Source organism: Sminthopsis crassicaudata, chromosome 4 (assembly GCF_048593235.1).
Source record: "Sminthopsis crassicaudata isolate SCR6 chromosome 4, ASM4859323v1, whole genome shotgun sequence".
Classification (NCBI taxonomy): Eukaryota; Metazoa; Chordata; class Mammalia; order Dasyuromorphia; family Dasyuridae; genus Sminthopsis; species Sminthopsis crassicaudata.
Genome location: NC_133620.1, coordinates 239964077 through 240108255, shown reverse-complemented (window position 1 = coordinate 240108255; position 144179 = coordinate 239964077). Strand labels below are relative to the sequence as shown.

The following is a 144179-nucleotide window of genomic DNA, read 5'->3' as shown; positions in this document are numbered from 1 at the left end:
GGGGGTCTTCTCATTTCCAGACTCAGCACCATGTAACTTAGCTGCAAAGTCCTATATACTATGTTCAAAGTAATTTCCTATATGTGTATATAACACACACACACACATACACACACACACACACACACACACACAAACCTATATAAGATTGCTTGCCATCTTGGGGAGAGTGAGAAGGAAGGAGGGGAGAAAAAAAAACCAAAAAAAAAAACATGGGACTCAGAATCTTATAAAAATCAGTGTTGAAAATTATCTTTACATGTAATTGGGAAAAATACTGTTAAAAAACCCAGTAATTTTCCTTAAATGACCATATGACTCCTCAACCAGCTCCTGTGGCTTCCTATTGACTCTAGAATAAGATATAAACTCCTTTGTCTTTTAAAGTCCTTCATAGTCTCATTTTATATTACTTCCTTTCCTATACTCTGTGATCTCACCAAATTGGCCCTCCCTCTATTCCTTAAACACTATTCTCCATCTACTGCTTAGTACTTTCACATCAGCTCTTCCACATTCCTTTAATGTACTTTCTTCTTACCCTCATAGAATTCCTGTCATTTTCAGATGCAATGACAGCACCTTCTTCTGCATGAAGTTTTTCCTAATCTCCCTTTCCCAGCTTTTATATATATATATATATATATATATGTATATATATATATATATATATATATGTATATATATATATATATATATATATACATATATATATATATATATTTGTGTGTGTGTGTGTGTGTGTGTATACATATTTATATATGTTTCTTGGTCTTCACATTAGAAGAAAACTTATTTGCAAGGAAGAGTTATTTGCTCCTTTCTATTTGTATGTTCAGCTCCTAGTCCTAGAGTGAATATATCCACTCTAATTTATTAATTACATTATTTCCTTTGGCTGTACATCATATGACCTAAACCATTTTGGTTAAATAGAAGCTTTTTCTATTTTCCATAAGGTTTAAATCAATGACATGATTTTGTTGATTTGATTTTACTATATAGATGTCTCATTTAATTTGCCGACTGGGTAGAAGAACTAAGGCTATAGCATGATATAATTTACTTTTTTCCCTTCAGGATGGAGACAGGAACTGAATGTGAAATTCCTAGATGAGGAAAGTCCCTCTATTAATGTAGGTTGGTATCTCTTGTATTAACCTTTTCATTGTTCAGATCTTCAGTAATGTCTGACTCTTTGTGGTCTTGTGAATCAAATCATGCTGATACTGTCCATAGTATTCTTTTGGGAAAAGATATGAGTGGTTTCTAATATTTTTCTTCAGTAGATTGAGGTAAACAGATATTAAGTGAGTTGCCCAAAGTCACATATCACAAGTCTCTGAGGCTGGATTTAAATTCACTTCCTGACTCCATGCCCAAAAGTCTATTCATTAAGCCACCTATCTGCCTTCTATTCTCTATAGGTGCTTTAAAAGTCTTAATGTGGTTTTAGTTATTAAAACTTAAAACTACACTAAAACTTTTAGCATACTTTTATATTGTTACCCAAAAAGTCATATATTTTCATCTATTCACCTATCCATCAATGCATTTATCACCTATCTATCTGTATATTTTTATGTTTATTTTATTTTATTTTTTTAGTTTGGAATAAGCCTAATTATCTTGAAGAACATACTTCACTTCCTAGTAAAGTGTGACCAGTTGGAAAATGCAGCTATGACTATAGCTAAGTGACCTTCCAGACTTCTTTCAACACAGTTGGAAACTCTTTTGAGCCAATTGTCCCAAGAGAAGAGAGAAATCATCCCTTGTGTTTGTGTAATAGGCAGCAGGCTGCAGCTGGATAGCTCTGGGTTTTGGACCTCTTTAAGGTAACCATAATGGGAGCTTTGGTTGTGAGGCTGACTTAAGTGTGGATTTTTATGCTTCATTGTGTCCCACTTGAAAGACTTTGCATGAGGTCTCCACAAATTAAAGGAAAGTATGGTTGCATGCCATTGAGCAGAGACCACATCTAGTTCTCTGATCCATATAACGTCTGGTTCAATACTAGACAATACCAAGCATATTGTTGGCGCTCATCAAGTGTAAATAACCGCACTTCATTTGGCAAATAATCTTATCTCTGTATACATGATGGATTAAATATAGTACATTCTGTGCTTCAGAAACTCCCATAACTCCCCAGTGGTATAGAAAAGCACTCTAGCTATTTCTTTACCTTGAAATGCTCAAATCGGCTTCAACATCTGGCTTTGGGATTATGTTTCTCCTGTTCTCAGTGATTACATCACTTGCCCATTTTGAATAAGAGATTCATCTTTTTTCTTATTGGGAAAATATATCTTACTTAGAATACTCTGAGTCTAATTCCAGGGAAGAAAAGTCATGGCAATCCCAGATCCATGTGAAGTTAATTTTACCATATGGATCATTATAGTATTTATTGTCCTCAGTCATGTGATAATGATAGGCAATGACAGGGCCATGTTTGGGGCAAAGGTCTTCTGACATCTCAAACCAATTTTCCTTCTGCCATATATTGTGCTTTTTATGGAAGGACTTTGGAAAAGTATGCAGTAACATACAAAGGTAAGGCTTTGTTGAACTTCCCCTATAATAATATGTTAGAAAATTCTTCCAGGATTTTGTTGGGCAAACATGAAAGGGAGCCTGGCTACTTAGAATACATGGATTGTGTGAGTTGTTTTGTACAGTATAGAATGCTTGCAAACAATTTCCCCAGATTTTCCCAGCTTTGTTCTTGGATGAGGCACTTGGCAGGCTTCCTCTGCTTAGCTCATGCTAAGTAGGTGTGTGGAGAGGTTTCAGGGCCTGGGGGAAGGGGGTTCCTGTTTGGAAGCAGAAGAGGCTTTCTGGGCCAGAGGTATTCTGAAGAGGGGAGGGGATAATGTTCCTCAAATGCACAGGGGATGAGAGATGGAGAGAAATGGGAATAAAAAGGAAGGAGGAAAATGAAGAAAGGAAAAATGCTCAATTTTTCTGCTTTCTCTGTCTTGATGTGAAATGGTTTTTTCTAATGGTGAAATCAGAGACTAGAGCTGGAACAGAAGCAATTGCTTTTACTTCAGCATTCCTTCCCATGTCCAGCAGGGAATTTCCACTATGGGAGAGAGCTAGGGTGGGATTTTGCAGAGGGACATAAAGAAATATTGGGATAGCTCCTGCATTGTGCCAACACTAAATAAGACACAATAATACATACTTGTTGGGGATAATAAACCCTATTCTTTAAAATTCAAGGATCACTATGAGCACCAAATGAGTTTATAATATAATGATAATGTAATAATAGAAAATAATACAATACAACATAACATATAATCCAATATTGGGATAGGGACTGAGCCTGTGATTTCACTGATTCTGAGTGAGGTGAACTTTGAGAAGAGGAAATTCCTTCTATTAATCCAAGTCAGCACCTTCCCTGACATTTATACTCAGAGAGATGTTTAGAGCTAAGAGGTTAAATGATCTGCTCAGAGTTACACAGAGAGTATGTGTTACTATGGTTCATTCTGGCTCCAAGTCCAGCTTTTCATTCACATCCATCAACTATGTTGCTATTTATATAATTCATATACATATGTATATCATCATCATCCTTCTTTATCATTTTCATCATGATCATCATCATACTTTTTCATCATCTCATTACCAAAATCATTTTGAAGGAATTTGTGATTTCATTACATAAAGAATTCCCAATATGGCACCTTTTCATTTATTTATTTATTTTTTCTGAGTCAATTGGGGTTAAGTGACTTGCCCAGGATCACACAGCTAGGAAGCATTAAGTGTCTGAGTGCAGATTTGAACTCAGATCCTCCTGACTAAGCCCTGAGGCTGGTGCTCTCTCCACTGCACCATCTAGCTGCCCCTTTTTTTTTTCTCATTTCTTTTTTTAAATTTATTTTTGGGGCACCTTTTCTACAATTATTGTTTTAGGTCTTGCTTGGGGAGGCACCATGAAATTAAGGAACTCTCCATTAAACAGCAGAATTCTAGATTCTAAGGCTCACTCTCCACCCACTATACCATACTGCTTCTTCAATATATTTTATAATTGGATAAAGGTATAGAGGGAACTGAAAGATTAGGGGAGAGATTGAGGCTGGCTGATGAGAACCACCTTTGGCCCAGAATTTATTTAAACCAAGGTTGTTCCATGGAGGATTAGAATGGTTTAAGAGAAAGGGAACAAGCATTATTAAGAATTGATCAGCTCCTATGTTAACTATTTTATAGAAGTACTTCATTTGATCCTTATAACAAACTTGTGAGGTAGATGTTTTATTCCCATTTGACATCTGAGGAAATGGAGGCAGAGTTTGTGTATTATCTAGTCATATAGCTTAAATATCTGAAGAGTAATTTCAACTTTTTTCAATTTTTCTAACTTCAAGCCTGATGCTCTATCTACCATGCTGCGTAGCCACTGTAATGTAGTCAATTCTCAGTTATGCATAGGAGTAGACAGGAGGAATGATGATGGAGGAATAAGTACTAAATGCCAAAATATGAAAAGCAATGAATAAAAATAAGTCTACTTAGGACAGTAAAGTGACAGTGAATAGACAGTAAAATGACATAATGAATAGACGCTGGTTTTAGAATCAAGTCTAGGTTTAAATTTGTCCTCCACAACTTGTTATAAGACCTTGGGAAAGTTTTCCCTTAGTTTCAATTTTCTCATCTGAAGATGAAGATAACAATACACTGTTGTTATTAACATGAAATGAGATAATATTTACAAAGTGGGTTTTTTTTCAAATTTCTTTTATTTAAAGAAACAGAATAAGAAAAAAAGAAAAACAGTAAAGGAATACAAAACAAAAGAGAACATTGTCATGTGCCCAGAAGAACATAAGGGAGAATTCAAAATATATAACAACTAATACCGTTCAAGAAAGTATATATATTAGTAGAAGAAATTATATTCATGAGTGTACATTTTTTCTTTACTTCTATGTAAATTATTCTTTTGTTCTCTGCTGTGCACCTTTTTTACTTTATTCTTTTTCCCCCATTTCCTCAACCCCATCCTCAAGCAGGCTATAGTTAAGAAAGGGTATATTTACATAAATATATGTGTATATATATATAAATATTTGCACATATATACATACATACACACATATACCCCCACATATAGGCACACATATCTTTCCTATCCCACCTGACCCTCTGCTTTAATTCTGCTCCCTTCCCTTCCCTTACTTAACCTCCCCCCACCCATGGATCCCTCCCTTGTCTTCTTCCCTTATCCTTTGCTTCCCTGACCACCCATCCCTCTTCCCTGATTTCTTTATAGATTTTGGAGGGGGCTATACCCCTCATAGTATATATGTTGTGTTGCCTATTTAACGCATTGCCAATGTGAGTAGGTTTTCAGAATTGTGAGCCTTCCTCTCCATCTCGAATGTCTTTGTGTCTATTCTTTCTCTGCACCTCATTTGTATGACTAATTACTTTTACTTTAACTCTGCCCCAATCTTTCTTTTAAACTGCCCTCTTGTTGATGTCAGTCTTAAATATATACATTTCCCATGTAAAAATATCAACAAAAAAAAATTTGTCCATGTTGAGTTTCTTGAAATTGAATATTGATTATGTTAAATTTTCTATTAATTTTGGGTTTATTTGATAGAAAGTCCTGAAAATCTTCAAGTTCATTGAATGTCCATTTTTTCTCATTCAATATTATAGATAATTTTGCTCGATATATTTTTGGCCACAGGTCTAGTGCAGGACCTGCAGTCTTTTATTGTGGCTGCTGAGAAATCCTGTACAATTTAAACTGTAGCTCTAGCATATATGAATACTTGTTTTTCTTGTTTCTTGCAAAATTTTCTTTTTGATCTGGGGGGGGGTAATTCAAAATTTGACAATAATGTTCCTGAATGTTTTCCACAAAGAAACACATTGAGGTGATAATTGGTGATTTTTTTTTCTATTTTTATTTTCCCCTTATGTTCTATCACTACAAGACAGTTTTCTAGAATTATTTCTTGCTTTATTGTGGCAAGGTTTTTTTTTTGGTCATAACTTTCAGGCAGTTCAATTATTCTTATATTTTCTCTTCTTGATCTGCTCTCTAAATCCGTTTCACATGCTGTTCCATTTTTTCATTCTTTATAATCTGTTTTGTTATTTCTTGGTTTTTCATAGCTTCACAGGCTTCTTTTTGCCCAATCCTAATTTTCAAAGAGTTATTTTTGTCTTTGAGACACTGTATCTCCTTTTCTAGTTGGTTAACTTTTTTTTTTTCATAATTTTGTTTTTCTGGGATGGTTTTTTTAAAATTTTTTTCCTCAATATCTTTCATTTGGTTTTTAAATTCTTTTTTGAGTTCTTCTATAAATTCTCTCTGGGCAAGGAGTTATTTCACATAACTCTTTGGGGTAGAAGTTTTTTTTTTTTTTAAACTTTAATGTCTTCCTCTAAAGATAAACCCCAGTCTTCGTTCCCATATTAAGTTTCTATGGTGGGGTTTTTTTCTTCTCTGCTGTTTTTTTTTTTTTTTTTTTTTTTTTTTTTTTTTAATAATAAGAGGTATTAGTGTAAGTACCTCTAATCCTGGGGTGGTGGTGGTGGTGGTATCTCTGACTTTACTTCATCTCTCTTCTTTGACCAGGAACCCTAAACCAAGAGCTCACTCCTTTAGCAAGTTCTGGCCGCTAGCAATGTTACTGCCATACTGCTTATGTACTCTTTAGTTGTGTTGATTTCTATTTTCCAGGGCCTTCACAACTAGGTCTGGTATTCCTAATCAGTTGATTCCTCTCAATCTAGGGTTCCCCATTTCATGTTTCACTAGTACAAAGATGCTTGCAGCCCATACTGGTTAATCCCATCCCCTGGACTTTCTTCTGATATTTTGGGGTTATATCAAAGTGTTTTGTATATCTTGAAAATCTATATAAATGGTAGCTATATATAGATTTTGGAGATGTAGAGGTGTATTTAGATGTATTTAGACTACATTTTCCCACAGTATTTGAGAGAGGAAGAGAGACTTTGGACTTTCTTTGGACTACATTTCCCAGTAAATCTGTATGAGCCCTTTGATAGGATAGTTGAGAATTTCTTAACAATCTTCATTAGTTAGTAGCTCTAGAGAGATCAGATCAATTCTACTATTTTTAGACAAATATGTACCCCATAGAATTGCACTATAAGTTAGGGAAAGATTTGGCTTTAGAATCCTTACAGAAAGGATACTGAATTTGGTCTTGACTACAATCCACCAATATTTTACTATAACCCCAAAATTACTTCTTCTTTATAATAAGAAAATTAGACTACAATCATAGGTTCCTAACCTGGTATATGCAAATTTAAGAAAATATTTTGATAATTATATTTTACAATTATTAGTTTCTTCAGTAATCCTATATATTCAATTTTATACATTTAAAAACATTATTGAGGGGAAAATTCTGGGAAATTGGCAGAGTAGGTCAGCAACTTTCAAATTCTCCAGATTTCCCCCATAAACAGAACAAATTCATACCTCAGGGCAAATATAGATTGTGGAAAAATCAAGAAGACTTGGGGTCACAAACACAGGTCCTCCTGTCACAACCCAAGAAGATCTGAAGAAAGACCCCAATTCCTGGATTAACATTGTGAAGTGCAAGCACCTCTGGGGTAGTTCCACAGAAACAGTAAGTGGGGAGCTCTGATGCTACCTAGATTTGCCTTAGCAGGAACCAAGAGATATTTTCACCTCTGGGGCAGTATTCAGGATGGGGGTCTGAGTTCTGGGAGACTGAGGAAATCTCGCCTGATCAGAAATGTCAGCCCCGCTGTGCTGTAGAAGTATAGCTCTGGTTGAGAAGACCAGCACACCAGGTGAGTGCAGAAGCACTAGGGCTGGGATGCTAGGTGAGCTCTTGGTTTGGGGTTCCTGATCAGAAGGGAAAGCTGAAGTGAAACTAGAGGCACCATCCTCCTCAGCCCCCCCTCCACAATTAGAGGTCCTTACACTGATACTTCTCATAAAAAATTAAAAAAAAAGAACAATGAATCAGCAAAGGAAAAAGAACCCAACTATACAAATTTACTATGGGCATAAGGAAGAGTAGGATTCATTTTCAGAGGAGAATAGTAAAATAAAATATTATTTTGGGAATGGATTTATAAAGCCAATTCCAAACTATTAAAGGAATCCATGCAAAATATGTTAAGATCCTCTGGACTAGGGGAAGCAAGGTGGTACAGTGGATAGAGTACCAGCCCTGAAGTCAGGAGGATCGGAGCTCAAATCTGGTCTCAGACATTTAATACTTCCTAACTGTGTGACTCTGGGCAAGTCACTTAACCCCAATTGGCAAGAAAAAAAAAATCCTCTGGCCTAGAGGATCTCCAAAGTCTTTATTAGGTTAAGCTGCATATTAGCTTCATGAGATTGTTTCAGTAAGAAAAGCATTGCACTATTCACACATCTGGATTCTAAGAACTTGTAGAGATGCTTCCTATTTCAATTGACCCAGGAACCAAATTACTGAACTTTCCCCAAGTTACAAAACTATCCATCAGCATGTTTGGATCATTTGCCCATCACCTTTAGAGACCCAAGTGTCTACAAAAAACTATTGTTCATTATCTTCCTGGCTAAGGTGAATATTGTTATTTAATGGGAAAAGAGCCCTGATTGCATTCTAATTGTGGAACTGTTCTTATGACTCACTTTAAATGTCTGGGGAGAGTAAAATTAATCCAATGAGGGGTGATCCTATAGCAAAATATTATAAATATGTTATTTTTAAAAAATTGACCTGTGAATAGGTTATTGCTTAAGGAAACCCTTGGCCTAAACAAAAGGTTTCTTTGTCTCCAGGGACAATAGAGCATTTACCAATGGGCACTTGTGGTAACGTTTTGTTGTTGTTGTTGAAATTTTCCAGGAAGAGAGAAGGAAAATCTAAGATTACACTGGCCCAATACAATAGTTACTACTAGGTACTTTTGTAGCTATCCTTTCTTATCAAGTCACACATTAGTTATCTAGACAAAAACATTCTATGTTCATATCCACCCCAAACTATGGCATAAGAACTCTCATTTAAGGCATTTAAATTTGAACTTCAGTCAGAAGACATGAAAAATTAAAACCAAAGCATATAATGAAATAACTTAGGAAAAAAGTAGCAATAAAATATTATAATAAATAAAATGATAATAAAATGAAATGTTTCCCGTAAGCCTGGGGTGTATTCTTAGAAATTCATATAACACCTTTGGGATGAATGGACACATGTAAGGCACAGGTGTAATGAGGACAACATGGAATTTTGCATTTGGCATTAGGAGGATCTGGAAATCTGCCTCTAATACTAAATTGTGCAAATCTGGGCGAGGCATTTTATATGGCTCAATTAATTTCTTAGTATTTAATTTATAGAAGGGTTGTGATCTTCATTGCTGGAGGGAGCTTCCCACACTGATTAATCTACTAATTCTTTTTTTTTTTTTTTAATGTTTATTTATTTATTTATTTATTTTTATTATTTTTTAAATTAATTTTACAATTATAACATTTTTTGACAGTACATATGCATAGGTAATTTTTTTACAACATTATCCCTTGTACTCCCTTCTGTTCTGAATTTTTCCCCTCCTTCCCTCCACCCCTCCCCTAAATGGCAGGCATTCCCATACATATTAAATATGTTATAGTATATCCTAGGTACAATATATGTGTGCAGAGCTGAATTTTGTTGTTGTTGTTGTTGCAAAGGAAGAATTGGATTCAGAAGGTAACAATAACCTGGGGAAAAAACAAAAAAATGCTAACAGTTTACATTCATTTCCCAGTGTTTCTTTTCTGGGAGTAGCTGATTCTGTCCATCATTGATCAATTGGAATTGGATTAGCTCTCTTCTCTATGTTAGAGATATCCACTTCCATCAGAATACATCTTCATATAGTATTGTTGTTGAAGTGTATAATGATTTCCTAGTTCTACTCATTTCACTCAGCATCAGTTCATGTAAGTCTCTCCAAGCCTCTCTATATTCATCCTGTTAGTCATTTCTTACAGAACATAATATTCCATAACATTCATATACCATAATTTACCCAACTATTCTCCAATTGATGGGCATCCATTCATTTTCCAGTTTCTAGCCACTATAAAAAGGGCTGCCACAAACATTTTGGCACATACAGGTCCCTTTCCCTTCTTTAGTATTTCCTTGGGATACAAGCCCACTAGTAGCACTGCTGGATCAAGGGTATGCAGAGTTTGATAACTTTTTGGGCATAATTCCAGATTGCTCTCCAGAATGGCTGGATTCTTTCACAACTCCACCAACAATGCATCAGTGTCCCAGTTTTCCCACATCCCCTTCAAAGTCCATCATTATGTATTCCTGTCATCTTAGCCAATCTGACAGATGTGTAGTGGTATCTCAGAGTTGTCTTAATTTTCATTTCTCTGATCAATAGTGATTTGGAACACTCTTTCATATGAGTGGAAATAGTTTCAATTTCATCATCTGAAAATTGTCTGTTCATATCCTTTGACCATTTATCAATTGGAGAATGGCTTGATTTCTTATAAATTAGAGGCAATTCTCTGTATATTTTGGAAATGAGGCCTTTATCAGAACCTTTAACTGTAAAAATATTTTCCCAATTTGTTACTTCCCTTCTAATCTTGTTTGCATTAATTTTGTTTGTACAAAAGCTTCTTAATTTGATATAATCAAAATTTTCTATTTTGTGATCAATAATGATCTCTAGTTCTCCTTTGGTCACAAATTCCTTCCTCCTCCACAGGTCTGAGAGGTAGACTATCCTCTGTTCCTCTAATTTATTTATGATCTCATTCTTTATGCCTAAATCTTGCACCCATTTTGATCTTATCTTAGTATGTGGTGTTGAGTGTGGGTCCATGCCTAGTTTCTGGCATACTAATTTCCAGTTTTCCCAGCAGTTTTTATCAAATAATGAATTCTTATCCCAAAAGTTGGGATCTTTGAGTTTGTCAAACACTAGATTGCTATTTTTATTCACTATCTTGTCCTGTGAACCTAACCTATGCCACTGATCAACTAGTCTATTTCTTAGCCAATACCAAATGGTTTTGGTGACTGCTGCTTTATAATATAGTTCTAGATCAGGTACAGCTAGGCCACCTTCATTTGATTTTTTTTTTTCATTACTTCCCTTGAAATTCCCGATCTTTTGTTCTTTCATATGAATTTTGTTGTTATTTTTTCTAGGTCATTAAAATAGTTTCTTGGGAGTCTGATTGGTATAGCACTAAATAAATAGATTAGTTTAGGGAGCATTGTCTCCATTATATTTGCTCACCCTATCCAAGAGCACTTAATGTCTTTCCAGTTATTTAAATCTGACTTTATTTTGTGGCAAGTGTTTCTTAATTTTGCTCATATAATTCCTGACTTTCCTTTGGTAGCTATATTCCCAAATATTTTATACAATTGACCGTTAATTTTGAATGGAATTTCTCTTTGTATCTCTTGCTGTTGGATTGTGTTGGTAATGTATAAAAATGCTAAGGATATATGTGGATTTATTTTGTATCCTGCAACTTTGCTAAAGTTCTGAATTATTTCTAATAGCTTTTTAGCAGAGTCTTTGGGATTCTCTAAGCATACCATCATGTCATCTGCAGAGTGATAGTTTGATTTCCTTATTACCTACTCTAATTCCTTGAATCTCTTTCTCGGCTCTTATTGCCGAAGCTAGTATTTCTAGTACTATATTGAATAGTAATGGTGATAGTGGGCAAGCTTGTTTCACTCCTGATCTTACTGGGGAAGGTTCCAGTTTATCACCATTACATATAATCTACTAATTCTTAATATATGCCTGTGTTGTGAATGACATGTTGATTAGTGTTGAATTGGAGTCAGGAAGTTTTGACTTCATTTATATCACACTTCTAAGGCTTATTAGTATGTAGGACTCCCTGAGCTTTAGTTTCTTTAACTGAAAAATGGATATGATAATTATTTTTACCTTAATCACAATATTGTTGAGAAACTCAAATGAAATAATATATGTAAAGGAAGCACTTTTACTATTTTAAAGTTTTATGTAAATGGCAGTTGCTATTTTATTCTACCATAGGGCACTGCTATGCTATGAACTGACATTTTTCAAGTGTTGGTAGTTCCATGCTCATTCTAATAGTTATGTGCTATTGTCTACATCAAGGATTCTTAGTAGTAAGCACGAGGTTCTCTAACACTGCTAGAAAGAAAGCTGCTTCTATTCCTTAATGCTATTCATTTGGAAGTCAAGGTATTCATTTTGTTAATCTAGTGTTATGATGTGTATTAATTCATAAATTAACTCTTGGGTCAACCATTACTCTTTAGGAAATTTTCTCCTCCTGGCTCTTGTACTGCATTTATATGAGTCCCAGTGATATGACAGTATGCAGTGAGCCACATAAACATGGTTTTATTATATGTAGTTGTTGTTCTTTATCTAAGAAGGGAGATGGGAAGTGTAAACTTTCCTGACTAAAAGAAAAGACTAAAGGATTGTGAAGGATAAGGGAGGCAGAACCCAGGAAATTTTGTTCCTCCCTGCAGATTTGGACTAAAGCAGGGGCTGTCAAATTGCAAGGGAAGGGTAAAAGTCTCTGAATATAATTAATGATCTCTTGGAAGTTTGTACAATTAACTGACCCATTTAAGAAGTGATCTATTAAAAATTTGTTTCTAAATTGTGATGTGGTGAGTTTATTCTTTTTCTACTTCCTAAATCAACCAGGTAGCATAATAAATAAAATACTAGATTTGGAGTCAAGAAGATTTGAGTTCAAATCTAGCCTCAGACACTTATCCAGTCCCTGAACAAGTCATTTAACCTCTGCCTTTCTCAGTTTCCTCATTTGAATATAAAAATAGTACTTATCTCCCAGACTGTAAGATTAATCTAGGTTTGGAATTTGCATTCAACAGTTTTACAGTGAGTGGGCACAAGTTTACTGCTCAGAATCTTGATTTAAATAAGGCATAGGAAGAGGAGATTCAAAACATAAAAAAAAACAATTAATGAACACAGTGGCTGCCACCACAGTAAAGACACTATAACAAACAAACAACATACATCATCACCACTCTAAGGAAACACCAACATCTGAATTCCTTGGCTGGGAGGATCCATGGTTACAATTATTCAGAGTCTCAAATGGGAGGCTAGGCAACCTGTACAGTATTTCCTAGCTTAATCCTCAAAGTCCCTCTTCTCTAAGGTATTTTTATAGATTGAGAACAAAGAAGGCATCATGCTGTTATAGTCATTGATTATATGATTTGAGACAAAGCAGCTCCCTTAGGTACAGGATGCTTCATCACAAGAGACCCACCAAGGAGAATATTTGTTCATTCCTTTAGAAGGATTATATATACTTCAGGGACTGGCCAGGTTTCCAGGATAAACATAGGCAGGCAATAAAGGATACTCATTAATTAAGGGTGGCAGACCCTTCTTGTGTGCTTCCTGTGATTCTATCAGATAACTGTGAGTACATTACAATGTTCTCAGCAAACAAATTTATACAAAGGCATGACTGAGATTCTTTACTAGAATTCCTTACACAGACTCTTTGTGAAGATAAAATGTGATAATTTTGCAACTCTTGAAATGCCATATATAATTACATTTATTATTAAATCCTCCATTTCCTATATTTTACAATTGCATGGCTAATTGATATTGTTTTTCTTAGGAGTTTTCTTCTTATTTATAATTTTGGTTAGCAAGTACATTCTGGCTTCATTCTCTCAAAACTAGGCAAAATGCACCTTCCCCTTGGAGAACTTGAAATACCCTGAGCTTGTGTCATCTGCTGAAACTTCTATCAGCTTTGTGCCCCTCATTATTAAGTGCTATAGACCAATCCCCAGATTCCATTTAATCACATAATGTTAATTAGTTGTTTATAAAAGTTGTTACAAAAAAATAGTTCAACAAAAGTTGTTGAAGATATTGCAATAATTAAAAAAGGCATTCCCCCTCCCCAATAGTGCCTCAGTGGCATATTCTTGCTTAACTTATCTCAGTCTCTAGGAAGAGTAGGCTCACTCTTAGCAAGTTTTCACATAATATTAGTCCCAACTTCCTATCCAGATGGAGCATTATTATTTAAGGACTCATCTCAACTTTTCCTGATCTGGGCCTTAAATATCATTCTTTACTCCTTGGGGCATCAATGCTGAGGTAGCTATAAATCCTAGATAATGGGATGTCAGAGAATTCAGTCTCCTGGTCTTTAAAAACTCTCAAGGTTATAATCTCTGTTCTGTTCACTTAGTGGGTAAAAAGAACAAAAATAGGGCAGAGAGGTTAATGGAATCAATTATCCTGATACAGAAGTAAATGAAAAGAAAAAAGATACAAAGACTGACTAGAGGTGGTTAACAAAAAGGACAAAATTATATCAGAGCATAAAAAGACATAAAAGGTAAAGCTATAAGTAGAATTAACATAGAAGTGAAGATGATGGAAGGGTAGAACTAAAGCACCATAAACTAGCCTTCACCTATCTATTCCTCCTACCTCCCTAAAGGTGAATTAGTTCATTTTGTGGTATGGAAATGTAGATGGTGAAAGATGCATAAATGCTGAGAGAATGAAGTGGTCAGTTTGGTAGGTGTCAGAGTAATGCACTCCTGACAAGTCAATAAGTGAACAGTAGAGGGGTGATCATACCTATAATTTCTTGGCAAGAAGAAGGGATACAGGACAAAAAATGGTATGGTAGAAAGCAGGGAATGAAAGTAGGAAAATGATAGGACAGCTTTCCCAGCTTTCTCAGAAGTAACATCGAATTTCCCCAGAAGGAAGGAAGTATGTGCCTATGATTCTGTGGGCAGATTTCATGATAGTTTTAATCTCCAGGAATATGGATGTAGTTTGTCAATAGGGAAACTAGCTTTTCTGAGAGAGTATTTTGCCTTTTGGAGTCACATCTTAACCCAGAAAGAAGAATGTGATAATTCTAGGTATCAGATGATAGAATGTTGAGGGTTGGGACTAAAGAGGATAGAATAGAGAATAAATTCAGAGGTGAGATGGCATGAACATTAAGAATAATAATTGAGAATGCAAGGGTTAATTTAATACTGGAGAACTCAGCACCCTAGAAGTGACTCTTGAATATACTTATCTAATCTAACTTTTCTCCAGAACTCCAGTCTTACATTTCTAGCTACTTATTTTACAACTTGAACTGGATGTCTCATAGACATTTTAAATTCAATACAACTAAAATTGAACTCAATACCTAACTCCTCAAATCCTTCTCTCTTCCTAACTTCCTTATCACTGTTGAGAGTACTTCAAACATCTCTCACCTGCCATTATCCAATTATTACTTAAGTTCTGCCTGTCAAATTCTATAACATCTGACACTGTTATCAACCTGGCACAGATTCTCATTATTTCATATTGGACTTGTGATTGATTTCTTTGCCTTAGGGTCTGTTGGTACAATGGACTATCTTATACTCAGCAGTCAAATTCATCTTTCTAACCCATGTCATCTTTCTCTCTCCCTTCTGAATAAACGTCAGCTTCCCCCATTATCTCTAGGATTTTCCTTTTTTTTTTTTTTTGGGCAAGTCAATTGGCTTTAAATGACTTGCCCAGTGTCAACACAGCTAGGACGTATTAAGTGTCTGAGGTCTGATTTGAAGTCAGGTCTTCCTGATTCCAGGACTGGTGCTCTATCCAATGTGCTATCTAGTTGCCCCTTTCTTTTTTTTATTTTTAAACATAATGAGATCCCTTCCTACCTTTCTAGTCTTTTTAAATTTTAATTCTGTCTTGCTTACTTCAAATCTCAGCTCAAGTCCTACCTTCTTCAAAAAGTTTTTTTCAGTCTTCCTTAATCTTAATGACTTCTATATTTCTCTATATGTCTATCTATATTCATATTTATGTATCTATGTAATATCTATCTATCTATCTATCTATCTATCTATCTATATTTGTCATTGTTTGCATCTTGTCTCCATTAGACTGTAAGCTTTTTGAGGGCAAGGGACTATTTTTGGCCTCTTTTTTTTTTGGGGGGGGGGGATGAGTGATCCCTTATAATATAGCATATCTTTTTGTTTTTGTTAAGTCATTTCAATACTGTCTGACTCTTTGTGACTTTATTTGGGATTTTTTGGTAAAAGATATAGTATCAGTTTGTCATTCCTTTTTCCAGTTCATTTTGCAAATCAGGCAAATAAGGCTAAATCACTTGCCAAGATTCACACAGCTAGGAAGTGTCTGAGAATGGATTGTAACTCATGAAGAAAACTTTCTGATTTTAGAGCCAGCACTCTATCCACTGCTCCACTTAGGTGGCCAAGCATCATGCCTAGCACATGCTAGTTGACATCAGAATACCAATACACATAAACAAATGTATTATATTCTTTATACTTAAAGAAATCATGAACACACAGACACTATGATAAACACAGGTATGTTTAATGGCCTAGCATGTAAATTAACAAAGAAAAAGTAATTAATCCCCCAAAAGATATATATAATAGAATAATCATACTGAAGGATTTTAATGTTTCCTTCTCAGGGCTGGACAATTCTATAAAATAGATAAGCAAAGCATGGAATTTAATAAAATATTGATGAATTCATTAATAAAAAAATTTAAAAAGCAGGAACAGTAAAGAATATATATATATATATATATATATATATATATATATATATATATATATATATATATATATTTCTCAGCACAAGTGGAATCTAAAAAACCCCAAGGTTCCAGAGTACAAAATAAGCTAATAACACGTTTTATAGACTACAATACAGCAAAAGCAATAATCATTGTGGGGACACAAAAAGAAACAGAATTCTTAATTGAGATTTATTAATGATATTCTGAACAAGTGAGCCAAAGAGAAAATTATAGAAACAATTAGTAACTGTATGAAATGTAATGATAATATTTTTGCTCTATGCCTGAATTTCTGGAATGTTATTTTATGTTTATTTCTTCATGCTAATTAAACAATATTAAAACATATAGTAACAAAAATTATTAATTAATGCTTAATAAATTGAATAAGCAATTAAAAACTAGAAAATAAAAATAAACCTGAAAGAAGCATACATTGATTATTAGAGGAAGAATCAATTTCAAAAAAGATTATTGAAGTTATGTAACTAACAATTCTTTGAAAAGACTAATATAATTGATAAACTGGTCAATCTGATAAAAAGAAAAGAAAGAAAAATAACACTCATCAAGAGCTCCCCATACTAAAGGAAAATCAGAGAAATGGAAGAAGTAAAAAGAATGATCAGATTCCATCATAGACAATTATTTGCCAGCAAAATTGAGAATTCAAAAAACAATATACAGGATTACCTTCAAAAATACAAAGTACTCATTTGAGCAGAACACCAGAGAAAGAAATCTTATCAATTTTAAGAAAGGAAATTGAATTAACTTGAGAAATGGTTATTCCCCCCTCAAAAAACAAAAACTGAAACAACATCCCCAAAATAACCTGGTCTTGATGGATTTATAGGAACTTTCAAATATCAATTAGCACTTATACTATAAAATTATTTTGAAAGACTGAGAAAGAAAACACTTTACTAAATGTAATTTATTTTTGCTAATAATAGAAAAGTTGGAAAAGAACACTGCTGTACATATTCTTTGATAATTGTCAAAGAAAAAAACCAAAAGTTTAAAAATATTAAAATAACTATTTGCCTTCTTATTGTTATTTTGTGCTAGCATTAAAATTCTAAAGTAAAAGTGAAATAATGCCGTGAAGGTGAAAAAGCAATTTAATTTTAAAACATGATGTTATTGATGAACACTAAGAGAAACTATTTATTAAGTAAGACCTTCTTGGCATTTTCTAAACATTGGAAATTATTTTTCAATGTTTGGCATTTAAGAAAATCCAAAATGCATTCTATTTTCTATTTTCCCACTCTCAATTTTTAAAACCACATGGATCTCTTTTTTTTTAACTGGAAATCTAATGCATATGTTTTGGATTTGTTTAACTATGTCATTGAAATCTTGTTTTGTAAGATCATTCTCATTCCAAGCAGTCTTTTAGAATACTTAAAGCTATATATTTTTTCTTACACCCTTCCTTTCTTGAATAGGCTTAAGTTTTACCCAGGGTTGATTAATTTAAAAACATACATATGTTTTAATTTGATTCATAATTCTAGACATGTACAATTTTGATTGAAACCTGAGCTTAGTAGGAGTAACTTATTTTTTATGGTTGTAAGCTATAGCTTTCTATGAATATGCTGAATGCAGTGATAAGTATCTTGAAATCATAAAAGCTACAGACTGGACATGTTAATTGGGAATACTGTGTAAAATTTCAAAGATACATTTTTAGATCATGTTGAATTTCAAACTAGGGACTGAGAAGTATATAAAGTACTCTTCCACAATAGCTTAAAGTATTATAGCATAAAGAAATGTTGAATGACACTAATGTTTTCCTTTGACTAAATTAATCTAAATTTATACATGCTCTGAATAATAATCACCATAATATGACTATAGGAAATTGTGTTTTATGCAATCATTTATTTTAAATTAAGGACTTAGTTATCTGTATATCTCAGTACACATAAAAACAAATATCATAAGTTTTTCTTCCATAAAACATTTTTATTTAAGAAATAGCTTTTAAATTCCTGCCACAAAATAAAAAATTCAATTTCTTTCAAATAAACTTGGCATGCAAGGAATTATCTTAACACATTGTCTTTTTTTTTTTTTTTTTTGTCAATTAATGGAAATGCACATTAAGTATCTTAATAGATTTTACTAACAAGCCCATTTCAATTCAATTCTCTTTTTAAAAAAAAATACATTGCCAAAATCATAGAAATGTAGGATTTAATTAAATTTTATTTATATAAATGAACATTTACAGCTAAGGTGGTATTATTTGCTCTTTTCATTGTCCCAATCTACCATGAGAGCTCTCCTATTAGTGTTGCGAATTTTGTTTCTTCTTGTTGGGCATGAACAGATCTTCGAGGTTAAGCTAAGATGCTGTTCTATAATACCTTCTATGATCATTTGCCCTTCCTCCTAATTCTTAATACTATTTGAGTGTCAAATTATCCTGTACCATGTATTTTTTTCCATTGCCAAAAGATGGTGCCATATAGCATACACTTAGTAAATGACACAGCCAAGTAGCACAGTATAGGTATGTGCAAAGATAGCATATATACTGTACACACACATACACACAGACACAAACCTATTTATATATTATATATATATATATATATATATATATATATATATATATATATATATACACACATAAATATATATGTACATATATATTCTCTCTATATTCCTATTAATCAATTTTTTCTATATGCATATAATGTTTTTCTTCATATTCTTTATAGATAATCTAGGTATTTATAATCAAAATAACTTATTGACTAAAATTGACTTTTTTTTTCACATGAACTGTTTTCTAACAATTCCTTTCTCATATTACAATATAGAAGTAGATTTTTTTTTTTTTTTTTGTATCCAGATGAAAGGAATTTCATCCTAATTGATTCAGTTTATCTTCCTAGACTGTCAAGATTAAGTTGTACTATTCTTTTCTTCCTTCCTACATTTGTACTAGGATTGTTTTTGCAGCTTCCTATTGGGAGGTGAACAACCATTCTAGGAAATACCAAGCAAACTTGGAATTCAGTGCAATTTTGTTGAAAGCCCATGGAATTTGTGCTTAGACCTCCTTTTGAAGTTTCCTCATTGTAAAAAGAAGAATTTGAAGTAAATTATCTCTAATATCTCTTCCAGTTCTCATATTTGGTGATTTCAAAAAGTGAAATCAAAGAGGGGAAAAAAGTAATAAGACTTTAATTCAATATCCCTTTAATTAAATACAAAATGTTATTAGAGGCAACACAAAACCAGTATATTTCCCTTTGAGTTGGAATAACTGTACTAAAGATGTTTGGGTGAAAAGAAAACATTTATTTTAATTTACATACTTTTAAAATAAATTTTTTAATTGTTATCTAGGTAGCACAATGGATAGAGCACAGCACTTAGAATCTGGAAAACTTAAGTTCAAATCCTGCCTCAGACATTTACAGTAGCTATATGTCAACCTATGTATATCTCAGTTTTCTCATCTGTAAATGGAAATATTAATAGCATCTACTTTACAAACTTGTTATGCATATAAAATATGAAAATATATAGTGCCTTGTAAATCTTAAAGCACTATATAAGTGCTATTATTCTTATCAATTATTAGATCTTTTGATCTTTACATCAACATAATTTTCCCCACTATTCTGCCTTCTTTCTCCCCCAGAGCAATTCCATATAACAAACTATTTTTCTACATTATCTTATTCATAACAAATAATTTTTAGCATTCAAAAATGATTATAATAGCTTTTAAAAAAAGACATACTTTCCCTTTATGGAAATATAGCTCAAACATGATAATGTGAAATAGTGTAATATTGTGGATAAAGTGATAATGTGGAATAAAAATTTTATGTGGAAGAACTGAGTTAACAAAATTTTTTTTCAGGACATGGTCTTATAATAGAGATGATATTGATGAGAGTTACGTAAGGGGTAACCTCTTTTGGTTCAGCACAAGGATATATAGTTAAATGCAGTCTAGTGAAGGTGCAGAGTCCCTTGTAAAATAATTTACAGGCCCGAAAACCTAGATTAATAAAGGAGATTTATTTTGGGATTTGGAAGAAAAGTCAAAGTCTAGTTAGTAAAAAGTGAAGGTAGAGATAAAAGGTCACTGGAAATAGGATTCCAGTGGACAGAGATCCTTGGCAGCCAGGCATAAGGCTGCCATGTTAGGAATCTCTGCAAAGAGAGAGCTCCAGCTTGGCTCTTATATAATGAGAGATTTAGCCAAAGGGGCCTGTGGGTGATGTCCCAAGTTGGCTCAGATCAGGGTGGGTGTTGTGAGAACCCAGATCTCCTATTGGAATTCAAAGGGGTGCTTTTGACAGCATTTGCAAATCAAAGGTCCTAGCTTCTTGAATTGATAATGCATCAACTAGGAGGGGCTGTGAATCAGAAAGGAATAAATCCATCTGAAAGGATTAGTTTCTTAAAGGGAGCACAACCCACATCAATATAACAGAAAAAAAAAAAATACCTGTTTAATTTGATGAGGCCCCTCACTTTATTGGATGATATTATAGGACATTGACCTTTGTCATAAATGAGGTGGCTTTCATAGAATTAGATAAATGCATTAATTCCTTGAAAAGATGACATAGGGAATGCCTGATAGATCCCAGTGAGGAGGTCTAACTTAGAGATGATTGGCAACTAAGAATTAAGGAGACAGGGACTCTAATTTGAGTAATTTTCCTTCTGTGTGTTCTTTAAGAGCAAGCTAGAGCCCTTTTGCAGTGAAAGGGATGGAGAACATTTCCTTTTCTACATATTTCCCTCCAAACAGCAATGACAGCATACTGCAGAAGCACATTGTAGTGACTAACATGTGCTTGCTTAAATGAAACTGAAGTTTCTCATACTTCAAATTCTTATCTGCCATCTTCTTTCTTTTTCTTTCCTCTTCTGAACATAGGTCAATGATTAGTGAACTTTAGAAAAGGACATTTCCAGCCTAGGGGTTACTTCATTAATTACCCAGAGGGAGATTTCAATGACAGCATGCTTTTCAGAGAATTAGGATACCATTAGTAAGATCTTATAGGTAAGGATTAAAGCTATGTCATGACCAGTCAGAAGGTCTGGATGTTGATAATGTTTCATGATAATTTTTATAATTTGCTTAGACATTACAGATTCAAGGGAAATGGGAGATAATTCAGTCAGGAGTCTTTGAAAGGGTCATTCCTTCCTAGGGGACTGTTACCATGACCTATTATAATGTTCTATATTTTCTGTTTTTTTTTTTTTTTTTTTTTTTTTTTTTTAATTGTTGTTTATTTGGAGATGTGAGTCTTTTGCATCTTATGCAGTTCTTTGGTAGAAATAAAAACTTTGTCCCATTTCCAATGACAGTATTATATTTGGGATGCCTTTATGGGACTGAAGCCTTTTAGTTACATTTGGGGAATTTCTAGTTTTGTGACATGATTTCCTGAAATTTTCAGTCAAGGCAGGTTTAGAATAATAAAGAACTTGATCAAATCTGGTTGACTTATTTTTTTTCTTTTCCTTGCTTCCTGGGTAACCATGGGTGGACTCATTTATCACCTCATTACCTTCTTAGTATGGATGAGCTTTCCCTTGCTCAGATAAGCTGCTTTGCATATTAGTAAACAATCTTGTCCCATGACTATATTTAACATCTCTTGAGAACTTACTGTTATCTCCAGGCCTTGAGAAGTTGGAGAATTTTTGTGGAGGAAAATCAGTAGTACTGGAGTCTTAATTCATTGATTTATAGATTTTAGACCTGAATAAACATTTGAAGTTATTTAGATAAACTCTTTCAAATGAAAATGAAGTAACTGAAACCTGAAGAAGTGGTTTACCAAAGCTCATATGGGTAATAACAATCAGAACTATATTTGTGCCTAGGGTCCCTCAATACATATCCCTATGTTTTAAACTCAATATACCATACTAGGCAGGATTCATGAAAATTCCTCATCCTATACTAAATAATTCACTATAATAGTAAATTAGAGTTGGAAGGGACCTTAAGTGCCACAAAATCCAACCTTTCACTTAACAGATAAGGAAATGAAGGCATAGGGAGATTAAGTGAGGTAGCAAGGTGGAGCTGGGAATAAGATGGTGGGACTAGAGTCTGGAGTTCTTAAATTCAAATCATGAAAATTATAAAAGTATTAGCAAAGTGCCTGGTAAATAGTAGGTACTTTAAAAATGGTTGTTTCTTTTATCCTATCTTCCAGTCTTCCTTCCCTCATTCCTTCCTCCCTTCCTCCTCCTTTCCTCTTTCCTTGCCTTTTCTTTTCTTTCTTTCCTTTCTTTTTTCCCCCTCTTTCCTCCTTCCCCTCCCCTCCTTCCTCCCTCCCTCCCTCCCTCCCTCCCTCCCTTCCTTCCTTCCTTCCCTTCCTTCCTTCCTTCCTTCCTTCCTTCCTTCCTTCCTTCCTTCCTTCCTTCCTTCCTTCCTTCCTTCCTTCCTTCCTTCCTTCCTTCCTTCCTTCCTTCCTTCCTTCCTCAGACTCATTCAGTTAGTAAGTGTCCAAATCTAAATTTGAATCCAAGACTTCCTCACTCTACTACCAACTCTTTATTCACTAAACCAAAGTATCAAGCATGGAGCCAGCAACATTTAATCTAGAAGCTTGAACTAGATTAAAAAGTAATTGGAAAATATTTAACAGAATAAATATAACTACAAAAAAAAAGATCATCTTAATATATGGTTTTTGAAAATCAATATACAGTCTCAGAGTTGCTTTTGTCCCCTCTTCCCCATTTGAGTTTGATACCACTTCCCTGTGTCATATAGATTCTTCTACAATAAAATTTACTTTCCCACATAAATCATAAGTTATTCTAAAATACAACATATTTCTCTGAGATCTGTTTTTACAAGTACAGATGAGATGAAGATCTGTGAAGCAATGAATTGAAATGAATACATTCAGGAAAGCAGGAAAATTCTTCAATAAATCATGATTAAAAAGAGATAAATAATCAGCTTCTGATATTGCCATTAAACCTCTTCTGGGGGATTTGTTGTTGTTTTTAATGTAATCATTGTTTTGTTTTGCAGCAGCTTTATTATACTAGGAAAACTATTAAAGTTTTCCTAAGAGCTTTAGGCATAATTTATGCAAATGTGTGCCAGAAAGAAAACTACAAATAACAAAATATGAAAGCACTTTTTAAAACTGTACAATTTCATTAACTACTTTTCATGAAAAATTAACTTTGACAACCTGTGACTGGAGGTTTTATTCATTAGCATTGTTTGTTTATTGCTCTATGGAAACAAGACCTCACACCAATTTAATCATGAGAATATTTGGTAACTGTTTACTTAGGAGAATCAATCTGAAAATAATTGTTCTAGAATAACTTTTTGGTCATTTATTCATTTAGATTTTTGGACAGAGTATAAAAGATTCATAGTGGATGTAGAAATACTAAACAAAATTGGATTTAGAGATAGTATTGTCTAATGGGGAAAAACAAATGCCAGTAGACCTTAAGTTAGAAAGACAGGGAACCATCTCTCCCATTTATGTGTGTAAGTCACTTAAAAAAACCAAATCACTGAACCTAGTTTCCATTTGTAAGACTGTATATTTTGAGAGAATTTTTTTGAGGATCCTGTATGATATTATAAATAAAAATGTTATAGAAGTGTAATTAAAAAAATCTGACAGTGTTCATCACATTTTATTATTCTCAGTTTGAGAAAGTTGAGAGCTTTAGTTTTATGAGATTTCTAGATACTTTTATAATATTCCACATGGTACAAATGGATTCACCTTTTTTTTTTTTTTTTTTTTTCCTTCTTTTGGACATTTTTTTGGCCTTTTGTTCCTTGAAACTAAACCTCACTTTATAGCAAATTTCTTACTTGGGGAATAGCAATCTAATCATTACTGCTTTACTTCCAAAAAAGGCTTGATAATCAACTACAATATGACTTTGTTCTCCATTCTCAGGCCCCTTCAAACAAAACTCCCTTCTTTGACTCTAAACTTCCCTTTATGTGTTATCTCTATTATTTTTATATCTATCTCTGTGGGTGGGAACCTTGTGACTTTTTATATTTATTCTAACTACAGTACCTGGGACATATTAGGTATTTAAATAAATACTTTCCCACTCATCCATTCATTCATTCATTAATTTATTCACATATGGGTTAGAGTAAGTGGTCTCTGAGAACCTTTTCAACTTTAAAGTTCTGTTATTCTTTGAGACATAATTTTGAAGGCATAAGCATCTGAAATAGTATTTTATTTTTCTAAATACATGTAAAGATAGTTTTCAACATTCATTTTTATAAAACCTTAAGTTCTAAATTTTTCTCTATCCCTCCCTTACTTTCCCACTCCCCAAGTCAGCAGGCAATTTGATATTGGTTAAATACATGCAATCTTTTAAAGATATTTCCATATTTGTCATGTTTATGAGCACCTATCTTGAAGTGAACAAAAGCATAGTTGCCAAGGAGAGAAGTGTATTTGATGTGGGACAGACTACTAATAATAATCTTGCCTAAGGCCCACCTCACAACCCATAGAAAGAATAAGAGCATCAATCCCATCCAAAAAATATTTCTGAAGAACCTATTATGTGCTAGATATTGTCTTTCAAGGACAGGGCTTCATGTATTCATTTCTGCTGTGCTTTCACCCATTCTTTACTTAATTTGCCAAGGTTCTTAATGCTAGATCAGGCAATAGAATGTAAGCTCCTTGAGGACAGGGATTGTTTGTATCTTCAGTATCCATTATATTGCATATTGCATGATAGAGGCTTAATATTTGCTCATTGATTTGAATTAATTATTAGATTCTTATATGATTAAAATTCTTTATACTTAAGGAAAGAATATCTGCAGCATATAAGATAAGAATATTAAGACTCAGCCTTCTCAGGTGATAGCTGATGTTAATATATAGATATTTATATTCTCAATTTTTTACTTGATACCATAGCTTAACTATTTTTATAACCTCTCTAGTCATTTCTGAAATCATGTAAATGTCTCAGTAAGTTGAATGTCAAGGAAAACTTGGATTTAGGATGAGGAGGTCCGGTTCAATCTCTATTCAATCACTGATTTTGAATTGGGTGGGATATTAGGGCTATGGAGTCAAAGCACTTTATTTAAAAAATTAGGAAACAGGCCCAGTAAGGTTAACTAATTTGCTAGATCACATGGCTAGCAAGTCAGTACTTGAGATGAGATTTGACTTCAGGTTTCCCTTACTTTCCATCTAGCACTGTAGGTGGCACATTGGGTAAGAGCATTAGGGTTGGTGTCAGGAAGATCTGAGTTCAAATCCCACCTGAAATATATAATACCTGTATAATCTTGGGCAAGCCATATTTCATCTCTTGACCTCAGTTTTCTCAAATGTAAAATGGGGATAATTATAGCCTCATGAAGATCAGATGAGATAACATAGGTATAGTACTACAAAAACCTTAAAGCAATATATACATGCTAGCTAATCATCATCTAGAAGCCACCTTGTTTACCTAGAATCCCAAACCTGCTTCAAAATAGCTCTGCCTCATAGCTATTCTACACCCTCAGGTAAAGTCACTTAATTTCTCTGAAACATAGCTTCCTTCTCTGAAAATGGGGATAATTATATCCATCCTTCCACAGAAGTATTGTGGAATTCAAATTAGATATTGGATGTGAAAGCACTTTCTAGGTACAAAACACTTACCATATGGAAACTATTATTATTATTATCATTATCATTATAGTAACATTCTATTGCCCAGTGTTGCATTTGATTTTGAAAGGTTTTCCCTTCCCTTGGGAATATTTCTGAGATTTTCTGGTTTTGAAAGAAAGATCTTGATTGTTTTTGAAACTCTTTTCCATGGCCATGAGCTATCTCTACCATTTACCCTGAGATTTTTAAAACATAACTTAATGTTTTCTGACTCAACCAACCAAATATTTAATGTGTTTTTTTCTAATATGTTATTGTTTTGACTTTTGTAGTAATCTGCACGACATCAAAACTGTTCCCATGCCAATGCTTTAACTTTCACTGACATGTAACAGCTGCATAGAGATTGTCAGTCATGGTTTGCTGGAATGGTTGGTTGTGCTACCTGAAAAGAGTGTTTTAGATAATTTGAAGATGGCTTTGTTCCTATGTTTGCCGATAGAGCTTTGCAAGATGAGTTAAAAAAAAAAAAAAGCACTTGGAAAAGTGGAAGGACAAGGATGGGGTGGGGAGGAGAAGAAGAAGATTCTAGTCTGTCATTGTTTATCTTATGACTTTCCTATCCTTCAATGATAGGATCATTTTTAAAGCAATGATTGCTTAAAACAATTAATTTGTTTTAAAACTGCTTTTCACCTTCTTGATATTCTGTTTTCATGGACGCCTAGTTATAAAGTGTCCCCTTCAGCAGTTTTCATTATGTAGAATTCAATACAGTAGAAACAGATGGTGACTACAACCATTCTCTGTATCTTTATCTCTGAATCTCTACCTGCGTCTATATTCACATTTAGATCTATCAATTTCTGTGCATTATTTATGTCTGTGTGCATTCACCTTCCTGAATAAAGATCTAAATCTGTTTTTGGACTTTTGGACTTGATTCACTGGTTGGGAAGTTTTAGTGTAAAAACTTGCTTTTCCTTATGTAATGTATAGTTTAATTGTAATGCAGAGGCTTAGGAAGCTGCCTAGGCACATTAGAGAATTATATTACTTGTTCATGGTCACACAACTAATTGCTAGAGGCAACCGGTTTTCCTGACTCCTATGGTGGTCCTTTATCTACTCTGCAATGCTACCTCTTATCTACTTTCTACAATCTATAATTATATCTCTATCCACATTATTTGTATCTCTCTGCCTTTCATTTATCTTTATATAGTATTGATCTATATTATGTTGCTGTTTTAGTATATAATGTTCTCTTGGTTCTGCTCATTTCACTTCATTATTCCATGCAAGTTTTTACATGTTTTCCTAAATTTAACCTGATTATCATTTCTTTTTTTTTAAATTAAAGCTTTTTATTTATAAAACATATGCATGGGTAATTTTTCAAACATTGACCCTTGCAAAATCTTTTGTTCCAAATTTTCTCCTCCTTCCTCCCCATCTCCTTCCCTAAATGGCAGGTTGTCCAATACATGTTAAATATGTTAAATACATGTTAAATCAAATATATGTATACATATTTATGCAGTTATCTTGCTGCACAAGAAAAATCAGATCAAGAATGAAGAAAAAGAAAAACTGAGAAAGAAAACAAAATGCAAGCAAATAACAGAGAGAGTGAGAATGCTATGTTGTGTTCCATACTCTGTTCCCATGGTTCTCTCTCTGGGTGAGATGACTCTCTTCATCAAGTGGAAATGGTTTGAATCATCTCATTGTTGAAGAGAGCCATGTCCATCAGAATTGATCCTCGTGTAGTCTTGTTCTTGCTGTGTATATTGATCCCCTGGATTGACTCATTTTACTTAGCATCACTTTATGTAAGTCTCTCCAGGCCTCTCTGAAATCATCCTGCTGGTCATTTCTTACAGAACAATAATATTCCATAGTATTCATATACTATAATTTATTCAGCCATTCTTCAATTGATGGGCATCCATTCAGTTTCCAGTTTCTTGCCACTACAAAGAGAACTGCCACAAACGTTTTTGCACATTTTCCCTCCTTTAAGATCTCTTTGGGAAATAATCCCAGTAGAAATACTGCTGGATTAAAAGGTATGCACAGTTTTATAACTTTTGAGCACAGTTACAAACTGCTCTCCAGAATGGCTTGATCCATTCACACGTCCACCAACAATGTATCAGTGTCCCAGTTTTCCCACATCCCCTTCAAATTGGTCATTGTCATTTCCTGTCATCTTGGCCAATCTGACAGATGTGTAGTGGTCTCTCAGAGTTGTCTTAATTTGCATTTTTCTGATCAATAGTGATTTGGAGCGCCTTTTCATGTGATTACAAATAGTTTCAATGTCTTCATCTGAAAATTGTCTTTTCATATCCTTTGACCATTTATCAATCGGAGAACCATTTCTTTTTTTCCAAATACATGCAAAGGTAGTTTTCATTCATTCACCTTTGCAAAAATCTTGTGTTCCAAATTTTTCTCTCTCTTCTTCCCTCATACCTCCTGAAGACATTGGTTATCATTTCTTATAGCACAGAATATTCCATCATTATAAAAAACCATAGCATATTCAATCATTCTTCAATTAATGGACATTCTTTTAATTTCCAATACTTTGGTAATACAAAGAAAGCTGCTATGAATATTTTAGATCACTTATGGATTCTTTCCCTTTTTCCCTAAGCACCTTGGGAAACAATTTTTTATAACTCTTTGGGTAATTCCAGATTGTTCTTTAACATGGTTAGATCAATTCACAGTTCCACTTGCATTAGTTTAGCTTTTCCAAATCTTCTCCAACATTTGTCACTTTCCTCTTCTATCACTTTTTCTAATCTAATCAGTATGAGATGGTATCTCAAAGTTGTTTACCTTGCTTTTCTCTGATGAATTATGATTTAGAACATTTGTTCATATGATTTTATATATATATATATATATATATGTATATATATATATATTTCTTCTTCCAAAAACTGCCTGTTCATAGCCTTTGACAATTTATATACTGAGTAATAACTCATATTCTTACAAATTTGACAAAGTTCTTTACATATTTGAAATATGAGGCCTTTATCCAAGAAACTGTCTATAAATATTTCTCTCAATTTTCTCTTTTCATTTTATTCTTTTTTGCTCAATAGCATTTTATTTTTCCAAATATATGTAAAGATAGTTTTCAATATTCACTTATGTAAGATTTTGTGTTCCAAACTTTTTCTACCTCTCTCCCCCACCCCAAGTCAGCAAACAATCGGATATATTTCCATTTATTCTTGACTACATTGTTGGAGGGATACCTTATTAAGCTGATGCATAAGAAGATATATATTAGATGGACAAAGAAGATGGATAATGAGTTTTCTTCAAATTTGAATAAAAGGAAGAAAATGTTTTGGATTGAATTTTAGAAAATGTAAATTTTTGAACAACCCCAAGCTTTACCTTGAAACAAAGTCCCATTTTATTAAAACCAGTATTATTCAAATGAATGTGGGCACTAATCATAGTACTTTATAGTATTTGAAGAATTAAAATTGTGGCTTACTCAAAGAGCAGTGGAGAGGCAAAGGGTGTGAATAAGTAGGCTGCAGCATATTGCCAATTACAAATTATACCTATCTTTATTTCTGTTTTATCATTCTGTCATTCATATCTTTTTCATGCTGTTTTCTCATTCTCCTTTCTGTTCTTCATACTTCCCCTTCAGCTTCTTTATCTATATAATGAGGCATTTTAATAGCTCTACTTCACAGTGCCAAATGAGGTAAAATGCATTTAAATGCTTTGTAAACTTAAAGTTCTATGTACATATTAGCTATTATTATTCATGTTGTTTTTATTATAATATGCTTATTCAAGCCTAAATTATTTCCTATAATTTTTATTTATTACATGCTAAACATACAACACATAGATGATTCCATTTCTCTGGAGAATAACTAGGCCAATGAGGTTTAATTCCACATGTAGGATGAAATGAATATTTTTCTATTATAATGACAAACATTTCAATTCAAAAGATTTAATAGACTGCTTCTGCAAAGGGAAAACAAAAGGATGCTAACTAGTCACAATATGAGGAACTGAAACAAAATCTAAACCAAAGATGTTTCTTGGCCTTGGCTCAATAACATTTCCATTTGATTATTACTGTATATTTTCCCCATCATTTAAAACTCAGTATATTTTCCTTCCAGTAATAAGCATATGTCAATAACCATGTTGGCTCAGTCAATGCTAGTCTCTATTGCTTGAATGAATGTTTGAATCAGAATTGTTGCCAAATAAAAATGACTTCTTACTGGCTGCACATTTTTAGAAAATGAATATGCAAAAAAAGTTGACATTTCTAGGATTTTTTTTCCTCTTCAGTCATTGATTCATTTCTTTCTTTCTTTCTTTGTAGTTCCATCTTTCTTTTATTATTGTAATTTTTATTTTATTTAATGAAATAAAAAAGAAATTTTCATAACATAATAGAATAAAAAGGATGATTGAACATGAAACTACAAATCTATTATGTATAACTTGCTATTTAAATAAGTAGTAATTATATAAATTTCCTTTTTCTTTTTTTCCTTCCCCTATCAGATGGCTACCATTAGACACAAATATGCATATATATGTGAAAAACCATTTTATCATACTCTACTTACCAGTTCTTTCTCTTGATGCAGCTTCATCTCTTGATGACTTAGTCATTCAATTTTTTTTTTTAAAGTCCTCTCCTATTGATGAAGTGCAAACGATGATGTCAGAGGTAGTTTTGATGAGGTGTGAGAATTGGGGTGGGGAATCCCCTCTGGTCCTTGCAGGTCCAATGTGAAAGAATTCACAAACCTGAAATCTGTGTGGCAAAAGGGATTTACTGACACTGAGAAGACACTATCTTCAACTGTGGACAAAATTCCTGGCAGGGCATAATCCTGTTTCAGACTTCTGCAAAGATTCGGGGTTCAGAGTTGTCTTTTACTAGTTTATTTATTAACAGTACAATACCCTGGGCTTTTAAAGCAACAAATGAAAGAACAATATAATTGATGAAAGACTTTAAAAAGGCACGCAGGTTATCTCTAAAAATGTTAGAATTAATTTCTTCTACTAAAAATGGCCAACTCTGAAAGGTTCCTGGAATTCTGAGGAAAGGAAGAATTAACATTCAGTGACATTAATAGTGAGAAGTCAGACTGTATCATGGGCAAATCAAACATCATTGTTGGCAAGCAGAAGTTGAGATTGCTTTTGGGAAGTAAAGTTTATTGCACTTAGAGCAAAACAGCATAAACTTTAAAAGTTTATTCAAATACACTTGGATTCTTGTAAATCTGTCTTGGAAATTGCAACCTCACAAGTTTAGTTCAAACATAATAAGGAAAGAAGAGATAGGGCAATGCTCCACATCAAGAAACTGCATGAAGTGACTGTGCCCATCCAAGATCTCCCTTGCTCAGCTGGACATAGAAAGAAAGAGTCAAATGACCCCAAATGCTTCTCAGGGAACCCAGGAACAAAATCCACTATGCTATGAAACAGACCATGTTTAACCAGGTTTTAAAATGATTCATCTTGCATTAAAGATGGTTTATGAGGTTTTTACGGTTTCAATCAATGAGAAGCAAGATGAGTGAAATTTTACAATATTTGCTGAGAACTTTCTAAAAAACAACCAATGCATAAGAATTCAGAAAAGCAAATCACCTGATTCTTTCTTTATGCTTATAGTTTGCTTTACTTAGAGAAACATCAATCCAGAAATCAATTCTAGCACCTGGGTAAAGAACAAATTAAAATTAAGACATAAAAATTGTGGCATGCAGACCCTGGCAGCACTGGGCAGATAAAACTTGTAAATGCCATTGACTACTTTTTGTCATCAATTATACCAAGTCATGCAAGGAGAGATGAGCCACTGACAGCAATTTTAGCTTTGAATGATCCTGTTTTAAAGCCATGACTTCAGATTATAAAAAAAAGGGAAGGGAAGAGAGGATGTGAGAGAAGGCAGCAAGGAATGAATTAAATGGAAGAGTATGTACAAAAGAAAGTGGCACAGTGGACAGAACACCAGCTCTGAAGTCAGGAGGACTTACTTAATACTTCCTAGCTGTGGGACCCTGGACAAGTCACTTAACCCCAATTGCCTCAGCCAAAAAATAAAAAATAAGAAGAAAGGATTCTACATCACTATAATGCTAATGTGGCTGCCTTTGTTTTCCTCCACCAACTCTCTCAGACTCCTTCCTCTATGGAAAGTTCTTTCAAGACAGAGAGTCAAACATATCAAGATGAAAATAAGCTTACCCAGATTAAAATGCACTCAATTCTCCAAAATGAACATGGAGTGGATTATCCAAAAAGATCTTTTAAATCATTACTAGTTGAGGTGCTACTAGTCATATTTGCTGGCTGTGCAAAATTCTGAGGAAATGAATCAAACCGCTTTGAGTGTGTACACAAGAAAGAATTCTACATCATTATAATGTTGATATGGATGTCCTTGTTTTCCTCTATCAAATGTCTCAGACTTTTGCCTCTATGGAAAATTCTTTCAAGCCAGATATTCAATCAAACATATCAAGATAAAAATAAATTTACCCATAATTAAAATACACTCAATTCTTCAAAATGAACATGAAATGCATTATCCCAAAAGATCTTTTAAATTGTTGTTAGTTGAGGTGCTATTTTACTAGTTATATTGACTGGCTATGCAAAATTCTGTGGGTTAAAGAAAGGATGGCCCTGAAAACCAAAAGCTGTCTATCCTACCATGTCTAGCTGTCTTCTGAATTGTTCATCCCTGGAGACCCTTGAGGAAGTATAAACTGATTAAGCCATTGGTTTGGTTTCTGCTGAGATAATTGGTTCAAGCTAAATTTATGTTTCTGAGGGCCAAATAGACTATACAGAGCAGACATATTAGTGGGTCTGTGTGGGATTTGCTGTGACATTCAATCTGAAGCTCTTGGAGTATATAGGTATTTCCAGAGTCACTTGTGTCACTGGGCCACTGAATCTCTACTGGTTTGGACTGACTGGCAGGCTGAATTACTGGCATGCTAAGCCTTGATTGGTACTTAGGCCATTTGCCAAGTTTCTCTTTATATTATCAACTGGTTTGGAAAAACCATGCCCATCCCCATGACAGGACTAAAAAATATTTAGCAGAGGTTGAAATTTTTTTAACAGAAAGGCTGGTTGTGAATTCTATGGATTGGACACAGGTCTCACTATGTAACCAAGTTGAGTGTGGATCCTTGAACAGTTGGAGTGTAAGAGTAAGCAAAGAAAACTGTCAAATCTTCTGTTGAGACTTTGGTCTACTTGATGGGTACACAGGGGTGGGACAGCTACTAACTTTTCAACTTTTGGCCTCTTTCTGTTCCTTTGTTAGCTTTTGCTTCTCTTTAAGTATCAATGATGCCTTTCTGTGTATTATGTATCTCATTTTCTTTACTGTTTGATCTACCACTAGTTAGGAGGTTTCTTCCAATACTGTTAAAGATAACCAGCATTAGGACTTTTTGTTTCTTCAGATCATTCATTTGATAAATGACATTCAAAAATTTCTGCTATTTTTGTATTATGTGGAGTTCTTCCAGTTTGTTTTTTCCCCTCACTTTTAATCTATGAAGCATTTTTGATGACTTAATTTAAAAAATTGAACTGCTTAAAATTAAGATTATTTTCAATGTTCAGAGAAATTAGATGCAGCAAGACTTTCCTATCAAGCTCCTCTGTGGTACTTCCAAATTTCTTATAAGGAAAAGAACACTTGTCAATACTTAAATGAAGATATTCCTTGGCTGGAATTTATTTTTAAAAGGGTAGAATGGCATCAATACAAACCACTTATCAATGTATTCCTAAATCTTTCTTAAGCACACTAATTAATTTATATGATGAACATTAAGAAAATATATTTGTAAACATTCATTTTAAATTCTTAGTGTCAAAAACATTTTCATACATGGATAATCTATGATGTTTGAAAAGGTTGGAATGATTTTCAAGGTGAAGTTTTAATGGAAGGGATTTCTAAGGCTTTATAAACCAGGGATTCCTTAAACTTTTTCCTACTTGTGACCCCTTTTTGCCCAAGAAAATTTTAGGTACAGGTATATTAATATATAAAAATAGGCATACAGGTGAAATATATACTGATATAAATCATAAATAAATTTAGTTTAAAATAATTCTTTGGTACACATATAATTTTGCCATTTATTAAATATAAAGCAAATTTGTAAACATATGGGGTTATGAACCATAGTTTAAGAAGTTTCATTACAAACCATTGATAGAAGACTGTTTCTTATTTCATCCATGATGTTTTGGTTAGCAGTAAATCCATTTTTTTTTGGTAGGAAAAGTAACAAAATCTGGATAGTTTCCTTCTGCTTAAAGATGAGGCTGAGTTCTGGCAGAATTAACTTAACATATTCTTCTTTGGTATATATCTCAGCAATTAGTAGAAAATGAAAAGTACCATATCAGAGTTTACACATCCAGAAGTTAAGCAAGACAAAAGTTTCTGTACTATTATATGCAAGAGTAGTTTGAGCAGAGCTTTTGAGAATGCTTTGAAAAATTGATACCTGAAGATTATCTCTTTGAAATAAGAAATCAAAATATTGTAGCATGGCCTCACTGATATCACCAAAGAAGGAGATCTTTGTCATGTGATCTGAGTCTTGCCTGATGGAGTTACATTTAAAAGTAATTTCATATATTCCTAGACTTCCTCAGGTGAAAAGAACTGGATCCTAGAAAACTAAGCTGATTTAACTGCCTATGAAGCCTTTATATACGTTTTGCTTGTTGAATTCAAAAATAGGTTTTTATTTATTAAATACAGGTGCAAACAAGAGTTCCTAAAGAGTACATATCACTTGCAATCTCACAGCTAACAGAAAATATGTATAGAAGAGCCAAATATTCAGAATTTGGTAGGCATATGGAAGATAAATTTGGATCCCAGTCTTTGCAAGGAAACTTAGGCTTTTATTCAGAAGGATTCATTGATGATATACAAAATTAAAGCCCTTTATTTTTCAGACTGCTATTTATTCATTGTTCTGTCTTCTGGAGCAACATTTCCATGAACCATTTTCATGCTGCTGTATAAAAATGGCAATCCTTCAGAAACCTGAAGCAACCCATGTTTTGTTTCTACATCATAAAGTTTATAATCCTTAATATCAGGGAACCTGTAGAAGGCAGATTTTTCCCAGTTTCTGAGAACATTGGCTACACTTGAACATACTGGCTCTATATAAAATGTCAGGCAGTCTCTGGATTCTTCTAAAGGATGCTAGAGGGTAAGAAGTCAAGGGTATAGAATCTTTCTTTTAGAGAATCACAGATCTGATCCTTTTCAAATTTTTGATATTTATCAACCTGCTTTTTAATCAATGACAGAATATCCATTTCCTGTTTAGTTTTTTTGTGCCAGTAAAAATCTTCCAAACCAGCCTATTGCCACTATTGGGAACATACCATTACCACATTGTTGACATCAGTTGTTTCTTTTGTAACAGTACTCTTCAACTAATTCAGCATGAAATCCATGGTTGCAATGCTATGCCATTCTGTTTACCTGATCTAGCTGACAGGCAATAGTGCAAAAGCTCCTTTACCTTCAGCCACAATTGTTGTTCCACCTACTCCAGTGCTATGGTGCTTCCATGGCTGCTGCTGCTGCCAGAGCTTCAGGAGCTGGTATGGAGGTGGACCAAAGTTGTTCTTAAAAACAATTGCTGTTACCATATACAATGTTCTTTTGGTTCTGCTCACAAAAATAAGCAGAGAAAGATAATCCTTGGGTATTAAGCACTGTATTTTCTTTGTTGAAAAATAAAGCTTTTGTTTTGGAAAGACCCTTCCTCACCCCTATCTTACCCTAAGCACATACTCTCTGTCTGTCTGTCACAGAAGCTGTTCAACCAAACCAAGTGGTACATTTGCAAATCTTAAAGGACTTATTGCACCTTAGTATTTTTCTGGGTGAGACAGCCATTTTACTAACCAAAGCTTATGTTATCTGGGTCACCATCTGTCACTTGTTACTTATATCTGAAGGAAAACTTTCCTGTTGAATCATCCTCACAGGTGAAGCAAAGGATGTGAGTCAGGGTATCATTCCTGGGTGCATAAATTCTATAGTTACCATTATCTTCAGTGAAGAAGAGGCAGAGAGAGACCCTGAGAAGTGATTGCATCATTAACCAGATGTCTCAGATACTCTTGAGTATTCTTATTGCTGTTTGAAGGAAATGAGCAACATGGCACAAAGCCATTTTTTGCAGCTTTGGCAGATACCAGTGGCTCTACTTAGTGATAATAGTAATAATTTTGTTATTCCAGATTTCAGAAATGTTCTAGAAACCTACTTTTTTCTCTAAAGATTGTCATAAGGCAGCTTAGTAGATCAGTACTGGTCCTGGAGTCATGAAGATACTAGTTCAGATCTGCCTCAGACATTTTACACTTACTAGCTATGTGACCCTGTGCAAAGTCAATCCCTATTGCTATGCCAAAACAAAACAAAACAAAACAAACAAACAAACAAACAAACAAAAACTTAACATTAAAAAAATTGTAATGATAAAAATTTTATAATGATAAAAGCTTATTATGGCAAATGTTTATGATTACATTTTGATTTGAATAACTTTAAGAATTATAGAATAATAGATGCTAAAAGCTAGAAGGGACCTAAGAGATAGTTCAGTGACAGAATTATAAAACTAGAGCTGGCTGAGATCTCAGAGGTCATCTAATCTAATCTTTTCACTTGACTGATGAGGAAATAGAGACCTAAACTAGTAAGGTGACTTTCCCACAGACATAACAGAGAGTAAAAGGCAGAATTGGTCTTTGACTCACATCAATTCAAATTCAATGTTATTTCTACCCCATAATATATAGATGAAAAAACTAAAGCCAAATTAGTAGCAGAGCTGATTAATATCTCTCTGTTGAACTCTTCTATTATTAGGAAGGTTTTATTTTCTGCCTCTTTACCTTATAAGTTTAAGAGTTGGGTTCTCTATCTTGGTTCAAAGCCAGAACATATAGATCATGACGCAAGCAAATAAAGTTTTATTTTTTTCTGAGCAATCTCGACTGCTCACAAGTCTGCTTACCTCCACCCTAATTCACATTCTTCTCCTCTCTGTCTCCTTGCTAACCATATAAAACATGGTGGTATGAATGCACTTTAAAGTCCAAGCTCAGCTTAGGTTAGGAAAGTACATGTTGCTTTAAGGGGGAATGGCGAGTTTCTTGCCACTGTTATCCACTGATATTTCATTAGGGAAACCAAATTTAGACTTGCCGAGAGCTATCCTCTGTTGGACTCTCTCTTAACTAGGAAATTAGATAATGATGTAATATCTAGCCTCAGAGCATGAGTTTATACCATGCCCAATGAATTCTTGGCTTTCCTTCAGGATTTAAAGGATGACCTAATGTCTTGTGGTCTGAGGTTTATTCTATATATTTGCTTATATTTGCTTATCCTGTTCTATCTAGTTTTCTTCAAATATATTGCTACTCAGACTTTTTCTTATTTTTGGAAATTGAGCAAGATGAATTCTTTACTGCTACATTATACTCTCAGTTACATTGAACTATTTAAATTTATTTTTTAATTTTTGGAATAAAGCAAGCATTTCTATAACATGATATAATTAAAAAGATGATTGCACATGAAACAGCAAATCTATTATGTACAACTTGCTATTCCTTTAAAATATGTAACAAAGTTGTCGTATATATTTTTTTCTCCTTTCCTCCTCCCAATTATGGAATTCTATACACTTCTCTCTTTAAGTCTTATAATATTGTAGTATTTCAGAAGTTCATGATGAAAGAATCTAATTGTATAATTCTTATTACTCTGTAATCAAACCAGCCCATGTTTGTTTGAGGAGCAGGTAAGTGGCACAGTGGATAGAGTATTGAGCTAGAGCCAGGAAGAAATGAGTTCAAATCTAAGGGAGACATTTACTAGTTGTATGATGCTGGGCAACCCTAAAGGAGACATGAGTGAAATGACTGAACAACAAGAGCATGTTCATTTGAATTGTTTTTTTTTATTATTATAGCTTTTTATTTACAAGATATATGCATAGGAAATTTTTCAGCATCAACAATTGCAAAATCTTTTGTTCCAACTTTTCCCCTTTTTCCCCCTACCCCTTCCCCCAGATGGCAGGTTGACCAATACAGTTCATTTGAATTCTTAAGATGAAACCTGTATATCAATCTTTAGTTTAATGGTGGGCTCTTGTTAACTAAAATTCAGTACCTTTTTAATCTTCTTTTGGGGAATCTATTTTTGGTCTGAACTTAATATGGGATCAAATGTTAACTTTTCCCTCATTTAAACATTTTCAAGTGTCTTATGCTTATAAGATTAATTAAATGCTTTCCTTTCAACAATCCTGTGAGATTTTTGTTGTTGTTCACTCATTTCAGTTGTATTCACCAGACCTCATTTGAGGTTTATTTATTTATTTGGTTGTTTATTTATTTTGGTGAAGATACTGAAGTGGTTTATTATTATGTTCTCCAAATAAGGTTAAGTGACTTGCCCAGGGTCATATAGTTAGTAAGTTTCTGAGGTTGGATTTGAACTCAGGAAGATGAGACTTCCTGACTCCAGGTCTGGTACCCCATTCTGCTCTGGCATCAACCTGATCTTTCCTGCGAGACAGACAATCCATTATAATCCCCATTTTGTAATGAGGAAATGAATGGTCAGAGAAATAAAGGCACTCGCCTATGGTAACACAGCTAGTAAGGGGTCATTTAGGATTTGAATCCAGTTACTACATCATCTGGACAATTGCTATCCCTCCTTTGCATTCAGAAGGAAGAGGTTTAATAAAACTGTAATATATCTCTGTAGTTTCCAGGCAGCTCCTGAGTTAATGGAAGTTATATGCTCCAAAAGTATGTTTATAAGTTGATTGCTTGGTACTTGGACTGCATTATTTCATGTGAAAAATGCTATATATGATGATTAGGATTGTATTCCAGTCCCTATGTGTCTTTTAAATTATTATTTAATTAGTTTAAATCATCTTTATAGTAACTCATCAATTTAAACTCCCCTGAATCATTCTGAATAAGATATGAGCCTGAAACCTTAACTTGAAAAATTACCTGACAATTAGAACTGCCCCAAAGTGAAATATATTGCTTGAGAGCTGGTGAGTTCCCCTTCCTTGGATGTCTTCAAGTAGAGGATGAATGTTTACTTACTGGGTGTGCTGTAGAGAGGGTTTTCATTCAGTTTTTTGATGATACATTCTGACAATGAGATTGCATTGCCATGACTCAGTGACCCACTAAGGCCTGAATACTTGGCTTCTCTGGGCCTGGAGAAAGAGTGGGGCTGGGGATAAGGAAAGTGGATTAATGGCTTTGACTATAGCAGGGAAAATTCTATGGACAAAGGTAGACTATGGCACTAGGGAGTTCTGGCCACAGAGGCTGCAAAAGCAGGCATGAGGACAGGGATGGCAGTATTTATATAAATGTAATTTAGAAAGGCATCTGTAATGTACATAGGTCCTTGGAATCAGGATGATTGGGATCGGAACCTTACTGTGACTTATATTAGAAAGTCAGTTAATTTCTCAGTGCCCCAGGACATTTTATAAGATGATAATTTGTACAACAATGGAAGATTCTTCATTATCATAGAAAGTTTCCTTATGATTTGGTAACATCATAGATCTTGACTCTCTTAATATCTCAAAATATGACATTCATAAAGCTAGAGAGTACTGCAGCATAGTATTAGTATTAACTAAGTGCTTCAATGATTCATTTCTTATTTGATTTCTTGAATCTATGGTCAAGGAAGGGTTACTTCCTAAAAACACTCTTTTTAGTATCATTGTCAATAGCTTGAAAGAGAAAACTCCCATGCCATTAGAACTTTCCAGATGTATAGTATATGTCTTCCACTGAAGATCTGTGGAGATTATTTTCGACCCAGATGTATTGATTATTCTTGGCTACACAAATCTCTCCAAATTCCTCAGCTGTGTTAAAGAGCCAACTAAAAGAGATAAAGGAAGCAATGGCCCATCTATGTAGCAGCTGTAGTCTTTAGCTAGAGTTGAATGTATAGCCCAATTTTTACCCATTAATCTTTTTGCTTATGTACTCTTTCAGAGAGTAGCAGTTATGAATCCAAAAGATATACTGTATGTATATATATATATGTATGTAGGTAGGTATATATATATATATATATATATATATATATATATATATATATATATATATATGTATGTAGGTAGGTATATACATATATGCCAACTTGGGGTCTTCAGAGAAGACTAGCACTTCCAGTATAAGGGCTTTCTGAACCCATTTTAATGTTGCTTATTCACTTTTAGTGTCCATCTTCACCCAACTCTCACTTGTGGCTCTGAGACTCCATCTTCAATTGTCCTGATTTATATCTTGACAGTGGACCAGATGGCTCTGGAGGAGAAAGTTAGCTGGTAAATTTGCACAGTCCTTCCTCATTAAGATCCAGTTCTTTTGCATGTAATGGCATTATCTTCCTGATGCCATGATCTTCTTTGTGAATGAAGGACAAAAAACAACTTCTGTGAGTAGAGCACTTCTACTGAGGACGCAATTGGAATTGGTCAGTTTGACAACACAACTTTCCCCCCTATTTCCCTCCTTCCCTTCTTCCCTCCCTCCCTTCCTGCCTCCTTCCTTCCTTCCTTCCTTCCTTCCTTCCTTCCTTCCTTCCTTCCTTCCTTCCTTCCTTCCTTCCTTCCTTCCTTCCTTCCTTCCTTCCTTCCTTCCTTTCTTCTTTCCTTCCTCTCAAGATTTCTTGGGGTTCAGAGCCTAGATTTTTTTTTCTTAAGGACTATGCCTAAAACTCACATCACTCTGGCTCTCACTGATTGGCTAACAAAAAGTCCCAAACTAACCCCCACTTTGTCTGTGTTTAGACCCTGATTGCCTCAGAGTGAATGTCAATACCAATTGTTTCTTTCTAGGCCAGAAACCCTGAGGATCTTCCCCTCCAAGATTGATTTTGCCATTCTTTGCCTCGGTTTTTTTTTCTTATCTAGCCTTCGTCACTGAATGGGCTTTGCCTCAGTCAAATTGAGACCTGTTACAGACGTTAGCTTAAAAAGACCAAAGTCTCCCATTTCATCCCATACCATCTGAAATCATCCTAATATATATCTGGCCCATATGGCTCTGGAGGGGAAAGTGAGACAGGTGACCTTGCATAGTCCTCCCTCATTTAAATCCAATTCACCTCCCTGCCATGGATATCCCCTCCCTGATGTAATGATTTTCTTTGAGGATGAAGGACAAACAAGAAAAAACATATGTGGCTTAAGAAATTGTAGCATATCTGTGGGCACACCTGATTAAAACTCTCAACAGACAGCTTAACTCATGTTGAGGGTAACTGACAGGCCTCAAACTTGTTGGTGAGTTGGGGGAAGTATCTGCTCAAAGCCTGTGAAGACTTCCTCTAGTGGAAAGGGTGAATAAGAACAATTTGTTCCAATGACCATGGAGAAATTTGAAGCAGGCACTACAAAGTGTTTGGAGCTTGGTCGGACATCAAAGATACCAAGGCCATCTGTAGCGAGCTGTTGTCTCCAGAAGCTGCTGGATCGCTCTCTGGGAAGAGATCTGCTGTGTCTACTCAAATCTCTCAGACAGATTCTTCTTCCTGTAGTGAACCGTTGTCTCCAGGCAGTTGCTGTTAACTCTTGTCCAGAGAAGTGACTTCCCTTCCTGCAGAGAGCTGCGTCAAGCCAGATGTAGTGCAGAGTCTTCTTCTTGAATCTCCTCCAGCTCTTATCCTTCTCCAGGCCAATCTGCTCTCTGGGCCCAATGTTGTCTCTTTTATCCTCCCAGAGAATGGGCGTGGGATAATGCAAGGGCTTCTGGGAAGAACCACTTCAGCCAATGAGCTTGCTCCTTCTATCAAGTCATCCTGAGTTCTCACCTTGTAATTGTCCAGACAACCTGAATTCTCACCTTGTCACTGTCCAGACAACCTGAGTTCTCACCTAGTAATCCTAACAGCCATCCACTCACTGCAGACTAATTATCCAGAATTGCCCCTGGACTTTGATAACTTTGGAAGAAAGAGAGAGGCTGATGACTGTTTAACTCTGCCTTACTTAAATTCAATTCATACAGATGTCACCCCATGATGTCATTGGTCTTAAAAAAATGAAGGACAGACAGAGGGTAGCTAGTTGGTGCAGTGGATAGAACACCAGCCCTGAAGTCAGGATGAGTTCAAATCTGGCCTCAGACACTTAACACTTCCTATCTGTGTGATCCTGGGCAAGTCACTCAACCCCAATTTCCTTAACAAAAAAAAAAAAAAAAAAAAAATGAAGGACAGACAACAATATGCCAATTCACATACTTATTGATGTTAAGGAAAGAAAGTTAGTAATTACAAAGTATATCATACTTTAAGGTTGGTAAATAATTTCTCACATAACAACTCTGTGGGTTAGTAATGCAGATATCTAGATAACCATTTTCCTTATGAAGAAACTAAGATATTAAATTACTTCTCTGTGGTTACATAGTATCTAAAGCAGAAATCAAACCTGTTTCCTGATTCCAACTACTAATGCTTTTCCTTGCTGTAGCGCTCTGCCTCTCAAAGAAAGTATAATCAATGACTCTTTTTAAATAATCCCAAACATTTGGATGGAATAAAAATAAATAAACATCAATTTAAAAGAAATGTATTAAATGTGTAATATCTATCATCCCTCTGCACCAGGACTGGTAAGGTATGGATTCTATAATTAAGTGTTGAGGCAATGTCAGAGGACTTTGGCCCAAATCCTTCCCCTGACATTTTGTATGACTTAAAAAAGTCACTTCATTTTCATAAATTTCACTTTTCTCATCTTCAAAATGACAGGGCTAAATTGATGTTTTCCGAGGGCCATTTCATCTCTAGACTCTGATCCATTATCACCATGGAATTGTATCCATGAGGGAAGGAGGATGAATCTTGAACTGAACTTGAAATAAAGATTGTGGATTGGCAGAGAGGATGGCAGAGAGTAATTGCCTTGGCCAGAGTAGAGGAGCTATTCTACTGGAGGACAATGTAGTAAGGCATGGAGAAGGGTAAGGCTCATTGACAGATGGTCTTAAGTGCCAGAGTAAGATGTTTTTAAGTATTTAGTTTAGTATTAAGTTTTAAGATGTTTGGCATCTCATAAATACCATCCAGTTCTCTAAATTAAAATTTTAAGTTTCTTAGTGATGTTTATCCAGCAGAAGCATGGCAGATGAAAGATTTTAGAATGAAACCTTCTTTCATGTTATGTGAAACATAGCTTCACCTGGTATTTTCTGTGTTTTAATGCAGACAAGAATAAGTTCTTGTCCTAGGACGATGGAATGATCAAAGACATAGAACTATGAGGGAACTTGGAAGTAATCTAGTCCAACTATCCTCATTGTTTAGAGGAGGAGACTGAGGACCTAAGAAATAAAATGATTTGCTCAAGATCACATCCAGATAATAGTTGTCCATTTCATACTTCCTGAAACACAGTGTGTCACTGGTACTTACAATTATCCTTTATTTATTATCAGATTTGGGTGCTTCCAAGGGGCATCAAAGGTTCATCAAACATCTGGAACAATTTTTCAGAAATTTTGGAATTACTAAAAAACAAATGTGTCCTGCCAAGCACCCCTTCCCCTTTCCCCTCACTACTTACCAGTCCACTTCATTTAAAAAAAAAAAAAAAAAAAAAAAAAAAAAAAAAATATATATATATATATATATATATATATATTTTTTTTAGAGAACATTAAATCCATATGTTTTTATTCACTTTAGTGAATAGCTTAAACATATTTCAAAGAATTATTTGGCATCCACAAAGCCTTTGGAGGGGGGGAGAAATCTCTAGCAACTTGTTTCTTAAAATGCGGATGTCACACAAAAAATACTAAAACAGCAAAGACAGTATTGGTTAAGAGACTGAATGGAATTTAAATTTGGCAAAATGGTTTCTCCATTTTGATGTCTGATCCTCCACCCAATTTTCAGCCCCCATTTTTTATTGAAAGAAATAAGACTGTAAAATTCTGCATCAAGTAGTCTACCTAAATATATCCAGGACAGAGAAGGACTATTAAGAAATCTAACTCTATATCTGAATGAAATGCTTTGTTTCTTCAAATAGAAAATTATCATCTACTTTTCATATTTTCTAGGATCATTATGAGTGCCCCTCTCTGAAAATCCAGTCCATGGACCTTCTACAACTTAGTAGACCATCTTTGGGAATTAGTGTGGTTGAAAAATGTATTATGTCATGACTTACCAGGTTAGGCCAAACAAAGGACTAGGCTGTTTCTAGGTTGATGGACAGAAAAATCCATTACTATGCTCTTATTTGTTCTCTGCTAGCAGTCTTCCCAGACAATAGTCTTCTCTCTACCACAGGGTCAATGAGTTGCAAATATTTATTAACTGCCTATTATGTTCTAAACAGGGTGGTGAATATCCTCTATCTAACAGAAGAATGACTTTTCCCTTATTTCACAGAAATCCATATTCAAAGACTTTCATGGTGACCTGTTACATTACATTGTTTCTTCTTCTTCTTTTTTTTTTTAAGAGACTACAGATTAAGGTAAGAAAAATCAATAAGAAGAAATAAAATAATAATAACTAGCATTTATATTGTGCTTTAAGGTTTTCAAAAGGCTATCTATATATTATCTCATTTGGTTCTGACAAAAAACCATGTGAGGTAGGTGCTATTATGATCCCATTTTACAGATAAGGAAACTGAAACTGAGAGATTAAGTGACTTGCTTAAAGTCACACAGATAGTGTTTTAAGCTGGATTCAAACTCAGATCTCATTGACCCCAAGTATGATAGTTTTACTTTCTGTATCATTTAGTTTCCTAATAAAAATGTGAAAATAGAAGAGGAATTTGTAAAAGAAATCATACCAATTTCATAGATTTAAAGATGGAATAGTATTTAGAGGCCATCTAGTTTAACCCTCTTAATTTTAATGAAACAGAGGCCCAGATAAGTGATTCACCTAAGATCATAGAGGAAGTAACAGAGACAATTATTTGAACTTTCTGATTCCAAAAGCCTTATTGCTTTCCCTATTTTACAGGTTAATTTTGCCTGGAACACAGGATATATGATGGAAACTGGCCTACAGATTTGAGCTGTGAAATGGGAATGAGATACATGTACTGCAGTAGTAACAGTTCATCAAAGAAGATTTAAACCATCCAATTTTCAGATGAAGAAATTAAATCCATTTCTAGTCATATGAAAAGGTGCTCTAAATCATTATTGATCAGAAAAATGCAAATTAAGACAACTCTGAGGTACCACTACATACCTCTCAGATTGGCTAAAATGACAGAAAAAGATAGTGATGAAAGTTGGAGGGGATGTGGGAAAACTGGGACACTGATACATAGTTGGTGGAGTTGGGAAATTATTCAACCATTCTAGAGAGCAATTTGGAACTATGCCCAAAGGGCTATCAAACTATGCATAACCTTAGATTCAGCAGCATTTCTTCTGGGCTTGTATCCTAAAAACAGATCATAAAAGAGGGAAAGAGACCCACATGTGCAAAAATGTTTGTGGCAGCCCTTTTTGTAGCTTCAAGAAACTGGAAATTGAGTAAATGCTCAACATTTGGAGAATGACTAAACGAATTATGGTATGTGAAAGTTATGAAATATAACTGTTCTCTAAGAAATGATTAGCAGGATGATTTCAGAGAGTTTTGGAGAGACATACATGAACTAATGTTGAATGAAATGCAGATCATTATATACAGAAAAAGCAAGATTATACAATGATCAATACAGTTCCAGTGGTCTTGTGATGAAGAAAGCCATCTGCATTGAGAGAGAGGACAATGGGAACTGAATGTGGACATAGTATTTTCACTGTTTTTGTTGTTGTATACTTGCATTTTTCTTTTTTCTTATTTTTTCCCCTTTTTGAGGTGACGTTTCTTGGTAGCATATTTTTTATATAGTTTTTTATTTACAAGATATATGCATGGGTAATTTTTCAGCATTGATAACTGCAAAACCTTTTGTTCCAATTTTTCAATTTTTCCCCTCCTCCCCCCTCCCCCAGATAGCAGGTAGACCAATACATGTTAAATATGTTAAAGTACATGTTAAATACAACATATATATATGTATATATATATATATATATATATATATATACATATAGTTATTTTGCTTTGTGCAGCATATTTGTAGAAATATGTAGAGAGAAATTGCCTGTTTAACTATATTGGATTGGGGGAGGGGGGAGGGAGAAGGAAGGGAAAAAATTAGAATACAGGGTTTTGTAGAAATGAATGTCAAAAATTATCCATGTATATATTTTGAAAATAAAAAGTTTTGACTTCCGGCCAAGATGGCGGCATGGAGGCAGACAGCTGCTTGAGCTCCTCATTTTCTCTCAGAACTTACTTCATGACAAGCCTCAGACTTAATGCTTGACCCAGAAAGAAATCCACAAATAATCACCAAGAGAAGACATACTTGAAAGTCGCCAGAAAAGGTCTGTGTTTGCTTGGGGGAGGGTCAATCAGACTGGGCGCAGACTGAGGGCAGGCAAGCCAGAGCGAGACAGGCAGCTCACACAGCTCAGATCGGAGGGGGAGGGGTACGATCTCTGCCGTTTCTGCGAAAAGACTTTTTCCCCAGTGTGGATACTCCGTCTTGGCAGCAAGCCGGGAGCAGTGGAGAGGGTGTAAACATGGGAGGTGAAGATTAAAACCCCAGAAAGCCAGCGTCTCTCAGAACCCGGCCACCCCCAACGCCCACCTGGACTGACTCAGCATGTTCTCAGAGCCTCAGAGCGCAGACTCAGTACGGTCATTGCTGTTCTGTTAGTGGCTCTCTGCTGCCCTACCCCCAGTCTGTAGAGGAAGCCCATTAATACCATCCAGCCCCATCCCCCGCAAAACAGACCAATTGTTTCTCTTGTCAGTTTGTTTTCTTCAATTCCTACTCTGACAAAATGAACAAAAAATTCAAAAGGGCTCTAAACATTGACAGCTTCTGTGTGGAGAGGGAGCAGACTTCAAATGCTGAGGAGACTAGGAACAGACTGTCTCCAGATGTATCCCCTGGGAGGGATATAAGCTGCTCCTCAATACAAAAGAATCTCATAGAGGAAATCAAAAAGGCTCTCACAAGAGAGCTGGAAGAGAAATGGGAAAAGGAAAGGGAAGCTTGGCAAGAGAGCCTGGAGAAGTCATCCCATGCATTCAAAGACAGAGTGGATAAAGAAATCAAATCATTGAAAAACAAGATTAGTGAGCTTGAAAAGGTAAACAACTCCAAGGAAAACAGGATTAGTGAGCTGGAAAAAAAAAAAAAAAACAACAAAAAAAAAAACAGCTCTCTAAAAAATAAAATGGATAAAATGGAAAAAAATTCCATAGAAGATAAAAACTCAATTGGACAATTACAAAGAGATATAAAAAAAGTGAGTGAAGAAAATGCATCATTGAAAATTAGACTGGAACAAGTAGAAATGAATGACTCAAGGAGAAACCAAGAGGTAGTCAAGCAAAACCAGAGAAATTAAACAATTGAAAAGAATGTCAAGTACCTTACTAGAAAGACAACAGACCTGGAAAACAGATCCAGGAGAGACAATTGAGAATAATTGGACTCCCTGAAAAATGTGAGGAAAAAAAGAGTTTGGACACCATTTTCGAGGAAATTATCAAAGAGAACTGCCCAGACGTTCTGGAAACAGAGGGTAAAATAGACATTGAAAAAATTCATCGATCACCTACTGAAAGGGACCCTAAAATCAAAACGCCAAGAAATATAGTGGCCAAGTTCAAGACCATCAAACAAAGGAAAAGATATTGGAAGCTGCTAGAAAAAAGCAATTTAGATATGGAGGATCCACAATAAGGATAACCCAGGATCTAGCAGCGTCCACATTAAAAGAATGCAGGGCCTGGAACATGATATTCCAAAAGGCTAAGGAACTTGGTATGCAGCCAAGAATAACTTACCCAGCAAGAATGAGCATCATTTTCCAGGGAAGAAGATGGACATTTAATGAAATAAATGAATTCCATCTATTTTTTATGAAAAAACCAGACCTACATAAAAGGTTTGATCTTCAAATACAGAACTCAAGAGATTTCTAAAAAGGTAAAAAGAAATCTTGAGAACTATACTTCTGCCAAAAAAATATATAAAGAACATATGTACAATTTGTCTTAGAAACTAGAGTGGAAAGGAAATTATATCATAAAAAAGTGTAAAGTGGTGGTACTATATCTCATGAAGAGGCAAAGGTCTGAGAGAAATAAAGGAGGGAGATGAACATAGTGTGTATCAATAGACATATTCAATTTATGGTGAAACTTCTTCCACTTCATTGAAAAGTGAAAGGGAAGGAGTAAGCTGAGGGGAAGAGAATACAGAAATTTCGAGGAAAAGGGGTAAAATAAGGGGAAGATCTTTAAGGTGGGGGAGGGATGCTAAAAAGGGAGGGCTGTGAAAAGCAAGTGGTGTTCACCAGTTTAATATTGGGTAGGGGGGTAAGAGGGAAGGAAAGGGGAAAAGCATAAGCAGGAGTTAACAGGATGGCAAGCAATATAGAATTAGTCCTTCTAACCATAAATGTGAATGGGGCAAACTGCCTCATAAAGAGGAAGCAGTTAGCAGACTGGATTAAAAGTCAGAATCCTACTATATGTTGTTTACAGGAAACACACCTGAAACAGGGTGAGACATTCAAACTAAAAGTAAAAGGGTAGAGCAGAATCTATTATGCTTCAGGCAAAACCAAAAAAGCAGGAGTAGCCATCCTCATCTCAGATCAAGCAAAAACAAAAATTGATCTAATTAAAAGAGATAAGGAAGGGCATTATATCCTGCTAAAGGGCAGCATCAATAATGAAGCAGTATCAATATTAAACATATATGCACCAAGTGGTGCAGCATCTAAATTCTTAAAAGAGAAATTAAGAGAGCTGCAAGAGGAAATAGATAGCAAAACTATAATAGTGGGAGATCTCAACCTTGCACTCTCAGAATTAGATAAATCAAACCACAAAATAAATAAGAAAGAAGTCAAAGAGGTAAATAGAATACTAGAAAAGTTTGATATGATAGATCTTTGGCGAAAGCTAAATGGAGACAGAAAGGAATATACTTTCTTCTCAGCAGTTCATGGAACCTATACAAAAATTGATCATATACTAGGGCATAAAAACCTCAAAATCAAATGCAGTAAGGCAGAAATAGTAAATGCATCCTTTTCAGACCATAATGCAATCAAAATTACATTTAATAAAAAGCTAGGGGAAAATAGACCAAAAAATAATTGGAAACTAAATAATATTATACTAAAGAATGATTGGGTAAAACAGCAAATCATAGACATAATTAATAACTTCACCCAAGAAAATGACAATAATGAGACATCATACCGAAATGTGTGGGATACAGCCAAAGCAGTAATAAGGGGAAGTTTTATATCTCTACAGGCCTACTTGCATAAAATAGAGAAAGAGAGGGCCAACGAATTGGGTTTACAACTAAAATTGCTAGAAAAAGAACAAATTAAAAACCCCCAGACAAACACAAAACTTGAAATTCAAAAAATAAAAGGTGAGATTAATAAAATTTAAAGTAAAAAAACTATTGAATTAATTAATAAAACTAAGAGTTGGTTTTATGAAAAAATCAACAAAATAGACAAATCCTTAGTAAACGTGATTAAAAAAAGGAAAGAGAAAAAGTAAATTGTTAGTCTTGAAAATGAAAAGGGTGAACTCACCACTAATGAAGAGGAAATTAGAACAATAGTTAGGAGCTACTTTGCTCAACTTTATGCCGATAAATTTGATAACTTAAATGAAATGGAAGAATACCTTCAAAAATATAGCTTGCCCAGATTAACAGAGGAAGAAGTAAGTAATCTAAATAGTCCCATCTCAAAAAAAGAAATAGAACAAGCTATTAACCAACTTCCTAAGAAAAAGTCCCCAGGACCAGATGGATTTACAGGTGAATTCTACCAAACATTTAAAGAAAAACTAACTCCAATGCTATATAAACTATTTGAAAAAATGGGGATTGAAGGAGCCCTACCAAATTCCTTTTATGACACAGACATGGTACTGATACCTAAACCAGGTAGAGTGAAAACTGAGAAAGAAAACTATAGACCAATCTCCTTAATGAATATTGATGCTAAAATCTTAAATAATATATCAGCAAATAGACTTCAGAAAATCATCCCCAGGATAATACACTATGACCAAGTGGGATTTATACCAGGAATGCAGGGCTGGTTTAATATTAGGAAAACTATTAGTATAATTGACCATATTAATAATCAAATTAATAAAAACCATATGATCATCTCAATAGATGCAGAAAAAGCATTTGATAAAATCCAACATCCATTCCTACTAAAAACGCTTGAGAGTATAGGAATAAATGGACTATTCCTTAAAATAATAAGGAGCATATATTTAAAACCTTCAGTAAACATCATATGTAATGGTGATAAACTAGAACCTTTCCCTGTAAGATCAGGAGTGAAACAAGGTTGCCCACTATCACCATTACTATTCAATATAGTACTAGAAACTCTAGCCTCGGCAATAAGAGCTGAGAAAGAGATTCAAGGAATTAGAGTAGGAAATGAGGAAATCAAACTATCACTCTTTGCAGATGACATGATGGTATACTTAGAGAACCCCAAAAACTCTGCTAAAAAGCTATTAGAAATAATTCAGAATTTTAGCAAAGTTGCAGGATACAAAATAAATCCACATAAATCCTCAGCATTTTTATACATTACCAACACAATCCAACAGCAAGAGATACAAAGAGAAATTCCATTCAAAATAACAGTAGATAGTATAAAATATTTGGGAATATATCTACCAAAGGAGAGTCAGGAATTATATGAGCAAAATTACAAAACACTTGCCACAAAAATAAAGTCAGATTTAAATAATTGGAAAGACATTCAGTGCTCTTGGATCGGCCTAGCGAATATAATAAAGATGACAATACTCCCCAAACTAATCTATTTATTTAGTGCTATACCAATCAGACTCCCAAGAAACTATTTTAATGACCTAGAAAAAATAACAACAAGATTCATATGGAAGAATAAAAGGTCGAGAATTGCAAGGGAACTAATGAAAAAAAAGTCAGAGGAAGGTGGTCTAAGTGTACCTGATCTAAAGCTATATTACATAGCAGCAGTCACCAAAACCATTTGGTATTGGCTAAGAAATAGACTAGTTGATCAATGGCATAGGTTAGGTTCACAGGGCAAGATAGTGAATAAAAATAGCAATCTAATGTTTGACAAACCCAAAGATCCCAAATTTTGGGATAAGAATTCATTATTTGACAAAAACTGCTGGGAAAACTGGAAATTAGTATGCCAGAAACTAGGCATGGACCCACATTTAACACCACATACTAAGATTAGATCAAAATGGGTCCAAGATTTAGGCATAAAGAACAAAATCATAAATAAATTGGAGGAACATGGGATGGTTTACCTCTCAGACTTGTGGAGGAGGAAGGAGTTTGTGTCCAAGGGAGAACTAGAGACCATTATTGATCACAAAATAGAAAATTTTGATTACACCAAAGTAAAAAGTTTCTGCACAAACAAAACTAATGCAAACAAGATTAGAAGGGAAGTAACAAATTGGGAAAACATTTTTACAGTTAAAGGTTCTGATAAAGGCCTCATCTCCAAAATATACAGAGAATTGACTTTAATTTATAAGAAATCAAGCCATTCTCCATTTGATAAATGGTCAAAGGATATGAACAGACAATTTTCAGATGATGAAATTAAAACTATTTCCACTCATATGAAAGAGTGTTCCAAATCACTATTGATCAGAGAAATGCAAATTAAGACAACTCTGAGGTATCATTACACACCCGTCAGATTGGCTAAGATGACAGGAACAAATAACGATGAATGTTGGAGGGGCTGTGGGAAAACTGGGACACTGATGCATTATTGGTGGAGTTGTGAAAGAATCCAACCATTCTGGAGAGTAATCTGGAATTATGCCCAAAAAGTTATCAAAATGTGCATACCCTTTGACCCAGCCATACTACTACTGGGCTTATATCCCAAGGAAATACTAAAGAAGGGAAAGGGACCTGTATGTGCCAAAATGTTAGTGGCAGTCCTTTTCATAGTGGCTAGAAGCTGGAAGATCAATGGATGTCCATCAATTGGAGAATGGTTGGGTAAATTATGGTATATGAATGTTAGGGAATATTATTGTTCTGTAAGAAATGACCAACAGGAGGAATACAGAGAGGCTTGGAGAGACTTACATCAACTGATGTTGAGTGAAATGAGTAGAACCAGAAAATCATTATACACTTCAACAATGATACTGTACGAGGATGTATGCTGATGGAAGTGGAATCTTCAACATAGAGAAGAGCTAATCCAATTCCAATTGATTAATGATGGACAGAATCAGCTACATCCAGAAAAGGAACGCTGGGAAATGAGTGTAAACTGTTATTTTTACCTTCTAAATCTAATTCTTCCTGTGCAACAAAAAATTCGGTTCTACACACATATATTGTATCTAGAATATACTGTAATATATTTAACATGTATAAGACTGCCTGCCATCTGGGGGAGGGGGTTGGGGGAGGAAGGGAAAAAATCTGAATAGAAGTAAGTGCAAGGGATAATGTTGTAAAAAATTACCCATGCATATGTACTGTCAAAAAAAAACTATAATTATAAAATAAAATAAAAATTAAATTATATTTTAAAAAAAGAAAATAAAAAGTTTTAATTAAAAAAAAAAGAAAGCAAAGAGTCATCAGGCATAGGAAAGACATGTGTATGTGTATAGGAGTGAGGTGTATGTGAGTATGTATATGTATGCATATATCTGTATATGTATACATAAATATATCCTTTCTTAATTAGTCTGCTTTGGGGGAAAAGGGGAGGAAAAATAAAATAAAAATGGTGCAAAGCAGTAAACAAAAGGACAATTTATAAGGAAATAAAGAAAAAATGGATACTCATGACTATATTATATATATACATATACACATATACACACATTTTCTTGAGCTGGTAATTTGTTGTTATATATTTTGAATCTTCCATGATGTTCTGCTAGGCATATGACAATATTCTTTCTTGTTTGTTTTTTCTATTTTATATTCCTTTCCTTTTTTTCTTCTTTTTTCTTATTGTATTTTTTAAAATAAAATTAAATAAAGAGAAAAACATAAAAAAGACAAGCCATCCTGGATAAGTTTGAGGCATGTAATGATGCTGTTGTTGAAGCTAGCCAAAATCACATAGCACTTTTAGGGTTTACAAAACACTTACTTTACTTGATTCTCACAATGAGCTTGTATGGTAGGGAGCATAAGAATTGTTCAGTTATATCTGATGATTTCTGACCCCTTTTGGGATTTTCTTGGAAAAGATACTAGAATGGTTTCCCATTTCCTTCTCTGGCTCATTTTACATATGAGGAAACTGAGGCAAAAGAGCTAAGTGACTTGTCCAGGATCACACAGCTAGTAGGTATCTGAGATCAGATATGACTCAAGTCTTCCTTACTTGAGGTTTGATGTTCTCTCTACTATGTTACCTAGCTGTCTTAATAATAAGAATTATCATTCCCAATTTGAATGGTTAAGAAACAGGACTTACCCAAGTGGTAAATAAAGTGGCTTATCCAAGGTTATTAATAGATCTAGGACTACACTTTGGATCTTCTGATTATTAGTACAGTGATTTTCTACTAATTTAGACTCCACCCCCTGCACATAAAGATAATAAAAGCACATATATGTAGTATATATATATATATATGTATATATATGCATACATACACAAAATTAGATAAATTCAATCATCTCTTTATATATACCTTCTCTATATACTATAAAATATGTAACTTCAGGGCGGAGCCAAGATGGCGGAGAAGAAACACACGACTCAGTGAACGTCCTCACTCCCTCACAACCAATTAGATAAATTAAGTCTCAAAATTAGCTCAGGACTGATAGATACCACAAGGACTGGAAGCACGACTTACCAGCTGAAGAGAATCTGGAGTTTCAACAGGAAAGGTCAGTTCTCAGGGGAGGAATAAGAAAGACCAGCACAGACGGTGGGGTAGGGGCACACTGCGCCCATTGCGCTGGGAAGGGCTCTGGGATCAGAGAAGCCACTGAGGTAAAGGAATCTGGCACAGGCAGTTAGCTCTTCTCTGCTAATTACTTAGCAGTTCAGAAGAGAAAGCCAAAATATTTTAAAACTCAGATTAGATTTCCCCCCCCCCCCCCACCCTGCAGACTCGGCACCAGGGGGTGTGGCCTCAGCTACCTCCTGAGAATAGTTAAGAGACTGACAAGTGGGTGGATACGGCCCAAGGCAACACACTCGGCCTAGCTTAGCTGGAGGGAGTGGAACTCAGCTCCAGGAAGTCCCAGAGAAGCAGAACCTTTGAACTAGGGACCGAGGTTTCTGGCAGACACTTCCAGTTTGAGCGCAGGGGCTTCTCACGTCACCTGCTGCAGACATCCACTCCCCACCCGGACACATAGGCTGAGCTTCTTGCTGTCTTCACTATTCTACGCCCTCAAAGCACAGCAGTGCTAATCACCTCTGAGGCGCTTCCAGGGAGGGGGTGGGGAACTCTCTCCCAGAGCTCTCTCTTAGCGCGGGCGCAGGGGCCGCTGCATCCATCCGGTCTGGGAGGAAGCTGGTAAAGAAGTAAATAATTTCCTACCCCAGGGACAGACCCCAAAACATTTTTTAAGTATGAGCAAAAAAGCTAGAAAAACTATAGATTCCTTCTATACAGAGAAAGAGCGGGTATCCAACCCCGAGGAAGTTAACAGCAAAGATTCAGAAGATAACAACCTAAAGGGGAACGATTCCTGCCCCCCATCACATAACTCTCTCCTCGAAGAAGCTCTTAAGAAATTGAGGGAGATCGAAGAAAAATGGGGCAAGGAAAGGGAAGTTATGATAGAGAATAACAACGTCCTGAAATTGGAGTTGGAAAAAATAAAGAATTCACAGGAGATGCAGGGAAACAAAATTAGTGAATTAGAAAAGGTTAAAAAAACACAGGAAAGTAGGATTTCTGAATTGGAAAAGATAAAAAAGTCTCAAGAAAATAGAATTTCTGAATTGGAAAAAGAAAATAATTCTCAAAAAAAAAAAATTAGGGAAATGGAAAAAAATTCAATAGAGCAAAATAATTCATTTAAAAACGAAATTGGGCATTTACAAAAAGAACTAAAAACTGTGAAAGAAGAAAATAACTCCTTAAAAGTCAGGATGGAACAAATAGAAATGAATGATTCACAGAGAACCCAAGAATCAGTCAAACAAAACAAAAAAAATGAGAAGCTGGAGAACAACGTCAAATACTTACTGGGAAAATCTATAGACCTGGAAAATAGATCTAGGAGAGATAATCTGCGGATTATTGGACTTCCAGAAAACTATGACCAAAAAAAGAGCCTAGATTCTATTTTACAGGAAATTATCAAAGAGAACTGTCCAGAGATAATAGAAACAGAAGGGAAAGTAGATGTGGAAAGAATTCATCGAACTCCTTCTGAAATAGACCCTAAAAAAAGAACACCACGGAATATTGTGGCTAAGCTGCAGAATTACCACACAAAGGAGAAAATCCTGCAAGCAGCTAGAAAAAAACAATTTAAATACCAAGGTGCCACAATAAGGGTCACCCAAGATCTGGCTGCCTCCACATTAAAAGATAGAAGGGCCTGGAACCTGATATTCCGTAAGGCAAAAGATCAAGGACTGCAACCAAGAATGAACTACCCAGCTAAGTTTAGCATCTTTTTCCACGGAAGAAGATGGTCATTCAATGAAACAGAGGAATTCTATATGTTTCTAAGAAAAAAACCAGACTTAAACAAAAAATTTGATCTACATCCACAAGACTGAAGAGAAACAGAAAAAGGTACACAGAACCCTTGAGAACTGTAACTCTGTTGTGGGTATATAAAAAATACTCAAGGATAATTTGATTTTACTGATATAAAAGAAAAAAAGGGGGGTGTAGTAAAGGGAAGGAGGTCGGTTCAGAAAAAGGGGAAGGAGTGATAAAAAGAGGGAAACTACATCCCAGGAAGAGACATAGAAAATACACCATATCTGAGGGAACTTAGTGAGGGGGAGAATCATTGTGTGAATCTTACTCTCATCAGAAGAGGCTCAAAGAGTAAATAATTAACATATTTGTTTTTCAGAGAATTTTCTCTCACCTCATTAAAAGGGGGGAGAGGAAAAGGGAAAAGGAAAAGGGGAATAAGTGAAGGGACTTGGAGGGAGGGGGGAGGGATCCTAAAAAAAAAAAAAAGAGGGAGGGTTGCGCGTCACAAGGGGGGTCTGTAAATTTAATATCGGGGAGGGGGATCAGGGGGGTCAAGGGAAAAAAGCATAATCTGGGGATAATACGATGGCAGGAAATACAGAATTAGTAATTTTAACTGTAAATGTAAATGGGATGAACGATCCCATCAAACGGAGACGGATAGTAGATTGGATCAAAAAGCAGAACCCTACAATATGTTGCCTACAGGAAACACACTTAAAGCAGGGAGATACATACAGAGTAAAGGTAAAAGGTTGGAACAGAGCCTATTATGCTTCAGGTAAAGCCAAAAAAGCAGGGGTAGCTATCCTTATCTCAGATCAAGCAAAAGCAGAAGTAGATCTCGTTAAAAAAGATAAGGAAGGAAACTATATCCTGCTGAAAGGTAGCATAAATAATGAAGCCATATCAATACTAAACATATATGCACCAAGTGGTATAGCATCTAACTTTCTAAAGGAAAAGTTAAGAGAACTGCAAGAAGAAATAGACAGTAAAACTATAATAGTGGGAGATCTCAACCTTGCACTCTCAGATTTAGACAAATCAAACCACAAAACAAACAAGAAAGAAATTAAAAAAGTAAATAGAACATTAGAAAAACTAGGTATGATAGACCTTTGGAGAAAACTGAATGGCAATAGGAAGGAATATACTTTCTTCTCAGCAGTTCATGGATCCTATACAAAAATTGACCATATACTAGGACATAAAGATCTCAAAATTAAATGTAGGAAGGCAGAAATAATAAATGCCTTCTTCTCAGATCACAATGCAATAAAAGCTACATTCAGTAAAAAGTTAGGGGTAAATAGACCAAAAAGTAATTGGAAACTGAATAATCTCATCTTAAAGAATGACTGGGTGAAAGAGCAAATTATAGAAACAATTAACAATTTCACCCAAGATAATGATAATGATGAGACATCATATCAAAATCTTTGGGATGCAGCTAAAGCGGTAATAAGGGGAAATTTTATATCTTTAGAGGCTTATTTGAAGAAAATTGAGAAAGAGAAGATTAACGAATTGGGCTTACAACTTAAAAGGCTAGAAAAAGACCAAATTATAAACCCCCAACCAAAAATTAAACTCGAAATACAAAAATTAAAAGGAGAAATCAATAAAATTGAAAGTAAAAAAACTATTGAATTAATAAATAAAACCAAGAGTTGGTTTTATGAAAAAGCCAATAAAATAGATAAACCTTTGGTAAATTTGATCAAAAAAAAGAAAGAGGAAAATCAAATTGATAGTCTTACAAATGAAAAGGGGGATCTTTCCACCAATGAAGAGGAAATTAGAGAAATAATAAGGAGTTACTTTGCCCAACTTTATGCCAATAAATTTGATAACTTAAGTGAAATGGATGACTTCCTCCAAAAATATAGGCTCCCTAGATTAACAGAGGAGGAGATAAATTGCTTAAATAGTCCCATTTCAGAAAAAGAAATAGAACAAGCTATTAATCAACTCCCCAGGAAAAAATCCCCAGGGCCAGATGGATTCACATGTGAATTCTACCAAACATTTAAAGAACAATTAGCCCCAATGTTATATAAATTATTTGAAAAAATAGGGGATGAAGGAGTCCTACCAAATTCCTTTTATGACACAGACATGGTACTGATACCTAAACCTGGTAGATCGAAAACTGAGAAAGAAAATTATAGACCAATCTCCTTAATGAATATTGATGCTAAAATCTTAAATAAGATATTAGCAAAAAGACTTCAGAAAATCATCTCCAAGATAATACACTATGATCAAGTAGGATTTATTCCAGGAATGCAGGGCTGGTTTAATATTAGGAAAACTATTAATATAATTGACCATATTAATAATCAAATTAATAAGAACCATATGATCATCTCAATAGATGCAGAAAAAGCATTTGACAAAATCCAACATCCATTCCTACTAAAAACTCTTGAGAGTATAGGAATAAATGGATTATTCCTTAGAATAATCAGGAGTATATATTTAAGACCGTCAGTAAGCATAATATGCAATAGAAATAAACTGCAACCTTTCCCAGTAAGATCAGGAGTGAAACAAGGTTGCCCACTATCACCATTACTATTCAATATAGTACTAGAAACGCTAGCCTCGGCAATAAGAGCCGAGAAAGAGATTCAAGGAATTAGAGTAGGAAATGAGGAAATTAAACTATCACTTTTTGCAGATGACATGATGGTATACTTAGAGAACCCCAAAGTCTCTGCTAAAAAGCTACTAGAAATAATTCAAAATTTCAGCAAAGTGGCAGGATACAAAATAAATCCACATAAATCCTCGGCATTTTTATATATCACTAACAAAATGCAACAGCAAGAGATACAAAGAGAAATTCCATTCCAAACAAATGTTGAGAGTATAAAATATTTGGGAATCCATCTACCAAAGAAAAGTCAGGAATTATATGAGAAAAATTACAAAACACTTGCCACAAAAATAAAATCAGATTTAAATAATTGGAAAGACATTCAGTGCTCTTGGATAGGCCGAGCGAATATAATAAAGATGACAATACTCCCCAAACTAATCTATTTATTTAGTGCTATACCAATCAGACTCCCAAGAAACTATTTTAATGACCTAGAAAAAATAACAACAAAATTCATATGGAAGAATAAAAGGTCAAGAATTGCAAGGGAACTAATGAAAAAAAACTCAGAGGAAGGTGGTCTAAGTGTACCTGATCTAAAGCTATATTATATAGCAGCAGTCACCAAAACCATTTGGTATTGGCTAAGAAATAGACCGGTAGATCAGTGGAACAGATTAGATACAAAGGACAAAAAAGGGTACATCTATAGCAATCTAATCTTTGACAAACCCAAAGATTCCAACATTAGGGATAAAAATTCATTATTCGGAAAAAACTGTTGGGAAAACTGGAAATTAGTATGGCAGAAATTAGATATGGATCCACACTTAACACCATATACCAAGATAAGATCAAAATGGGTCCATGATTTAGGCATAAAGAGGGAGATAATAAATAGATTAGAGGAACAGAGGATAATCTACCTCTCAGACTTGTGGAGGAGGAAGGAATTTATGACCAGAGGAGAACTAGAGATCATTATTGATCACAAAATAGAAGATTTTGATTACATCAAACTAAAAAGTTTCTGTACAAATAATACTAATGCAAACAAGATTAGAAGGGAAGTAACAAATTGGGAAAATATTTTTAAAAACAAAGGTTCTGACAAAGGTCTCATTTCCAAAATATATAGAGAACTGACCATAATTTATAAGAAACCAAACCATTCTCCAATTGATAAATGGTCAAAGGATATGAACAGACAATTCTCAGAGGAAGAAATTGAAACTATATCCACTCACATGAAAGAGTGTTCCAAATCACTACTGATCAGAGAAATGCAAATTAAGACCACTCTGAGATACCACTACACACCTGTCAGATTGGCTAAGATGACAGGAACAAATAATGACAAATGTTGGAGGGGATGTGGGGAAATTGGGACACTAATACATTGCTGGTGGAGTTGTGAAAGAATCCAGCCATTCTGGAGAGCAATCTGGAATTATGCCCAAAAAGTTATCAAACTGTGCATACCCTTTGACCCAGCAGCGCTACTACTGGGATTATATCCCAAAGAAATACTAAAGAGCGGAAAGAGACATATATGTGCCAAAATGTTTGTGGCAGCTCTTTTTGTTGTAGCTAGAAACTGGAAGATGAATGGATGTCCATCAGTTGGAGAATGGTTGGGTAAATTGTGGTATATGAAAGTTATGGAATATTATTGCTCAGTAAGAAATGACCAGCAGGAGGAATACAGAGAGGGTTGGAGAGACTTAAATCAACTGATGCTGAGTGAAATGAGCAGAACCAGAAGATCACTGTATACTTCAACAACGATACTGTATGAGGATGTATTCTGATGGAAGTGGAAATCTTCAACATAAAGAAGATCCAACTCACTTCCAGTTGATCAATGATGGACAGAGGTAGCTACACCCAGAGAAGAAACACTGGGAGGGGAATGTAAATTGTTAGCACTAATATCTGTCTGCCCAGGTTGCATGTACCTTCGGATTCTAATGTTTATTGTGCAACAAGAAAATGATATTCACACACATGTATTGTACTTAGACTATATTGTAACACATGTAAAATGTATGGTATTGCCTGTCGTCGGGGGGAGGGAATAAGGGAGGGGGGGTAATTTGGAAAAATGAATACAAGGGATAATATTATAAAATATATATATATATATAATAAAAAAAATTTAAAAAAAAAAAATATGTAACTTCATATTTGATAAAATATGTCCTGTAAATATGTATATACATAGAATATGTTTATATATATACATAAAAATAATGTATTTATGTATGTACACATGAAATTAGATACACTTAGTCATATAATATCTTCTAAACAAAATAAATAGTCTCATTGTGATATATGCTATAAAATGTGTATATATGTATATATACATACAAAGATAATTCACATAATAAATATGTACATGCATATGAAATTATATTCACTTATAATCAAATATATTATGTATATACTATAACATATATAACCTCATATGTGTTATAATATATGCTATAAAATATGTATACATATCAAACATACACATTTTTGTCTGTAGCTCTATATACATAATAAGCTGGTATGTTGTTATGGGCTTATAAATTCAGAATAAACTTTGACTCTTCTTACCTTATCTTACACTTTCATTTACTTGTCAAGTGCTTTGATTTTCATTCCATTTTGTGCATCACAATTGGTTCTTCCTTTTATAGCCATTGTAAACATCTGACTTCATTTCTCCTTAGAATCAGTCTCTGAATTGGTCTGTCAGTATGCCATTTATTTCCTTTCCAATCCATCATCCTCATTTCTCTTCAGTTAATCTCTTCAGATTTCTTTTAGCACTTTACCTGTTTCTCTCATTTGCATTTATTTCATTTTTCCTTGGCTCATAATTATCCATATCCTTGTCTCCTCCATTTAGATTATTAATACCTTAAAATTAGATGCTGGATTGTACCCATTTTTATGTTCTTGACATTTAGCTTAATAATGACCAGTGGAGTGAACTATATTGGGAAGCCCTTGTTATTGTTATTTGTCCTTCAAATTCAAAAAAGATCATGTCATCAGGGAGATGATGTCATGACATGAAAATGAATTGGATTTAAGTGAGTATCGACTATGGGCCCAACCAATATTGCGAAGCAATTTGTACTTCAAGGAGGATTTTTCCAATGACAACCTCTCGGAGAATAGTGGTTTTGAGGAAATGGACTAGGCTTCCGACCACATTTTTTGAGTTGAAAGGCTGGTGGGACTCTAATTCTCTCTGAGCAGAAGTCTGTATGACAGCCTCAAAGACTGACTCCATGACTCAATCAAGAAAAACGGAACCAGAATGGGAAGGGGAAGGTGAGCTTCAGAAATTGCCTAGTCCTTCCTTGTTTGGACTTTGCATTTGACTTCTTGAGTAGCATTAATTATTGAATGAACCTGTAGAAGTCCAAACAGAAGTCCAAGTTAGAACCAAAAGAATAATAGCAAATATTTATATAACACTTTAAAATGTGTGAAGAACTTTACATATCAATCACCCAGTATTTACTGAATACTTACTATGTGCCAGTAATCAACACATCAATAATGAATCACTTCCTACTCCTAGGGAACTTATACAAGGGGAAACAATGTGTATACATATAAGTCAATAGAAAATACATGCACAATAAATTCAAAGTAATATAGGTGAGAAGGGCCACTAACAGCTAGGGAAAAATTAGAATAGGCCTCTCATTAGATAGTAACAACAATCCTGTGAGGTAGATGTTATTATTATCCCATTTAACCCAGCATCCCACAGCCAGCAAGTGTTTGAGGCAGGATTGTGAGTGACATCTTCCTGACACTAAGTCTTGAAACTACGAATACTTATTATACAAAGTAGAAATGGAATAAATAAATATATCTTGACACTGTACCCAGATGACTCTGGAGCAGAGAGTGAAACTGGTGATTTTTCATGGACCATTCTCACTTAAAAACATTTGCATGTCATGGCATCATCTCCCTGATGTAATGCTGCTCTTTGAGAATGAAGCATCAACAGCAACAAACAACAATTCTTTTCTAATAATTCATTCCTTTTGATGTAGTCAGTCAGTGGGCCATCTTCTCCTGCCTTGTACCATTCCTCATTTTCATATGACCAAAATTGTCTTACCATAGTTGAGAGAAGCTGCACAGTTTAGTACAAAGAGTGCCAGTCTTGGAGCAAACAAAGGCTTAATTTCTGTATTGCTTCAGATACTTGCTAATTTTACAAGCATAAATAAATCCCTCTACCTCTTTGAGCCTCAGTTTCCCTATTTGTCAAATGGAGGTAACAATGCCTATAACACCCACTTTAAAACATTTTTGGGAAGATGAAGTGAGATAATGCATGCTAAATTCTTAATGGGCTAAGTGAATATCAGCTATTATTCATCTGGGGAAAACCCTCCCACATCACACATATTAAAGTTTGAGATTACTGGTTTTGTGGTTAACCCTTCTTCTAGATTCTAGTTTCCACTTATCTCTTGGCAATATCTATAATTCTTCATAATCTCTTCTTCCCATTTATTTTTCTTTTCCTCAGGCTGGCTCATTCTTGTCCCAAATAATCAGTAGCCAAGCCCTGGAATTCTGACTCATTCTCTACCAAGCCAGGGTTTGGGTAAGGAATAGGACAAGATTTCTCACAAACCTGTCTGAAGCTACCAGGTGCGTTATCACTCATTCCATCCATGGACTTAAGCCAATTCTGATCCAAGACTAAATCCAGAAATGTAAAAATAAAAGACTTAAGATCTTTTTTTTTTTTTTTTTAAGGTGAGTTACTTGCTATTTTATAAAATCAACAAAATACTCTTTTTATTGATTTGTATTCTTTTGGGATTGCATTATTAATATGGGATTGCATAATGTAGTAGGAAATTAATTAGTTTATGATTGTAATGAAAAAAATGTTGAACAAGTTGAACACTGCCTATGGAGCCAGAAGATCTGGATTCATATCTCACCTTGGATATTTCTTGGGGGACACTTACACCTTTGCAGGCCTCAAATTCCTATTCAAAACTAGATGATTCTTTGAATGCCTTTCCAAATCTAGATCTGTGATTTTATGGTCCTGCATTTTAAAGCTCTTTTGGACAACACCCAAATCTCTCCCATTAGGATGTGAATTCTTGGATTATGTTTTTACTTTCTATGCTTAGCACAGTCCCTTGTTTTTTAGTCATATCATGGGCTTTTCTTGGCTGAAATCCTGGAATGGTTTTCCATTTCCTTGTCCATTTCATTTTACAGATGAGGAAACTGAGATACGTTAAATGAGTTACAATTATAGTTAGTAATTGTCTGACAACAGATTTGAACTCAGAAAAATGAATCTTCTTGATTTCAGGCCTTGAAACTCTATCTACTGTGTCACTTACTTGCCTAAAACAGTACCTAGTAATAAGTAAAAGCCTAATTAATATTTATTGACTGACTCATCTAAAACATCTTGCCCTAATGAAGCATGAAATGGTAGGGGATCTTTTTCAATTCACAAACTGTAGAAGTCATAAAGATTAAATGATTAAGAAAAAGTAAGAAATTTCAACTGATATTTGGAGAAGAAAATGGTTATGGGTAGAGAAAATAGCTATGTTTTCTAATAGAAAAAAATGAAGTCTTTTAAAGTTTTAATTGTAGCTAAGTTTTTTTTTTTTTTTTTTTTTTTTTTTTTTTTTGCAAAAATGTAATTCCAGACTGACAGTCAAAATGGAATAATTCACTTTTTTTTTTCTTCACCAGTGGATAAAATCTAATCTGGTTTAAGAAAATTTAAAATGTAACAATATTTATGCCATGTGATTATGAAATGCTTCTTGTTTTATAAAACAAATAAGTAGCAAGCAGTGTGATTCATTAGAAAGCAATGTCTCCAGAGCAAAATACCTGGGTTCAATTTATAGGCCTGTGACTACCCCCAAGACAACTTCTAAGTACCCTTTTAGTACAATTTAGAATTGGAAGGCAGGGATCTAAGTCATTAAGTCCAATCTTTCATTTCAGGGACGGAGAGACAAAATTCCATGCATTTTTTCATATGACTCTAGATAACTTTGATTTTTTTTTTTTGTCTGAAAACTACGTGTTCATATTCTTTGGCTATTTATCAATCAGGGAATGACTTGTATTTTTATAAATTTCACTCAATTCAAAAAGATGCTGTAAATAATTTTTGATAAGAGGAATGTAAATAAAAATAACTGAGGCACCACTTCATGCCTAACAGATTGACTAATATAATTAAAAAGAGGGAATTTGGGTAATGGGAACTGATGCATGTGTAGTTATGAACTGATCTAAACATTCTGGAGAGAAATTTGGAACTATGTCCAAAGGGCTAACATACCTTTCAATCTAGGAATACCACTACTAGATCTATATCCCCAAAAAAGATTTTAAAAAGAGAGAAAATTAATTAAATTCAGGAAGATGAGTCTTCTTGACTCCAGACCCAGCACTATATCCATGATTTTGGGGATATTCTATATATTTAAAGTAGCCATAGAGGCAAAGCATGGAGTCTTGGAGTCAGAAAGATTTGTATTCAAATGTCTAGGTCTCTGTCTCTGAATCAGTGATAACTCAGTTTCTTTTTGTTTGTTTTGTTTTTTTCTGAGGCAATTGGGGTTAAGTGATTTGCCCAGGGTCACACAGCTAGGAAATGTTAAGTGTCTAAGACCAGATTTGAACTCAGGTCCTCCTGAATTCAAGGCTGGTGCTCTATCCACTGCACCACCTAGCTACCCTGATAACTAAGTTTCTAAAGAAGTGTGGTATAATGGAAAGAATAGTGAAAATTAAAAAGTCAGGTTCAAATCCAGTTTCTTATGCTTACTCCCTGTAAGACCACTGAAAAACTTAACTTTGCTGGATCTCAGTACTCTTTTATCTAAAATGAGTGTCTTAGAATAGATAGCCTCTGAGGTCTCTTATGGCTAGAGATTGATGATTCTACAATCCTAAATCATCTGTAATGGTAGAGTTTCTTAGTACTAATGAAAGTGCAGGTGTGGACCACACAGCAAAAACAGGCCTACATACAATGGACCAAAAATTTTTCCATTGGGAAAAATATATACATTCTGATAATTTTTCAGGAAGTGCTAATGTTGCCTTAAGAATGAGAGCCCAGAATTATGGTCCATGACTGTAATCACTGCTACTGGGGAGGCTGAAACTTGTCTTTCTTCATAGCTCAGGAGTTCTGAGCTTCAGTAGACTAACATAGTTCAGCACCAATATGGTGGTGTTATTCCATGTTCAGACTGGGCAAAGGAAAAAACTGCCCCCCTGATTTAAAAAAAAAAAAAAAAAAAAAAGTTGAGTTGCGAAGAAGAAAAACATGTTCAGACAGTTTAAGCTTCAAATTCTTTTTTTTTTTAATTATCTGGGTGCAAATGATAATCTTTCTCCTCTTTGTCTTTGTCTCTGTCTCTTTATCTGTCTGTCTGCTATTTCTCTGTCACTATCTGCCTCTCTTTCTTTTTTTCTCGTCTGTATCTCTTTTTCTCTATCTGTCTCTTTCTTTGTCTTTCCCTATGTCTCTCTCCCTTTATTTTGTCTGCCTGTTTGTCTCTGTCTTTGTGTGTCTGTGTCTGTCTCTTTCTCTTGATCTCTGTATTTGTCTCTCATTCTCCTTTCTTTATCTTCATATTTCTCTCTTTTTCGGCCTCTCTTTTTCTATTTTTGTCTCTCTTTTTGTCTCTGTCTCTGTATCAGTCTGTCTCTTTCTTTCCATTCAAGTTTTCTAGATAATTAATTGTCTCAATTCTTCAGCTTACTAATGCAGATCTTGCCATCACTCCTGGCTAGATCTTTCAGGGCCAAGGCAAGTTAAAGTAATTAAAGGAAAAATGCATGTAAATAAGGAGGTTGTAGGGATTAGAACTGGAATGAGTCCCATCTAATTCACGTATCTTGATTTATAGGTGAATAAATGAAGGCCCATAGTGGTGAATCGATTGTTGAAATCACTTTACTCGGAAATTATATAGCAGAATTTAAAATCCAGTTTTTCTGATTTTAGATTGAATGTTCTTTTCATTATACCATATTATTCACTACTAAAGACAGCTAGAGGGTACAGTAGACAGAGTGCTGGACCAGAATCAAGAAGACTCATTTTTTCTGGATTCAAATTTGACCTCAGACACTTGCTAGTTTTGTGATCCTGGGCATGTCACTTAACTTTCTTGGCTTTGTTTCTTTGTCTGTAAAGTGATCTGGAGAAGGAAATGGCCAACAACTTCAATATCTTTGCCAAGAAAACCTCAAATGGGATCACGAGTCTGAAATGATTAAACATATAGCATTCATTATTGTGAGAATTGTCCACAGAAATAAGTGTATCAAAATTCACTGGAAAACTTTTGGGCATTTCTGGAGAATCCTGAAACAGAATTTAAAAATCCCAGGTAATTGAATGAATAATTGAGTATAAGCAACCAAAGTTCAGGAGTAGTTTTCTGTTTTCTTTTTTTCCTGCTAGTTGGGGGCTTTGCTTTCTATGTGTTACATCTGCTCTGTTTCTGTGAGGACTTTAGAGTCTGTGTGGAGTAGGGGCCAAACAGATTTGGCCCTAATACTTTACTTGTGTCAAAACTATTATTTTGTCTATTCTGAGCCTAAGCAGCCTTTACAAATTAAATCTTTTACTTAAAAAGAAAAACTCAGTGATATAATTATGTTGAAAAGAATTATGAAAAAGACATGGGATTTATAAAGTTGAGGTGGGGGGAGAACAAAAGCATGCATATAAAGTATGGCTAATCTACCTTTTCAGGTTCCTGGAGAAAAAACAAAGCTTAGCCTTACACAGTTCTTCCATTCACTCATAAAGCTTATATGTGCAGGCCACCCATGTGTCCGTGTATAAATTGAGTTTATACCATTGGCTTGCATCAGGGAGGTGTGATAGATGAATGGGAGAGATCACTAGTGGTGAGTGAGTACCCTGGCTTTATTTTGGAATGAAGTCAGATGGGAAGAAGAGCAGTAAATTTGTAAACCATTTGAGAGAAGATGAGATTTCTTTTTAATCTTCATGTTCTTACATTAAAATATCCCAAGGAAGGAATAAGGACTTGCACTTTGGATGAAGAAGTAATCACTGCTATTAATCAAAACTGGAAGTTCATATCTATGGGTCTGGGAAAATCCAGAGGAGAAGTCTATAGTTTTATTTTGCCATTTGGGAGATTTAATGGGAGCCTTAGATTTTGTTCTTCTGCAGCTGGAAAGGGAGAGAAGATGGGAAATTTTAAAAGTCTAATCTTTTGAGTATGACCAATGGAAATGATATTGGCACCAACTCTCCTTGAGGAGAGGCCAAACAGAAATGAGAATTATCTATGCTATCTGCAAGCAAATGTGATTAATAATACCAGAGTAGCTAATGAGAAAATTTAAAATAAACAAACAGGTCCTGTTTTCCAGACAGGTGTGCCAAGATCTCTTAGTAGTAGCCAACTATTAATAAAGCAAAAATTAGACAGTATATTTCCAAAGCTGATCATAGACATTTCTTGAGTTGGAAGTCAAGTTTTCCATTTTTGTTTTCTGTAGGATTATCAAGCTAGAACTGCAGGGATCTAAGATACCATCTAGTCCAAACTTCTCATTTTATATATGAGGTAACTTGCTCCAAAGGTAGTGAGTATTAGAGGAAGGACTTGAATCCAAGTCCTTCAATTCCAGAAATAATGTTCTGTAGATTGTATTATAGGAGGTGCTGGATTTGGAATCCATAGTTTTGGGTTGCAGTTCCAAATTTGACACTTACAAACTATGTAACTTTGGGGAGATTCTTCAAAATGTCTGTATTCATTCTTTCAAGTTAAAATGTGGATGATAATATACTACTTATTTCATAGGGTTATTATGAGGAGAGCATTTTGTAGTCTTGCTGCTATATGTCTCCTCTTCCCCCCCTCCCCTTTCTCTCTCCTCCTTCCTTCCTTCCTTCCAGTTTTCCTTTGTGGCTTTTCTTAGGGATATTTTATAATGATTTTCTTCTTCTGGCTTTGTACTTTATGCATTTCTATCATTATAATGGTACTTTACGATTGGGATTACTTCTTGTTTGTTTGCTCACTCATTCTTCTACTCCTTGATTTTGAACTTTACTAGGACTAAGTTATACATACTTTTGGGGAGAATATTTGTACAGAATTTTGTCTTCTTGAATCTTTCTGCTACTCCAAGGTCTCATCAATGGCACAGGCTAAAGAAGTGTATGCTTTTAGTGTTGCCCAAATTACCTGATACAGAGTAAAATGTAATCATTGCTCTTTTTGCTTGAACTCTGAAAATTTCTGACCCAAGTTTAAGTCTGAGCAACATATCTATCTGCTTGTTCCTATTTAGAATTCCAGTAGACTACTTCTAGACTTAACTACTTTCATATAGTTCTGCTCTGCTGATTCGGAGTACATAAAAATTGTACTCCTCACTTTGTTCTAGAATATTTCCTTTGATCATTCAATTGCAATTTTTAGACTTCAATTTGGGTAAACTGAGAACTCTGCTTAATTTTTGAAATGAGAACCATATATCTTCTGCTTGCTCTTGAACTTTCTCTTTCCTCAGTATACTGACAAGGACTTTTTACAATTTCCAATTATGGAATGTCACCAAAGGCACAGATTTCTTCCTTAGCCAGTCTTGGATCTATAACTTAGAACTAGTTAATAAAATCCTGGTTGGCATCTATTTCTGTATCCTCAGTAAGTTCAGTCCCCTCCTGTTATCCTGGGTCAAGACCTCTCCCTGAGTGGAATTTAATGTAAATCAATTTCTGACCATATCTTATCTTTATGGTCTGCAAACTTCTTAATCTGTCTCCCTATGCTGACCTGAACTTGAAAAAGAGTCACTGTGATTTTTATTTTGATTTCCCCAATCAGGATTAAGACCAGTGTATTTTTTTAGATATTTGTGGAGGAAGTATAGGACTTGGTATGCTTTTATGCCAGCTTGTCACCACTCTTCATTCTTCTACCCTTTGAAGAATTCAGTTATCATTAAAATTAAGTTAAGCTAATTTGTGAAACAAGTAATCTGCTTTTGACAAAAAGAACAGAAGATTTTTGGATAATTTCACTCTCTAGTCATTAAGATAAAATGCTTCTGTACTAGATTTGTTACATGTTTCCCAAATTCTTTACTTATTTCCTCTTTATTTTGGTTCTGTAATATGTAGTTATTCTAATACCAAAATCACTTTTTTTCTTCCCGTTGATGCTTACCCAAATGTTTCTTGTTATGCTTTTATGCTCTGGTACCTGGATCTCATTATTTGACTATAACTTCTTAACATGTAGTTATTTAATCTCTTTTTGACCTATCTTATTTCTTTTGAATAAAGTACAGTATGTTTATCTTGAGCCTAACTATGAACCTAACTTAAATCTAAGATAAACAGGGATGTATGGATTTAAAAGGAGGAAGGAAGATGAATTTTTTAAAAGTCCAAATAACATTGACAGCACTATTTACTATGAATGATTTCTAATACAAAAGAAAATTCTTAAGATATTCCAGAAATTATGGAATAACCCAAATGAGATCCATAATGGTTTAAAAGAGAAATAAAACTATAAAAAAGATTTTAGGAAGGAAATTATGTTGGAAATTATTTTTAACACATAATTTAAAAACACAAATAGAAGGAAACTAAACTTAGAAGCAATGATGGATAGTTTTTTCCAAAGAAGTAGAAGTTCTGTGAATGGAAATAACAGATTTGGAACATTAAATATGGAAACAGAAGAAATTTTGGCAGAAGAGATGCTAACAACAAGAGAATGTATGAATTCTATATATGCCAAAGCAACTGGCCTTGAAGACAGGATGTGTAGAGGTAATCTATGGATTATAGAGTTCCCAGAAAAACATGACAAATCAAGTACTTGAACACTTTGCTATAGGAAATAATATAAGAAAATCACTCCAAATTTTTGAATACTGACAACAAAGTATTTATCAATAAAATCCACAGACTGCTTCTACAGAAAACCCCACAGTGTTGATGAGTATATCTGTAGATATAAATCCCTGTCTAGATATAAGGCCTCTATAAAAAACTTATTTGGAAATAATTGGCACATTAGAGGACCATCTTCTCTAAAAATGGATTGTATCTCCAGAATTTTTTCCTACTCCAGAAGAAAGGAAATGAGTTCCTAAGAGCAATTAGTGTCCAGGGTGGTGGTTAGTGATGGTAGTGGTGGAGACAAGGGTGACAGAGCCAAAGATAGAATAACTTGGCCTTAGGAATGGCAGATAATCCTTAGAAAATCAAAAGCAAAGATTATACTTTATAATTTGACAAAGAGGAACTCTTATTACATTACAATACTTTCATTTGATATTTTTTCTTCATTACAATATGAACTTTTAAAAGACAAGGACTGTTATTTTTTTGGAACATAGTAGAAACATAGTAGTTGCCTTTCTATGGCTAACTTTTAGCACAGTGTCTGTTACATGGCATCTGGGACAGACAATACAGATGGACAATGAAATGGGACAAGACTTGAAAAGGAGAACAGGTTGCATTGCTTTTGGGAAATCACTAAGCACTTTTTTTGGCCCATGCAACAATATCTATCTATGTACTATGTATCTATCTGCCTTAAGATACGAGCACTTTATTATTTCATTTGGTTGATATGATAATCTTGTGAAAAAGATGTTATCATTAATATTCTCATTTGATAGATGAGTAAATTGAATATGAGAGAAATCTAATAACATAATGGGGTCACATTGTTAAAAAATGTCTCAGAAAAGATTTATCCTTAAGTTCTTTTTACATCAAGATCATTGATATATCCATAAAACCACACCACCTTTCATTCTCAGGATAAGAGCAGATTTATTGATTTCATACTTGGCCAACTCCTTTTTGATATGCAACATCGGTTGCCTTTCTTAAATAAGGCCCTAATCAATTTATTAATAACAAAATGCATTGATTTATGTACCTATCTGGGTGATGTTGGTGAGACCCATTACATATCTCTGAGCACAGAAAATTGTTGCTTGGGTTGGATTTGTTGAAAAGAGTTGCCCTTGAAGATCTAAAAGGAATGGGCTGCATAGCTGCAGATTTCTACCAAATGCTATATATTCTTCAGTAAATTTTGCAAGCCTGGTAAATCTCTAATTTCAAACCCTTTATAATATGTATTGTATCCTCCTAAGAGAGTAGAAGTTCTTAGAGTGCAAAAATCACTTCATAAGTTCTTGAGTAATTTTGTTAAGGATTAATATACACTGATAACCCAAAGTACTCTTACTTTTTAAAAAATAACAGCTTTTTATTTTTCAAAATACATGCTAAGATAGTTTTCAGCATTCACCCTTGCAAAACCTTGTGTCCAAAATTGTTCTCCCTCCTTAGATAGCAAGTAATCCAATAAAGGTTAAACATGTATAGCACTCTTGTTGACTTGCTGTTTTCTTGTCCTCTAGAAATTGCTATAATCATCTGTTCTTTTTCATAGAATTCCTCTTTAGTGTTTTTTTTTTTTTTTTTGTTAGAGGGGAAATAGAGAAAATTTTAGTTCTCTACCTTGCCAGAAATTTACTTTTCTAATACTGATATCAAGTTATAGCCTGGAAAAAAGCACAAATATTCATTGTACTTACAATTATTACTTGAGATTCTTTTTAGTTAAAAATGTCAAATAAATTTTAAAAAATTGTTAAAAAATAATGACAATTGTAATAGTTCAATTCAATTAACCATACACAAAGTGACTAATATGTGCTATACATTGGGAATTCAGAGACACAAAAGACAACGATTTTGCTTTGAGGAACTTCGGTTCTCTTGGAATGATACAACATATAAATCAATAGGTAATAGATAATTTGAGGATGGTAAGAAAAGTAACAATGAGGTATCAACAAAGGCCCCTCAACTGGATCTTCAACACTATAGACACAACCTATCATTGACTTAAGAATAGATTATCCATTATATTTGTTATTCATACTGCTGATTTTCTCATTTCTCTGCTATTGATGATTTTGCCAATTTCATTGTTTTAAGACCTTAACTTCGGTAGAATATTTAGGAAGAATATCTAGGAAGGGAAATGAAAGTAACCTCACATCAATCATCATTTCTACAGTATGGATACTCCTTCTCTTCTATTAAATCAAAATAATTAAGAGCTACCTTTTTAAAAAAAATGTTTTGGTTATATCCATCTATATCCTGTAGAGAAGGTACTTTACTTAATGTCATCTTTTCCACTCTAGATCTATTTAATGAGTATTTTACTTGAAAACATATAAAAAGAGTGTGGGTTTTAATATTTATTACTGAAAATTATCTAGTTCTCTAATAAATTAAGAGATATTTATTCAGAATCATTGCTTTTTGGGTAGGGCCTGCTGTAGAATCATAGACATTCAAGTTGTAAGTCACTTCAGAAGTTGGCTAGTGCAGCCAATACGTGAAACATAAATACTCTTCATAACATTCCCAACAAATAAGATTTTCAGTGATGAGAACTTAGTACTTCCCTTCTCTCATCCCATCTTGGGATGGTTCGGTTAGTTATGTTTTTAAACCAAAATCTTTCTTTCTTTAGCTTTTGTCCATTGGTTCTGGTTTTGCCCTAAGGTCCAAATTAAATTGTTATATTTCTTTACCATGTGACAGTCTTTCAACTGTTGCAAAGAATTCTCATATTCTTGTTAAAATTTTTCTTCTTTAAAAAAACATCTTGATTTCTTTTAATTTATTCTCCAATGACATGCCTTTATGTTCCTTCACAATCTGATTGCCTTCCTCTGGACATGCTTCATCTACTCAATGAACTTTAAATACTTCAAAAGTAGTCTAACTAGGGCAGACTACAAAAGATCTTATCCTGTAAAATATTTGATTATTATTTCTATTTTACAGATGAAGAAAGAGAATATGAAAGAATTATAAATCACTCTTCCAGGGTCACAACTAGTTTGAGATAGATTTCAAGTTTAAGTTTTCCTACTTTTATGTCCAGTGCTTTCTCTATTATATTACTTAGTTAGAAAGTAGAGAATTCAAGATATGAATTTGAAGTCTCTGATTCAATAATCTAGGTTGCTAAAGTAATGGATTAAAGATAGGTTTACCCCTAACTGTTGCTTTCTCTTTGCTACAATCAGAATATTGAAAGTTCTTTAGAAAGAAGAAGACTTTGGAAAAGAAAACTGTATGCAGCTGGTCTGAAAATTTATTCTCTTGGGAATTCCAGGCTTTTGCTAAACCAGAAGCTGTATTGGAATTCTGGGCCTTTCCCCACTTCCCACCAGGGGCTGATTATTTAGTGGTTGAAAATATATTCTCAGGCTTGTACTTGGTGGGTTAGTAAAAAAAAAAAATTAGCTTACAGTATAGTCCTAACAATCAATCATGACTGTAGAGTTTTCCTTTAATCCAATTCAAAACATAAAAATAGATTAGGCTTCTACATGTGTTATTTAATCAATTAAGTAAATTAATTCAAATTGGCATTCTTTGTTCTGGGGAATACATTTCTATTTATGTGGTCTTGAGAGGAATGGCTTAGTGGATATGGAACTGACCTTGGAGTCTTTGAAAATCTGGGCAAAAGTCTTATCTCTAATACACTAGTTGTATGACTATGGACAGATCACTAAATATCTCAGTGCCCATAGGAAAATCTACAAGGCTCTTAGCTGCAGAACAAGTTCTGATATGCATTACTTTCTTAATAGAAGCTCCCTAATATTGATAAAATCACAAGTGTGGTAAAAAAAAATTGGTGAATTTTGCAATATCTATTTTGGATGCCATGCTATACCTTTTATTTTTACTGAACTTCTAGTTTCCTAAATTCTGAGATCCTTTCTAATCAATCAAAAATTTAGCCATTCTTCCCTATCAAGTACTTACATAGTTGTTTTTGAATATAAGTAAATACTTTATATCTGTCACTTTTAAATTCAATCTTTGAATTTTTAGAATACTGAGATCTTTGGGATCTTGGTTCATTGATTCAGCATTTAGATATTCTTCCCAGTCTTACTGATAGCCTTCAGAAATTTAATAAGCATATCATTTTTATCTTCATTCAACTATGATAAAAAAAAAATGTAACTGAACAGGTCCAAAGACAGAGCCATGTGACATGTCAATTTGTATCATGTAGAGAGGTAGAGTTTTCTGATGCTCTTTCCTCCTCCTGAAATGTCTTCATCTTTTTCCATGGTTATACTTCCTTCTTTCCAAATCAAGCCTTATTAGAATCCAGATATAATATATCTATAAAATTACCTTCCTTTCCTCAAATTACCTAGTATTTATTTCATATGTACTCTTAATGTACATGTTATCTCCTCTCATGAGATAAAAACTCTTGGGAGGCAGGGATAGTTTCATTTTTGTTTTGACATCCCATTGCCTAGTACAATATTTGACTCATAATAGGTATTTAGTAAGTATTTGCTGACTAATTGATTTCTTTGTACTTCTGTGTCAGGCTTATTATCTGTTTCCTGAACTTGTCTTTTTTCTCCTTTTGTCCAAGCCATACTCCCATTAAGTGTATTGCTTCTGTTTCTCTTTCCACTAATCTTCCCCAGGATTTTCTTCATAGTGGTTAACATATAATGAGATTCCAAATCCTTTTATTATTCCATTTGTTTGGAAAAAGGTATGCTCTTATACAGCTATATTCTGCTTATGAATCCAATTTTATTAGATATCACTTCCAGTTGTAAAATTAAATGTGGTTGGGACTCTACTTTGCCTTGTTTACCTGAGATGAATGGATGAATTAAGAAATGAAAAAGTAAGCACCTACTTATGTGCAAAAAACAAGGTGATAAGCCTGAGGATAGAAATGGAAAAGTAAGGCAATTCATGTAATGCCAGAGAAACTGAGGCAAGATAGAGATTAGAGAGTTTTTAATATTTTATTTGATTTCTGAGAGGGAGAAATTGATTCTGCTGGAGGCATGACACCCCTAGGGCAGATGTCCAAAGCATCCAGCAACAAATGTGAGTTCTCAATTATATATATATTTTATATATTTGTGGGGTGGAGTCCAAACTCTGGTGAGTGGGAATCTCCAGGCAGGGACCATCTGACAGATTGGGGGGTAGGACTATATATTCTTGATGACTTAGGAGGAGTTAGGAACCAGGAAGTCTGAACTCCCCTTTATCTTGAGTTTACACATTTCACAATTTATAACCTTAGAGTAACTAGACCTGAGTTATATCAGTCCTAATGAACCAGAGGGGGAGGGGGTTGCAACTAAGGGGATTGAGGCAAAACAATTAAGGAAAACTGAGGCAGGAAAATTAGGGAAACTGAGTTAGGACAATAAAAGGGAACTGTGGCATAACACACATTATAATGTGGAGAGAATGCCAGAAAACTGGAAGGTTTCAGTTAAAAGTTGAGTAGAAAAGTCATTATGATTCTTGGAGCATGGTGACAAAACAGATGGTAATGCTTCTTTTTTATTGTAATTTTCACTGATAAATAATATTAGTTTGTGATTATAAGCCATTTGAAAATTCCAAGAATTTTTTGGGTCTTTAGTAGCTGTGACTAACCACTGCAGAGGTTGTTACCAGGCTGTAGGATCACAGGGATTGTTTCATAGAAGATGTGCTGGAAATTTTGCTCTTAAGAAAGCTCTTGGGTTCAGGGTTCTTGTCTGTCTTCATCAAGACCAGAAAAGAGATGGTGCTCAAAGTGGTAGTGATAATTTGACTTGCCTGTCGATGATTCTCTTCTTGAATTATTATGCCATTTACCCTTACTTCTTTTTTCAGGAACTAGTATTTTACATATGCATACTTATGATTATCTGGGTGGTAATGTGTAAATGAATACAAAGACTTTTATTGAGCACTTGCTATATGTTAATGACTGGGAATATTCAGATAAAACCAAAGTTATATCCTGATCCTACAAAGGCTCAATTCTTTTCCCCTCTTTTGGTAGTTTTTTTTTTTTTTCTTACATTTTTATCTAGTATTTTAGTTTTCCCAAATTACATGTAAAAACCAATTCTTAACATCCATTTTTAAAACTTTGAATTCCTAATTTTTCTCCCTTCCTCCCTCCCCATTCCTTCACTGAAAAGGTAAGCAATTCAATAAAGGTTTTATATATATATATATTATATACACACATATATAATATTCATAATGTAAAACATGTTTCCATATTCATTATGTTGTGAAAGAAAACATAGATAAAAAAAGAAAAAAATAAAGTAAAAAAATTATATTTCAATCTATATTCAGATAACATTAGACAACATCATTTCTCTGGGAATGAAAAGAATTTTTCATCATCTGTTCTTCAGAGCTGTTTTGGATCATTATACTGCTGAGAATAGCTAAGTCATTTGTACCTGAGGATCTTATACTATTTCTGTTTCTTTATAAATAGTACTCATCACTTTGCATCAATTTCTGTATATTTCTAGGTTTTTCATATAACATAATAATATTCCATCACAATCACACAGCACAATTTGTTCAGCCATTCCCCAATTGATGGGCATCCCCTCAGTTTCCAATTCTGTGTCCCCAGAAAAAAAGCTACTACAAATATTTTTGTAAATTTAAGTCCTTTTCTTTTTCCATTAAAAAAAAAAAACACAAACTTTTTTTGGAATACAGATTTAGTAGTGGTTGGGCATAGTTCCCAATTACTCCACAGAATGGTTAAATTAGGACACATCATACAAATTTTCTATTCAATTCTGATCTTTTCATCAAAAATACCTGAAAATCCTTTATTTCATTGATTATTTATTCTTTCCTTTCTTCTCTCCATGCCCTCCCTCCCCCACAAGCATTATACTTAGTCTGATTGTGGTTCCATGATGCTTGAGTTGTTTCTTTATGACTGTTTGAAATACTTGCTTCTTGACCTGGGAGCTCTGGAATTTGATTACAATATTCCTTGGAATTTTTATTTTGGGATCTCTTTAAGGAGGTGATTCTTTCAATTTCTATTTTATACTCTGCTTCCAGAATATCAGGACAGTTTTCCTCAATAATTCCTTTTTTTCCCTCTTTTGTTAAAAAAAATTATTTCATTTTATTTTTATTATAGCTTTTTATTTACAAGATATATGCATGGGTAATTTTTCAACATTGACAGTTGCACAACCTTTTGTTCCAACTTTTCCCCTCCTTCCCCTCACACCCTTTCCTCCAGATGGCAGGTTGACCAGTACATGTTAAATATGTTAAAATATAAGTTAAATACTATATATATATATATATATATACACACACACACACATACACACACATATATATACATATGCACATATGTATATATATGTATATATATATATGTATATATACATGTTCAATGTTCAAACAGTTATTTTGCTATACAAAAAGAATTAGCCTGTGAAGGAAATAAAAAATGCAGGTGAACAAAAATAGAGGGATGGGGAATTCTATGTAGTGGTTTATAATTAGCTCCCAGAATTCTTTCGCTGGGTGTAGTTGGTTCAGTTCATTACTGCTCTATTGGAATTGATTTGGTTCATCTCATTGTTGAAGAGATCAGAGTTGATCATCATATAGTATTGTTGTTGAAGTATATAATGATCTCCTGGTCTTGCTCCTTTCACTCAGCATCAGTTCATGTAAGTCTCTCCAGGCCTTTCAGAAATCATCCTGCTGGTCATTTCTTACAGAATAATAATATTCCATAATATTCATATACCACAATTTATTCAGCCATTCTCCAGTTGGTGGACATCCATTCATTTTTCAGTTTCTAGCCACTACAAAAAGGGCTGCCACAAACCTTTTGGCACATACAGGTACCTTTCCCTTTTTTAGTATTTCCTTGGGATATAAGCCCAATAGTAGCACTGCTGGGTCAAAGGGTATGCACATTTTGATAACTTTTTGGGCATAATTCCAGATTGCTCTCCAGAATGGTTGGATTCTTTCACAACTCCACCAACAATGCATCAGTGTCCCAGTTTTCCCCCATCCCCTCCAACATTCATCATTATTTGTTCCTGTCATCTTAGCCAATCTGACAGGTGTGTAATGGTATCTCAGAATTGTCTTAATTTGCATTTCTCTGATCAATAGTGATTTGGAACACTCTTTCATGTGAGTGGAAATAGTCAATTTCATCATCTGAAAATTGTCTGTTCATATCCTTTGACCATTTATCAATTGGAGAATGGCTTGATTTCTTATAAATTAGAGTCAATTCTCTATATATTTTGGAAATGAGGACTATCAGAATCTTTGACTGTAAAAATGTTTTCCCAGTTTATTGCTTCTCTTCTAATCTTGTCTGCAATAGTTTTTTTTTTCTTTTTTTTTGTACAAAAACTTTTCAATTTGAAATAATCAAAATTTTCTATTTTGTGATCAATAATGATCTCTAGTTCTTCTTTGGTCATAAATTCTCAATAATTTCTTGAAGATGATTTCTAAGCTTCCCCCCCCCCCCCTTTTTTTTTTCCCTTTCCATTGATGCCTTTCAAGTAGTTCATTAATTTTTAAATTATTTCTCCTGCACTTATTTTCCAGGCCAGTTATTTTTCTAAAGAGATATTTCATATTTTTTCATTCTTTTGATTTTGTTTTATTGTTTTTTTTTTTTTTTATTTCTGTCACTAGATTCCATTACTCAATTCTATTTTTTTTAAGGAATTATTTTCTTTAGTAAACTTTTGTACTTCCTTTTCCATTTGACCAATTCTAATTTATAAGGTTTTTTTTCCAGTGAATTTTTATGCTCTCCCCCCTCCCCATTTGACCAATTCTATTTTTAAGACATTCTTTTTCTCATTTTTTTTTGGTATCTCTTTTACCATTTGGTCTATTTTAACATTGAGATGTTCCCTGATTCAACTATCTTGTAGAATAATCCTCTTCAGTGGCTCCCAAAATCTGCTCTTGCTTTGCTGGGATCAGGGCTCTAATGACTTGGCTTGCACTGAGCTATGCTTAACCCAGGCACATCATACCATGTCTGCCAATCTTCTAAGTTGTCTTTGACTGGAAAATTATTTTGCCCTATGCTTTTGTGGGTTCTGCAACGTTAGGGATTGTTTTATTGCATTATTTAAAGGTATTCAGAGAGATTTTGCCATCTTGACTCTACCTCTTTCTTGTCAGAAGGTTCAATTCTTATAGAGGGAGACATCAAACAAAGGGGATTGGTGATCAGATGCCATTATGGTTTGTAAAGTTATAGACATGGTGAGTGAGATGGTGTAGGGGACTACCATACATGATCCTCCTTGACATACTCCTTCCTGTAAAAATGGCCTAGTTGATTTGATCATAGTTTTCAAATTGGAAAAAGGAGCAGAGTAGAAGGAAGCAGCAAGGTGACTGTCAAAGTTGTCTATAATTAGGTGAATAGAAAGGAAGTGAGGCATCATAAGTGGAGCTTGATTGAAATAGTGGGTCAGATGAGGCAACAACTAATCAAGACAAAGGGAGTCAAAGTGAAAGTTATAGATGCAAAAGGGATAAAATCTTCAGACAATAATCTCTGATTCTTGTGGCAAGGCATCTGTCAAGATTAAGAAGATGATTAGGGAGTAATCATCTATTGATTAATCAGTCAATCACCAAGCATTCATTAAATCCCTATTATGTTCCTGGCACTGGGCTAGGTGCTGGAAATAAAAAAATAAAAATGAGACAGTCTTTACTTTTAAAGATGCATGTCCTTTTGAGGAAGACTATATGAACATTTGCAGTCCATCCTTGTCTAGAGCACCAGTGGGTAGGAGATCTGGGGAAAAAGAACTTACTTGTTAAGTAGTCAGTTACTTAGACTCTTAGGTTCTACTTTTGACCTTGACATAAGAATGAAACCAGTAAGAAGAAGTAGGATGTTTTCATAGGCAGGACTGCCTGAGAACATCTGTCAGGAATAACTGCTAAAAGATTAGCCATGAAATCATGATGTAAGTTATTCCAATGACTGTTATACCATATTCCAATGTAAGTTATACCATGGCTGGTAGGAGAAAGAATCCTGATGCTAGAGATGGAACTCATCCTGCATTGTCCCCAGGTATTAAAAGAAGAGCAGAATCAGACATCTATAGTCCTTAAGGGTGAGAAAATAGATTGGATTAATGGCATGTGACTATTTCCAAATTTCTATTCTGTATCTTCATTCCTCCCTCCTCCTGATCCTCCCCCTTCATGGTTTACAATCTACATAATTTGAAGGATTATTTCATATTTATGAGATCATGAGTCCATTGAAATATCAGGAATTCATTAATTTGAACATATTTTCATGCAATTACTAACATTTTGCATTTTCTTTATCAAAATGTCCATATCCTTAGGATCATAGATTGAAAGCTGGAAAGGCTTTCAAAGTTCCTCATGCCTAGCCAAATTGTATATGACAGAAGTGGAATTTTTCCACTTAGATGGAAGCTTTCAAATAACCAAATAAATAAGTAAGGCATCAGAAAATAACAACCACCTCCTATTTTTCTCCCCACTCCCTAGCAAAACGTTCTATTAACAAGTGAAATTAGTTTTCCAGTGTCATGGTGAGAGTCCTGTTCTCTCCAGAAGTTGAGACAGGGCTGGACAAAGCTCTGGAAGCCCATGGCAGGATAGAATCCTGGGCCAAGAAAACTTGGAGGTGAATAAGCAAGATGTCTTTTCCATCTGCTTTTATGCTGATGCTTTGCTACTCACATTTCCTGTGAGTCTATGGAAAGCCATTCAGGCCACTGGATGTCTCTGTTTCTCTACCACAATGACAGAAAGTTGATTATGTCATTATTTGTAAACCATTAAAAAAAAAATTCCTTAAAACAACAAAAAAACCTGTTACTGGTTAATGGTTTATAATTCTCCTTTGAGTACATAAGAAAACAACAGTATGGCTCCCAAAGATGTTTGACATCTCTGGGGGTGAGAACAGATTTATTGCTGTAATTCTAGTCCATACATGGAGGAGGAGTTTTGTGTGTATGTGTATATGTGTGCGTGTATGTGTGTGTGCGTGTATGTGTGTGTGCTTGTGTGCTGACCAGTCACAGAGTATTAATGGTGTAACTTCTCCCTCCCTCCTCCTACACTGGAGGAAATGTCTGGAAATTTGTCTGGAAAAACTGAGAGGGGAAACTGAGAGAAAAGATGAGAGGGAACTTCTCCCCCAGCCCTCTCCCCAAGCTGCACAAAGGAAGAAGATAATTCTGTGTTGATTGGTTTACCAGTTCCTTTCCCCAAAACTACCATGGTTAAAAGTTCTAAAGATAACTTTAAAAAGGTAAATCCTGCTGTTTCTGGAAGCTATAGCCCCAGACAATAACTTAACAGGGGATGTTAAGAGGAAATATAAGAGACATTAGCCTATTTCAATGACGTCAGGCAAAAATATTCTCCGGGCTTAGAGCATGGCTGTTCAGAATTTAGGCTGCATGCCAAACTGAGCATGGGAGACTAGCTGAGAACATGGAGCTCCAGGTCATAGCAATCTGCTACTTTATAGTTTTCAAAGCATTTTCACTTGCATTATCTCATTTGCTCCTCACTATAACTCTGCCATGTATATTGGAAGGGAAATTTTATTGCTATTTTTATAGATGAAGAAAGGAAGAAAATGTGACTAAATAGAAAGAACACCAGTCAACAATTATTTATTAAGTACCTGCTATGTGCCAAGCACAGTGCTAAGTATTAGCATTTGATTTGGAGTTATGGATTGATATTGATAGAGAATTTATGCAGTTCTTAAGCCTAGGACTACAAAGACAAATAAACAAGTCAGCGTCTGCCCTCAAGGAGTTTATATTCTAATGAGAAGAAGGCAACACTTAAAGGAAAGCTCTTAAGGGAGAGGGTAGCTCAAGATGGGGTATGGTTTGAAGGTGACCAGACAATGGTGCCTTAGTCCCAGACTCAGGTAATTCTGGAATAAGATTCCAAAGTTATGATCGCAGGGAGATGAGTTGTGATGACTCTATGTGAGCCACAAGATAAAGAGATGAGTGCATTTCATAATGAAAATGATCACTCTGCTAACAATATTTAGGGAAGAAGAGAGACAATATAGTCTGGTGTTCCCTCTCAGAAGAAAAGAACAGAATGGCTAACTTTAGGTCCTTAATCTCCTATTCTTCTCCCTTAAATACAGCAAGATAAGAGTCAAGATAACATCTCTTAGCAATTGGATTTGAATACTGAGTTTGTTGTTATCTGTCCAGATGACAGCATTAGAAAGTAGCTCCCTCTTTCCAGGTCCAATTTCCTTAACTACACAATGAGAGGGCTGTGCTTTATGCAACCAAATTTCCCTTATACCTCCCTTGTAATCCAGGGTTCAAACTGCTGCATTTGTATAAGATTTCCCACTTTGGTAAAAAAAAATGATTACTTGATGCTCTGTATCTGCATGAAGGGTCAAGTTACTTCAATTCTGAGAGAGGAGAAATCTTTCTGCTTCCAGCTTTAAGAAAAGATATACATGTTTTTAGACTCTTTTCAAAGAGAAGTATCTGGAGAAAGGAAATAAAACTTTTGCAAAGAGGCAGACTTTTAGGGGAGCTGGTGCCTCAATGTGTCTCTAATTTCCAGTTTTTTACTTTAAAGATTTCAAGGAACTTATCCCTGAATAAATGGGATTCTTTTTTGGTTGAGCTATCTTGTTTCTAGAGAGAGAGCTCATTCATTTGGTATTTTGTCTGATGTATTCTAAATTGTATAATTTGTATAATTTCTGTTTACTTTTTGTTTGGATAAGTGGTTTATGTGCAATTCACTTTGTGATATGCTTAGATGTAACTAAGTTTTGATGAGAAAGGAGTTAAACTTTTCAAAAGAAGTTTGAGATACTCTTGTCTTCCAAGGGTTTAGCAACCTAAGAATTAAAAACATTTTTACTACTCTAATATTTCATTCAGATAGAAGACAGATAAGATTGTAACCTGGTATCCCATCCATTTAGAAGACCAAAGTGACCAACCTCATGGTCTGAATCTCTTACTTCTTTCTAGACCAGAATCAGTTTCCCTTTCAGCTTTGTGAAAAATTTTAGAGATATCTATTTAGATATCCCTGCAAGTTGCACGTAGACATGCATGTATGTCTCTGTAGGCAACACACATAAATAGGATAATCATCTCAATAACATTAAATAACTTCACCAAAATCATGTGACATGTCATATTTGAAATTATAACTTGTTAGAAATAGAAAAAACTGAGAAGTAATCTACTTCAAAATTATGTAGTATACAGAGGACGTGTATCTCATTGGGTATGGAATGTTTAGTGAGAAAATTCCTTCTACTATTCTGAAACTTAAGTCTTACAGAGTTGATCTGAGCACACTAAAAAATTGTCACTTTTCCAGAGTCACAGTCAATATGGGAAATAAGTTCAAAAGCTTCCTGATTTAGAGATCAGCCTTCCATCTATCACGTCGTGCTGGATTTTTGTCAACCACAAGTCCTCACCCCAAATTTCTTTGCCTCCTTCTCCCCTGCTCCCCCACTCCTTCAAAGTGTTTCATCTATCAATAATAGCAGGATTGAGTCCGAAATAGTGCTCTGAATGCTATATCTGGATATCCACCAGGTGGCTCTCTAAGCTTGAGTCACCGTTTTAAACACATAAATGCCCTTAGCTGTCCCTGACTTTTCCAATCTTTTGTCTTTTTCCTTGATTTCTGTCTAAAGTTTAGTAATAAGAAGAATCCAACAATAGCCTATAACTTGGTTGGCTCTTTGTACCTCCATTCCTACAATAATTCTTGACCTTTCTTTAATCTTACCCAAAGGAGGCATTCTATCAGTAATGAAATACAATTGCATTAAAAAACAAAAACAAAAACAAAAACAAAAACAAAACAAAACCATCATGGCATAGTACTCATTGCAAAGGTAGAAAGACCTGGATTCAAATTCCACCTTGACACAAATTAGTTATATGACTGGGGAGAATCAAGTAAATTCTTAGTGCTCTAGGCAATTCTCCAAGACTATATATGTATGTATGTATCTCAACCTTCTTTTCCTCATCTGGCAACTCTCTAATATCATTGAAATCATAGATGCAGTACTTATCCCCTATTCCTCCAAAAAAAATCTAAAGAAAAAGGACAGTTTCAATCTTCAATAATGCTGGAAATAACCATAGCCAAAATCCTCCCAGCCCACTTAGGTAATATGCCTTATTACTCTCATAGGAAAACATAAGGTTGTCACGGATGAAGACCTTGGTAGAGAAGTGCTTACAAGCATCCATCATATTAAATTCCTGGGGAATTGGGGAGAAGGAAATTATGCAACCATCTCAACTTGGACATGAAGTGAATACCTCTTGGGAAAAACCTGTGTTCAATGCTTTTACAGTCTTCCTCAGTTTCATTCTCTTTATCTTCCCCTAGAGTCCAAGTCAGGAAGAATAGAGGCAGAAAGGATATTCACTTTAAGTTGGATTGAGAGGAGTCCCCAGAGAAAGAATAGGAAGAAAAGAAGAACTGGGAAAGGATAAAAATTGTGACTTGACCTGTGATTTTGTTAGTATAGAGTACTTCCCCAATAATTGTTGTTCTTTGTTCTTGAAGAGGTTCAAAATGGCATCACTATATTGGAGTAAAGGTACATGTATTCTACTGTGGCTACTCAGACCTATATAAGCTCAGAAGGCTCTAGCATAGGTCAGGCACAAATAGTCCAAGTGAACATTTGGAATGGAGCTGCTGAAATTCTGCTTTACTCATAGAGCACAACACTTTGACATGGGTATGCCATGCTGGGTGATCATACAATTAATTTCAAAGTTCTTCAGAAAGACCATGAGAATGTCCTTTTTTTCACTTCTGACTATGTGAGCACTTGTCTTGTGTGAGTTCTCAGTAAAAGAATTTTTTAGGAAACATATTTAAAATCCGATAAGAAAATACCTACCAATACAAGTTGGCACCTTATTTGAAATTTAGAGTGTTATAGAATTAGAGCATCAAAAAATTGAGTGATTTGCATGTAGTCAGTTATAGCAAAAGCAGAATCTGAAGTAAGGTCTTCCTAGCATTAATAGACCTTTTATTTATTACTATGCCATACCACCTCTGTTTTGATAAATTCTGCTCTGATGGCCAAATGTTTCCCTCACTATTAATTATCCTTTAGATTATCTCAGTACTTCCATGTCCTCTTTCATTCTTAAAGATATTAAAATGACAGAAGTAAAACAACAGTTGAAGTAGAACATGTTTCAAGTCAAATCAATAAGCATTTATTAAGCACTTACTATGTGCCAGGCACTCTGCTAAGGTTTGGGATATAGATAAAGGAAAAAACAATCCTTGCCTTGGGGGGGTGTGTGTCACAGTCTAATTGGAAAGATGGGAATAGAAAGAAGGCATTAACATTAAAAGTTAATCATGAAAGGGTGATCATGAAAGGTTTCTTATAAAACAATAGGGTTTTGGTTGAAATATGAAAGAAGCCTAAAAATTCAGGAAACAGACAGGAAGGAGAGCATTCTGTGTAAAAGGGAAAGTCAATGAAAATGCAGGGAGTATCTTGTGGAGAAACAAAAAAGAGAGCAGAATCACTGCATTTCAGAGTACCTTGGTGGAGACAGAGAGGTAGAAATCAAATGAAAGAATACAGGATAGGGAGGAGGTCTCTTGACTTTCTGGTATATGTAACCAAGATATAAAAGAGAACTCCCTAAGACTTATCAAATGGGTGACACAACCTCCTACTCCTAGTGATTCATATTTTACTTCCAGAAAGAATCTGAAAAGTTTTGACAATAACAACGTAGTCTTGGAAAGAAACTAAAAGGTCAAGAAGGGTCCATCGAAGGCAAAAAGGTATAGAAGAGAAAAGATAATTAATTGGTAAGAGAGCTAGCTAAGAAGGTAGTATCTGAGTATTAGATTCAAGTTTCTGGATAACTACTTCACAGTATTGAGTCAAAAGATTCCTGGACAGAGGAAAACATCAAGGCATGATAAAAATATGTTTGCAAGCTTTCTAGCAAAAATTATCTATGAGTTTTAAATTGTATACATATGTTTATCCCCTAAGTTAGATACTATAATGAATAGCTATAAAGAAAGAATAGTAACTGAAACACTCAGAAATTCACAAAAGACAAAGATCCAAGAAAGGAGCTAGAAGAAAGATCCACAGCTTTAAGAATTTCTACCCAAGTGCTCAAAGTTAAGATAACAAACAATAATAACTAGAGGTGCTTATGAAATAAGAGAAATTTGACCTCAGAGGGATCACTGAAACTTTGTAGCATGAAACTTATGACTGGACTATGGCTGGGTGTAGCTTATTCACCATCATCAAGCATTTATTGTATATGTTATATATATTTCTTATATAGTACTATGTGCCAGGCATTGGACATTGTACTTCTAAAGAAATAAGGCAGGTAAAAGAAGTGTGAGAAGAATTTGTTGTTCAGTTATTTTCAATCATATCTTCTTGATCTCATTTGGAATTTTTGTGGCAAACATACTAGAACTGTTTGCCATGTCCTTTTCCAGATCATTTACATTTGAGGAAACTGAAGCCAACAGGTTCATACACAGTTAGTAAATATGTCTGAGGCTAGATATAAATTCAGGAAGATGAATCTTCCTGACTCCAAGCTTGGCACTCATGGTACCACCTACCTGTCCCATGGAAAGGGTAATATTTCATGTTAAAAAGGTATATTCATAAGAAAAAATTTAGGAAACTAAGGGGAGAAGCATGGTAGATAATATTTGAGTGAAGATCAAAGGATGGAAAAATAAAATTAATTTTGATATTGGAATATGCTATTGACCACATGGACATAAAATGGAAATAGACATAAATTTGGAAATCAGTTCATAAGCCAGATACAATGCTCTTTCTCTTTTTGTCTCTATCTCTGTGTCTCTGTGTCTTTGTCTTTCTATTTATCTCTCTGTCTCTATCTCTTTATCTCTGTCTCTGTCTGCCTCTCTGTCTATCTCTTTATATCTTTTTGACCTAACTTTATTGACAATTTTATACCTCAAAAGGATATTCCTCAAAAGAACAATTTTATTCTGGATCTGATAAAGGAAGGTTCTAATAGGAAGGAACTAATTGCTGGGATGTATATCATAGGAGCCTAAGGAAAGTGACTACTGTATCTTAGAATTTGAAATAGAAGAATAGAAATCTGGGCATAATGTGACAATCAGTCTAGGGTTTTAGAAAACAAATTTAATAGAATCTTTAGAAAAGCCTGGTATGATAATTATAGACTAAAATACTTCAAGGAAAGTTAGCCCAACATGGATGGGAATGAAATTCTGAAGACACAAGGAGAAAAAAAAAAGTGTAATAAGAAGAAAAAATTGGGATATGCCTGAAAAGACTGATTCAAATGCATACATACTGAACTCATCAAATAATGTAGATTAAAAAAAGAAAGAAAGAAATCTAGAGAATATAGAAAGAAGACCGATGCTGGTAAAAATGTAGCATGGTTCTCTCAAAAATAATGTCAGAAATGCTGAAGGGCAGAATGAGCTGGAAAGAGAAACTAAAAACAATAAAAAAGTTATTTTTTATTTTTTATTTTTTTCCGCCTTTCAAAGTCATATTGGGAGAAAATGGTAGAACTAAGAAAGGATAGGACCTACCTTTGCTTATCATAGATAGCTTAATGATAACAGACAACAGAGAGAACTCAGAGTTACTTCCTTTTTAATTATTTATTTATTTATTTATTTTTTTTGCTGTGGCAATTAGGTTTAAGTGACTTGCCCAGGGTCACACAGCCAGGAAGTGTTAAATGTCTGAGATCAGATTTGAACTCAGGTCCTCCTGACTTCAAGGCTGGTGCTCTATCCACTATATCAACTAGCTGCCCTGAGCTACTTACTTTTTATTTTATTTTCTCTACAAAGGTACCTAAAAGGTAAAAGGGAATTTAGCTTCTATGGATGTATGAAAATCACTTAATGCTGAAAGAACTGGCACAAGTGACTGCTGATCCATCAGCCATAATATTGGAAAAATAATGGAAAACAGGAGAGGCACTCTGAGATTATATAAGGGAAAATGCTAAATGTTCTAATTTTTCAAGAAGAGAAGATAAGACAGTTTGTGAACAAAAGACCCAGCAGGCTTGACTTTGATTTTTGGGAAACTTCTAGAACTGATAATTAAAGAGGTCATTATTGAACATCTGTAATGGAAAGGAGTGATTACAAAGAGCTAACAAGAAGACATCATGCTAGATTAACTTCATTTCTGTATTTGACAGAATAATTAAACTAATACTGAATGGAATCCTGGGATATAGTTCTGCAACAGATTTTAGGAAAGCTTTTCTTCTAGCATATCATTTTATTCTTAAGGAAAATAGATCAGTGGTGTCAAACTTCAATAGGAATTGGGAATTGACTTTGCAAACAATGTATTAATATTATATGTGCTTTATTGTATTTTTATTATGTTAAGTATTGCATTTTAATCTGATTTGGGTCACACTCAGGATAGTTGTGATGAGGTGTGAGAATTGAAGGTAAGAGATCCCCTGTGGTTGATGTCACAGATTCTTTGTGAAAGAATTCGAAAGAATTTGCAAACCTGAAGTTTGTAGCAAAGGGGAATTTATTTACATTAAGAAGACAGCTTTCATAGTGGGCAAAGAATCCTATTAAGATTTTTTTGCAAAGATGGGTTTACACTTAGAAAAAATATCTTCATTAGTATATAACTATACTAATTAGTGGGCAAAATCCTGTTAGGACTTCTGCAAAGGTTTACACTGAGGAAAACCCAGTGGGTTAAGTCTAGAAGGGCATTTAGCAAAGATGGGGGTCAGAGTCATCTTTTATTAGCCTTCTGAGGTTTGAGGCTGAGGAGATTAAGGGCTAATTTTTCAATTCAATAGAGGGTGGTGATTATGCCCCTGGCCAAGGTCTCCAATTGTATGAGATTACTTATCATGAAAGGGTGTGGTCCCTCCCAAAGGCCAGGAGGGTTTGAGAGATGGGAGCACCCTTCCCCCAAAGGTTCCTTTATGACCCTTTTCCCCCAAGATCAAAGAGAACACCATTTACATAAATTTCTCCCCTCAAGCAGTCCCCCCAAATTCATTTGGGGCAAATGAAGATGTCATTTTCTGTAGCTGCTTTGAGCTGACAAGGGTTGTAGAGTTGTCCCTATGTTCAATGGGAGTTCAGGCCAGGAAGGGAAGTGGGAGATCTGAAAAGGGGACACCATTTATATCAGTTGTAGGCTGCATGTAGCCATGTGCTTAGAGTAACTCACAATGTTAGATTGCATCCTTCACTGCAAGTAGTCCATTCAGAAACATCTGCGCTCTGTGAAATTGTTTTTCTTCTCATTGCCTTACTGTTGATCCTTAGTATTCTCCAGCGAGGTGAATTCCCTTCTCTTCTCTATTTGAACATAGCCTTCACAGATTTTCAGTTGACTATCTCCTTTAAAGGGACATTAGCACTTAATATTAATAACAATTCTTATTAAGCTAAACTGCTGTGTTCATTACATTGGCTATCTCAGGCTATAGAGACCAAATCAGCCAGTATTGTGCTATCCAATCAAAATGAAGCCCTTAACAATAGTGTCCTTTCCAAGAACATCAAAACAGCTGCAAATCTTCCATGCATTTCCTTCCCAAGCTACAGATGACAAGAGAGAACAAGACCTTTGGCAAAACTTCACCTTTATCCAATTCTAGGTAGCACAGAAAAGCAATGGCAGTCCTTGGAAGTCTTAGCTAATGGATTCCTTTTTTGCTCTGATAAGTAAGGATTCTCTCAGCTAAAGCCTTCTATTAACTAATTGCTTCTAATTTCTAGCTTCTAACTTTCTGAAAGTAGATTTTTCAATAGATCCGTACCCTAGGTTATCAATTCTTTTCTCTAATGTCCTCTTCCTCTCCTGTTAATAATGCTTTTACTGGGGTAGCTAGGTGGTATAGTCGATAGAGCACCAGCCTTGAATTCAGGAGGACCAGAGTTCAAATCTGGTCTCAGATACTTAACACTTCCTAGCTGTGTGACCCTGGGCAAGTCACTTAACCCCAGCCTCAGGGGAAAAAAATTAATAATGCTTTTATTTTGATAACTTAAATGTGAGACTTCTGACTTTAGAAGACTAATCTTTTACTTAAAAACTGCTCATTTTCTCTTTTCAGATTTAGTCCTCTTAAAATCATATGAAAGGCTCTAAATATTTATATTATTTCACTTAAATTTTTTTTTTACTGTCTTCATAGTCAATAGGTATAGCTAGGCCTTGAATAAAATGAATGATGAATCCTAAGAAGTAGCCTCATATTTTTGAATTTATATTATTTGAAATTACAATAATGTGTGGCAATTGTTTCATTTCAAGGGAAATATGCAGTGCAAATTCAAATAATATTATTACTTCACAGGATTCGTTATTGCACTAGTTAGGACCCAGGTGTAAATACAAATTAGTAGAGGTATATATCATGCTTTGCAGATTATTCCTTTTTTTGGTGATCTTGAAATTATATTTATTTTCTAGTTTCTAACAAATAAAAGATCTTTTTCTATTTCTTTATAACATAAAATATTTTCTACATATGTGAAGTATCACTCCCTTCATTATAAAAGATTCAAGACCACATATATATATCTGAGAACATTTTCTCTCCCAAACTTTCCAAATCTTGTTTTTCATACAAACATATAAGGAATGTATATTAGTACAAAGTTTTTTTTCTACTTTTTTTGGTATCAAAATGTTCATCTTTCATGGTGGTAACATTTCTCACCATTTGAAAAGCAATACAAATTTCTGGGTTTCAAGAAGGGGACAATTTTCAGGGAAATTGATAGTCTCACTGTACTTTATTCATGGTCAGATCTCATTTGAAGTGTTGTATTCAGTTCTATTCAGTTCTAGCCATCACAGTTTAAGAAAGACCTTGATAAGTTAGAAAGTATCTAGAAAAGAGCAAACATGATGGTGAAGGATCTTGAATCTCTAGTATATGAGGATAAGTTGATAGAAGAGGTCATTTTTAGCTTGGAGAAAAGAAAATTCTTGGGAGATATTATAGGTGTCTCTAAATATCGAAAGGATTGTCATTTACAGGAAGGGTTAGACTTGTTTGACTCCAAAGATATGTAGCCAGAAAACCTCTCAGAACCAATTGGTAAAAGTTTCTAAAAGCCAATTTAAACTTAACTTAATAACAGGATAATTTTCCTAAGTGAAATGAACTTCCTTGAGAAGTGATGAATGTCCTCTTCTGAGAATTTCAATCCCAATCTTTCACTTCTGTTTCTTCCAGTCTACTGACTCATTTTCTATTGCCTGCATGCATGCCCAGATCCCCCCACTCTTCAAAAAAAAAATTACCCACTGCCTCTGATTTTTTTTTTTTTTTTGCTAAACTCATTGAAAAGATCATTTAAAATAGGTAATTCTACTTTTCTTTCACTCTTTTAAAAATTCTCTCATAGTCTGGCTTTTGACTTCATTTAATTGAAATTGTTCTTTCAAAAGTTACTGATCTCTTACTTGCCAATCTTTTGGCATTTTATCAGTCTCATCATTTTTGATCTCTTTAGAATTTGACACTATTCATAAACCTCTTCCCCTTGAAAGGGAAAATGATCACTATAGGTTTTCATGATGCCATCTTGGTTTTTTGCTGGATTTTTATCCAGATAACTCCACATAACAGCAAGAATGGAATAGGGTTCTGTCTTTGACTCTTTTCTCTTTTTTACTCTATATCATTTTGCTAATTATCTATCAATTACATTCTATGGATTTAATTTTCACTTTTATACTGATGATTCACAAATCTATTTATTCAATCCTAACCTCTCTGCTGACCTTCATGCTTGCATCTCCAAATGGCTAATTAGACATTTCAAATTGAATGTCTTGTAGACATTTAAAATGCATATTTAAAATTGAACTCATCTTTCTGCCTAAATGTTTTCTTTCCTCTTCCCAATTTCTCTATTATTTTTAACATGCCTCATGTTATTGCTATTCTTCTAGGCTCCATTCATCACTCTCTTCCCAACTTCCCATATCCAGTTTTTTTGTTTTGCCCTTGGTATATATACAATTGTCTAGTTTATATTCTTTGTAAATGCTCTTGAACTATTTATCATTGATATTTAGAATAACAATTCATATGTATTTGTTAGTTTTAATAATAATAATATGCAGTTACATAGTACTTTACAGTTGAGGAAATACTTTCTTCAAAACATCCCAGAAGGGAATTAGTGTGGGAACTATTTATCCCTGATTTTTAAGGATGCAACATTGGAGTTTTTAGAAGTTGAATGAATTGCTAAATGTCACATAGCTAGTAATTGGTGGACCTGGATTGCTTTCTGCATAATACTATGATATGTCATGTAAGAAAAATGTTATGTGTCCTTTCATCTTCGCCAGACTAAATGTTCCCACTTCTTTCAATTTTTCCATAGATTTTTTTTCCTATTTTATCTATGACTTTTCTATCTATAACTCCATTAGAATCATTCCTTGTTGAACAGTAACCTCACATCTGGCAACATATGCAACATTTACACACTCATTGTACTCCATCTGTCACAGGAAGGAAACATATTTCACTATTCTGTGCTTTTGAATTTCCTCAGATCATCCTGATAATCTTTTATATGCACTTTAGCTTGCTAGTATCCCTCTAATAATGTGATATTCAGAAGTGATCACAGTGTATTGTGTTCTGAATAGGACTGAGAATTGCAGAATATTGTTCTGGAAACTATTTCTATTAATGTAATATAAAAAATACATTACTTTTTCTTCCTTTTTTTTTGCTGTTAATGTTAACATTCTGGTCTTCCCCTATCCCCATTTTCAACCCCAATATGAACAACTTGTAAGTCATAAATGTAAGAGCTTATATTTGTTCCTATTAAAATTTATCTTGTTAGCTTTTCTTATTATTATTTCAGACTGTTAAGATCAGTTAGGTCCTCATCTTTTCATTCATATATATATATATATATAAACTTCATATGTTTAGCATATGTATCTAACACTTCCTTCTTTGCTTCATTGCAGTTTAGATAAGCCTGCCTTTTATAACTTTATCAAAGTAATTAAAAATTAAAAATTAGAAATCCCTTACAGTATTAACACAAACTTATTAACCAATAATCTGTTATGAATCTAACTCTGCTATCAATTCTGTTTCTGAAAATCAAGATATACTAATTCTGTGATATCTCATAGTCTACCAGACTAAGAACCTTTCATATAGAAGGAAATGAAATTGATTTCACAGGACTTGTTTTTAGTAAACTCTGGCTAGCTACTAATGATCACTATTTCCTCTTCTAAGTGATCACTATTGTCTTTTCTGGAATTTTTCTGGGAATTCCTAAAGTATGTGAAAACATTTCCCCCTATTTAAGCTTCATTGCATGTGTTCTTAAAAGTCCATACATCCTTGGGTTCCTGAGACTATCATGGAGGAATGAGGAAATTTCTAGGGAGTGTCAAATGTTGATACAAATTAAAACTTACAGAATAGTCAGTGGTTTAGGCTGGAAAGTTTTCCTTTTTTTCTTTAAAATTTTTTTTTTCCCATTTGGACTCTGCAACCACCTGGGATTAGCACATTGTGATTTTCTTGGATTGCCTCAGGGCTCAGAACTATGGAAACTGGAACTCAAGAGTGAATGTAATTTCCCATTTTTGGTATTATTGGTATACTGAGTAAGGTTTGATTTTCACTTCCCATTTTTTCTTTCTTTCTTTCTTTTTTCTTTTTTTTCTTGTGGCCAATGTAAAGACAAACCAGTTAATCCATATGTGTTGCTGGCTGTTGTTTCTTGTATGGCATAATCTTAGTTGAATAGGTTATCAGCTCTTATGCCAACTATCCACTACAAGAATCTATCTTGGCCATTTGTGCTATTCTTTAATGATTTTTTACACTAAGTATATCTAACATCTGTTATATTTTACACATTTGCTTCCTTCCTGTCTGTCTCACTCCCTTTAAGAATGACTCTTATGAGTAAGGCTATTCACAGAACCAGAGCTGAAAGGATACCTAAAGATTATCTAGATCAGACTATCTGTTTTGCCCATAAGAGGACCAAAAGTCAGGGAGGGAAAGTCAAGCTCATACATTTAGCTGGTGGCAATGCCAGGACTGGTACCCAAATCTGTTAATTGTCAGATTAGTTTAGTACAAAATTCAAAATTAGTATTATGCTTTCCTATCTAAGTTAACTGCTTGTTCAAGGAACTATAACAGAGATAATCAATTAATCAACACTCTTTATTATACTCCTCCTACTAGGAATTAGGGATATAAATGTAAAACTTTCCTTGCCTTCAAGAAGTTTATATTCTAATGGATAGCAACATGCATATCTCTCTGCATATCATAATTGTGTATACATATATATATATGTATATATCATATATGTAGGTACATATTTTTCTCTCTATATAAAATTATTTATATTATCTATTACCTATTTATATTATTTACTAACTTTTCAGTAATCTCTGACTCTTTATGACCTTTTTAGTGTTTTTTTTTGGCAGTGATGTTGAAATGGTTTACCATTTTCTCTTGCAGCTCATTTTATACATTAGGAAACTGAGACAATTGGGGATATGACTGCCTAAGTCACAGAACTATTAAGTTTCTGAAGCTGGAATGTTTTCCTGACTCTAGGCCCAGCACTGTACCTTCTAGCTGCCCTAATTTTTATATGTGTGTGTATATCTACATGTATGCTTGGATGTATATATGTGTGTGTTGTTCCTGTTCATTTGTTCATTTGTATTTGTTCATTTGTTCATTTGTATTTGAAGCTTCATGATCCTTAGAGCACACAGTCTATAGGGCTTTCCTGGCAAAGATACTAGAGTGGTTTGTCATTTCCTTTTCCAGTGGAGAAGGAAATAATAGCATTATTAGTATATAAATATGATAATTCAATTATTATATACAATGATATAATATTTAGTTATACATAATATAATAAAACACATAATGGACACAACACATACAAAACAGATAAAAAATAATTTTTTTGGCTGGGAAAAGGGAATAAAGCCTTAAGTCTTAACATCAGAACTTATCAGGAAAGATCTCACACTGAAGACGGCATGATGAGGAAGTCACAGTGATATGGTCAGATCTCTACTTTAGGAAAATCACTTTTACAAATTTGTTGGAAATGGATTGGAATGGAAAGAGGTTTGAAACAATTAGGAAGCTATTGCATTTGTCGAGGAAATAGGTAATGAGGGACCACATTGGAGTGGTAGGTATATGAAAAGAGAAAAGGGGACATATATGAAAACTACTGTGAAAGTAGAAATGTCAAGAATTTGTACTGAGTGGATATTGCAGTGGGAGTGAGGAATCAAGAGTAACACTAAAATGGAAAACTTGAATCACTTGAGAAAATTAGGAATTTCAGAAGAGATTTTAAGGGGGAGATTACAATGTTTTGGCAGGTTGAGCTTGCCAGACTCTTGAAACATACAGTGCACAACAAATTGATGGACAACACAACTGTATAAAGCACCAGGCTTGGAATTAGTAAGACTCATGATTCTGAGTTCAAATGTAGCCTTAGGCACATATTAGTTATATGATTCTGAGAAATTCCTTTAACCCTGTTTGCTTCAGTTTCCTTATCTGTCAAATGAACTGAAGAAGGAAATGACAAACCATTCCAGTATCTTTGCCTATAACACCCAAAATGGGGTCATAAACAGTTGGACATGCAGTTCAAATAGGTAATGATGTGAGAGTGCAATATTGTACATATATTTGAGTTATCTGTATAGAAATTATAATTCACTTTTAGAATTGCCTTTAGTAAAAGATTATAACAGGAGTTTTAGCCTAAGGCACATGAACCTTCAAGGAATCCATGGATAGATTTCAGTGTCCTATAAAGTTGGATGGAAAAAAATCCATTCTTTATTCTAATCTACTAAATGTAGCATGTCCTTCAATTATTTTTTTTATTAATTTTATAATTATAACATTTTTTGACAGTACATATGCATATGTATTTTTTTTTTTTTTTACAACATTATCCCTTGTACTCCCTTCTGTTCCGAGTTTTTCCCCTCCTTCCCTCCATCCCCTCCCCTAGATGGCAGGCATTCCCATACATATTAAATATCTTATAGTATATCCTAGGTACAATATATATGTGCAGAACCGAATTTTGTTGTTGTTGTTGTTACAAAGGAAGAATTGTATTCGGAAGGTAAAAATAATCTGGGAAGAAAAACAAAACACAAACAAACAAACAAAAATGCTCACAGTTTACACTCATTTCCCAGTGCTCCTTTTTTTTGGTGTAGCTGATTCTCTCTATCATTGATCAATTGGAATTGGATTAGCTCTTCTCTATGTTGAAGATATCCACTTCCATCAGTATACATCCTCATACAGTATCATTGTTGAAGTGGATAATGATCTCCTAGTTCTGCTCATTTCACTCAGCATCAGTTGATGTAAGTCTCTCCAAACCTCTCTGTATTCCTCCTGTTGGTCATTTCTTACAGAACAATAATATTCCATAACATTCATACACCATAATTTATCAAATCCTTCTCCAATTGATGGACATCCATTCATTTTCCAGTTTCTAGCCACTACAAAAAGGGCTGCCACAAACATTTTGGCACATACAAGTCCCATTCCCTTCTTTAGTATTTCCTTGGGATATAAGCCCAGTAATAGCATTGCTGGATCAAAGGGTATGCACATTTTGATAACTTTTTGGGCATAATTCCAGATTGCTCTCCAGAATGGTTGGATTCTTTCACAACATCTTAGCCAATCTGACAGGTGTGTAGTGGTATCTCAGAGTTGTTTTAATTTGCATTTGTCTGATCAATTTGGAACACTCTTTCATATGAGTGGAAATAGTTTTAATTTCATCATCTGAAAATTGTCTGTTCATATCCTTTGACCATTTATCAATTGGAGAATGGCTTGATTTCTTATAAATTAAAGTCAATTCTCTGTATATTTTGGAGATGAGGCCTTTATCAGAACCTTTAACTGTAAAAAATGTTTTCCCAAAAATATGTATAGAAGAATTGCACATGTATATTGGATGACTTGCTGCCTAGAGGAGGGGGTGGGGAAAAGGGAGGGAGAAAAAAAAAATTGGAACACAAAGTTTTACAAAGGTGAATGTTGAAAATTATCTTTGATATATTTTGAAAATAAAAAGCTATTATTAAAAAAATGTTTTCCCAATTTGTCACTTCCCTTCTAATCTTGTTTGCATTAGTTTTGTTTGTGCAAAACCTTTTTAATTTGATGTAATCAAAATTTTCTATTTTGTGATCAATAATGATCTCTAGTTCTCCTTTGGACACAAATTCCTTCTTCCTCCACAAGTCTGAGAGGTAAACTATCCTATATTCCTCTAATTTATTTATGATCTCGTTCTTTATGCCTAAATCTTGGACCCATTTTGATCTTATCTTAGTATGTGGTGTTAAATGTGGGTCCATGCCTAGTTTCTGCCATACTAATTTCCAGTTTTCCCAGCAGTTTTTGTCAAATAATGAATTCTTATCCCAAAAGTTGGGATCTTTGGGTTTGTCAAACACTAGATTGCTATTTTTATTCACTATCTTGCTCTGTGAACCTAACCTATTCCACTTATCAACTAGTCTATTTCTTAGCCAATACCAAATGGTTTTGGTGACTGCTGCTTTATAATATAGTTCTAGATCAGGTACAGCTAGATCACCTTCATTTAATTTTTTTTTTTCCATTACATCCCTTGAAATTCTCGACCTTTTGTTGTTCTATATGAATTCTGTTGTTATTTTTTCTAGGTCATTAAAATAGTTTCTTGGGAGTCTGATTGGTATAGCACTAAATAAATAGATTAGTTTAGGGAGTATTGTCATCTTAATTATATTCGCTCGGCCTATCCAAGAGCACTCAATGTCTTTCCAATTATTTAAATCTGACTTTATTTTTGTGGCAAGTGTTTCTTAATTTTGCTCATATAATTCCTGACTCTCCTTTGGTAGATATATTCCCAAATATTTTATACTATCAACAGTTATTTTGAATAGAATTTCTCTTTGTATCTCTTGCTCTTGGATTGTGTTGGTAATATATAAGAATGCTGAGGATTTATGTGGATTTATTTTGTATCCTGCCACTTTGCTAAAGTTCTGAATTATTTCTAATAGCTTTTTAGTAGAGTCTTTGGAGTTCTCTAAGTATACCATCATGCCATCTGCAAAGAGTGATAGTTTGTTTTCCTCATTACCTACTCTAATTCCTTGAATCTCTTTCTCGACTCTTATTGCCAAGGGTAGCATTTCTAGTACAATGTTGAATAGTAATGGTGACAGTGGGCAACCTTGTTTCACTCTTGATCTTATAGGGAAAGGTTCCAGTTTATCACCATTACATATGATGTTTACCGAAGGTTTTAAATATATGCTCGTTATTATTTTAAGGAATAATCCATTTATTCCTATACTCTCAAGCGTTTTTTTTTAGTAGGAATGGATGTTGGATTTTATCAAATGCTTTTTCTGCATCTATTGAGATGATCATATGGTTTTTATTAATTTGATTATTAATATGGTCAATTATACTAATAGTTTTCCTAATATTAAACCAGCCTTGCATTCCTGGTAAAAATCCTACTTGATCATAGTGTATTGTCCTGGGGATGATTTTCTGACGTCTTTTTGCCAATATCTTATTTAAGATTTTAGCATCAACATTCATTAAAGAGATTGGTCTATAGTTTTCTTTCTCAGTTTTCAATCTATCTGGTTTAGGTATCAGTACCATGTCTGTGTCATAAAAGGAATTTGGTAGGACTTCTTCAATCCCTATTTTTTCAAATAGTTTATATAGCATTGGAGTTAGTTGTTCTTTAAATGTTTGGTAGAATTCACATGTAAATCCATCTGGTCCTGGGGATTTTTTCTTAGGGAGTTGGTTAATAGCTTGTTCTATTTCTTTTTCTGAAATGGGACTATTTAGACTACTTACTTCTTCTTCTGTTAATCTGGGAAAGCTATAGTTTTGAAGGTATTCTTCCATTTCATTTAAGTTATCGAATTTATTGGTATAAAGTTGAGCAAAGTAGCTCCTAACTATTGTTCTAATTTCCTCTTCATTAGTGGTGAGTTCTCCCTTTTCATTTTCAAGACTAACAATTTACTTTTTCTCTTTCCTTTTTTAAATCAGATTTACTAAGGGTTTGTCTATTTTTTAGTTTTTTTCATAAAACCAACTTTTAGTTTTATTAATTAATTCAATAGTTTTTTTACTTTCAATTTTATTAATCTCACCTTTTATTTTTAGAATTTCAAGTTTTGTATTTGTCTGGGGTTTTTAATTTGTTCCTTTTCTAGCAATTTTAGTTTTAAGCACAATTCGTTGACCCTCTCTCTATTTTATGCAAATAGGCCTCTAGAGATATAAAACTTCCCATTATTATTGCTTTTGCTATATACCATACATTTTGGTATGATGTCTCATTATTGTCATTTTCTTGGGTGAAGTTATTAATTATGTCTATGATTTGCTGTTTTACCCAATCATTCTTTAATATAAAATTATTTAGTTTCCAATTATTTTTTGGTCTATTTTCCCCTGGCTTTTTATTAAATGTAATTTTAATTGCATTGTGGTCTGAAAAGGATGCATTTACTATTTCTGCCTTACTGCATTTGATTTTGAGGTTTTTATGCCCTAGTATATGATCAATTTTTGTATAGGTTCCATGAACTGCTGAGAAGAAAGTATATTCCTTTCTGTCTCCATTTAGCTTTTGCCAAAGATCTATCATATCAAACTTTTCTAGTATTCTATTTACCTCTTTGACTTCTTTCTTATTTATTTTGTGGTTTGATTTATCTAATTCTGAGAGTGCAAGGTTGAGATTTCCCACTATTATAGTTTTGCTGTCTATTTCTTTTTGCAGCTCTCTTAATTTCTCTTTTAAGAATTTAGATGCTGTACCACTTGGTGTGTATATGTTTAATATTGATACTGCTTCATTATCTATGCTACCCTTTAGCATGATATAATGCCCTTCCTTATCTCTTTTAATTAGATCAATTTTGTTTTTGCTTGATCTGAGGTGAGGATGGATACCCCTGCTTTATGGCAGAAATATAGTTCTCAAGATTTCTTTTTACCTTTTTAGAAATCTCTTGTGTTCTGTATTTAAAGATCAAACATTTTGGGTAGATCTGACTTTTTCATCAAGAATAGATGGAATTCATCTATTTAGGTAAATGTCCATCTTCTTCCCTGGAAAACAATGCTCATATTTGCTAGGTAAGTTATTCTTGGCTGCATTCCAAGTTCCTTATCCTTTCAGAACATCATGTTCAAGCCCTTCGTTCTTTTAATGTGGACACTGCTAGATCCTGGGTTATCCTTATTGTGGCTCCTCCATATCTGAATTGCTTTTTTCTAGCAGCTTCCAATATCTTTTCCTTTGTCTGATGGTTCTTGAATTTGGCCAATATATTTCTTGGTGTTTTGATTTTAGGGTCCCTTTCTGTAGGTAATTGATGAATTTTTTCAATGTTTATTTTACCCTCTGTTTCCAAAATGTCTGGGCAGTTCTCTTTGATAATTTCCTGGCAAATACTGTCCAGGCTCTTTTTTTCCTCACATTTTTCAGGGAGTCTGATTATTCTCAGATTGTCTCTCCTGGATCTGTTTTCCAGGTCTGTTGTCTTTCCAATAAAGTACTTGACATTCTTTTCAATTGTTTCATTTTTCTGGTTTTGCTTGACTACTTCTTGGTTTCTCCTTGAGTCATTAATTTCTACTTGTTCGAATCTAATTTTCAATGATGTATTTTCTTCACTCACTTTTTTTATATCTTTTTGTAATTGTCCAATTGAGTTTTTTAAATGAATTCTTAAATTTTTCTTCACTGAGAGTTCCTGATATCAATGAAACCGCAAGTCTAGTGTGAAATGATCATGATCATCATCATGACTATCACCAACATCATCATTATACTTGTTTATTAATCCAAATATGAACTAGATTCTACTCTCACTCTCAACACCATCAGACTTATGCATAGTTAAATGTAGGCATATAAGCCCCTTCTGATTGACTTTTGCTTTTCTGACTGTCCTGTCATCTCTAAAGTTAGGAGGTAAAGTTATGATAGATAGAAAGTTAAATTTGAAGTTTTTTTTCCCCTGATCTCTTTTCCTCTCCATTTATTAAAAATGTAGGTTGGTTCATAAGTGTCTACTTAAGTCAAGCTGTCTTTCCCTTTTGTTCCATTTGGGGCACCTTTGCAGCTCATGTTTGGTCAACTAATTCACTAATTATCTAACCTGTGCAATTTTTTTAGTAAATATTCATGTAATTTTATTTTTTAATGTTTTTCTACTTTTTTTCTTTCAAAGAAATTTCATTTTAGTATAAGACATTTTGGGGACAATCCATATGGTATTTACAGAATAGGATACAGTATGGAATTTATTTACCCATCAGCTTTTTCCATCAAATTTTTTATTATTATTTTTTAAAATTTATTTAAATAGGCCCACTGTTTAAAACCACCAGGATCATGTAATTTAATCAAACAGCTAAAAGAAGTATCACATCCCAACTCACTGTACTAAGTCCTATCAACTACAGAATAGTTATGAGGCATTATCCCTCATGATTTTTATTCATGGATGGAATCCTTCGTAATGAACTGCAGGATAATGACTGTCTTTTTAAAAATTAGAAGCAAGATTAAGGGACAGATCTTTCTGCAGAAAATGTTTTCCATATGGCTCAAAGTTCCACTAGAATTGAAATTTTATGGATTCTGTGGTAAATGTAATTCTCCAAAGAAACACATGGTGAAATCCCTTTATGATGCTGATGTCAATGGACAAGACTAACACCCACATCATAGGTTAGCCCTAAGAAAACAAAAAGGAGTACATAAGAAACCACAAATATAGTGATTGTTTTACTATCTTATAAAAATTTATATGTGAATGTAGTAAAATATGTAAAAGTATACATATGCATAATTAAATATATACCCACATGTACATGATAGATAGCTAGGTGGGATAATGAATAGAATGCCAGACCTAAAGTCAGGAAAACTCATCTTCATCAAATCAAAAGTATTACAAAAGCTAATTAAAATAAGATTACTTAGCACTCCCTCCACTGACCTAATTCACACTCTCACCATTCCATCCTTAGTGAATGATCTTAATGGGTCATGTGGCTTAAAAAAAAATCCAATGGCTGACTACTGACCTTTGAGACAAACCTTTATAGTCTTAGTTAGTCTGGTCTTTAAATAATGGACACTCACAGACCATCACTGGATCCTTTTTTCCAAGTTTCTCCAGCTTGGGAGAATTAAAAAAAAAAAAAAAAAAAAAAAAAAAATATATATATATATATATATATATATATATATATATATATATTCTTTCTTATTGTGTATTTAATGATCAATAAACACAATTTTAATAATCAAAGTATAATGAGAAGAGGATTATGTAAAAAACTATTGGAGTTCTATTTTCTTCAGTATGATTTTTTTTTTAAAAGAAATATACCAGTCAACAATATGCTTTTATTAGACGTCTACCATGTACCAGATATGTGCTAAACACTGGGCAAACCAAAAAAGGTGATAGTCCCTTATCTGTGAGGAGATCATAATCCAATGATAAGAACAAAAAACAAACAATTATGTACAAACAAGTTATGTGCAGGATAAATAGGAATAATCAGTTAAGGGAAGGGTCTAGAATTACAGGGTATTGGGCAAGACAATCTCAAAGACTCATGATGAAGCTTGCTGTGCTCCTCCAGAGAAAGAACTGATATTTTCTGAATACAGACTGAAGTATGGTATTTTTCAGGGTTTTTTTTTTTTTTTCATTCTTTTTTGTTGTCATCTTGTACAAAGTGACTAATACTGACTGTTTTACATGATTACACATGTATAATCTACATCGGATTGTTTACTGTCTCAGGGAGGAGAAGGGAGGAATAGAATCAGATTTATGGCTAACAATATATCCTTGAGGCCATTTGTTCAATCTCCTAATATTATAGATGAAAAAGTTGAGGTTTAATGTGGTAAAATGATTTGCCAAGGTGGAAAAGTTAATAAGTGAAAGAGACAGGACTTAGGAAAAAAAATATTCAACCATATATCTAATTTTGTTCAAGTGGAAAATAATGTTTGGTTTGAAAAATAAAACAAAACAAAAACAAAAACAGAGACTAAAATTTTGGAAGTAATAATCCATAAATTTATTGTGGAACCTTGTTCTAGCTGCTATTCCTATATCCTTGACTGTAATATATCCCTTTTAATGAGCTTTGAAAGGGACATACTTGGAACAGTGAGGGAATAAAAAGATATCTTTATAACCAACCAGAACAGCTGAATTGATCTGGAAACCAATGAAATTGCAGATACCAACAGCATCCTTACCACAGCTTTAATAAAAAATAAAAAATGATTAACCTCACAAATGATAAACTGAACACCTATGAGATGACATTTCTTTTAATCTTTATTTTTTTCCCTCTAGGATATATGTGATTTTTTCATTAAATGAAAAGAGAAAGGACAGTTTTTTTGTGTGTTTTTTTATTGTCAAATATTTCAGTCTGGCAATATCCATGAGAAGGAAGAAATTCCAAATTTGTGAAAAGGGAAAACTGCTCTTTCTACCATTTTAAGAATGAGGTTTCTTCAGGTCATGAAGAGATTTTGGCTGTCTGAATTATGTTACAAATGTATAAGTGGGTTTATAATGGAGACTAAATGTATAATCCAGATGCTTTTTACCAAAAGAAACATAGTTTCTGAGAATAGGATAGATGAAAAAGGTGAGATGGATAAATAATCAAAGCTTCTTGGATATAGCCTACATGTTTTGACATTTTCTCATGAGGCTTGAAAAAATCAAAATTGTTTTTATGATTTGATACATAGACAAATGGGAGAAATTAGGTCTACATTTAATTGGTTGGCATTTTTATTGTGGAGAGAGCCAAAGTAACTTTGGGGCATGAATGAAGACAAGGTCTTATTGGCAGAGAGATATGAGATTCATAGTATCAATAAGAGAGTGGTGAAAACCTAAGAAAGCCAAGAATAAATGATTGCATCATGTGCCTTAAAATCTTGTAGAAAACTTGTTATACGTCTTCACTTGTCTTTTGGGATATAGATTTCCTAGGGTTCTGATTAGTTAACTACTTGAAAGCAATGAAGATATATCATCACTATTTCAATCACCTAGGTTCAAAATGTTATTCTTACCTCTGACTTGCATCTCCCTTCTTCTCCCTCATTCAATTGAGACAATGTGGTTGTGATTGAGAAGTTATAGGCTCATAGATTTAGAGCTGGAAGGGACCTCAGAGGCTGCCTAGAATAATCACCTCAGTTTATAAATGAGGAAAGTGAGAGACAGTGAGATTAAGCTAGGTGTCCAAGATCATATAGTATGTACCAGGGTTGGGATTTGAATTTGTGTTTAGAGCCTTGTGCTCTTTCCTCTACCTACAAAGATAAATTCTCTTAAGGAGCTTGCAACTGAATAGAAGAGGTTAGATTTGGTATAGAAGTCACAAAGATACAATGTACAATGTGATAAGTGCATAAAATATATTATAACTACATAAATCATAATGTAAGTAAATGTAGCATACACAGGTATATATACACACAAACATACATGTATATGCATAAATATATATGTACATGAGCACACACACATACATGCATTAATTAGGAGGTACAATGGATAGAGTATTAATTCTGGAGTCAGGAAGACTCGAGTTCAAATCTGTCCTGTCACTTACTAGTTGTGTGATTTTGGGCAAGTCACTTAATTCTGTTTGCCTCAGTTTCCTTATCTGTCAAATAAGCTGGAAAAGGAAACCATAAAATGAAGGGGTTGAACTAAGTGACTTCTGAAGTCTCTTTTACTTCTGATTATATGACCCTATATATAGTTCCTCTTACCTTCTTAAGCATGCTTATCCCTTAAACCTTGCACTGCAAATAGCAGCAATAGCAATTACAAACCCCAATAAGAAACAAAGCTTTTAATGGTTAATCATTGTCCTTAAGATAAGTAAATATTCTGAAATCAGAAGGATTTGAGTTCAAATGTAAATCAGACACTTAACACTTCTTAGCTGTGTGACCCTGGGCAAGTCACTTAATCCTAATTGCCTCAGGGGAAAAAAAAAGAAAGATAAGTAAGTGTAAAAACTACAAAACAGGATGATTGGACTGCATGATTTATGAGATCACTTCCAGCTCCAGACTGATGACTTTTAACATTGGCTTTTCTGCAATGCTTGTTGCAGACATCTCTAGTCAGTTCCTTCCACAAATGTGTTAGACTCACCATATTGAGAATCAGCAAATATACCTCTAAGAATTGGAAGGGAGCTCAGAACTCAACAGATGAGCACAAGTCCCAAGAAATAAAATGCCTTTCATCAGATTACAAAAGAAATTAGTAACAGAGCTGGGTTTGAACAGAGATTTTTCAATTCAAAATTTAGTGCTTTTCTATTATTCTGTATCAACTTAAAATTTATCTCCTGTAATCTTCCTCTATTGATACAAGTTCTGCCATACAGAATCCCACATTACCAATTTAACTCATCTTCCATAAGCTGTCCTTTTAATTATTTGATATATTTTTCCTTCTCCAGACTAAATAACCTTAGTATGATTCCTATTGCTAATTTGATCCAGTGGTAGGTTTCTTCTTCTTATCAAATCTTGCCGCATTTGGTTATGCTCTAACTTATAAAGGTCTCTGCCATTTAAAATGTGGTAACCAGATGTGATCTGACCTGAGTTTTATGCTCCATGAATCCTTTCTTATTTACATTATCCTTCAATTATTGTGTTTTTGGCTTCATCTATTCTTCAGTGTTACTTCTTTGGTACTTAGTAAACTTTGTGTTGTTATTTATCTCTTTCAATTTCTTTTGACTTTCATTAGAGCATTTAGACATGTACATAATTTTTGTGGGTTCATTGTATGCTTTGATATTGCCAAAGCTGTGATCTCAATAATTTTTCTTGAGAAATTTTTTTTAGATTGTATCATCTGTAAAGAGACATTTTAAATTCTTCTTTGAAGAATTTACCTTTCTTTCTCATGCCATATTGCATTTGCTAGCTTTTTACATAGGGAGTAGTAAAAATGAGTAGCCCTACATTATAAATGTTAGTGGGAATGATTCTAATATTTCCTTATTGCATATAATTTTAGTTTTGTAGTTACAAATTTAAAATGTACTTAAAATCATACCCACATGATTTAATTTCTCCTTTCTTTCTTTTTTTTTTAATGAATGTATTTTATTACAGCCTTGCAGTGAGTCTAATGATATTCTTGAAGTTTTTTTTTTTTTTTTTTTTTTTTTTCCTTACTGATGTATTTTAGCATCTTGGTTGTTTTATTTGTTGTACATTGGTTTGTAATTTATTTTCTGAATCTCTTTTTTTATTTATGCATCAAAACAATATTTTCTCAAATTAAGAAGTGGATATACTACTGCCATTTTCTAGTTTTGGAATAGTCTATGTGACATAGGAATTAATTGTTTAGAAATTGTAGAATTTGCTTATGAAGCCAGCTGGCTTCATTAGACTCATACATTTAGTTTCTCCTTCTAATGCTGGACTGTTTATTTTATCTATTTATTTTGCTACTTTTAGCATTTTATACTTTATTTAAATGAACATGAATTTCTTCTTATGTTCTCAAATTTATAAAAAATGTGACACAATTTTTTTTTTTTAACTTTACTTTTTCCTCTCATTGTGAACTTCTATTTTTCTTTTATAATTCTGGTAATATTTCATTTTTTTCTTATCTTCAACTATATTAATTTCAACTATTATTTTGATTAATAAATAACAAGAACATAAGGTCAAATATTTTTAGATCTGGAATGGAGCAAAAGGGCCTTTTGTCCAACACTTTCATTTTTCCCATAAAGAAGTCGTCCCAGAGGTATTAAATGACACTTTTTTCTATTTTGCAATGTTTTTGTTACTTTTTCAAATTTTAAAAGTGCAGATCTCACTCATTCAATTTATTTTTGTATTTCTCATTGATATAGATGTCCATATTATAGATTTATACTACATGTGAAATATATATTCCTGGGGAAGTTATGGCTGGTGGTTCTAGAGTCAGGGTGTCTGACACCAAGATAATAAACCCCTATAAGCAGAAGGCCACAAAACTGCCTGGGAGAGATCAGGAGTCCCAATCTTGAAACAAGCACCAAATAAAAAACCGAAATGAACAAAAGCATATTTGCCTCAGGGTGCAACTTTAACTATATTCTATACATTTTGTATATGTGACATCTAAATTGTCATTGACTTTGACATAATCCCATTTTTGTTTAAATTTTACTCTTAAACTTGGACACTGTGTAATGTATTTATTTTTTAGTTTTCATATGACTTGGTACTTTTTGCTCAAATTGAATTTATTTTTAAGTTTATTCAATCATTTGTCAATGTAATGCATCATAATTTATTTTTGTTGTTCAATAATTTCAACTTTTTGTGACTTCATTTGGGGTTTTCTTGGCAAAGATGCTGGAATGGTTTGACATTTCCTTTTGGAGCTCATGGAGGAAACTGAGGCAAACAGGGCCACATAATCGTAAGTGTTTGAGGCCAGTTTTGAACTCAAGAAGTTCAAAGTTCAAAGCTGATAATCTGTATTTTTCTATATTTACTGATACATTTTTGTGTACACTATATTTATGTTGGATAATATGTACATTCTTTGCTTTTTCAATTGGATGAATCTTGATTATCCCCTCCAGTTAGAGAGAAAAACTTTCAAACAATTGGCCAAGGACCAAGCCCCTAGTCTTGCACTAGTAAAGGTCACTGTTTTTTGTGTTACTCCCAGGGCTGCCCAGGTCCTATGCTGTGAACAAAGGCACATAAGGAAACATGCATACCTCAATCTTAAGTTCCAAGTTTTTTCCTCCTCCTTCCCCAAGACAGTAAACAATCTGATAGTTATACATATATAATCATCTTAAACATATTTTCATATCTGTCATGTTGTGAAAGAAAAATCAGAACTAAAAGGAAAAAAAAATAAGAGAAAGAAAAAGGAAGCAAAAAAAGTTGTAAACATTATGTTTTGATCTTCATTCAGTCTCCATAATTTATCTCTCTGGCTACATATGCCATTTTTCATCCTAATACTATTGGAATTGTCTTGGATCTCAGCATTGCTGAGAAAAGCTAAGTCTACTGTACTTGACCCCCATATTTTATCTAACAACACTCTTAAGTGTGGCTAGAAGCAGATTAAAAAAAAGATTTGGAAAAATATTTAACGAAACAAAGAAAAATGCAACGGAACACAGTGACATTAATTTGTGGTTTTCTAAGTCAATATACTGTCCACAGGAAATCCTTGCTTACTGTTTATTTTCTATATAAATTTACTACCTAATATATGCCTCTTCCCCTCTTATAAATTTTTCTATTTCCATTTCTTTTCCCACCAAGCTGGGCTTCATGTTGTTATAAATAAATCTATTCATATCTTTTCTTGTGCTCAAAATGATTTTCAATTATTTTTATTGCTGACTGAATAAAGGTGAACTCTTTTGGTTGGTATTCAAAACTCTCCACAAATTGCAACTAATTTACTTTTTAAACTGTTTATATTACTTACTTCCAAGCACTATGTGTTCCTCTTGAACTGAATGAACACTCTCCTCATACAATATGGCTCCCTTACCCAGTGCATTTATTCTTATTTTCTCCTATTCCTGGAAAGATCTCCCTTTTCCTTTTGACTTGTTGAATTTCTACTTGTTCCTTAAAATCAGCCTTAAATGTCACCACATGGTTTTCCTGATTTCTTTATCCAATAACAACTTCACCAATTACTCTCATTTGAAAATTTCAAATATTGAAGAAAAAAAAATGAAGATGATGACATTGCAAACCCGGGTCTCACCTGGGGTATTCCAGCCTTAGCAAGAATCATTTTAAGAGGCAGGAAATAGGAAGAATGGCTCAATTCAGTTCAAATTCATATGAAACTGGGAGGAAGGAAGCATTGAATGTGAAAATTGCAGTCAGGCTACAAAAGAGCTCCAGGCTTACCTCACTCTCTAGCAAAATTATCTGGAGACCTGTAACTGGCTCTTGGCCAAGAACCATTTACCATCTGGGTCTGGTCTACTCTATCAAAAGCTGAAGCTGTTGTCTCACTTCAACAAGTTTGTGGACTTCATCAAGAAGAAACTGGCCATTCTGAGAAAAGAAAGGATAAAGAAAGATGTCTTCTATTGAAGAGAAGAAAGAGATTTGGGAGATGCTCCCAACTCCCAGTAATTATTGAGCAACAGCCTCATGCAGTGGTAATATTGCATATTTTAATATTTCTGTTTGTGTGTTCTTCTCCTGCTAGACAATAAGCTCCATCTCTTTCAATCCCTAGTATAATATTCTGTACATAGTAAATACTTAGTAAATGTTGTATCAAGTTAAGAATGAATGAGTTAATGAATAAATTGATTTGTAGAGTATTCATTTCATAGCCCCTGTAACCGATTATGAGAATCTAAAAATGCAAAATTTCAACTGAAAGTTAATAATATTCTGTCTCTACAGTTAGATTGTAAATGCCTAATAAGTAGAGACTGGTTCATATCCTTCTGTATCCTCAAGCCAATATAACGTTTATTAATAGGCACTTAATAATGATTGATGAATATCATTATAGCAAAATCAAACAATTTTACATTCATTACTAAGTCATTATTCTAATTTTAAAGTTAGGAAAAGGAGTACACATCTGGGTAAAAAACATCTAAGAACACTAATGGATTCATAAAACATAATGACTAAACACCAAAGAAATTGGACCAATCTGGGAGTATGTAATCTGTATTTATTCTGATTGGTATATTCTGATGCATGGGATTTTCTTAACTTTGTATATGTGCATTTGTAAAGCACACCTGGTTGAATTTCTTACTCTTAGAAATAAAGGAATGTATCCCCAGGGCAGTATTGAGGGAAGCAATAGGACTTTAATGATTAGTTTGCAGTCTTGGCAGAGCTATTCAGTCACAGATGGACCTCACAAGTACTAAGATGAATTCTTGAATCAAGATACTAGGTTGGGCCTAGGGATTGTTGAATGTCTCTACATGTTCTCAATTCATTCATTGTTTTGCTATCAATAAATCACAGATAGGTAAATTCCCTTTGAGCTTGAGCTGTATTTATTTTCCTAGAATCTGAAAGGAGTTGCTGCAAATTGTTTAACATATATTTAAAGTACTTTGTGGTTTTAAAATATTTTTTAATTCTTAAGTTGAAATTTACCAAAATTATATTTCTAATATTAAACAGAACACTACATTTAGATGGGTAAAGTTAAATTGGTACATAGCCATTTACATACATACCTTGTGAATATATATATATATATATATATATTTACATACATATGTATGTAATATATATAAATACATACATATATTTATTTGCTTACTTTTTTTAGATAATAGTCCAATATTTCTCAACTTTAGATCTTTTTTTGTACTATCCTTATGTTTGGAATGTATGTGAATCCAGGTTGCTTCCATTTGAAATCATACTTATGCTTTAAAGCCTACTTGAAATACTATATCCTTATTGTAGCTTTTTTAGAACTCTCTCTACTTTGAACTCACCTAACATCTTATTAATTTCATACACCTTTGCAGTTTATATTATGTTAATTTGTACAAATGTTCTATTCTCTCCTCCCTACTCCCACTTCACTCCAAACTTCTTCAGGGTAATAGACTATTAGGTTCTTACTAAGTGCTAAATTGGTACTTAATAATTCTCTAGCTCAGAATTCACACCTTAGTTCAAATCTTTAAGGGAGTCTACACCTTTGAAGAAATATTTTAAAGGAGCTTGCTTATTGGTCAATAAGGAGTTCCCACAAGCCTCTGGAGTACCCACAAGCCCATTCTCTGGGAGGATATAAGGAGCCACCAATGCTGCCTCCTGGGACATTGAGTCAGTCTGGAAGGAGGCAGTCTAGATTGGGATAAGAACAAGAGCTGGAGGAGAATCAGAGCCAGGATTCAGGAAGAAGAAGAAGAGTATTCAAGAGGAGAAGTTAGAGTCTGGAAGAGTCATTCTGGTGAGGGTCAAGAAGAAGACTTCCCACACTCCTGGAGGCAGAGTCTGATTCCCACACTCTAGGAGATTCTGAGTCAAGATTTCATTCTCATGTCTACCTTTGCTCTGGCTGGAGGCTCCTGAAGCCTCCCAAGAAACCTGCTCACAGAGAAAAGATTATAGAGAAAAGAAACCTCTTCCCAGAGAAGGATTATAACAGAGATGACAAGGACATTTACAATAAACTATGCCATAAACTACGACTTCATCATCTTTATATCTTCATCAGTGCTTTATATATAGCAAGTACTCAATTCATGATTTTTGTTTAATTGAATTGAATTTTTAAATGATAAGGATATGGTTTTATATTGCTTCAGCATGAAAGAATGCTTTGAATACTTTAGAAAAAAGATTTAGTGGTTACAAAAAATGCTTTATGGAAGTCATTCAGACTGTCTTATGTTTATACATACTAAATCCCTCTTCTCTGTAGTATAAATATTTTTGCAGGATAGAAAGAATATTCTGTACTGAGATGTTCTCTTCTTTTCTTCCTATATAATGCTGGACTCAGAAAATCATGTTCAAAGCCAATCAAAGCATGCTTTGTGATCCTGATTAATGACGGTTTTTTGAATGATCTAAGCATAAATTCTTCTTTGAATTAATTAATGCTCATAGAAACTCAGCAGACTAACAACTACTGTATAAATGAATTGATGTTATAGGACTTTAAAATAAATTTTGGAAAATGTAAATTACCTAGTTGACAATATTAAAAAAAAAGTTGATGTTCTATAGAACCAACTTTTGGTAATAAAATTAAATATAATATCAGTGCTGAAACTTACAGGTTGACAATTCTCTCCTGAAAAAAGGCCTAGATACTGTAACATTAACATGTTTGCAGGATGTTTCAGAGTGGGAAAATTGAATACAAAGTAATGGATAGATTGCCTTACATGGATTATTACTTTATAATTTTATCATATGTACATATATGTATGCAGTGTTATTGATACCTTAAGACCAAGGACAGTTCATATTAGCAGTGGAAAGAGAATGAATGAATTACTAATGCTTAATTATATATTAAGTCCAAGAGATGAATAGAATTGAACTTTATTACCTCAAACAAAAAATCTGGACATTAGCCCAGTGGTGACTAAAAAGGCACAAAATACTTAGGAGCTTAAAGAAGACAGTATAGAGCTAAAAAGAAACTTGGAAATTATTCAGTTCAATATTGATGTTTAAGTCCCTTATCATATCAATTAAGAAAGTGAGAACCAGAAAGGTCACTAAGGTCACACAAATATTTGGCAAATATAACTAGACTCCAAGTCTCTAGATTCTTTTACAATACTTTTTCTACTATAGAGCACTTCTATGTTGCACTAGAGGCTTCTGGGATATATATATCAAACCCTCCTCTATGTAATTGTTTAAGAATAAAAGAATAAAAGATTCTTTTTGACTATTGTTAGGGATCAAATTTATGTTTATATTAAAATATGTGTCTGAATTTCACAGTTTTGTTTTTTTTTACTTTAGTATTCAAGGGGCTCAAGTCATGTTGATTTCAACTTTCACATGCTGCTTCTATTAGATCTGTGTTGGCAATAGAGTTTCAAACCAACATTCATTTTTTTAAATGATCAGTTGTGGCCAAAGTACTGAGTGAGGCACAAGGAATACAGTGGCAAATTTCAACAGTCCCTGGCCTCAAGAAGTTTATATGCTTTAATAAGGTACAACACATAAAAAGATTATATTTTAAGGAGGGAATGCTACTAGCAGAATCAGAGAACCATAGATTTAGAGTTAGAAGAAATCCATCTCATCCAATCCTCTTATTTTAAAGATGAAGAACTGAGTACCTGAGAGTATCTGAGAGAGTACCTGAGAGAGAGTAACTCATCCAGGAACACAGAGGTCATACTAAGACTTGACCCAAACCTCAGACTCCAAAAATAGTTACTTGCTCACAATAGCACAAGAGAATTAATAAAGAAAGGATTACTATAGGATATAGAACCTTAAATGTAAAGTACTTCATAAAGTATTTTTATAAATATGAACTTTTATTATTATTACCAATGTTTAATTATCTGAGAAGTTTGGAACTGTGAAGATAAAACCCAATTCTACTATTAACAACTAATATGACTTGGGGCAAACCTAAACCTTTCTACACCTCATTTTCCTTATCTTCAAAATGAAGTGTTTGAACTAGGAGACCTCTAAAAGTCATTAGCAGGTATAACTCAATAATTCTTTCATCATTTTAAGTAAAGTTTTCCTTATTATCTTTTTATTGTATTAATCAGAATTCTTACTCACCTGTGGTTTCCATAGATTCCTAGAACTTTATGGTCAGAATTCTTTCCAAACCACAGCTCATTAGTCCCCACTGATATGTTTACTTTGATTAGTCAACTAAAGGATATTCCTAGTGTAAATAAAATATATTTGCATAATACTGAAGGTAGCAACTAAATAGTTTTTCCCCTGCTACCATAAGCCCAGAGTTCACTCTTTACAAATACATAATCACTCAATGGGAAGAGAAGAATCACATGTGAGGAATGTAAATAAGGAGAGCACACTTGTAGAGAGAAAATTCATGCCTCTAATACTGTAGATCTATTGATATTTTCTGGTAATATTGTAGTGTTGCCCTCTAATGGTCCTGTTTTCTACTTGGATTTCATCTCCACTGTTCAATATTAGGTACCTCTGCTGATATTTGCTGGGCATCTTGTCTTTGGGGCTATATGCTGTATATATCTGTAGCCCATTTGATATTTTGCTGTCCAGATATTTTTAGAGTTACATAATAATCTGTTAAACATCCTTTGGGGAGAAAATTTTTCTTTTGAAGGGGAAGATTGCAACTCTGTCACCTACCTTAGCTATTTCTCAACTATCATCCAACTATTCTAGTATACTATAAAATCCCAGCTTTAGCCTTCAACTTATGTACTATTTTAAAGACATCTCTTTCCCTAACACCATTCCTGAGATGCAGTGATTAGGAAGCCTCTCTCTTGCAGAGGGTGCTTTGTGTCTTTTAACAAACTGCTGTGAATCTTTTATCTTCACCAGAAGATAGTAGATTCCCAGTCTAAGATGGTTATCTTCTCTTAAAACAATTTACTCCTCTATTGTCTTTTCTGACTGTCTCTCTTTTTTACTCTCAAGTGGCTTATGGGCCAAAATCCATTTTAGTTCTTAGTTTTTGTTATGCCTCCTAGATGAGTCAAATATCTTCAGTTTCTACTTCATTAACAACAAAAATTAAATAAATGATCTGAATAGAATTGAAAAAGAAAGAATAAAGTGATTACCTTCAGCTTTTTAAAAATTGAATTTTCCTATTCTACTGAAATCAATGTAGAATACAGCATTATATGGGTTAGAGTATCATGGACTTCGAATCATGAAGTACTGGATTCAAATATTGCTTCAGGCATTTACTATATATGTGACCTCCAGTGAGTTATTTCATTTCTTTAGGCCTCAATTTCATTATTTGTTAAATTTGAACTTGTACTAAATGACCTCTAAGCTTCCTTCCAGCTTTGTCCTAATAACTCCCTGTTTCCCTTTGATGTCCTTACCTCCCCTTCTCAAGCAGCAAAGAAGAATCTCATGTCTTTAACAATAATAGATACTTCAAAGGCAAAAGATTTATTTTTTAGCTTGCCATAATCTTTGGAAGAAGTCGTTTATTTTGCAAGCTGGAAGAATTAGTTTTTCCATTTCCTTTGGTCTCATAGGGATCTTACACAGTGAGATTATCTATATTTACTTTTTAGGGTGCAGCTAAGTTGCCTCTGATGACTTTCTTTGACTAAATAATCATAGTATCATAGATTTAGAGCTAGTGGAGACATTAGAAACTATCTAGTCTAAATCCTTCATTTTAGAGATGAGAAACATATGCCCACAATGGTTGAATAATTTGCCCAAAGTCAAGATTTAACCACATCTTTTAACTTCAAATTCAGTACTCTTGATACTGTCTTATACTATCATTAAGGGCTTTCACAGCTAATTGTGTCAGCAGAACTTTGCAGATATTTTGACTATTTCTCATACAATTTTCAAAATTAAATTGTTTTCTTTTCATCTAATATTACAGAATTACAAAATTGTGGTATTTTATACTTGGAAGGTAATCTCTGTGGCCATCTAGTTCAACACAGAAAAAGAATTCATATTGTGGCAAACTCAGGAAGTAATAAGGCAATCTCAGAGACCCAAAATAAAAATTTATAAATTTATTGTCCATTATAATAGACACAAATAGATGTAGTTCTATAATTAGGGTATGATGATTGGGACATTGAACAAGGTTGCCAGTGTCTAGGGGAAACACATCCTTCTTGTGACCAACAACCCTGTGCTTGATGGTCTTCTGTCACATAAGATATTTCAATTTTTCCACCTATCCTCAGAGTTTCAGTATTGTGGTTTTGTCCTAAGAACTATCTTCATCTTGAATCTTCAAAAACACATGGCCAAGATTCTCAGAGGTACAGGCTAACCCCTCTTCTAGAAAAACTGCATGTGAGTTGAAATGTTCTTTGTGATATTATTGCTCCCTTTTTTCCATTACTTTCCCTTTGACTGCTACCATTTGCACAAACTACTTTCTTCACTGGGATGGCACAATCCTCCCACTCTCAACTCTGGCCTTCCTATTGTTTTTGTCAAAGATAAGTTATGGCTATGAATAGAAGCAGGATTAGGTAAAGAAGGATAGCAAAGAGTACTAGTAATTTTTTCCAGGTTCGAGGCACTAATAGTTTGAAGAAAACATGTTAATGATGAGATACTTTACCAGGAAATTGATAACCCGGATTCAAAGGGAAAATATTGATTCCAATGTGTCATAAACAGATGTAGAAATTGAAACAGGCATAAACTACCTCCCACTGAGTTTATAATACATAGCTCTTATTTTGAAAAGAAAAAATACAATTTTTTTCTTATTTTATTTTTAAAGATTGATTTAGCCTTAAGGGTTGGCTTTTGGTCATGGAATGGCTGTCCATATGGCACACCACCCAGCTGAAGAAAAGCAGCATTTCCAGATGCTCCTCTCGTGCACCCAAATGTAACAGAAGGGAGTGAATTTTTATTGCCAGATCCCACAGCTCCCCAGCATTCCAGCAATGCCTCCACCCACTGCAGGGGGCGGGGGTGGGGGTGGGGAAAGAGCAAGCAAGAGTACCTAGGAATGTCTTCTTTGTCTCTGTCGCTCCATCTCTGTCTCTGTCTATCTCTGTTTCTCTTTCTCTGTCTCTGTTGCTGTCTCTGTATCTCTCTGTATCTGTCTGTCTGTCTCTCTCTCTCTCTGTCTGTCTGTCTCTCTCTTTCTCTCTCTCTCTTTCTCTCTGTCTCTCTGTCTCTCTCTGTTTCTCTCTGTCTCTCTCTGTCTCTCTCTGTCTCTCTCTGTCTCTCTCTGTCTCTCTCTCTCTCTCTCTCTCTCTCTCTCTCTCTCTCTCTCTCTCTGTCTCTCTCTCTCTCTGTCTCTCTCTCTCTCTCTCTGTCTCTCTGTCTCTCTCTCTCTCTCTCTCTCTCTCTGCTCTATTCCCAGACCTCTGGCATTTGAGGTTAAGAAGAGGTGAATTCTCTGGTTTCTAATTTTTTCATATAGAGTTCTTGGTATCCCTCTTACTTTGCCTTCTGTGGCATTTCTTCTGCTTAAAGATAAGACCATATTAAAGAGAACCTCAAATATTTGATAAATAGCAAATTAAGAAGCATGTACAATGACCTCATTTAGCTTGCAGATTGTTATTATTGTTGCAGATTCAGTTAGGGGTCAAGATTTGGTGATTTATTTATTTATTTTTTTTTATTTTTGGTATAGAGACTATTAGCTGAGAAAACTCTACCTACCAAATTCATATCATTCCCTTCTCTGCAATACTGAGATTAAATAATTTGTTTACACATAGCCAGTATATATCACAAGGGGACTAGAATCCATGTATTCTTAACTTTTAGGACTAGTCTTTACTATGCAATGCTGCCTCTCTTGACCTGTTTGTGAAAGTGAAGGCAAAGAAGAGAAAAAAGGATGAAATCACAAGGGAAAAAAATCTCTTGCTGAGTCTTGGTGCTTTTCTATTTTGCAATTCTGGAGTGAGGAGCTTAATTTTGAGTGGACTATATGTTTTATATGCCATGTTTTATGCTTACAACAGATCACACTGATCAATTAATGTTCTTTATCTGCCATATATGTAATGATGATATATACAAATTATACAATTAGCTTCCTTCCTGATTTATAAGGATATACCAAGAATCAGAAACTTCTTTCCATTTCCTAGTTGTAAGTTGAAACAAGAACAATAGTTATTCATGGAATAGGAGTTTCGTGAACAAAAAAAGGCATTAAGAAAGTTATCATTTTTATATGATAGTACCAATTTTTATTGTTATTATTAAATTTTATCACATGAGAAGTTCCTATTCCAATGAAATCACAAGTTCAGGCCCTAATGTTGTTTAGGAATGCTAAAACATCTAGAATTATTTATGACCAATGGAATGAAAACTTTATCTGATGAAGAGAAAAGGATGCCTATTTTAATAAAAACTTCTATATAAAGTATTGTCCTATGTGGTGGTTCTGACTTTGCACATGAAAAATTCGGTTTCCTTAGGATTTCCTCCAGTTGAAATATATGTAAAGTTCCAGAGATATAGAAGATTATGAACATGGAATACGTGTCAAACACACTTGTTTGGAAAGAAGATGAATCTTCTGTAGAAATTGGAAGGAAAAAAAAAAAACCTTTAGATTTTTGAGACAGGATTTTGTTCAAGAAAGCACATTTCCTACAAGTAAGGTAGTGTCTAAAGAAGAAAAAACTTGAACAGATAATCCATTCTGTTAATGTATATTTTATGTGGCATATGAGTCCTCATTGGCAATTGGGAATTTCTCCTTTATTTCATAGGCAGTTGAATATAATTTTGTCATTCCATAATAACATAAAGTGTTTGAATGGTACTACAAAATTGTACTTGGTCTATGCTGAGTGTTGCAGAGATGTGCACTGATAAATCAGCCACTGCATTTGGGAGCAATGGGTTTAAAACATGTTATAGAAGAAAAAAAAAACCTGAAACAAATGAGTGTCAAAGCAGAATTTAAAAGTGTCTCCTAACAGAGGAGATACATAAAAAACTACAAGAAAATAAATGCTGGTTTCCCAAAGGGAGCATTTCTTTCTGATGGCTGTTGGCCAAATCACATAATCTTCCTGTTCCAAATAGAAACACTGTTGCTGATTGTAACCACCAAAGGAAAAGAAGAGGAGTGCTTTTTTAAGAAACGGAAGAGCGATTGACTTGAGGGTATTGAAAAGTATTGACAAGGCTATTATTTGCAGTAGAACATGGGGTTGGCTTGGCATATGGTGGCATGAAAATTATTTAACATAAGTAGACTTTGTGATGTGTTGTGCTGCAGCCATGGGGGATATGATGGATGAGTGAGAAAGTGTTTATGGGGAACTTATCTAATGCATTTTGGGAGACTGAGATACCTCAGTTGAATTCTAATAATGATTATAGTTATATACACTAAGTCTAGTAGTTGAAGTAAGAGGTAGCAGAAGGCTGGGAAATCTATTAACTCAAAATGGCAGCTGTTTTGGCTTAAGATGACCTCTCTTAAGTATTAAGCTTACCACTTCATACAGTAATGCTCAATTACTGTGATCCTTAGCTATTCATTGATTACCAAGAGTATAATGGGGCTACTTTAGGGTTTTGGGTTGGGACAAGGATAGAATCAATAAAGCCACTGCCAATTGTTTGGGTTCACTTTAGTTTTCAGCCCCATGAACTCTAGAGGATTACGTTGACACTGGGGTATTTTCTTATCCCCAGTTTTGAGATTCTGATCTACTCTAGGAGGATTCTAAGATGGTATGATCCAGAACCTTTTAGATCTATTTAGAGACTACTGAAAATTTTGAGGGTACAGGGGACTGATGTATATCTTTTTTTCTGATAGAGCCTTTATGTCCATTATGGAGAATTTTTCTCCAAAGATAACTAAGATTAATCAATCAATTAATAAGTATTTATTAATCACTCTCTGCCTATCACTATTTTAGGATCTGGGAATATATAAAATGAAGCAATTTTTATTCCCAAGAAGCAAGATTAGATAATACAATTCTGATTAGTAAACTCTGGACTTCCTAGGACTACAGTTTCATTATTACTTATTACTTTTATGCTGCTTTTCACTTAATATAGAATATAGAGCCAAGAATCGATAACTTTAGATAAACAATGGCATCCATGAATTTTCCTATTAACCACCCATTCCTGGTAGTATTATGCTTGTATCATTCCTCTCAGCTTCCATTCATCTTGTTTGCTCATTCTCACCACAAACTCTGCTCACCACCATGATGAAGCTGTTAACAATACTCCAGGTACTCTCTATGTTGTAGAGAAGCAAACTGAGACTACAAGAAATTATAATGTGCCCATGGTCATACAGGTAGAGAAGATCCAGATAAGAATCTGGGTTACCTTGATTCCACATCTGGTGTTCTTAGCCACCTCATTAAGCTTACCTTGTAGCAAATATAAGTACATTTCTAGTTGCATCTAAAATAGGTGATTTTTATTTTTTTTTAAATAATATTTTCCCCAATTACAAGTAAAAGTAAGCAATCTGATAATAAGGTAAAATGTTCAATCACATAAAATATATCGCCAAATTTTATACAATTGGAATTGGCAGAAAGCTCAGCAAGTCTGGATACTATAATATAATTATGGCATTAATCTAAAGTCAATAGTGACTTGTTAGAGGAATGAAGGACAAAATAACCTTCAAATATCTGTCTCTTACTTCCATCCTTTTTCAATGTTCAACTTAAATATGGTATCCTCTTAGAAGCAGTTCTTGATTTTTTTGGTTATTAATGTTCTCTGTCTCTTCAAATTATCTATATTTTGTAATTTGTTTCTATGTTGTAGAATAATGGAAGGGAAGTTTCTTGAAGGCAAGAACTATTTTTCATTTTTGCTTTTAACCTATCTCTATTTCCTCATGACAGCATATTGTTGCTGTATCCTAAAGGAGCTGTGGAATTCCTATTTTGTGAAGTTCTAATGGCCTCCTATAGATGTATATATTTAGCTGGCTATGAACCCAACCAGTACTTTCATTCTGTCCATTTTCCAATCTGATGCCTCATGTACCTCTCCTCCCCTTCTCACTCCTTCCATCTCTAATTCTGAAAACTAGTTAAATCAATACTATTACTGCTTCTGGAATAGCCAACTGACTTCTTTATTGTTCCCTTGTGATTTATTTGATAAAAACTGTCTTTTCAGACCACCACTTCATTATGTGTTTATCTTCCTATTGAAATGTAGGCTCCACAAGCAATTTGGAACTGTGCTCAAAAAATTATCAAACTGTACATATATCCTTTGATCCAGCAGTATTACTATTGGGCTTATATTCCAAAGAGATCTTAAAGAAGGGAAAGGGACTTGTATATGCAAAAATGTTTGCAGCAGCCCTTTTTTGTAGTGTCTAGAAACTGGAAATTGAATGGATACCCATCAATTGGAGAATGGTTGAATAAGTTGTGGTATATGAATGTTATGGAATATTATTGTTCTGTAACAAATGATCAGCAGGAGGATTTCAGAAAGGCCTGGAGAGACTTATATGAACTGATGCTGAGTGCAATGAGCAGGACCAGGAGATTATTATATACTTCAACAACAATTCCATATGATCATCAATTCTGATGAATGTGGGTCTCCTCAAGAATGAGATGAACCAAATTGTTGAGACCCTGGATATCTTAGAATCAGCCAGAGTCAGGATCAGCAAAAGTCTTTATTTTTCATCTTTTGGGGTTGCCATCAGGGGATTAGATCTAGGAATCTCCACACCTGCTTCCTCTCTCTCCACCACCCAAGAATGATCCTCCTTCTCCTACTCCACCCACTGATCTCTCCTCGCCACACTCACAGGTCCAGCCAGCATAGAGTTGAGTAGGGCCATCCTCCAAACATGTTAATAGAGAATTGTCCAATTGGTAATTAGCCTTAAGTGCTAGGTTAAGTGCATCTGCTCAGTTCTAGCCCTTTACACCAAATCAGTTCTATTTGTTCAATAATGAAGAGAACCAGCTACAACCAGCGAAAGAACTCTGGGAAATGAGTGTGAACCACTACATAGCATTTCCAATACCTCTGTTTTTGTCTGCTTGCATTTTTTATTTCCTTCTCAGGTTAATTTGCTATGTATACATATATTGTATTTAACATGTACTTTATGCAATAAGAAAATTGGATTTGCACACATATATTGTATCTAGGTTATACTGTAACACATGTAAAATGTATGGGATTGCCTGTCATCTAGGGGAGGGAGTAGAGGGAGGAAGGGAGGAGAAAATTTGGAATAATGAATATAAGTGATAATGTTATAAAAAAATTACTCATGCATATGTACTGTCAAAAATTTTATAATTATAAAATTAATAAAAAAATAACATGTACTTTAACATATTTAACATGTATTGGTCTATTTGCCATCTTAGGGAGGGGGTAGGGGAAAGGAGGGGAAAAGCTGGAACAGAAGGTTTTGTAACTGTCAATGATGAAAAATTATCCATGCATATATCTTGTAAAGGTTGACTTTTGCTTTTTTAAAAAAAATATTATTTTCTCAAAACTAAGCAGCGTGCCAGACACATAGATTCATTATATCTCCTGTTCCTATAAACAGAGTTCATTGCACATATTAGGCACTTAAATGTTTGATTTGATACAACAGAACACTTTCTTAGGGGAGGAGAGAAACTGTTTCAATTTACTTGAAATATTATTAATCTTTTTATTTTTTTAACTGAATTCTTCTATATGAAGATGCCAATTCTTAAAATTTGTTCAGGGTTTTTATTTATGATTTTTCATTATCTGATAATTCCACTCAATTAGCAATAATAATCTTAAGGAGAAGTCAAATAAAATTAAAACTTTATTTTATTGAGTCATCCACAAACTGATCAATTAGGCAGGAAGCAGGAAACTAGCATCACACATTGGAACTTATGGCTCTGAAATCAGAAGATGTAGATTCAAATCTTGCCTCTGATATATGATGCTTTGCTTACCTAGTTACTTAACCTAATTGGACCTCATGCATAATATGAAAAAATAGCTGGGTTCTTAAAATGCATAAATATTTGAAAAATATTTGAAAAAATATTTTGATAATTGTATTTCAGGAAAATTGTTTTCCTTTATTATTCTGTGGATTTGTTTTTCTTTATTTTAAAACATTATTGTGAGGCTGTGGCTTCAATAGAATACAAAGGAAATCTGTGACACAGAAAATTTGTGAATCTCAAGAGCAAATGGATTTCCAGGTACTTTTTAAGCTAGCCAGAAATTATGCTTTTCTTTGCATAGTCCTAAACACTTTTGTTGGCCAGCTAGGTGGCACAATGGTTAGATTGCCAGGCCTGAAGTCAGGAAGACTCATCTTCCTGAATTCTATTCTGGTCTCAGACACTTCCTCGTTCTGTGATCTGGTCACTTAATCCTGTTTGCCTCATTTTCCTCATCTGTAAAATGGAGAATTAGTATCTTTACCAAGAAAAATGCAAATGGGGTCATGAAGAGTTGGGCACCACTGAAATTTACTGAACAATAGCAACAACAGGTTCTTCCAAGCAAGAATGTAACAATTTAAGTGAGAAAATAATTGTATCAATAATGTGACTGAATCTATAATTTTTCTTTGCATTTCAAAGTAGGGCTACATAATTCATCTTTGGTAATAAAAAGACCTTGCAAAGGATACAAGCAGTAGGTAGGCTTTTGAAATAGTTGTATTTGGTTCAGAACTTTATCTAAACTGATCTCGTGTTTTACATTTGGAGACTAAATTGTAATTTAATTAGAGGAACGAAAAAAAATTATGTTTTGGGTGAATCTCTTTGGGAATTTTTTGGAAATGTCCACAAAAGAGAACTCTTTTTAAAAAACTAGTTTTACTGCTCTTCTGTTTAGATCATTAAAACAGAACACACATTTTAAGATCTATCAGCCATATGAAGAATCTTTCTGTTGAATCCTCTGATACCTCTTCTTGTTCAATATATCTTGTAAGCTGGGACCAAATGAAGTTGATGTAATGCATAATTTCAGCTTCTTCCATCTTGTCAAAATGTTAAATAAATATTAATGCAAATGGATTTATTTTAGATTTTGTGAATAGTTAATTGGTTTTTACTATCCTTTAACATATGGCCATAGAATTATGGCTATAAAATAACTTAGAAGTCATCCAGTTCAATGTTCTAATTTCACTGAGAAAACTGAGCCAAAATGATTTTCTCAAAGTTTAGATACATGTCACTTCTTTTAAAAAAATCTTTATTCTTAAGTGAATTATTGTAAATTTAACATTAAAAGACAATGCAATGAAAATTGCTTTATAATTATGCACATTTAAAGTCTTTTTGATGTACCAAATGGTCTTTTTATCATGGCCAAAATATTTTTTTTTGTTCTTTCACATTTACTTTTCTTCTTGTATTATTGAACTTACAGTGTAATCTGTTGTGACAGTGTTTTTTTGTTTGTTTGTTTGTTTTGTTTTGTTTTGTTTTGTTTTACTTTGCCTTACAGTTTTCATTTTACTTCTAATACCTAGTCAGTCTTAATTGAATGATTGAATTACAGTAAGTGTGCAATTTATTTAACTATCACTCCATTGTTGAAAATTTACATTATTTCCATTTTTGGAAAGTTATAAACAATATTGCTATGAAAATCTTTAAATAGTTATAAATTTAAAAATTTGTGACATCACTGTCAGGTATGTTTCTAGCAATGAAATTACTGGGTCAAACAGAAAACATTTAAAATCAGTTTTAATGCATGCTATCAGATTTCCCTTCAAGTAAAATGATCTCTTATATGCCTGTTTTTCCACAATCCTGTCAGGATTGGGTAACATTATTTAAATTTTTTTTTTAATTGTCAAGTTGGTGATGGAAAAGTAGTATCAATTTCATTTTGAACTCTTTGAAGTGATTGTTAACAATCTGTTTTCCCTTTTAAAAAATGATTCATTCTTTGCTTATCAATTTTTTTTCTTGTACATTGCAGATGTCAATTTTTTGCTGATTATATTTGTCAATCTTCCTAGTCTTTCTTATTCTTATTCTATTTGTAGAGAATGAATAAAAAATTCTTTCATCCTCCAAATTAAAACAAGTACCTCATTTCAATTTTTTTCTTTCTGTAGAAAGTTATTTTCTGGAACTCATTGCAGTAGCCTTCCAATTGCTTATTTTAGTCACTATAGTTTTACATTTGTTCTAAAATGGGTCATGTATATTTCTAGATAGCTTAATTCCCAAATATTTAATGAATTTTATTTATCACAAATGTTATGTATTTGTTGTTGAGTTGTTGAGTTGCATATGATTCTTCCTGATCCTATGGAACATACTCTTCATAGTTTCTTGATTTGAATGGTTTGCTGTTGCCTTTGTTTGTGACTTTAAGGCAAAATTAAATGACTTGCCTAGGACCACATAGATAGTAAGTGTCTGAGGTCAGATTTGAATTCAGGTCTTCTTAACTACAGGACCAGTGTTCTATCCATTGTACCATCTAGCTGCCTCATAGTGTTTTATGTACACATATTATGCACATGCATACCACACACATATACTTTATCTCTTCTACTAACAGGTGAGATTTAAGAATGCTATAAGTTTATCTGCTAAACTGAAATACAGATGAACCCATTTATTATCTTCATTGATATTTGGTTGAAACAATTGAATTTTTTTACACATATTATAATGCTATCTGCAAAGAGTCATGTTTTCTCTATTTTCAAGTTAATCCTTTTAACCTATGCTCAACCTGTATTATTATTATACTTGTTAGAATTTGAAAAGTCAAATGAAAGTTGGTATTCTTGTTTTTTTTTTTATATCATGAATGATTCTTATTGATTTATGCTGGTGCTTAGATTACTTTTCCTAGTGTTTCTAGGCAGAAAATATACTCAATAAAATATGAGTTAATTGTATACAGTTATTATTACTGTTGAATAAAGGGAATTGTTAGTAGGATATGGGTTGAATTCTAAGATCTTTTTTCTACTCTCAGACATTGGGGATGCTGTCAAATAGTTCACTATCAGAAAAAGATTTGGTTTTAATCAGTGAAAGTAATAGTAAAGGACCATATTAACCTCTACATTTTACTTCATCTAAAGAACATCTGATCTGTACCTGAAACTTCCTGTATATATTTCTCATCTTCCTGTTAGAATATGGGTTCCATGAGAGCATGGATTATCTGTTTTCTAATTATTACACCTTCCCCTCTAAAATAGTGCTTTACACATTATTGCTTGTTCTTTGTTTTTGAAGAGAATCAATGACATCAGGGTAATGTCTTGATTTACTCACTAATTGGATTTAAGTGGGGCAGAGTTCCATAAAATTTTAAACCTCTCTCTAAATTCCTGAGTTATCAAAGTCAAATGGCAAGACAAAAGTCAAGATGATAGTTGATGGCCCAGGATGTAGTGACTGACCATGATGTCTTTGATGCCTGACCAAGTTCTAAGCATGATACAGAATCTGCTTCATCTGCCTTTATGGTTGTTGAAAAATCTTCCCATGCTTGGGGCAAATACTACCTTAATTCATTGATGGTTTTGAGGCCTGTTGGTTGCGTTCAACCTGGTTTACTTTGTCTGCTGAGATGGTTTGCTAGGATATGGCTACAATGTATGCTCCAGCTTCTTGGAACAAGTGAGAGTTAGATGAAGAAGGACACCAAAGGTGGATGAGCAGCTGCAAAAAAGGATTGAGCTAGCCATCACACCAAAGGTGATAGTTCTTTCTGAAAACCCTATACACTTTACTCTACACATAGTTAGTGCTTAAATGCTTTTTTACTCATTTACTCACCTATTCAGCCATTCATATCAAATAAGATGTAACTATCAAGGAATTAATTTTCCATATTAAAAACAGTCAACAATTTTCTCTAATGGATGAAATCTTTGATGTAAACCAATGTAATATTTTCCATCAGAAACATTCCCATACTCACTACATTCAGAAGGCTTGACTGTAGTATGAATTTTCTCAGTAAGGTTCCCCTTTGGCTGAAAGAGTTCTTACATGAATTACGTTTAGAAGGGTTTTTTCTCCACATATGAATTCTTTTATGTAAAGTGAGAAATATAGCATTTTTCCTACATTCATGAAATTGAAAAGGTTTCTCTATAGCAGTAAGTTATTTGATCCAGATAAAGGATTTCCAACATTTGTCACGTTCTGTACGTTTCTCTCCTATATAAATTCTCTTATGTCTTATAAGATGTCCACTTTGACTGAAAGATTTCCCACATTTATTACATTCAGATGACTTCTCTTCAGTATGACTCCTCTTATGGTTAGTAAGGTGTCTACTCTGCATGACTTGTGAACATGATTTCTCCCAAGGTTTCTTTCAGTGTTTCCATTAATGACTCCTTTTTACTTGAGAAAATTTACATGATCTTGTATATATAGCTATATAAAATCAGCATACAAATCAAATATATATTGAATGTAGGATTGCCTACATTTATCACACTCATAGAGTTTCCTGTATGAATTCTTTTATGATAAAAAGGTATTCATTCTAGCTACATTTCCCACATTCATGACATTCAAAGACACTAGTTGTTGCTAAGAGATTTTCCTATATTTATTAGATTCAAAAGGTGGTCCTCCAGTATGAATTCTTTTATGCTTAATAAGGTTTCCTCTCTGACTGAAGATCTTCCCACATTCATTGCATGGAAAGAAGTATTCTGTAGCAGGAATTTTATTAAAAAATTTAAAGGATGAGTTATTTCTAAAGAATTTATAACATTCATTAAATTTAGATGTTTTTCTCAATATATTTCCATAATGTCTGTTAAGATCTGAATGATAACAGAATGACTTCCTATACTGACTATATTTGCATATTTTCTCAAAAAAGATTCTGTTATGCTTAATTAGGTATGAATATTGTTTAAAATTTTCTCCAAGTTCATCAAATTTATTCAGACTCCTTCTGTATGAATTCTGTGTTGTACAATAGCAATCTTCTACATATGCATGGATAATTTTTCAACATTGACCCTTGCAAAAATTTCTGTTTCAACTTTTCCCCTCCTTCCCTCCACCCCTTCCTCTAGATGGCAGACAGTCCCATACATGTTAAATATGTTAAATACAATATATATATATATATACATATATATGCATATTTATACAGTTATCTTGTTGTACAAGAAAGATCAGATTTAGAAAGAAGATAAAAATAACCCAAGAAGAAAAAAACAAAAATGCAAGCGAACAATAACAGAAAGAGTAGAAACGTTATGTTGTGGTCCATATTCATTTCCCAGTGTTCTTTCTCTGGGTGTAACTGGTTCTGTTCATTACAGATCAATTGGAACTGATTTGGATCCTCTCATTGTTGAAGAGAGCCATGTCCATAAGAATTGATCATCATGTAATATTGTTCTTGAAGTGTATAATGATCTCCTGATTCTGCTCATTTCACTCAGCATCAGTTCATGTATGTCTCTCCAAGCCTCTCTGTATTCATCCCGCTGGTCATTTCTTATAGAACAATAATATTTTGTAACATTCATATACCACAATTTATTCAGCCATTCTCCAATTGGTGGGCATCCCTTCAATTTGCAGTTTCTAGCCACTATGAATAGGGCTACTACAAACATTTTAATGGCAATCATTTTTGTTTTGACCAGAACTCAAGGGTATTCCCCTCTCAGATTTATTTGCTTATTTAATTTTGACTAGTTGAAAGCTGCCAAGATTTGCCTCAATTGCTATCTAGCCTTTAACACTGAATAGATGTGGCCTTAGTCAAACTGAGACCTGACAAAGATCTTTCCCTAAAAATGCCAAGGTTTCTGACTGCATGCAGGGCCATCTGTGATCATCCTGGTCTATATCTGGCCATTGGATCCAGATAACTCTGGAGGGGAAAGTGAGGCAGGTGATCTTGCTTAGTCCTTTCTCCCTTAAATCCAATTCACTTGCATGCCATGACATCATCTTCCCAATATCATGGTCCTCTTTGAGAACAAAGAACAATACTAACAAGGTTTAACCCTAGATTGGTTTATTCCAAAAGTATTATGTGGGTGACTTTTACTTGATGAAAGTGCCTTTTTTCATTATCCTTCTGTTGCTTTACTGTGAAGTCACATTTCCAGTTTCCTCCTAGCTTGGAAACTCAACAACCAATTTTTTTGAGTCCTTCTTCAGAATATTTTTCTACAGAAATATCTTATATTGAAGGCAACTCCAGTGTTCCATATCCAGTCTCTTTGTTAATAGGTTTCAATAGTTATTTAGTTTCTACATTTTCTACCATGTTTTTCCAAAGATTATGGTGTTCCATGATTGGTAGCATGTAACATCAGCAGAAAAATGCCTTAATTCTCTTATTAGAAAAGTAAAGAAATACTCTGAATATTGCATATTCTGTTAGAAGTGGTCATTGTTTTTGTTGGTTTTGTTTCTCATATTCTTTTGTGACATTTGGGAATATTTGTGACATTTGACATATCAGGCAAAGTCTGGGTAGGTATCTTATGAAATTTTTTTTTCCAACCTCTATACTATTTTCTCTCTTCAAATGGGAGATCAGCTTTGGTTTGGGAACTGGAAGCCCCAAGATAAAGGTGATTCACATGAATTTGTCCTCAAAGATTTAATCCTTCATAGGAAGATGAGAATCTTTCATATCTCTCACTCTCTCTCTTTCTCTCTCTCTCTTCTTTCCTTGTCCCTGTCCTTCTCCTTCTTCCTGTCCCTCCCTCCTTTCTTCTCTCCCTCTCTTTCTCTGTCTCTTTTTCTCTCTGTCTGTCTCCGTTTCTCTCTCTGTCTCTCTCTCTTTCTCTCCCCTCCCTTTTGGTACTTTAATAGGAAACCTTTGACCCAAGAAGACCAGGTTCTCATAGTTCTCCAGCATCACATTCCTGCACGAGTCCTGAGCAGAGTACAATTACCTTCACTCTTCCTAAGTAAAATCCATGGCTACATCTTTGAATGTCACTGATTCTTGACATATGGTTGTTAAAGTCAGAGGGACCATTAATTTCCCTTCCTCACTCCCTTCCTGAGGAAGGACAAAGCTTTCAAAAGAAGGACACATACATCAGGAAGCCTATGAGAACCCATACACTCTCTGCTCCCAAGATGACAGAAAAATATCACAGTTTTGCTGACTTGGATAGATGAAGACATACAAGCTCCTGAAGAATGGCCCCAGACCACCATTGTCTGGCTCTCCTCCTCCTCTGGGGTAAAGGTTTAGCCCAAAGTAACAACAGATAAGCACAAAATAAGACCTGAAAATATATCTCATTGAAACTTCCTCAGTCCCTCAAATGGAGACTTAGAAGCAAAGGTGACCCTGGGAGCAGGCCTACTTATCTGAAGGGATTTTCTCATACATATATGCATGCACATATGTATGGGTGTAAGTGATACACACATTTGTAAATGAATATATACACATATATACAAATATGTCCCAGCCTGAAGGAGGGATTCTGAAATGAGGAATCTGAATGGATGGTGTTGCAGAAGAACTAGAGGAAAGAGAAGAAAAAAGAGGTGAAGATGTCAAAAGAGAAGAGAAAGAAAGTAGAAAGAGGGGAGGAGAATGAGAAAGAGAAGGAAGAGAAATGGGAAGGATAGACTTCTCTGACCTGCTTTTTTTTTTTTTTTTCCTGAGGCATAACATAGCACAGTATATAGAGTACTAAACTGTGAGTTAGACTGACTTGAGTTTTAGACACTCATGAAACTGCATGACTGTGGGCATTATCTCTCCCAAGGCTGCTTGAACTGTTTCCATTAATGACTTCTTTTTGCTTGAGAAAATTGACATGATCTCGTGTTTAAAGCTATATAAAATCAGCATACAAATCAAGTACATACTGATAATCATAACTTTGTGACTCCTATATTTGGTTAAGAGACCCCGTATGAGGTTAAGCTTTGATCGATCCAAGGCCTGCCTTAGTTGCAAAATGAAAAGAATCCTAGCACCAACTCCCAGTATTCTTGTGAGGCTCAACTGATAGAATAGTGACAAAGTGTTTCAGTTTTTCCACATCCCCTTCAATATTTATCATTGTCTTGTCTTGTCACTTTAGCCGATCTGAGAGGTATGAAATGATAACCTCAGAGTTGTCCTAATTTGTATTTCTTTAATCATGTAACTAGAAATGGTTTTAATTTCATCTGAAAATTGTTCATATCCTTTAACCAAATGAGGAGTGACTTGTATTCTTATAAATTTACTTCCTTCTCTATATATTTTAGAAATATATTTTAGAAACAATGGTTGTAAAAATTTCCCCCTGCTTTCTGCTTCCCTTGGCTGTACTGGTTTTGTTTGTGTAAAACCTTTTACATTTAATATAATCAAAATTATTTGCATTTCATAATATTCTTTAGTTTTTTTTAGCCATAAATTCCTTTCTTCTTTAAAGATATGACAAACAGTCTATACCTTGCTTTCTTAACTTGCTTTTAGTATTACCCTTTATATCTAAATCATGAACCCATTTTGACCTTATCGTGGTATAGGATGTGAAATGTTGGTCTATGCCCAGTTTCTGTCATACTGTTTTCTGTTTTTCCCAGAAATTTTGGTGAAATAGTGAATTTTTGTCCCAGAAGCTGGAGTCTTTGTGTTTATCCAACAGTAGATTACTATCGTCATTGAGTATTGTATTTTGTGTACCAAACCTATTCCACTGATCTATTACTCTGTTTCTTAACCAGTACCAAATGGTTTTGATGATTAGTGCTTTATAAATATAGTTTTAGATCTGGTTTGACTAGGTTACTTTCCTTTGTATATTTTTCTCATAAATTCTCTTGATATTTTTGACCTATTTTTCTTTCAGATGAATTTTGTTATTTTGTTTTTTTCTAGCTTGATAAAGTAATTTCTGGCAGTTTGGTATGGTACTGAATAAATAGATTAATTTAGGTAGAATTGACAATTTTTTATATTAGCTCAGCTTACCCATGAGCAACTGATATTTTCCCAATGGTTTAGACCTGACTATATTTGTGTGAAAAGTGTTTTATAATTCTGTTCATATAGTTCCTGGGTTTATCTGGGTAGAAAAATTACCAAGCATTGTATATTGTCCACAATTACCTTAAATAGGATTTCTTTTTCTAGCTCTTGTTGCTGGGCTTTGCTGGTAAGATACATAAATAGCAGTGACTTATGTGGGTTTATTTTGTATCCTACAACTTTGCTAAAATAGCTTTTTAATTGATTCTTTAGGATTTTCTAATTATACTATCATATCATCTGCAACGAGTGATAGTTTTGTTTTTTTCATTGCCTTCTCTAATTTCTTCAATTTTTTTCTTCTCTTATTGCTAAAGCTAACATTTCTAGCCCAATGTTGAATAATAGTGGCAATAATAAGCATCCTTGCTTCATCCCTGATCTTATTTGGAATGTTTCTATAGATAACTTTCAAAGATCTCTTTCAGCTCTAGTTGCTAAAATTTGGCTAGTTATTTCACCCTCATAAAAAGTTCTAGATCAAGGATTCCTGATCAATGTGTATGTGTGTGTAATGGGCACCTTCTCAGAGTAATGTTTTAAAAAGCATAAAATAAAGTTCAAATTCTACCTGACATTTATTAGCTTTGTGACTTCCAAAAAGTCACTTAATCTCTGTTTGCCTTAATCCATTGAAGAAGGAAGTAGCAAACTACATTAAAAACAAACAAACAAAAAAAAAACAAACTAATGGACAGTGGTTTATCAGATCACAAAGACTAGGACACAACTGAATGACTGAATAAGAAAAACTCCCAGAGTTGATGTAAAAATCAAATGAGATAATATTTGTAAAGCCTTTGCAAACCTTAAAGTACTATATCTTTGTCATTGTTACTATTAATCTTCCTCTTTTATTATTATTATGTTATATTATATCTAATGAATTGAATCCACCCATGACCAGAAACTAATGAAATTTATCAGAATTTGAATGCTTGAATTTTTTTTCTCTTAAGAAAGTATATTTCTTTCTACTTTTTTTTTTCCAGTTATACCTTTTTGGATATTTAACAATGCAATCTCCATGGTGAAACAGCTTCTAGGAAAGATAGAATTGGTTGAGAGCCTTTATCCTATTATGTTTGCTGCTTGTTAGTACCTGATTTTGTGCTCATAGCATAGTGGGCTCAATTTGTGTGAAGGGATGAATTTTGTCATTTCTTCTTTGATATGTTTTCATATAGGGTTCACTATGTTTTGCTCATGTGCACTCAGACTTTATTTTCAATTTTAGTCATTAGTATTAATTTCCAATAATTATTGAGTATACAAGAATGGGGAGAAATATATAATGGTGATGCAACAGAAGTGATTGTAAGCCTTTGAGGAGAGCAGGATGATGAAGCAATATGAGTATGCTTAAATAACCCACTTATGTAGCCTAAATGCTAAATTGGCCTCCTTTGAGAAGATGGTTTTATAATCCAATATTATAATTCTCATTCAAAGAAATGCCTGACAAATTCATTTTTCCATAGTTAATATAATTAGTACACTGGAGATATTTGCCACATAGCTATAGAACTAAGGTCATTTTGCAGGAAGTCTCTGGGAGGGGATGTAGAAAGAAAATTTCTTCCCTATTAGTTTATGAGTGAGTGAGTTTCCCTTTTTTGGGTGGAAAGGGAGAATTGCTCATTATTTGTTTAGACTTTGTGGTATTTGGGGAACAAGAGCTAATTTTACTCCCACTTAATATACATCAGAGCAGTATTCTGCCTTTAAAAAGTTGAATGCATAAACAGTTTTCAAACACAGAAATATGATGATGTATTTTATTATGGGATGTTGCTTTTGAAAAAAAAAACACCTGCATACCGGGGAATGTATTTTGAATAACTGAGAATTTGTGGAATTCAATAGATTGAGGGTCTTAATTTTAAGAGTGGTTCTAGAGACCTGAATTAGTCTGATTTGAATTTTGAGTATAACACATGGTTATTTAGGGAATTGAGAGCAATGGAAATAGTATCTGAGACCACATGGTCAGTTTTTATGTAGTTATAATGTGACATAATGAAATTCTTTTCTGAGTTTTCACTCATTCTGTTTGCAATGAGAAATTTTCTTGATCCCATTGAGGATTTGAATTGTGGGAAAGTTTATTTTCTTAGAGAATGAAAAGACTTGGGACAAAATAATCTGTTGTGATTACAGCCTTGTCTCCTTTCATAGTCCCAGTAGTCAGCCTTATCCTTTACCATTATTCCAGGCAATTACTGGCAATTGCCTCCATTCTTTTCCATGTTGTCCTTCCCGTGAAAAATGAGTAATGAAGAAGAGAAAAGAAATCCTCATGCTCCTGAGAGTCAGTGTGTACAGAAACTCCATTGTGAATCACATGTATTCCAAGGATCTTGAAGTCTGTGCCAAGAGAACATAAGCTTTGGAAGAATCTAACATGCTCCTTTATGTCTTTATCCTCTCATAAATCCTTCATCAATGGGTATACATCCAACATAATATTGACTTTCTTCTGGGGATCATATGAAATGATCATAAACCACTGGAATAGCATAGATTCTTTATTTGTTATCCTTCATCCTTTGTACATTACAATCCTGTCTTCTGTTCTCATTATACATCTCTTGGATAATATTTTGACACCCCTTTTTTTAAAATTCAATTTTTTCTAATTAACAAACAATAGTCTTATAACCAGTTTGTGTACTTCCATTTGACCCGAAGTTTTAATTCTCCAGAGACTTCCTATTCCCTTCACAGCCCTAGAACATGACCAAAAAAATAATGGAGTTAAAACTATGGGTTTTTAGAGAGATATTTCAGGTCACTGAACACGTTAAATTTTCCATATGTGATCTATATTGCCCCACAGCTATCTTCATGCTTTGCTATATTGCTGTTGGGTGAAAGTTTATCATATCATATTCAATCCAGACCTACTACACTTCTCTCCAGGAACTTTAATGACTTTCTATGTTGTTCCCCTCTTGGCCTCCAATCTGGCATTCCAATCTCTTTCCAGGGGCCTCGTGTACCTGATTTGTGAGAGTTTGTCTGCCATTGGACTGCTCACTTTCATTCCATGTATATATCTTCTCCCGACTTTCTCAATTTCCACCATGTGTATTTGTGGGCACAAAGCATATCACATTATCATTCTTGGAAAGAATATTTAAATCAATTCCTTTATGAATTTAATTACTATCCTCATGACTTCCCCAATCAAAATAGCTCTCCCTGTCCACCACTCCCTTACAGATGTTTCTTTCTCCTTTTAGAAAGGAAACATTGCAATCAGAGCTGATTTTGCTTTTGGTATTTATATCTTCAACATTTATCATAGTTCCTATCATTCAGTAGACACTTAAGTATTTTTTTCTTTCACTTTGTCATATGTCTAATAATTCATTCTAGTGTCTTTCCTGCCCCAGGGCACTAGTACAAGACTGCAAGAAGGGAAGCAAAAAAAAAATTAGACTAGAGTTGCTTGCCAATGGGCAATAGGGCTGGAGGATCCTTTTCCTTTAGGCATCAGCATGGGTCATTATTTCTGACCATCAGAGTTGGATAGGGACAGAGAAACTAAGTCTGAAGTGTTTATTAAGTGTATTTGCATATTCTTTTGGTAAGTGAATTCCAAGGTTTGTGCGGTCTCCTATTCCATTTGCATAGGTCTTCCAGTGAAATGACTTGCTGTCATGAACAGGGCTTCTTTAAGCCCACCAAAGTTGGCTGGATCTTCTGGTTATTGGTGGTGATTGGAATGTTAATTGTGCAAGGTTAAACAATTCCCCAAGGGCTCAAATAGCAGATTTAGTATGGAAAACAGTGCAGGAGACATTGCATCTAGACTCTGGAAGGGTATAAAGCAGCAACTGCTTTCTGGTCACTATATTTATCATTAAAAAAAAAAAAAAAAAAAAAAAAAAAAGACCCATTGGATTGTTGGCTTGCTCAGGCTTGTCTTATGGTCTTGTTTTGCTTTTGGAGAGAAAGTTTCCCATTTTGCAAAATACCTTTTTGACTTTATTCTGTCATTATCATCATGAGTAATAGCCAAATAGGGTACTCCTATACCTTTATTTCTAAGGTAGCCAACTGTTCAGATGGCCAATATTGAGGGAGTCAAATTATCATTGTCTTCTACTCTTTAATCTTCCAGAATTAGGAAAAAAAGTGGCCACCTGAAAAAGGCTCTGTTGGTGGATAAAGGTCATTTCTGAGCTAACTAGTCAAAAACCATTCCCACAGAGCGCATGCTGCCATATTTAAGGGCCATAGCTCTGGGAACTGCTTCTACTTCCAATCCTCAAAGACTAGAGTTCCTCTAAAACAGAAAGTTTTTCAACTCATTCTGTGGAGATATTTAGGATTAAAGTTGCAGAGTACACTTCCCTTTCTACTACAATCTTTTTCCCCTAAAGTTTTGACACAATGTAGTAAAATGGTGGGGACTTCATAATACAAGTCACCTAAGGCCAAGTCATACCTTCCCTTAGTATATGTTTAGTTTCTCTACCCTTGCCCTTCATGAGCATGATAGAATTCTACCGATGTCCAATTTAAAGAAATTTTCTTTTTGAAAAACATTCAGATCAATTTGGAACTATGGTCAAAGGACTACAAAACTCTTCATTCCTTTTGATCCAGTAATGTTTCTACTGGGTCTATGTCCCAAAGAGATCATAAAAGAGGGGAAAGAACTTACATGTGCAAAAATGTTTGTAGCAGCTTTTTTTTTTTTTTTTTTTTTTTTTTTTTTTTTTTGTGGTAGTAAAAAATTGGAAAGGAATGGCTGAACAAGTTGTAGTATAAGAAGATAATGGAATATCATTGTTCCTTAAAAAATGATGAACAAGCTGATTTTAGAAAGGTCTGGAAAGATTTGCACAAACTGATGTTGAGCAAAACAAACAGAACTGCATTGTACACAATAACAGCAAGAATGTGCTATAATCAACTATGAAAGACTTGGTTTTTCTCAATAGTTCAGTGATCCAAGGCAATCCCAATAGACTTAGGGTAGAAAATGTCATCTGCACAAAAAGGATTGCTACAAACATTTTTGCACATGGATTTTTTCCCTCATTTATGATCTCTTTGGGATACAGACCCAGTAGAAACACTATAGGATCAAAACGAATCAAGAGTTTTATAGCTCCTTGGTCATAGTTCCAAATTTCTTTGAGAAGAAAATTGCTCAAAAAGAAAATTTCTTTAAATTGAACATTGGTAGAATTCTATCATGTTCAGGAGGGGGCAATAGAGATTTAAGGTAAATCAATACATGCTATATTCACTTATTTTTTTCTGTTTTTTTTTTTAATCTTCCATGGCTTTTCCTTTTTTTAAATGAGTTTTCCCTCCCAAAATAATTCATAAAACAACAAAAATAAACAAATAAAAGAATTGATGAGCAGGCTGATTTCAGAAATCAGAAAATAGAAAGATTATGTAAGTTGATGCTAAGTAAAGTAAGCAGAACCAAGAAGACAATGTAGACAGAAACAAGACAATGTGATGATCAACCACGATAGACTAGGCTCTTTTCTACAAGGAAGTGATGCAAAACAATTCCAATAGACTTTTGATGGAAAGTGCTAACTACATACAGAGAGAACTCTGGAGACTGAAAATAGATCAAAGCACAGTATTTTCACCTTTATTGTGTTTCTGTTTGCTTGCTTTTTTTTTTCTTTCTCTTTTTTTTTTCTTTTTGATCTGATTTTTCTTATCCAGAATGAGAAATATGGAAATATATTTAGAAAAACTGCACATGTTTAAGCTATATCAAATTGCTTGCTATCTTGGGGAGGGTAAAGAGGGAAGAGAGGTAGAAAAATTTGAAACAAAATTTTACAAAGGTGAATGCTGAAAACTAACTTTGCAAGTATTTGGAAAAATAAAATACTATTTAATTTTTTTTAAAGGTAAATCATTAGGATGGCCTCTTTTTTTCATTCATTTATTTCATGTCTATTTATTTTCAAATATGAAAAGTTAAAAAAAACAAATCAATCAATTGTTATGACTAATTGACACCAACAATTATCTTTTGCTTTTGTTTTTTTAGCTTTTAATTGATTTAGGAAGTTATAGTTTCAGTCACTCGTTTCTATGTGAATCCAAAAAGTATAATTGCAGAATTAATTAAAACTGTTTATGCTCCTGCACCCTCTCATATATTATGCTATCTATATTCATGCTTTGTTCTTCCTTCTATATCATAAATTTCTTTTTTTCTTTTAAAATATAATAGACTTATCATGTAAATTTATTTTGTTTCCTTTTTTCCCCTCTCTCTTCCTCTCCCCATGGCTTCCATTAGACACAAATCATTCCATAAATATACAATATTGTTGTTACTGTATATAATGTTCTCTTGACTCTGTTCATTTCACTCTTCATTATTTCATGCAAATCTTCTCATATTTTTCTTTAATCATTGAAATCATCATTTCTTACAGCACAGTAATATTCCATTATAATCATATACAACAACTTCTTTAGGCATTCCCCAATTGATGGGAATCCTTGCAATTTCCAGTTCTTTGTCCCCAAAAAGAGCTGCTATAAACATTTTTAGAACATGTAGTTTCTTTTCCTTTTTTCCTAATCATCTTTCCTTTAGATACATATTCTCAATTAAGGTGGGGTTGAGGTGTAGAGTCATTCAGTATGCTTTGCTAAGTAGAGTTATGGAGATAATTTTCTGAGAGGTCCCTAACTTTTTGTCCTTCCAAGCTAGTCACCTGGGTTTTATGAGTATTTTGAGGTCCTTGAGTTTGACAGAAAAAATGAAAGTAGAGGTATCATCTACAAATCAGGGGTTAATATCAGCAAAGATTATATTATGTCCCTTGTGTGACCTCTACAAGGACTGTGAGAGTCAAGAGAATTCTTTCTGCTTTAAAGTAAACCCACTTGAGTTTGCTTTAAAACTTGGACCACAATCTCACTTTCTTTCTTCTACAAAAACAAATGGCTCTCACCGTACCTGACCTACTGCACTGTCAAGTCTGGAAAGATATGAGAGAGAGAGAAAAAGAAAGAGAGAGAGAGAGAGAGAGAGAGAGAGAGAGAGAGAGAGAGAGAGAGAGAGAGAGAGAGAGAGAGAGAGAGAGGGAGAGAGAGAGCGCTTTGGTGACAGAGGTCACAACACATTGATGGTTCTGGGGATGCAGGAGAGGGGGAGGACCTTCTGTAGGGGAAGGGAAAAAAAGGAAAAAAAGAAAGGAAAAAAATGGCAGAGATAGATTATATATTTGCCTTCCAACTCTGGTATGACAAGCAGTAGTTGACAGTTATTTTTCTTGGAGCTGATGTTTCAAAAATTTCCTGAGCTCACTCTCATCTCAATCTATTAACTCAGACACCTTGAACTTGGAGTTAAGGTTGTAGTAGGTGCTTCCCACATCTTAGATACAAATTCATTGCTGCCTTTTGAATGGAAACTTTTAATGAAGTCCAGCAGAGGCTAGAGCAGAGATTTATGATGAAACCCAGGATGTAAGAGAGGACAATGATACTGATATCCCTTCATTTGTCTCACAAAACTGCTTTATAGCCTTTGGTCTTAAAGGCTGCCATGGTGATACTCCCATCATAGTTCCCATTTCCTAGCATGTTCTTCTTATGAGATGTTTACCATGGTATTTGGAAACAGTCTCTGAAATATCTCTTGTTGTGTTTCCTAAATGAAGGCATTGCTGTCTTGGAAAATGTTGTTGAATGAGTAGTAAGCACACAACTCCCAGCACTGCTAATGTGGGTGGGTATGGGTGGCTGGGGTAATTCTTGTAATTCTAATTTAGTCTTATCATGTCTCCATGGCATGCAGCTTTCCAGAGAGAGATGGCTACTGGAGCTCCCCTCTCCACTTCTATTCTTCTGAGGTAAAATGCAAACTTCTAGGTCTTTCTGAGATTGGCAGAGTTCACCTTAGTGTCTGTCGAGAGTCCATGATTTACCTCAGATAAAGAACTGGAAATAATAGTAGTAACAAAACAATCATGAAATCTTATTTTTGTTTTAAAAAAGGCTTTATGCCTCAATTTATTTATCTTTGCTAACAAAGTACAAAAAAAAGTACAAAACCCAGAACTATCATCCTTTTGTTTGCCTCTGCTTCATTTGAAAATGGTCAAGAAGGCTTGATCACATCTCTTTTTTTCTTTCATCTTCTTCACCACCACAGTGAATCAGAAAAGGAACAAGTATAGGTTAATAGATGGAGGCCCAAGGTCTTGGGTAGCACATCCTTGTCTTTGGTAGCAGAATTTAATCTTTTTGGGAGAAGGTGCTCCCTAATAGATATCAATGTGGACAAAGTTACTAACTACAGAGATGGCTGAATAGAAAATACCTTTCTTGAAGCTCCTCTGGAGTCTCATTGACTCTGTATTAAGCCAGTGAAGTTCTTAATGTTTAGTCTCAGTCTTCTGGATCTACTGCAAAGAGGAATATATCCTCTAAGAAGAGATTTAGAAAAGATGGGTCTGTATAAAAAAGAAAAAGAAAAGTTCAATTAGCATTTCAATAAAGTTATTGCAAGGGTATGGGATTCTGCTAAGAGGGAGTACCGAGGCTATCTTGACCTTTGATGCACAATAAGTTTTTTGCCATGTTGCAGAAATGCCCTTGTTGAACAAGAAGCATTGATTTGCGATAGAGGAAATGAGTGTAAGCCAAGGATCACAGCCAGTGGCTGTGTAAACAGGAATGCCTGAACAGGGCCTCTCATCTGTGAGCGAGCTGTTGAATTGCTGGATTGGCTCTTCTCCCATTGGTAGATACCATGCATATGCAAAGTCCATGAGCTGCTTCTCTGAATGGTGATTGGGCTTGTCTACTGTTCACACACTAATCACGCTTGCAAAAATGTATATCAACAAGACTGTATGGCATAATAAAATGGAGCTCTTATCACACCCTATGAGTCTTCTGCCTCATTCATCTCACCTCTGAGATCAAAGAGCTCATATGCCATGAGCTCTTAAAAGACGGCCACAGCAATTAGTGCCCAAACAGTGACAGGAAGCTAGAAGGATGCCAGAGCAAACGCTTTGCAGTCAGGCACTGCTATGTGGTCAAGACAACTTCTACAAGGACTCCAGAGGAAGAGCCTGCCAAACTGGGCTGTTTCCAGACCAGGCAGAGTGCAGTGGAGAGTGGTTAAATTACCTAATGGGGCAGGAAATAAGTGCCCTGCTCCCTTCAGACAGGGAAGTATATGTCAGGACTATATATAAATGTATAAAAAAGCAGGGGTGCATAGTTCAATTAAGAGACATTAGGAAATTCCTGGACATTGCTTACAAAGTTTCTTTGTGGTTACCTGAGGAGGGCTGTTACAATTGTGATAGATGGATTGTTTTTGGTGAACAGTTCACCACTTATGATAAGCAATGCCTAGGAGAAATGCAAAAAAAAATCATTTTACTATATATAATCTCATTAAACAAAGTCTCAAATCAGAACCAGAAAAGGTCAGGAAATTTACAATTGAAACACAGATAGGCCCATCTCTTAGCAGTAGGTGCTTCTCTCCTATGCCTAAGCAAGATGATAATGAATGCCCTTCCCCCCTTTACCACCTTTAGCCCCACCATATTTTTGTGTCTATTCAGATCTACAGCCTTTCAAAGACTCTCCTAATGTAAAAAAATTAAATAAGTAATTAGGAAAAGCAGCAGCAGAAATATAAAACAAAGACCTCAGAGACACTTAGCAAACAAAAAGCAAAAAGCAATTAGTTATATTCTTTATCTTCACTTCAAAAAGTTTTGCAGCTGGCTAGAGATCAAGGAAAAGACACAGAGGAGTGGGAAGAATTATATCCTGTTATAGAAGAAGATGACTCTTTTAACCTAGGGCAGAGAAGACACAGACATGAACCACATCCCTTTAAAGTTCTAACCCAGTTTAAGGACTCAGTTCATAAATATGAGTTTTTGTTAAGTTACAACTTGAAACAATGTCATGGGCAATTTTGTCCCTAAATGATTGTAAAGCACTTGCATGAACAGTGTTGATTCCAGACCATGCAGTGTTCTGGATGACAGAATTTTTAGAACAGTCTTGGTTGACTGCCATTTCAGATTGCTCCAGGAGCAAGCATGAAATTTTATTTTGAGCAACTTAGTGGCACTGGGACCCAGAAGTCAACCTGGGGAATGACAGCTCGAGTAGGGGGAGATATAAATCAGGAATGGAGGAACAGGTATGCAGCTTTAGACACCAAGGAACAATCACAGTAATAAAACTCAGGAGCAATGATTATTACCACCTACCCCTTCATGCTGTTAGTGAAATGCCCATTTAACAGTATCAAAGAGGAAACAATTAAAAATTCTTCTTATAAATCTTCCACTATCTTAGTATTCATTATTTATCCCAGTCAAACAAATATATGAGGAAGTGCCTGTGTCTGTAACTATGATTAACACTGACAATATTGAAACATATCTTAACAAGGGACAATGTGTAGCTCAAGGAATAGTCATTCCATCTGATTTTACAGTTAAAACAGAAGATAATAATTGTGAATTAGCCCCACAGATGGGTCCAAATTCTGAGGCCATTGTACAAACATATTTTACAAAGGCTATCACACTTACTTGGCCAATACTAACCCTTACTTTGAATAACCAACAGTTTGAAGTATTTATAGACACTGGAGTTGACAGAACCTGTGGTGGCTGCCTCTCAATGACCCCCTTCATGGCCTATGACTTCAGCTATAGAGTGGCAGGGATGGGAGGCAGTAAGGAGGTTTTGATGTCTGTCATCCCCAAATATGATCTCCAGGAAATGGCCCTTATGGACTCTTTCCCTCTTCACCCTGAGGACAGGGATAAGTTTGCTTTCTCAGTATCAACATATAATTATCAAAGACCTGTAGGGCTGGGGACTAACCCCCGAGGTGATAGGCCAAATGATATATGGCAAATGGATGTTACAAATATAAGAAAAACATGCATTCAGTTACACTTTTTGGGATTTCTATCTGCATCCTCTCAATGAGGGGAAGCTATTTATGTAATAAATCACCCATTTCACTGCTTTGCCTTTATGGGTATCCCATACACCATTAAGACTGATAATGGACCCTTATATACCTCAAAATATGAAAACAGTTCTTATAAGAATTCTCTATACATCATATTTTTGGGATTCCTTATAACCCTACAGGACAGGCCATTGTAGAAAGGACTAATCAGACCCTCAAGAGATTTATCAAAAAACAAAACCAGGGAAATGAAGGTAGGGTCATTCAGAAAGATAGAGATAAAGCAGTATACACAATAAGTTACTTAAAATTTGATTCAAATAATTTAAGTCCAGCTATGAAATACTCTCTGGTGAACACAGAAAATCAAAAATAATACCCCATCTTCATTAAAAAGGCTTCCTAAGAACAAGACCATGATAATGAAAAAAGGTCTTGAAGGATAGGAAGGATCCTATAGGGTTCTAATGTGGGGGCTAGAATATGCTTGTATCTCCACAGGAAAAAAAAAAAAACCTTCAGCAATGGATTCCCATCAGACATCTCAAAGTTGTCCATAGAACTGAAGAGGAAAAGAAAGAAGAGGCAACTGTTCAACAGAAGATGAAGATGTGCCCCCAAGACCATTAGCAAGATGCTTTCTATATATATGGTCTGTGTTACTCACAATCAGGACTGGCAACAGAGGCCAAAACATGGGCTATGGACCCACCATGACCTAAGATTGTCTCATGGGGGTTGGAGTATCCTGTCATAGCAACACCCTCATCCGTGG

At 34.2% G+C, this 144179-nt stretch overlaps 2 pseudogenes; both read right to left on the bottom strand.

Moving 5' to 3' along the window:
- Positions 1 to 32667: 32667 nt before the first annotated feature.
- On the bottom strand, positions 32668 to 35892 carry LOC141540720 (SCY1-like protein 2; annotated as a pseudogene).
- Positions 35893 to 35925: 33 nt separating this feature from the next.
- LOC141540719 (josephin-1-like) lies at positions 35926 to 141209 on the bottom strand (annotated as a pseudogene).
- Positions 141210 to 144179: the final 2970 nt, after the last annotated feature.